General features: G+C 43.0%; 1 protein-coding gene across 1 annotated transcript; it reads left to right on the forward strand.

Annotated features, from left to right (window-relative positions):
• Window positions 1-27,108: 27,108 nt before the first annotated feature.
• Window positions 27,109-119,496, forward strand: LOC103281725 (AT-rich interactive domain-containing protein 3A; the record flags this gene model as incomplete). The annotated part of the gene is given in 3 exon segments (XM_062966958.1): window positions 27,109-27,430; window positions 35,788-36,435; window positions 119,424-119,496. Coding segments are annotated over 3 exon segments (763 nt in total), but the record flags the coding sequence as incomplete, so codon positions are not given.
• Window positions 119,497-122,254: the final 2,758 nt, after the last annotated feature.

Below are 122,254 nucleotides of genomic sequence, written 5' to 3' on the forward strand. Positions count from 1 at the left end.
TGGCCTTGGCTAATATTTAGCTAGCCTGACAACTAGTTCTCAGTGGCTTTTATGGCCTGTGACTTGGTCTCTAATGTGAATTTAAGGCCGTCCGAATCGGAACCCTTCTATCTTGTGGCAGGGAGTTCCATGGTTTAAACGATGTGTCCTTTTTATCTAGCCTAAATTTACGATCTTTGGCTTCACAACAGTAATTTTTATTTATTTATCGCGTCAGAAGCGAACCGAGGGTACAGTTGTAATGTATTTGGAAGGACCAACAAAGCTGATAATGGATAAAATAACAGTACTGTACTCTTAGAAGGTGAACCTATAGATAACTTTGTCAGTGAATGGCAACCAATGATCCAATATCTCAATGTAAAATTAATCTAAAAATGTACATAGGGGAAGCTATAAGACTGTAGACGAGGAGGAAACGGATATTAATTTGGAGCCTATAATACCTTTATATGTATTATTCAAATAATTGAAAATATATTATCTGAGAAACGATTATGAAAGACTTATAGCTGGAAAATATTGCACTGAATGCAACTAACAATTGCAAATCTATGTATATTTGAATGAATTAAAAATAAATAAATATTAAAATTAAAAAAAAAAACTTGGGTTGTCTTAGGTTTCATAGCCAGAAACACATTGTTGTGAGTTTTCTGGGCTGTATGGCCATGTTCCAAGCATCAGGAGAGAGTGCTTCTGGAACATGGCCATACAGCCCGGAAAACTCACAACAACCCTTAAAGACTTGGCATTATACTACATGTCTAACATTATACTTACGTGAATCTAACTACATATGCATTTTAAATTTTTATAATTCATGTTTTAATAGAGTTTAATAGAGTTTTTAATTGATGTGGTATTGTTGTCATGTTTATTGATGTTGTTATTGTTTTATTGAATGAGTTCTGGGCAATCAAATTGCCAACTGTTGTAAGCCACCTTGAGTCCTTACGGGTGAGAAGGGCGGGGTAAATGTGATGTAAATAAATAAATAAAATGTCCTTTGACCAGGATCTGGCCACTGGGTATCAGCCATGGCTTGAGGTTCCAGGTTTTAGCCTGCCACTTTTGGACTCTTGCTTGCTGAGGTGTTCCTATCTCTGTATTTCTTGACTTAAGGCGTTGGCGTGCTGGCTGATATCCGAACAGGGGGTGGGCCGGAGATGTCACTGCTTTGGTCCATGACAACAGCAGTGGGTTCCAGCATTCACACTGCAGAACTAACCCACTTTAACAGCTATGGACCAATGCTACGGGATCCTGGGAATCATAGTTTGGATTGAGCCATGGTGGTGCCAAACTGGATTATTTCTACAGTTTAGAGCAGGCATGGGCAAACTTGGGCCCTCCCTCCAGGTGTTTTGGACTCCAACTCCCACCATTCCTAACCGCCTACTGGCGGTTAGGAATGGTGGGAGTTGGAGTCCAAAACACCTGGAGGGCCCAAGTTCGCCCATGCCTGCTCTATACCATTTTCCTCTCCCTCCAGCTTTTGCAAAATCCTTTTCTTCAAGAAGAAATGCAATCGCTGTTGCAAGGAGAGAGAGACACACACACACAGAGAAAAAAAAACCCTTGATTTTCTCCAGAACTCACATGACAAGGTCATAACATTTACTCCTTGCATTGCTCCAAAACTAATGCTCCCTAATCCCCCCACCCCAGCTATTTATTTATTGTGCTGGCATGTCCCAGTGGTCTTCCGGGGCAGGTCCTGTCTTGCTGAATAGCTGCAGCTGAAAGCCTCCCTCCTTCCCTTGGTTTTTATGGGCTCAGAAATCAAGCTTTTTCCCCTTCAAGGGCCACGAAAGCATTTCCTTTATCGTCCATAATATTCTTGCCATTGGGTTGCTGTGAGTTTTCCCAGCTGTCTGGCCATGCTCCAGAAGCATCCTTTCCTGACGTTTCGCCCACATCTATGGCAGGCATCCTCAGAGGTTTTGAGGTCTGTGGGAAACTAGGCAAGTGGGGTTTATATATATACATACACATACACACACACACATACAGTAGAGTCTCACTTATCCAACATAAATGGGCCAGCAGAATGTTGGATAAGCGAATATGTTGGATAATAAGGAGGGAGTAAGGAAAAGCCTATTAAACATCAAATTAGGTTATGATTTTACAAATGAAGCACCAAAACATCATGTTAGACAACAAATTTGACAGAAAAAGTAGTTCAATATGCAGTAATGCTATGTAGTAATTACTGCATTTACGAATTTAGCACCGAAATATCACGATGTATTGAAAACATTGACTCCAAAAATGCGTTGGATAATCCAGAACGTTGGATAAGTGAGACTCTACTGTATATGGAATAATGTCTAGGGTGGGAGAAATACGTAACTCTTGTCTGAATGTTACAATTGGACACCTTGATTAGCATTAAATAGCCTTTCAGCTTCAAAGCCTGGCTGCTTCCTGCTTGGGGGGAATCCTTCATTGGGATATTCCCCCAGGCAGGAAACAGGCAGGCTTTGAAGCCTCAAGGCCAATCAATGCTAATAGGAGCCCCCGGTGGCACAATAGGTTAAAAAAACCTTTGTGCCAGCAGGACTGCTGATGTGAAGGTCGGGTTGCTGACCTGAAGGGGTGGGAGAAAGAACTCTTGTCTGTTTGAAGCAAGTGTGAATGTTGCAGTTGGCCAGCTTGATTAGTATTGAATAGACTTGCAGCTTCAAAGCCTGGCTGCTTCCTGCCTGGAGGGAATTATTTGTTGGGAGATTCCCCCAGGCAGGAAGCAGCCAGGCTTTGAAGTTGCAATAGGAACCCTTGATGGTGCAATGGGTGAAACCTTTGTGCCGGTAGGACTGCTTCACTTGAAGGTTGGGTTGCTGATCTGAAGGTTGCCAGTTCGAATCCAACCCGGGGAGAGTGCAGATGAGCTCCCACTGTCAGCTCCAGCTCCCCATGCATGCAGGGACATGAGACAAGCCTCCCACAAGGATGGTAAAAACATCAAAAACATCCCGGTGTGCATCCCCTGGGCAATGTCCTTGCAGATGGCCAATTCCGTCACACCAGAAGCGGCTTGCAATTCTCAAGTTGCTCCTGACACACACACACAAAATTCAAGTCAGCTCTAAGCCAAACCTATCACAGGCTTTTTGGAGCAACATTTGTTCAGAGGGGCTTTGCCATTGGCTACTTCTGGGGCTGAGAGAGTGTGACTGAGCTGGAGACACCCAATGAGTTTCCATGGCTGAGCAGAGAGTTGAACCCTGGCCTCCAAGGGGACATCTACACTATGGAAATAATGCAGTTTGGCTCCACTTTTATTCCCATAGAATCATGGGAGCTGTAGTTTTCCAAAGTCTTTTGCCTTCTGTGCCAAACTATATCTCCCTGGATTCTGCAGCATTGAGCCAAGGCAGTTCCAGTATTGTAGTATCAAACTGCATTTGTACTACATCAACATGCCCAGAGTCTGATGCTCAAATATTTTACTCCCATGGAATCATGTGAGCTGTACCTTCCCAAAGTCTTTTACCTTCTGTGCCAAACTATATCTCCCAGGACCCTGCAACACTGAGCGAAGGCAGTTCAAGTAGTACCAAACTGCATTCATACTCCATCAGCATGCCCAGAGTCTGATGCTCAAACCACTAAACTACCATTTTCTCTCATTTATTGGGAGAACTAAGGAATTGGGAGACTGAAAGTCCATTTCCTTGGGAAGGCAGAGTTCTTCTTGGTGGTGGGCAAGGTCTCCATCCCGCTCCAGAGACCACCGGCCATGCTCCATCCTTGCTCCTGTCCCTGTGGCTTATCTCCAACATAAACACATTGGGGTGCGGACGGGGTTTATGAGCTCCTGGGCTTCCCATTAGAGCGCAGCCCTTCTTTGGAGTCACAGACGCAAGTGAACAATGAATGCCTGATTTGGAAAGGGAAAAGAGCGCCCTGGCTGTTTGGTCGGAAGCTCTGGATTTATTTTTAAGCACCAAAAAGCCTTTGCACTTTTCACAGTCCTCATGTTAAACAGCATTTGTGCCAGCTCTCCAATGCACCAGCCACCTATCAACATGTGTGATAGGAAAGCAATTTGGCAAGTGTGTCTAAAATCCAGCTGTCTTATAGAACGTCTCTTGCTGGAAAAGCCAGACCAAATCTCAAGATCATCAGAAGAGACATTTCTTTCCATCCTTTCGCCTTCAGGGACCCCACCTACACTGCCATGTAAAATCCACATTATCTGCTTTGATTTGGATTATATGGTAGACTCAGATAATCCAGTTCAAAGCAGATGATGAGCATTTTCTGCTTTGATAACCTGGATTATCTGGCAATATGTCAGTGTTGCGGATTGATGATGATAAATGGAAGCTCTTACGTGTGCCCATGATCCAGAATCACCCGCAGAACAATAACATGTCACCCAGGTCTGCAGAACAAAAATACGGGAACTTTACTGATTTCAAGAGATAAACAACAGTAGTATTTAATAACAATAATGATAACAACAATAATATTTATTTATTTATATTCCACCACCATCTCCCCGTGGGGACTCGGGGCAGCTTACATGGTCCCTCTGATCACTTACAGAAGTCCACAGTCATAAACAGTCCTTTCTCAGTCCACAAATCTGCTTGAGAGAAGAATACAGTCCTGGTTTTTCTCCCTCTTTTCTCAGCAGCAAACAGGCCTCAAAATAGCGAGGCCTCTCTGAGTATGCTGCTGTCTTCACCAGCAGTACAGTACTCAGTCAGCAACTGAAAACTTGTCCAAATTGGTTCTGCAGCAGCAGAACAGAAACAGTATCAAATCAATCCCCAGGTCTTTGCAGGTTCAGCCAATCGGCTTCATGCACTTCATTTTCCAGTTGACACACACAGCACAGTGCCTTTGCAAACCATGACAAAAGGGGCCAAATCTTGCTTGGTGAGGAAGCATGATGAGGCCTGTTTAGCGGCTGCAACTGAGTTTGGAGTCTTCCTTCCTAAGGGATCTTATAGAATCTGAGAGTTGGAAGAGACCCCCAAAGAGAATCCAATCCAGTCCTTTTCAGCTATGTCAGAAGACACCATTCAAGCCGTCCTGGCAGATAGCCATCCCAGCCTCTGCTTATAAACTTCACCAGACTCCAAGGAAGAATATCCCATGGTTGGACAGCTCTTACCATCAAGAAATTCTTCATAATGTTTGGGTGGGATCTATTTTCCCAGCCATTAGAATCAATGGCTCTGTTGTGTCTCTAGTGTCTCCTTTCACATGGCTCTCGTGTCTGCTTCTTTTCTCCAAGCTAAACATACCTAGCTGGCTTCTCATAGAGATTCATGGCTTCTAGACCTTGGACACTTTGGACTTTGGGTTGCTGTCAGTTCTCTGGGCTGTATGGCCATGTTCCAGAAGCATTTTCTCCTGACGTTTCATCTACATCTATGGCAGGCATCCTCAAAGATCGTGAGGTCTGTGTCTGTTTGCTGGCCCTGATTGATTCATGTATGGAATTCCTCTGTTTTTAGATTGTTGTTCATTATTTACTCCCCAGACCACCAAGAACTTGCCACAACCGGGCTGTGGTGTAGCCTGGTTAGTAGCCAGCTGCAATAAATCACTCTGACCAAGAGGTCATGAGTTCGAGGCCAGCTTGTGGCAGAATGAGCACCCGATCATTAAAATAAAATATATAGCCCCTGCTTGTTCTGATCTAAGCAACCCGAAAAATAGTTGCATCTATCAAGTAGGAAATATGTGGGGAGGCTAATTTAACCAATTTATGACACCATAAAAATCGCCCAGCAAGCGTTTGGAATGAGGAAGTATCCAAGGACTCGGCATCACAGTGGATGATGAAGCAGCTGCTCCCCCTGTGACCGGAATCAAGCATACCCTCATGAAGCTGGAAGCTGGAGAAGGTTAAATTGCCTCTGTGTCTCTGTCTCTGTTCTATGTGTATATGGCATTGAATGTTTGCCTTGTATGTGTACATTGTGATCCGCCCTGAGTCCCCTTCGGGGTGAGAAAGAAGGGCGGAATATAAATACTGTAAATAAATAAAAAATTTATTATGATCCACACCAGGGGTCCCCAAACTAAGGCCCGGGAGCCAGATGCGGCCCTCCAAGGTCATTTACCTGGCCCCCGCCCTCATTTATAATATAATATTTTATATCAGTTTTAATAATATAATATATTATATATACATATGATATTGATATCATGTTATACAATGTAATACTAATAATACCATATAATAATATTAATTACATGTTATATATTACATATAATATTACAGTATAGTTAATATAGTACAGTAGAGTCTCACTTATCCAACATAAACGGGGCAGCAGAATGTTGGATAAGCGAATATGTTGGATAATAAGGAGATATTAAGAAAAAGCCTATTAAACATCAAAATAGGTTATGATTTTACAAATTAAGCACCAAAACATCATGTTATACAACAAATTTGACAGAAAAAGTAGTTCATTATACATTAATGCTATGTAGTAATTACTGTATTTACGAATTTAGCACCAAAATATCATGATATATTGAAAACATTGACTACAAAAATGCGTTGGATAATCCAGAACGTTGGATAAGTGAGACTCTACTGTAATATATACAGTAGAGTCTCACTTATCCAACACTCGCTTATCCAACGTTCTGGATTATCCAACACATTTTTGTAGTCAATGTTTTCAATACATCGTGATATTTTGGTGCGAAATTCGTAAATACAGTAATTGCTACGTAGCATTACTGTGTATTGAACTACTTTTTCTGCCAGATTTGTTGTATAACATGATGTTTTGGTGCTTAATTTGTAAAATCATAACCTATTTTGATGTTTAATAGGCTTCTCCTTAATCTCTCCTTATTATCCAACATATTCGCTTATCCAACGTTCTGCCGGCCCGTTTATGTTGGATAAGTGAGACTCTACTGTAATGCTAATATTGTGCTATGCTAATAATATAATACATTGTATGTACATACAGCTGCTCTGAGTCCCCTTCGGGGTGAGAAGGGCGGGATATAAATGTAGTAAATAAATGTAGTAAATGAATAAATAAATAATTTTATTCTTAGTCTTGCCCAAAATCTGAAATGACTTGAAGGCACACAACAACAACAACAACAACAACAACAACAACAACCCTAATTAACTTGACTATCTCATTGGCCAGAAGCAGGCCCACACTTCCTATTGAAATCCTGATAGGTTTATGTTGGTTAAAATTGTTTTCATTTTAAAATATTTTATTGTTCTTTCATTATTGTTGTTTTGCACTACAAATAAGACATGTGCAGTGTGCATAGGGATTTGTTCGTATTTCTTTTTCAAATGATAATTCGGCCCCTCCACAGTCTGAAGGATTGTGGACCGGCCCTCTGCTTTAAAAGTTTGAGGACCCCTGATCCACACAGTCGAAGGCTTTAGAATAGTCAAGAAAACAGAAATAGATGTTTTTCTGAAACTCCCTGCCTTCTTCCATTATCCAGCATCCGGATATTGGCAATTTGCTCTCTCATTCCTCTGCCTTTTCAAAATAATATTCCTGTATCTAGAGGCTTAGTCTTGGACCGTACACAGGTTGACTCAGGGCTAGATTTCCGCATCCTTCTCCCTCGGAGGGTTTCATCCGGAACCTCTTCATCTGCACTCCGAAGGAAAGGCTCCCCTTTGTAATCCGCTAATTAAAGGGCTGATTGAAGTGTGTGGGCCGAGGAAGAGGAAGTGGTTAATTAAGGCTGAGAGGGAGGGAGAGAGAGAGAGAGAGAGAGAGACCAGGGAAAGGTTTGGTCTGGGCTCCAGGGCTCAAGGGAAGGAAGGGCCCTGGGTTGGGAAGGCGAGCAGAAGGCAATGGCCTAGGAGAGAGGCTGTTTCTTTCCCCCCTTGGGGAAAAACCTTCTGGAAGTTTATATGAAATGAAAACCAGGACATGTATGAGCAAACAAGATTAGAATCTGGGTGGCTGTGAGTTTTCTGGGCTGCATGGCCATGTTCCAGAAGCATTCTCTCCTGACGTTTCGCCCACATCTGTGGCAGGCATCCTCAGAGGTTGTGAGGTCTGTTGGAAACAAGGCAAGTGGTGTGTGTGTGTGTGTATATATATATATACACACACACATATATCAAAGGTAAAGGTAAAGGTTTCTCCTGGCGTTAAGTCCAGTCTTGACCGACTCTGGGGGTTGGTGCTCATCTCCATTTCTAAGCCGAAGAGCCGGCGTTGTCCATAGACACCTCCAAGGTCATTTGGCCGGCATGACTGCATGGAGCGCCGTTACCTTCCTGCCAGAGCGGTACCTATTGATCTACTCACATTTGCATGTTTTCGAACTGCTAGGTTGGCAGGAGCTGGGGCTAACAGCGGGCGCTCATTCCGCTCCCGGGATTTGAACCTGGCACCTTTCGGTCCGCAAGTTCAGCAGCTCAGCGCTTTACACACACACATACATACATACATACATACATATACTAGCTGTGCCCAGCCACGTATTGCTGTGGCATAGTCTGGTGGTTAGGATCCCTCTGGTTAGGAAGCAGCCTGGCTTTGAAGCTGCAAGGCTGCTCAGTGGTATTCAAGTTGGTAAGCAATTGGGGGCTTTATGTTATTTGGACTTTGTTTTTCTAGGGTTTGTTTTAATTGAAAGACATATTTTGGATGACTACGTCTTTTGTGGCCAAATTTCATTTGATTTGGTTCAGTGGTTTTGTTGTTTACTCCATAGTAAAACGTACATTACATTTTTATATATATAGATAAGATATAGATATAGATATATCTGTGGAATAACATCCAGAGTGGGAGAAAGAACTCATGTGTTGGAGGCAAGTGTGAATGTTGCAATTGGCCAGCTTGATTAGCATTGAATAGCCTTGCAGCTTCAAAGCCTGCCTGCTTCCTGCTTGGGGGAATCCTTTGTTGTGCGGTGTTGGCTCGCCATAATTGTTTTCCTATCTGGACCTTTCACAGAAATATAAACCCCACTGGCCTAGTTTCCAACAGACCTCACAACCTCTGAGGATGCCTGCTATAGATGTGGGTGAAACATCAGGAGAGAATGCTTCTGGAACATGGCCACACAGCCCGGAAAACACACAGCAACCCAGTGGTTCTGACCATGAAAGCATTCGACAACACATTGAACATTAGAATCATAGAGATGGGGCAGTCCCCAAGCACTATCCTGTCCAGCCTTGCTCCGCCAGGCAGGAAGACACAATCTAAACTCTCCTGACAGATGACCATCCAGCCTCTGCTTCAAAACTTCCAGAGAAGTTGCAACTTACACTTCTCCAGTTTCCTCAGCCACTTCTCATAGCGTTTGAGCATTGTGGTCTCCCTTCTCTGATCACTTTCCATCTTGTCCATCTCCTTGAATTGCTTTACCCAGAACTTTTTTATCATGTCAGAAACAACTTGAGAATATACTGCAAGTTGCTTCTGGTGTGAAGCTTCTGGCAGTCTACAGAGACGTTGCCCAGGAGACACCCGGATGTGTTACCATCCTGCTGGGAGGCTTATCTCATGTACCCGCAAGCTAGAGCTGACAGAAGGGAGCTCAACCCCTCTTGCAGATTCAAACCAGCAACCTTTAGGTCAGCAGTTCAGCCAGCACAAGGGTTTAACTCATTGCACCACTGCAGCTTCTTACCCAGAACAGGACACAGGGTTATTATTCCAGGTGAGGAGGTCTGAGCAAAGCAGAATAGAAGGGAACCATGATTTCCCTTGATCTAGACACTAGAATCACATTGGGCTTTTTAGCTGCTGCGTCACACTGTTGGCTCATGTCCATCTTGTGGTCTCCTGAGATCCCTTTCACATGGTCTGGTTTCAAGCCAAGTGTCACTCATCCCATATCTGTGCCTTTCATTGTTATTATCAAAATGTATCCTACATTTCTCCTTGTTGAAATTCATGTTGTTAGCTTTGGCTCCCCTCTCTCATTTGTTGAGATCATTTTGGATTCTCTTCCTGCTCTCTAAGGTTTTCCAATTTGGTGTCATCTGTCAATTTGATAAGCACGTCCAAGTCATTGATGACTTTCCTCTCTCTAGATCAGGGGTCCTCAAACTTTTTAAGCCGAGGGCCGGTCCACAATCCTTCAGACTGTTGAGGGGCCGGATTATCATTTGAAAAAAAAAAATCTCAGTTACCCTTGTTGTCTTATATGTGTTTTATTGTATTGAGAAATGAGAATTTTTGTTGTTATAAGAAATGTATGGAGTTGCTCGGAAACCTCTCAATAAAAATTAATTATAAAAAGAGAAAAAAATATACAAACAAATTCTGATGCACACTGCACATGTCTTATTTGTAGTGCAAAAACAACAACAAAAACAACAACAACAACAATGAAAGAACAATACAATATTTAAAAATAAAAACAATTATAACCAACATACATTTATCAGGATTTCAATGGGAAGTGTGCTTTTGCTTCTGGCCAATGAGATAGTCAAGTTAATATGGGTTGTTGTTGGTGTTGTTGTTGTTGTTTGCCTTCAAGTCATTTCAGACTTTGGGCGCGCCTAAGTCTAAAATGTATTTATTTATTATTTATTTATTTACTGCATTTATTTACTACATTTATATCCCACCCTTCTCACCCCGAAGGGGACTCAGAGCAACTGTATGTACATACAATATATTATATTATTAGCATAGCACAATATTAGCATTATATATTACTATATTGAACTATACCACTATACTGTAATATTACTGTATATGTAATATATAACATATAATTCATATTATTATATAGTATTATTATTAGTTTTATATTGTATAACATTATAATATTTTTATCAATATTATATGTATATACAATATATTATATTATAAAACTGAGGGCGGGGCCCAGGTAAATGACCTCGGAGGGCTGCATCCGGCCCCCGGGCCTTAGTTTGGGGACCCCTGCTCTAGAGTCTAGACGCTAGACTTCTCTGGATTCAGCCTGGTATCACATTTGATTTTTTAGCTGCTGCCTCACACTGTTGGCTCCTGTTCACCGTGTAGTCTTCTAAGTCTCCTAGATCCCTTTCACATGGACTGTCGATGATGATTTCCAGCAGGATTCTGACCGAAACCTCCGCAAGTTCTGTCTAAAGACGAAATCACGTTGGCCCTTTTTGGTGGTATCTCGCTTGGGTTTTGACTCACAGACCCTGGTGTGGAGCTCCTGAGCCCGTGCTAAAAACCTCTTTCTGCTTCCAGCCAGTTTATTATTTGCCTGCAGTGGATGTCTTTGTCAGTGCAAGGTAAATAATAGACTCCAGTTGCTGAGATACTTGGCCAACCAACACTCTATAAATATAGATTGCCGTATAGATTATGTGCCACCGGGTAGGAAGGGGCCTGGCCTTTCCCTCCAAAGTGTCAGAAAGGAGAATTATCCGCAGAAGATGCTTTTAGGGTGGCCGGATCCTTCCTTTGTCCGGCTTTGCTGCCTTCCTGGGGTCTCTAGGACATATTGTGGGGCTTTGCAGCCACATTTCTGATCCGGCGCATCAAGATCTAAACATATGTGACTTATCCGGAAACATTTCCTTGGATGGGTTTTGCTTCTGGCCACAGGACTTTTCTGTATCTTGAACACAGGACCCAGCAAACCAGAGACCGAGAAATATTTAATGGTGCAAAATAGCACCAAGGTGTCTGATGCCGGAAGCTAAGCAGGGTTGGCCCCGGTGAGTACTTGGAGGGGAGACCGCCAAGAAATGAAATACCATGTGTTGTAGGATCTGTATCTATATATATAAACTAGCTGTGCCCGGCCACGCGTTGCTGTGGCGAAGTATGAGGCCCCTTCTACACAACTGGATAAAATGCACACTGAAGTGGATTATATGGCAGTGTGGAGTCAAGATAATCCAGTTCAAAGCAGATAATATAAGATTATAAATGGGTTATATAGCTGCGTGGAAGGGCCTTGAGTCTACACTGCCATATAATCCAGTTAAAATCTGGTAATCTGTGTTTTATAGGCAGTGTGGAAGAGGCCTAAGTGAGGCCTAACTGTGCCTGTCCCCTGGGCTGAGTGGGTTGCTAGGCAACCAAGTAGGTGGAGCTTAGCCTTCTAACTGGCAGCAACTGGATAAAAATAATTATTCCTCTCCCTCTAATTAGGACTTTATTTTTCTTTTCTTTTTGTTGTATGAACGTCGAGGCATGGATGAGGGGTTGTGCTGCCAAGTTCAGTGTTTCTGGGATGTGTAGTTTTGTTGTTTTGTCCTAGGCCAAAATTTCATTACCCTTTTATATGTATAGATGTAATGTACATTTGTAGGACTGAGTAAACAACAAAACCACTGAACCAAATCACACCAAATTTGGCCACAAAGGACGTAGTCATCCAATCTATGTCTTTCAAATAAAAAAAAACTGCTGGAAAATAAAGTCCAAATTAGAGAACGAGGAAGAGCTGTTTTCAACCCTGGTTGCTGGTCAGAAGAGTAGGCCCCGCCCCCTTTAGGCCCCGCCTAATACGGCTGATCTGATACGGCTTTCATGGCCGGAATCACAGGGTTGCTTTGAGTTTTTTTGGTCTGTATGGCCATGTTCTAGAAGCATTCTCTCCTGATGCTTCACCCACATCTATGGTAGGCATCCTCCCAATCTCTGAGAATGCCTGCCATAGATGTGGGTGAAGCGTCAGGAGAGAATGCTTCCAGAAGATGGCTGTATAGTCCATAAAACTCACAGCAACCCACTGTTGTAGGATCTCTTTCAAAGGAAGGGATGGGCAAGCCACTTTTCAATGCCATGGCTCAATGCTATGGAATCCTGGGAAGTGTAGTTTGAAAAGGCAAAGAAAGACTAAAGACCTTGTCAAACTGCAACTCCCAGGATTCCATGGCTCTTGGGCCACAACTGTTGGAGTGGCGTCAATGCATTAATTCTATAGGGCAGATGCCTCCATTGTTAGGGTAATAGATTTGATTAGGCCATCATACAAATGGAGGCAGAGAGCAGAAAAAGGCATGATTTTAGGAAACGCTTCAGCTGGACCTTTCAACAGGAGAATATGTGTGTGTGTGTGTGTATGTGATATATATACTAGCTGTGCCCGGTTACGTGTTGTTGTGGCTTATGGGAATGCTTTGTTGGCTAGGTGGAATAGCAATGAATAGCCTTGCAGCCTCAAAAGCCTGAACCCTGGCTGTACCTCGATGCCATTGTGGCCGAGGGGGTTGCTAGGAGATGAAGTGGGCGGGGCCTAAAGGGGGCAGGGCCTACCCTTCTGACCAGCAACCAGGGTTGAAAACGGCTCTTCCTCGTTCTCTAATTTGGATTTTATTTTCCAAGGTTTTTTGTTTGAAAGACATAGATTGGATGACTACCAAATTTGGTGTGATTTGTTTCAGTGGTTTTGTTGTTTACTCAGTCCTACAAATGCACATTACATTTATAGATACAGATATAGATATATAGCCAAAGATCTGGCAAACCCAAAAAACGTTACTCACAACTCTACACTCTTTGATTAGCTAGACAAAAAACTTCCTCAGATATACATTGAGGATGCAGAAAGATTTTACTCCCACTCCCTAATGCTATAAGAATAAAAGTTATTGGCAAAGAGATTCAGGAGAGGGCAAATAGATCCATTATTAGCACTCTGTGGCAGAGGGAAAAAAGGCTTGTAAAACTGCAATTCCCATGATGCCACAGCAATTAGATAACGAAATTAAAGTGGTGTCAAACTGCATTAATCCGACAGTGTAGATTTACCCCAAGTTTCAGCCCTTGCACCATGCCTCTCTATGTCCATGGATTCCATTACTATGCGATTGCATATACAGTAGAGTCTCGCTTATCCAACATAAACGGGCCGAAAATGTTGGATAATAAGGAGGGATTAAGGAAAGGCCTATTAAATGTCAAATTACGTTATGATTTTACAAATTAAGCACCAAAACATCATGTTTTACCATAAATCAACAGAAAAAGTAGTTCAATACACGGTAACATTATGTAGTAATTACTGTATTTACGAATTTAGCACCAAAACATCACAATGTATTGAAAACATTGACTACAAAAAGGCTGGCTACTAAAAGGCAGACTGTGTTGGATAATCCAGAATGTTGGATAAGTGAGACTCTACTGTAATGAGACTTGAACGTTCACAAAATTTGGTATCTATGGGGCTCCTTGAACCAAACCTTGGTGGTATACAGAGATTGACAGCTTCTGTTCCCACTGGCTCCAGAATCCTAGAAATGGAAGGGACCTACAGAGACCATCCAGTCTAACCCCCTTCTATCTGCCAGACAGGAGGGCATAATCTAAGCCAGTGATGGCCAACCTATGACACGCGTGTCAGCACTGACACGCCTAGCCATTTTTGCTGACACGCTGCCTCATGCAGATTGACTGGATGACTAATGTCTTTTGTGGCCAAATTCGGTGTAATTTGGTCCAGTGGTTTTGTTGTTTACTCCATGGCAATTATGCATATTACATTATATATAATATACATAGTAGAGTCTCACTTATCCAACACTCGCTTATCCAACGTTCTGGATTATCCAACGAATTTTTGTAATCGATGTTTTCAATACATCGTGATATTTTGGTGCTAAATTCATAAATACAATAATTACAACATAACATTACTGCATATTGAACTACTTTTTCTGTCAAATTTGTTGTATAACATGTGTTTTGGTGCTTAATTTGTAAAATCATAGCCTAATTTTATGTTTAATAGGCTTTTCCTTAATCCCTCCTTATTATCCAACATATTCACTTATCCAACATTCTGCTGGCCCGTTTATGTTGGATAAGTGAGACTCTACTGTACTAGCTGTGTCCGGCCACGCGTTGCTGTGGCAAAGTGGTGGTGGTATTGGTTAAAAATTGTTGTGTAATTTTTATTTGATGTTATTTGCCATTTTTTATTAATTTTATTGTAAGTTATATTTTTATTTATTATATTTTAATATTTTCTTGTATTATTTTTAGTTATTTTCTGTTATAGTATTTTATTGTATTAATTTTTTAGTGTTTTTAATTATTTTCTATTAGGTTGCTAGGAGATCAAGTTGGAGGAGCTTAGCCTTCTAACTGGCAGCAATTGGATAAAAGCAATTATTCATCTCTCTCTAATTAGGACTTTATTTTTCTTTTCTTTTTGTTGTATCAACCTAGAGGCGTGGATGATGGGTTGTGTTGTCAAATTTCGAGGTTGGGGGGCCTGTAGTTTTGTTGTTTTGTGGGTCGCCGTGATGCCATCACTCTTTTATATATATAATTTATTTATATTATTATTCTATTATTATTGTAGTATATTATCATATTATTACTATTATATTATTATATTATTATTCATTATTCATGACTACATTGAAACTAGAATAGAGAGAAATTAGCGTGGAAACTGCAAGAGGTACCATAGATTGTTGTACATGGAAATAATGGTAGAAAACAGTTTTTGATTTATTAAATACAGTTATATATTACAATTATATATTTTTTTTGCTATTTAAACTATACATAGTGCGATATTATGGTGTTTTTCTCGAAGTGACACACCACCTAGGTCATGCCAGGTTTTTTTTGGTGAATTTTGACACACCAAGCGCAAAAGGTTGCCCATCATTGATCTAAGCCCTCCCGACAGCTGGCCATCCAGCCTCTGTTCAAAAACCTCCAGGAAAGGGCTCTTAGAACCATACAATCCTAGTCCTTGAAAGGGATCCCCAGAGGTCATCCAGTCCAACCTGCTTCTACTATGTAGGAAGTCGCAATCAAAGCCTTCCTGACAGGTGCCCATACAGTTCCTGTTTCAAAACCTCCAGAGAAAGAGTCTCCATTAGTCTCCAAATCAGCAGTGCCCAATAATATAATTATCCCTGCTCCTGCTTTAAGACCTGGGGTGATAATAAAACCAGACTGACCAGGAAGGCCGGTTTGGGACACACATCAGGGCTCATGGGGGGGGGGGTGCCTCAGGGCAGGCGGATCCTGAGTGGTTTTAAGGTGGAAAGAGATCCCTTTGGGGCTTCAAAGTGGTGCTGCTTGCAAGGGCAGGGAGTGGCCTGTGGCAGTGGACTCTGCTGCCTTGGTTGGGTGCTTAAATTGTAAAATCATAACCTAATTTGATGTTTAATAGGCTTTTCTTTAATCCCTCCTTATTATCCAAGATATTCGCTTGTCCAAGGTTCTGCCGGGCCCATTTAGCTTGGATAAGTGAGACTCTACTCTAATGTTGGAAAGTGGTCCCTGGTCAAAAATAGATTTGGGAACCACTGATCTAGAGGTTTGGGTGTCCCTCTGTCATTGTGTCTTAGAATCATAGAATAGCAGTGTTGGAAGAGACCTCATGGGCCATCCAGTCCAACCCCATTCTGCCAAGAAGCAGGAAATCGCATTCAAAGCACCCCCAACAGATAGCCATCCAGCCTCTGCTTAAAAGCCTCCTTGCCTTGTGTCTTCTTGCTTAGGATAGACTGGATAGCTTCTGGAGTCCCTTCCTAATGTTTCTTCCTTAGGATAGACTGGATAGCTTCTGGAGTCCCTTTCTAATGTTTCTTGCTTAGTATAGACTGGATAGCTTCTGGAGTCCCTTCCTAATGTTTCTTCCTTAGGATAGACTGGATAGCTTCTGGAGTCCCTTTCTAATGTTTCTTGCTTAGTATAGACTGGATAGCTTCTGGAGTCCCTTCCTAATGTTTCTTCCTTAGGATAGACTGGATAGCTTCTGGAGTCCCTTCCTAATGTTTCTTCCTTAGGATAGACTGGATAGCTTCTGGAGTCCCTTCCTAATGTTTCTTCCTTAGGATAGACTGGATAGCTTCTGGAGTCTCTTCCTAATGTTTCTTCCTTAGGATAGACTGGATAGCTTCTGGAGTCCCTTCCTAATGTTTCTTCCTTAGGATAGACTGGATAGCTTCTGGAGTCCCTTCCTAATGTTTCTTCCTTAGGATAGACTGGGTAGCTTCTGGAGTCCCTTCCTAATGTTTCTTCCTTAGGATAGACTGGATAGCTTCTGGAGTCCCTTCCTAATGTTTCTTCCTTAGGATAGACTGGATAGCTTCTGGAGTCCCTTCCTAATGTTTCTTCCTTAGGATAGACTGGATAGCTTCTGGAGTCCCTTCCTAATGTTTCTTCCTTAGGATAGACTGGATAGCTTCTGGAGTCCCTTCCTAATGTTTCTTCCTTAGGATAGACTGGATAGCTTCTGGAGTCCCTTCCTAATGTTTCTTCCTTAGGATAGACTGGATAGCTTCTGGAGTCCCTTCCTAATGTTTCTTCCTTAGGATAGACTGGATAGCTTCTGAAGTCCCTTCCTAATGTTTCTTCCTTAGGATAGACTGGATAGCTTCTGAAGTCCCTTCCTAATGTTTCTTCCTTAGGATAGACTGGATAGCTTCTGAAGTCCCTTCCTAATGTTTCTTCCTTAGGATAGACTGGATAGCTTCTGGAGTCCCTTCCTAATGTTTCTTCCTTAGGATAGACTGGATAGCTTCTGAAGTCCCTTCCAAATGTTTCTTCCTTAGGATAGACTGGATAGCTTCTGGAGTCCCTTCCCAATGTTTCTTCCTTAGGATAGACTGGATAGCTTCTGAAGTCCCTTCCTAATGTTTCTTCCTTAGGATAGACTGGATAGCTTCTGGAGTCCCTTCCTAATGTTTCTTCCTTAGGATAGACTGGATAGCTTCTGGAGTCCCTTCCTAATGTTTCTTCCTTAGGATAGACTGGATAGCTTCTGGAGTCCCTTCCTAATGTTTCTTCCTTAGGATAGACTGGATAGCTTCTGGAGTCCCTTCCAAATGTTTCTTCCTTAGGATAGACTGGATAGCTTCTGGAGTCCCTTCCTAATGTTTCTTGCTTAGGATAGACTGGATAGCTTCTGGAGTCCCTTCCTAATGTTTCTTCCTTAGGATAGACTGGATAGCTTCTGGAGTCCCTTCCTAATGTTTCTTCCTTAGGATAGACTGGATAGCTTCTGGAGTCCCTTCCTAATGTTTCTTCCTTAGGATAGACTGGATAGCTTCTGGAGTCCCTAATGTTTCTTCCTTAGGATAGACTGGATAGCTTCTGGAGTCCCTAATGTTTCTTCCTTAGGATAGACTGGATAGCTTCTGGAGTCCCTTCCTAATGTTTCTTCCTTAGGATAGACTGGATAGCTTCTGGAGTCCCTTCCTAATGTTTCTTCCTTAGGATAGACTGGATAGCTTCTGGAGTCCCTTCCTAATGTTTTTTCCTTAGGATAGACTGGATAGCTTCTGGAGTCCCTTCCTAATGTTTCTTCCTTAGGATAGACTGGATAGCTTCTGGAGTCCCTTCCTAATGTTTCTTCCTTAGGATAGACTGGATAGCTTCTGGAGTCCCTTCCTAATGTTTCTTCCTTAGGATAGACTGGATAGCTTCTGGAGTCCCTTCCTAATGTTTTTTCCTTAGGATAGACTGGATAGCTTCTGGAGTCCCTTCCTAATGTTTCTTCCTTAGGATAGACTGGATAGCTTCTGGAGTCCCTTCCTAATGTTTCTTCCTTAGGATAGACTGGATAGCTTCTGGAGTCCCTTCCTAATGTTTCTTCCTTAGGATAGACTGGATAGCTTCTGGAGTCCCTTCCTAATGTTTCTTCCTTAGGATAGACTGGATAGCTTCTGGAGTCCCTTCCTAATGTTTCTTCCTTAGGATAGACTGGATAGCTTCTGGAGTCCCTTCCTAATGTTTCTTCCTTAGGATAGACTGGATAGCTTCTGGAGTCCCTTCCTAATGTTTCTTCCTTAGGATAGACTGGATAGCTTCTGGAGTCCCTTCCTAATGTTTCTTCCTTAGGATAGACTGGATAGCTTCTGGAGTCCCTTCCTAATGTTTCTTCCTTAGGATAGACTGGATAGCTTCTGGAGTCCCTTCCTAATGTTTCTTCCTTAGGATAGACTGGATAGCTTCTGGAGTCCCTTCCTAATGTTTCTTCCTTAGGATAGACTGGATAGCTTCTGGAGTCCCTTCCTAATGTTTCTTCCTTAGGATAGACTGGATAGCTTCTGGAGTCCCTTCCTAATCTTTCTTCCTTGGGATAGACTGGATAGCTTCTGGAGTCCCTTCCTAATGTTTCTTCCTTAGGATAGACTGGATAGCTTCTGGAGTCCCTTCCTAATGTTTCTTCCTTAGGATAGACTGGATAGCTTCTGGAGTCCCTTCCTAATGTTTCTTCCTTAGGATAGACTGGATAGCTTCTGGAGTCCCTTCCTAATGTTTCTTCCTTAGGATAGACTGGATAGCTTCTGGAGTCCCTTCCTAATGTTTCTTCCTTAGGATAGACTAGATAGCTTCTGGAGTCCCTTCCTAATCTTTCTTCCTTGGGATAGACTGGATAGCTTCTGGAGTCCCTTCCTAATGTTTCTTCCTTAGGATAGACTGGATAGCTTCTGGAGTCCCTTCCTAATGTTTCTTCCTTAGGATAGACTGGATAGCTTCTGGAGTCCCTTCCTAATGTTTCTTCCTTAGGATAGACTGGATAGCTTCTGGAGTCCCTAATGTTTCTTCCTTAGGATAGACTGGATAGCTTCTGGAGTCCCTTCCTAATGTTTTTTCCTTAGGATAGACTGGATAGCTTCTGGAGTCCCTTCCTAATGTTTCTTCCTTAGGATAGACTGGATAGCTTCTGGAGTCCCTTCCTAATGTTTCTTCCTTAGGATAGACTGGATAGCTTCTGGAGTCCCTTCCTAATGTTTCTTCCTTAGGATAGACTGGATAGCTTCTGGAGTCCCTTCCTAATGTTTCTTCCTTAGGATAGACTGGATAGCTTCTGGAGTCCCTTCCTAATGTTTCTTCCTTAGGATAGACTGGATAGCTTCTGGAGTCCCTAATGTTTCTTCCTTAGGATAGACTGGATAGCTTCTGGAGTCCCTTCCTAATGTTTTTTCCTTAGGATAGACTGGATAGCTTCTGGAGTCCCTTCCTAATGTTTCTTCCTTAGGATAGACTGGATAGCTTCTGGAGTCCCTTCCTAATGTTTCTTCCTTAGGATAGACTGGATAGCTTCTGGAGTCCCTTCCTAATGTTTCTTCCTTAGGATAGACTGGATAGCTTCTGGAGTCCCTTCCAAATGTTTCTTCCTTAGGATAGACTGGATAGCTTCTGGAGTCCCTTCCTAATGTTTCTTCCTTAGGATAGACTGGATAGCTTCTGGAGTCCCTAATGTTTCTTCCTTAGGATAGACTGGATAGCTTCTGGAGTCCCTTCCTAATGTTTTTTCCTTAGGATAGACTGGATAGCTTCTGGAGTCCCTTCCTAATGTTTCTTCCTTAGGATAGACTGGATAGCTTCTGGAGTCCCTTCCTAATGTTTCTTCCTTAGGATAGACTGGATAGCTTCTGGAGTCCCTTCCTAATGTTTCTTCCTTAGGATAGACTGGATAGCTTCTGGAGTCCCTTCCTAATGTTTCTTCCTTAGGATAGACTGGATAGCTTCTGGAGTCCCTTCCTAATGTTTCTTCCTTAGGATAGACTGGATAGCTTCTGGAGTCCCTAATGTTTCTTCCTTAGGATAGACTGGATAGCTTCTGGAGTCCCTTCCTAATGTTTTTTCCTTAGGATAGACTGGATAGCTTCTGGAGTCCCTTCCTAATGTTTCTTCCTTAGGATAGACTGGATAGCTTCTGGAGTCCCTTCCTAATGTTTCTTCCTTAGGATAGACTGGATAGCTTCTGGAGTCCCTTCCTAATGTTTCTTCCTTAGGATAGACTGGATAGCTTCTGGAGTCCCTTCCTAATGTTTCTTCCTTAGGATAGACTGGATAGCTTCTGGAGTCCCTTCCTAATGTTTCTTCCTTAGGATAGACTGGATAGCTTCTGGAGTCCCTTCCTAATGTTTCTTCCTTAGGATAGACTGGATAGCTTCTGGAGTCCCTTCCTAATGTTTCTTCCTTAGGATAGACTGGATAGCTTCTGGAGTCCCTTCCTAATGTTTCTTCCTTAGGATAGACTGGATAGCTTCTGGAGTCCCTTCCTAATGTTTCTTCCTTAGGATAGACTGGATAGCTTCTGGAGTCCCTTCCTAATGTTTCTTCCTTAGGATAGACTGGATAGCTTCTGGAGTCCCTTCCTAATGTTTCTTCCTTAGGATAGACTGGATAGCTTCTGGAGTCCCTTCCTAATGTTTCTTCCTTAGGATAGACTGGATAGCTTCTGGAGTCCCTAATGTTTCTTCCTTAGGATAGACTGGATAGCTTCTGGAGTCCCTTCCTAATGTTTTTTCCTTAGGATAGACTGGATAGCTTCTGGAGTCCCTTCCTAATGTTTCTTCCTTAGGATAGACTGGATAGCTTCTGGAGTCCCTTCCTAATGTTTCTTCCTTAGGATAGACTGGATAGCTTCTGGAGTCCCTTCCTAATGTTTCTTCCTTAGGATAGACTGGATAACTTCTGGAGTCCCTTCCTAATGTTTCTTCCTTAGGATAGACTGGATAGCTTCTGGAGTCCCTTCCTAATGTTTCTTCCTTAGGATAGACTGGATAGCTTCTGGAGTCCCTAATGTTTCTTCCTTAGGATAGACTGGATAGCTTCTGGAGTCCCTTCCTAATGTTTTTTCCTTAGGATAGACTGGATAGCTTCTGGAGTCCCTTCCTAATTTTCTTCCTTAGGATAGACTGGATAGCTTCTGGAGTCCCTTCCTAATGTTTCTTCCTTAGGATAGACTGGATAGCTTCTGGAGTCCCTTCCTAATGTTTCTTCCTTAGGATAGACTGGATAGCTTCTGGAGTCCCTTCCTAATGTTTCTTCCTTAGGATAGACTGGATAGCTTCTGGAGTCCCTTCCTAATGTTTCTTCCTTAGGATAGACTGGATAGCTTCTGGAGTCCCTTCCTAATGTTTCTTCCTTAGGATAGACTGGATAGCTTCTGGAGTCCCTTCCTAATGTTTCTTCCTTAGGATAGACTGGATAGCTTCTGGAGTCCCTTCCTAATGTTTCTTCCTTAGGATAGACTGGATAGCTTCTGGAGTCCCTTCCTAATCTTTCTTCCTTAGGATAGACTGGATAGCTTCTGGAGTCCCTTCCTAATGTTTCTTCCTTAGGATAGACTAGATAGCTTCTGGAGTCCCTTCCTAATCTTTCTTCCTTGGGATAGACTGGATAGCTTCTGGAGTCCCTTCCTAATGTTTCTTCCTTAGGATAGACTGGATAGCTTCTGGAGTCCCTTCCTAATGTTTCTTCCTTAGGATAGACTGGATAGCTTCTGGAGTCCCTTCCTAATGTTTCTTCCTTAGGATAGACTGGATAGCTTCTGGAGTCCCTTCCTAATGTTTCTTCCTTAGGATAGACTGGATAGCTTCTGGAGTCCCTTCCTAATGTTTCTTCCTTAGGATAGACTGGATAGCTTCTGGAGTCCCTTCCAAATGTTTCTTCCTTAGGATAGACTGGATAGCTTCTGGAGTCCCTTCCTAATGTTTCTTCCTTAGGATAGACTGGATAGCTTCTGGAGTCCCTTCCTAATGTTTCTTCCTTAGGATAGACTGGATAACTTCTGGAGTCCCTTCCTAATGTTTCTTCCTTAGGATAGACTGGATAGCTTCTGGAGTCCCTTCCTAATGTTTCTTCCTTAGGATAGACTGGATAGCTTCTGGAGTCCCTAATGTTTCTTCCTTAGGATAGACTGGATAGCTTCTGGAGTCCCTTCCTAATGTTTTTTCCTTAGGATAGACTGGATAGCTTCTGGAGTCCCTTCCTAATTTTCTTCCTTAGGATAGACTGGATAGCTTCTGGAGTCCCTTCCTAATGTTTCTTCCTTAGGATAGACTGGATAGCTTCTGGAGTCCCTTCCTAATGTTTCTTCCTTAGGATAGACTGGATAGCTTCTGGAGTCCCTTCCTAATGTTTCTTCCTTAGGATAGACTGGATAGCTTCTGGAGTCCCTTCCTAATGTTTCTTCCTTAGGATAGACTGGATAGCTTCTGGAGTCCCTTCCTAATGTTTCTTCCTTAGGATAGACTGGATAGCTTCTGGAGTCCCTTCCTAATGTTTCTTCCTTAGGATAGACTGGATAGCTTCTGGAGTCCCTTCCTAATGTTTCTTCCTTAGGATAGACTGGATAGCTTCTGGAGTCCCTTCCTAATGTTTCTTCCTTAGGATAGACTGGATAGCTTCTGGAGTCCCTTCCTAATGTTTCTTCCTTAGGATAGACTAGATAGCTTCTGGAGTCCCTTCCTAATCTTTCTTCCTTGGGATAGACTGGATAGCTTCTGGAGTCCCTTCCTAATGTTTCTTCCTTAGGATAGACTGGATAGCTTCTGGAGTCCCTTCCTAATGTTTCTTCCTTAGGATAGACTGGATAGCTTCTGGAGTCCCTTCCTAATGTTTCTTCCTTAGGATAGACTGGATAGCTTCTGGAGTCCCTTCCTAATGTTTCTTCCTTAGGATAGACTGGATAGCTTCTGGAGTCCCTTCCTAATGTTTCTTCCTTAGGATAGACTGGATAGCTTCTGGAGTCCCTTCCAAATGTTTCTTCCTTAGGATAGACTGGATAGCTTCTGGAGTCCCTTCCTAATGTTTCTTCCTTAGGATAGACTGGATAGCTTCTGGAGTCCCTAATGTTTCTTCCTTAGGATAGACTGGATAGCTTCTGGAGTCCCTTCCTAATGTTTTTTCCTTAGGATAGACTGGATAGCTTCTGGAGTCCCTTCCTAATGTTTCTTCCTTAGGATAGACTGGATAGCTTCTGGAGTCCCTTCCTAATGTTTCTTCCTTAGGATAGACTGGATAGCTTCTGGAGTCCCTTCCTAATGTTTCTTCCTTAGGATAGACTGGATAGCTTCTGGAGTCCCTTCCTAATGTTTCTTCCTTAGGATAGACTGGATAGCTTCTGGAGTCCCTTCCTAATGTTTCTTCCTTAGGATAGACTGGATAGCTTCTGGAGTCCCTTCCTAATGTTTCTTCCTTAGGATAGACTGGATAGCTTCTGGAGTCCCTTCCTAATGTTTCTTCCTTGGGATAGACTGGATAGCTTCTGGAGTCCCTTCCTAATCTTTCTTCCTTGGGATAGACTGGATAGCTTCTGGAGTCCCTTCCTAATGTTTCTTCCTTAGGATAGACTGGATAGCTTCTGGAGTCCCTTCCTAATGTTTCTTCCTTAGGATAGACTAGATAGCTTCTGGAGTCCCTTCCTAATCTTTCTTCCTTGGGATAGACTGGATAGCTTCTGGAGTCCCTTCCTAATGTTTCTTCCTTAGGATAGACTGGATAGCTTCTGGAGTCCCTTCCTAATGTTTCTTCCTTAGGATAGACTGGATAGCTTCTGGAGTCCCTTCCTAATGTTTCTTCCTTAGGATAGACTGGATAGCTTCTGGAGTCCCTTCCAAATGTTTCTTCCTTAGGATAGACTGGATAGCTTCTGGAGTCCCTTCCAAATGTTTCTTCCTTAGGATAGACTGGATAGCTTCTGGAGTCCCTTCCTAATGTTTCTTCCTTAGGATAGACTGGATAGCTTCTGGAGTCCCTAATGTTTCTTCCTTAGGATAGACTGGATAGCTTCTGGAGTCCCTTCCTAATGTTTTTTCCTTAGGATAGACTGGATAGCTTCTGGAGTCCCTTCCTAATGTTTCTTCCTTAGGATAGACTGGATAGCTTCTGGAGTCCCTTCCTAATGTTTCTTCCTTAGGATAGACTGGATAGCTTCTGGAGTCCCTTCCTAATGTTTCTTCCTTAGGATAGACTGGATAGCTTCTGGAGTCCCTTCCTAATGTTTCTTCCTTAGGATAGACTGGATAGCTTCTGGAGTCCCTTCCTAATGTTTCTTCCTTAGGATAGACTGGATAGCTTCTGGAGTCCCTTCCTAATGTTTCTTCCTTAGGATAGACTGGATAGCTTCTGGAGTCCCTTCCTAATGTTTCTTCCTTAGGATAGACTGGATAGCTTCTGGAGTCCCTTCCTAATGTTTCTTCCTTAGGATAGACTGGATAGCTTCTGGAGTCCCTTCCTAATGTTTCTTCCTTAGGATAGACTGGATAGCTTCTGGAGTCCCTTCCTAATGTTTCTTCCTTAGGATAGACTGGATAGCTTCTGGAGTCCCTTCCTAATGTTTCTTCCTTAGGATAGACTGGATAGCTTCTGGAGTCCCTTCCTAATGTTTCTTCCTTAGGATAGACTGGATAGCTTCTGGAGTCCCTTCCTAATGTTTCTTCCTTAGGGTAGACTGGATAGCTTCTGGAGTCCCTTCCTAATGTTTCTTCCTTAGGATAGACTGGATAGCTTCTGGAGTCCCTTCCTAATGTTTCTTCCTTAGGATAGACTGGATAGCTTCTGGAGTCCCTTCCTAATGTTTCTTCCTTAGGATAGACTGGATAGCTTCTGGAGTCCCTTCCTAATGTTTCTTCCTTAGGATAGACTGGATAGCTTCTGGAGTCCCTTCCTAATGTTTCTTCCTTAGGATAGACTGGATAGCTTCTGGAGTCCCTTCCTAATGTTTCTTCCTTAGGATAGACTGGATAGCTTCTGGAGTCCCTTCCTAATGTTTCTTCCTTAGGATAGACTGGATAGCTTCTGGAGTCCCTTCCTAATGTTTCTTCCTTAGGATAGACTAGATAGCTTCTGGAGTCCCTTCCAAATGTATGATTCCCCCTTATCTCTCCTGCTTCTTGAAGGCTCAACCCAGCCCGACTTGGGGGGCCAGTTTGGGGCGCACATGGAGGGAAACTGGACCCCATGCTTTGTGCCAGGGTTTAAGGAGGAAGGAGATATCACCAATTGCATGAAAGATATAAAAAAGATATGAGGGTTGGTTTCGCAACTAAAAAATCAGAACTGGAAAGAATATGGGAAAAGGGAAATAAAGGGTTAATATCCAGATTATACAAATACATATTAAGTTATAATATGGAGGATAATACAGTCAAGACAGTAATGATATCCTGGGCCAAGGACCTAGGTAGGCCAATAGAATTGGATAACTGGGAGTACCTATGGAACAAAGAATTCAAATTCACAATATCTGGATCAATTAGGGAGAATCAATATAAAATGTTTTATAGATGCTATATCACCCCAGCAACATTGGCAAAAATAGATAAATCACAACAAGGTATTTGCTGGAGGTGTAGGAAACAGAAAGGGACATTCATCCACATGTGGTGGACGTGTATGACCATACAGGCATTTTGGGACAAGGTAATTAAAGAGACTAATAAAATGCTACATAATAAGATTAAAAAAAGCCCAGGATTGTGTCTATTAGGTCTACATAGAGAAAACAATAACCAAAAGGACCAAGAAATATACCAATATAGCTTTGCGGCAGCAAGATTGACCATAGTCAAAGACTGGAAAGGGGAAAAAGGTTTAACTAAAAAGGATTGGAGAGAAAGAATGCGGGAATATATGCTAATGGCCAAACTTACCAACAATAGGAAGAACAAAAGTAATGAGGACTTTTTAGAAACATGGAAGCTGGCCATAGCATATCTGAATAAGGAGTCAGTAACATAGAGGAGTTCCATTAGGAATTTAGGGTTACTATTAACAAGGATATATAAATTGGCTTAAAGGCTTCCTAGTGCTTCAGGGTTGGAAGTCATGGTGAAGGGTGCACGGGTGTGGGGAAGGGGTTTTATTTTATGTGGGATAGGGGTTTTGGGTGCGTGCAGGGTTTGTTGTGTGTAATACGTTGTATGTTTTTGTTTTGTTTGAATGTTAGGGTAAACTCTTATATTTAATTTCTAAAAAAAAAAAAATGAATAGAAACCTGGATTGAGAGTGGTGGATGACATGTGGAAAGAGCAGTTCTATATGTTTTGAGTAACAGATAATAATATGTACTGTGTTAGAATTGGCAGGCTGGTTGACTCATGTAGATATGCATGTACATTTCAAAATGATTGTTATCTGACTATATTTGCGATAATTTGCTGTTTTGTTATGTAACGTTTCATTAATAAACTGTTTACCCACAAAAAAAAAAAAGGAGGAAGGAGATCTGCTTGGGTTGGGAGCCTTGTAGTCCCAGTGGGCAGAGCAAGGCAAGAAAAAGCTAAGCAAGGCAAGGCTCCCCCCAACAGACCCAGCCCCCTTCTCCTCCTCCTCGGACTGCTCCCTCTCTCTCTCTCTCTCTCTCTCTCCTTCCCCGAGGCGTTGTTTGCAAAGGCGGCGGCAAGGCGAGGAAGGAGAGAGTCGGGGGGGGGGGGGGGTCTTGCCTTACCTTGGTGGGTCTTCTTGCCTGGGTTTGTCTCCCACTTGTTGCCAGAGAGGAGGAGAGAAAGGAGGAGGAGGAGGCGTTCAGGCAGCAAAGGCACCCTTTCGTGGAGGGAAGCCCAGCCCTCCTCGCTCTCTCTCCTTCGGGGCTGAGCCTCCATCCCGCCCCCTCCCCAAAGGACAGACCCTCCCCAGGGACCGAGGAAGGAAGGAGGAAGGAAACAAGGAAGGAAGGCAGGCGAGCAAGCAGAAGGAGCAGCAGGCGCCGGATCATGGTGGAGAACACCCGCCTCGTCGCCGCCAAAGCCGCCCTGGTAAGTCAAAGCCCCTTCCCTGGGGGAGAAGGAGAAAGAGAAAGAGAGGGAGGGGTCTGCCCTTTATTTGGGAGAGGGGTCGAGCTTCCCCTTGCAGCCCCCCGGGGAGAAAGTGCCCGAGAAGGAAGGTGGGCTCTTTGGGAGAGGCGCAGGTCAGGAGGCGCCGGGGAACTTCCCAGGAGAAGCAAAAGCCCGGAGGTCTTCATGGAAAGGTGGGGCAGGGATGCCAATCTGGATCTTGATCCCAATCTGGATCTATTCGGTGCCCCCCCCCCCCGCCCCCGCCCCAAGCAAACGCCTTTCCTTCAGCTCCTCATTCAGGGAAGCCCTGGGGAGGCACAGGCAGGATTGGATCCCAAGACTCTGGAGCTGTTTTCAAGGAGATGGACGCTGGGTTCCAAAGAGAAAGGTCTTCTACCCCCAGATTTGAATTTTCTCGTTTTTAAATCATGAGCCATTCCTTTCAGTCCCATCCTGTCAAGCGGGGAAAAGGGCGAGGCAAGTTGGGAAAAGAAACTGGTGGCACACTTGGGGTCCCAAGCCCAGAAGGTTGCTCCCAATCTGGGGGAAAAGTGAATCATAATAATAATTTAAAATATAAGAGCAATAATAATAAGAATAAGGTTCCAATCTGGAGGAATAGCAAATAAAATAATAATAATAATAATAATAATTAGCAATAACAATAATAATAATGATAAGGTTCAAATCTTGGGGAAAAGTGAACAATAATAATATGAAAAATAAGGTTCCAATCTGGGGGAATAGTAAATAAAATAATAGTAATAATAATAATAATAATAATAAATAGCAATAACAATAATAATAATAATGATAAGGTTCAAATCTTGGGGGAAAGTTAAATAATAATAATGAGGCGGAGGAGAAGAAAGTTGATCTCAATCTGAATGATTATTATTATTAATAATAACAATAGCAATAACAATAATAATGAAAAGGTTCTATTCTTCGGGAAAAGTGAAATAATAATGAGGAGGAGGTTGTTCCCAATCTGGGGGAATAGTAAATTATTATTATTATTATTATTATTAATAATAATAATAATAAATAAGAGCAATAATAATAATAAGAAGAAGGTTCCAATCTGGGGGAATAGTAAATAATAAAATAATAATAATAATAATAATAATAATAATAATGATAAGGTTCAAATCTTGGGGGAAAGTGAAATAATAATGAGGAGGAGGAGGAGGAGGAGGAGGTTGATCCTAATCTGAATGATTATTATTATTAATAATAATAACAACAATAGCAATAACAATAATAATAATTATAAAATTCCAATCTTGGAAAAGTGAAGCAATAATGAGGAGGAGGAGGTTGTTCCCAATCTGGGGGAAATAGTGAATTATTATTATTATTATTAGCAATAATAATAATAACAATAATAATGTTCCAATCTTGGGGGAAAGTGAAATAATAATAATAATAATAATGATGATGATGATGATGAGGAAGAGGAGGAGGTTATTCCCAATTTGGGGAAATAGTGATTATCATTAATAATAACAACAATAATAATAATACAGTAGAGTCTCACTTATCCAACACTCGCTTATCCAACGTTCTGGATTATCCAACGCATTTTTGTAGTCAATGTATTCAATACATCGTGATATTTTGGTGCTAAATTTGTAAATACAGTAATTACTACATAGCATTACTGTGTATTGAACTACTTTTTCTGTCAAATTTGTTGTATAACATGACGTTTTGGGTGCTTAAAATATTCGCTTATCCAACGTTCTGCCGGCCGTTTACGTTGGATAAGTGAGACTCTACTGTATTTCAATCTTTGGGAAAAAGTGAAACAATAATGAGGAGGAGGAGGAGGTTGTTCCCAATCTGGGAGATTAGTGAATTATATTATTATTATTATTATTATTATTATTATTATTATTAGCAATAATTATAATAAGATTCCAATCTTGGAGGAAAGTGAAATATTAAGGAGGAGGAGGAGGAGGCTGTTCCCAATGTGGGGGGAATAATGAATTGTTATTATTATCAATAATAATAATAATAATAATAATAAGGTTCCAATTTTGGAGGAAAGTGAAATATTAAGGAGAAGGAGGAGGAGGCTGTTCCCAATGTGGGGGGAATAATGAATTGTTATTATTATCAATAATAATAATAATAATAATAATAATAATAATAAGGTTCCAATTTTGCAGGAAAGTGAAATATTAAGGAGGAGGAGGAGGAGGCTGTTCCCAATGTGGGGGGAATAATGAATTGTTATTATTATCAATAATAATAATAATAGTAATAAGGTTCCAATTTTGGAGGAAAGTGAAATAATAATAACAAGGAGAAGGTTGTTAACTGTCTGGGAGAATAGTGACTTGTTGCTGATGTTGTTGCTATTATTATTATTATTATTATTAGCTATAATAATAATGATGATGAGGTTCCAATCTTGGGGGAAAATGAAATAATAATACTAATAATAATGAGGAGGAGGAGGTTGTTCCCAATCATGGGAAATAGGGAATTATTATTATTATTATGGATAGCAATAATGATAATAATAAGGTTCCAGTCTTGGGGGAAAGTGACATAATAATAATGACTAGTAGAAGGCAGTTGCTCTCTACCTGGGAAAATAGTGAAATAATAATAATAATAATAATAATAATAATAATAATAATAATAACAACAAGTGATACACTTGGGTTATCAATGCCATTTCCTAATTGGGTCTATCATAAAAACATGGGGAAAGTTTATTAAACTACTATTAAACTTTATTTTTGCCGGAGGGACATCCTATAGCACATTTTACCATAGTTTTGCCATGAATATCTGCTAGAGTCTCAACCCATTCCAAAGAGCTTGTGGCAGGCACAAAAACAAAGATTTTTGGAGTAGAAGGACTATGATTAAACTTTGTTTTTTATGGGAGGGACAGCCTACTACAGAACATTTTTGCTCTAGTTTTGCCATGAATATCTGATAGAGTCTCAACCCATTCCAAAGAGCTTATGGCAGGCTCAAAAACAAAGATTTCTGGAGTAGAAGGACTACTTTCCAAGTCAGGAACGCACAATTGAGCAGGAAATAATACTTTCAAACCAGGAACAGAACATTTTTTCAAATTTTGTCAGATAGCGTAATCATAGGGCTCCCAGTCTTGGGAGATTATTATTATTATTTAATTAATAATAATAATAATACGGTTCCCAATTGAAGAAAAGTATAATAATAATAATAATAATAATAATAGTGTTTGACTTGTGATTTTGTGATACAAAATCCAGAATATCTATTTTGTTTGCTGTGTCATAATAATAATAATAATAATAATAATAATGAGGAGGAGGAGGAGGAGGAGGAGATGGTTCCCAATCTTGGAGCAAAGTGCACTGGATATAATAATAATAATCTACCTGTGGGTAAGCAGCAACTTCGAGCTTAGTTTTGGGGATGGCAAGGGCGACCAGAAAGACTTGGAAGCCCCTTCCCAGGCCAGTGGGGATGTGAGGAAGGATGCCATGAAATCTCAAGAGTCCCAGAAGGAGAAGCGGTTTGGTGGAGACCTTTTTTTGGGGAGCAGGCGAACCCGTGCGCACCAAGTTTGGCAGGCGCGACTTGGCGTGAAAAGGGGATTTCTTTCTTGTGGGATGAATGGGAAAGAGGGGAAAGTGTTTTCCTTGTACGTTTTGGTCTTTTGGTTCAGGGCACACCCAAAAAGGGAAGCTTGGGCGCAGCGGGGCGCGCGGGGAGAGCGCGCAAAAAAGGGCGCACGCGTCACGCGTGCGCCCTTTTTTGCGCGCTCTCCCCGCGCGCCCCGCTGCGCCCAAGCTTCCCTTTTTGGGCTTGATAAGAAACCTGGGACGACCCTCTCCACGTCCATCCCCTTTGTGAGCCCCTGCTTCCCTTCTTTCCGCCTCCTTTCCCCCCTTTTCCGCGGTCCCCCCCTCCCCTCTCCAATCCCGACTTGGCGCTCTCAGTTTGGCTTCTCTTCCAAGACCTTGGATGTTTTGCAATGGCTCCTCATGGCTCCCTTGAGGAATGATTTATCACAGCATTACATCTGCCTCTCTCCTTTCACAATGCAAACAAAATGGGGCGAAAATAAAAATATATAGTACAGTAATCCCAGAGAAAATCGCACCTCAACTTCCTGAGAGTCTGAACAAGGTCTTGCTTTCGTTAGAGTCCCAGGGAGTCTCCTTCTCTGGAGGCTTGGAAACCAAAGCTGGATGGCCATCTGTCAGGAGGGCATTGTTTGTGTCCCTGGCTGGACTAGATGTCCCTCTAGAGTTGGTATCTCTATATCTATCTATATATATAAAAGAGTGATGGCATCACGGCAGCGGACAAAACAACAAAGGTAAACACCCCACAACCTCGAAAATTGACAGAACAACCCCTCATCCATGCCTCTAGGTTGATAGAACAAAAAGAATAGAAAAATGAAGTCCTAATTAGAAGGAGAGGAATAATTGTTTTTATCCAATTGCTGCCAGTTAGAAGGCTAAGCTCCGCTCACTTGGTCTCCTAGCAACCCACTCAGCCCAGGGGACCCTTTACCTTAACTACCACCAATTCCTCAATACTTTATTTCCCATACCACCATAATTCGCCACAGCAACGTGTGGCCGGGCACAGCTAGTATATATATATAAAAGCAGGGGTCCCCAAACTAAGGCCCGGGGGCCGGATGCGGCCCTCCAAGGTCATTTACCTGGCCCCCGCCCTCAGTTTTATAATATATTTTTATATCAGTTTTAATAATATAATATATTGTATATACATATAATATTGATAATAATCTTATGTTATACAATATAATACTAATAGTAATACCATATAATAATATTAATTATATGTTATATATTACATATTATAGAATAGTATAGTGGTATAGTTCAATGTAGTAATATATAATGCTAATATTGTGTTATGCTAATAATATAATATATCGTATGTACATACAGCTGCTCTGAGTCCCCTTCGGGGTGAGAAGGGTGGGATATAAATGTAGTAAATAAATTTAGTAAATAAATAATTAATTTTAGACTTAGGCTCAGCCAAAGTCTGACATGACTTGAAGGCACACAACAACAACAACAATCCTAATTAACCTGACTATCTCATTGGCCAGTAGCAGGCCCACACTTCTCACTGAAATCCTAATAGGTTTATGTTGGTTAAAATTGTTTTCATTTTTAAATATTGTATTGTTCTTTTGTTGTTGTTGTTGTTGCACTACAAATAAGACATGTGAGGTATGCATAGGAATTTGTTTATATATATATATTTTCAAATGATAATTCGGCCCCTCAACAGTCTGAAGGATTGTGGACCGGCCCTCTGCTTTAAAAGTTTGGGGACCCCTCTATAAAAGGGTAATGAAATTTCAGCCTAGAACAAAACAACAAAACTACACATCCCAGAAACACTAAACTTGGAAGCACAACCCCTCATCCATGCCTCTACGTTCATACAACAAAAAGCTCCAGCTACTCCAGAAAACGGCCAGGCTTTGAGACTGCAAGGCTATTCACTGCTATTCCACCTGGCCAACAAAGGATTCCCAGAAGCCACAGCAACGCGGGGCCGGGCAAAGCTAGTATGATTCTATTACTTTTAGCTTCTCCCTCTTCGCACAGATTTAGCAGCAAAAATGCCGGACAATAAGTAACTACAGTAGAGTCTCACTTATCCAAGACCCGCTTATCCAAGGTTCAGGATTATCCAAGGTATTTTTTGTAGTCAATGTTTTCAATATATCATGATATTTTGGTTTATTAAACTACTATTAAACTTTGTTTTTGCGGGAAAGGCATCCTCTAGCACATTTTGCCATGAACATTGGATAGAGTCTCGACCAATTCAAAAGAGTTTGTGGCAGGCACAAAAACAAAGACTACTTTCCAAGTCAGGAACGCACAATTGAGCAGGACATAATACAGTAGAGTCTCACTTATCCAAGCCTTACTTATCCAAGTGTCTGGATTATCCAAGCCAAATTCGTAAATGCAGTAATTACAACATAACATTACTGCGCATTGAACTACCTTTTCTGTCAAATTTGTTGTATAACATGATGTTTTGGTGCTTAATTTGTAAAATCATAACCTAATTTGATGTTTAGTAAGCTTTTCCTTAATCCCTCCTTATTATCCAAGATATTCGCTTAGCCAAGGCTCTGCTGGCCCGTTTAGCTTGGATAAGTGAGACTCTACTGTATATGGATTTACAGTATGGTCATAACAATACACAAGCATTTTGAGGCATTTTCACCCTTAAAGGTGAAGGAAAGGAAAGTTTGTAATCCTATTTATTTATCTTGTCAGAAGCCAACCGAGGGTACAGTTATAATAATAATAATAATAATAACTTTATTTTTATATCCCGCCTCCATCTCCCTGAAGGGACTCGGGCGGCTTACATGGGGACAATCCCAACATCAACTTAGGTTAAAACACAAACCATGAATTAAAACAATATGACAAAATGAATATAAAACGACATTTTTTGTGTGTCAGGAGCAACTTGAGAAACTGCAAGTTGCTTCTGGTGTGAGAGAATTGGCTGTCTGCAAGGATGTTGCTCAGGGGATATCTTGATGTCTTGATGTTTTACCATCCTTGTGGGAGGCTTCTCTCATGTCCCCGCATGGAGCTGGAGCTGATAGAGGGAGCTCATCCGTGCTCTCCTCAGGTTGGATTCAAACCTGACAGTCTTCAGGTCAGCAACCCAACCTTCAAGTCACAAGGCTTTAACCCACTGAGCCACTGGGGGCTCCATATAAAATGACATAAAACACATCAAATGCTTTAAAACCCTAGACATAAAATACATGTGCAGGGAAAGAAACTTGTGCAGAACTCTGGATAGGGCTCATAAAGAGTATAAAGGCGATCAGGAAAGGGTGAAGGGATGGTCTTATTAAAACATTGACAGCCTATAAAAATGTGATAGTGATAAAGTGCAATAGGACATTGTAAACAAGCTGGGTATCTGACGGGATTGTTCACTCAAAAGCACATAGGAACATCCATGTTTAGGATATTAAGGCTCGCGTGGGTTCATAGGGGAGGAGGCGATCGCTGAGATAATCAGGACCTGAACTGTTTAAATACTTTACAGTGGTAAAGTATTTAAAAACACAAACAAAGTTAAAAATTTGGCATGATACTAAATGTCCTTTGACCACTAGCTGGCCACTTGGAGTGTCTCTGGTGTCGCTGTGAGAAGGTCCTCCATTGTGCATGTGCCTCACTGGAGCATGCTTGCTCCATCAATGTTCAACATTTACTCAAATGATCAGCCACTTCCAGAAGGAATAGAAAGTTTCATCTATGCTGACGATCATGCCATCACCGCCCAAGCAGGGAGCTTTGAAATGGTTAAACAGAAGCTCTCTGAAGCTTTAGGTGCTCTTACTGCCTATTACAGGGAAAACCAGCTGATCCCTAATCCATCTAAAACACAGACGTGTGCTTTTCATCTTGTAATCCTGAAATAATAGGAACTGGGCTCAAGGTCAAGAACCTGCGGCAAGACAACATATAGAATCGTAGACTCATAAAATCGGGAGGAAAATGTCATGCAGGAAATTCACAACCAAAGCTCTCCCAACAGAAGACCAGCTTCTGTTTAAAAGCCTTGAAAGAAGGAGTTTCCATTGCACTCTGAGGCGGAGAGTTCCACTGCTGAACAACTTCTTACTATCGGGAAGTTCTTCCCAAAGGTTCAGGTGGAATCTCCTTTCCTTTGGTGCACTTTATTCAGTCTGTTTTTAAATTTTTGTGCTTTAATCATGTTATTAAGTTTTCTATTTTACCTGTCTATGTTAATGTTTGTTTTTATAATTTGCACATGTCTTTGCACATTTGATGTATTTTATATTGTTACTGTTCTATCCGAGTTTGTCCCCTGTAAGCCGCTCCGAGTCCCTCCGGGGAGATGGAGGCGGGGTATAAATAAAGTATTATTATTATTATTATTATTATTATTATTATTATTTCTTGGAATCCTAGACCCCTAGAGTTGGAAGAGACCCCAAAGGTCCTCCAGTCTTAACTTCCTTCTGTTAGGCAGGAAAAGCACAATTAAAGCCCTCCCAACAGATGGCCATGAAGTCTCTGGTTGAAAGCCTCCAAGGAATTCCCAGGCAGCGGCAGATTCCACTGCAGAGCAACTCTTTTCTTCAAGAAGTTCTTGCTAATGTTGAGGCGGAATCTCTTTCACTACAGTTTCAATCCATGGCTGTGTCCTGGTTTTTAGAGTAGCAGAGAGCATGGAAATAATTGATGTTGGAGTGCTTGGGGGAAATGGAACTCGTTTTAACCCCTTGTTTGTCTCCTCTCTCTCCGCAGGCTGCAGCGGCCGCCTTTTCCTCTTCCTCCTGCTCCTCCTCTTCCTCCTCGGGGGTCTCCAGCTGCCCCATGACGGCGGGGGCCCTGCGCCTGGAGGCGGTGATGGAGAACCTGCAGCGGGCGCAGGCGGCCAGGCTGAAGGAGGAGGCCGAGGAGAAGCGCCGCCGGGCCCAGGCCACACGCAGCTACGCCGCCTCGGTCGCCGCCCAGCCCGCCAACTCCAACGCCCACCATCCCCAGCCCCGGCAGACCCACGCCCTGCCGCCTTTGATGCCCCTGCAGACCTGTGGAAGGGGCCCCGTGGCTGGCTCAGGCGGAGGGATGGGGCGGGTCGGAGGGACGCCCGGGCCCCTGAGAGCCCCTCTGCAGAGCATGCCCAGCCAAGTCCCGGGACAGCACTGCCGAGCTCTAGAAGAAGAGGAGGAGGAGGAGGAGGAGGAGGAAGAAGAGAGGAAGGAGGAAGAGGAGGAGGAAGAAGAGGAGGAGGAGGAAGGTGAAGAGGGTCCCAAGGCAGAGGCTGAAGAAGAGCAGGCCAACCTCAACTGCAACGCCACCACCGAGGCCTCCGGTCCCCTGGCAATCCGCCCCGTCCCAGAGCCACCGCCACCTCAGCCCCACGAATGGACCTACGAGGAGCAGTTCAAGCAGGTAGGAGATGATGGGGTCTCCAACCCTTCTCATGGACCCTCCCTTTGGAACGTCTCAGTCCTCTTGCCCCAGCCTCCTCTCCTTGCTTGTCCACTCCGTCCACTCCCTGCCTTGCCCTTGACCCCACTGGTCACCCTCTCCCCATTGCCCCTCTCACTCCCCTGTATCCCCCTTTGGCCCCTCTTCCTATAATCAGGGCTGGAATATACATGGTTAAAATGGGATACTTGCCCCGGACTGGTTCCTTTCTTCTGCCCAACACCCTTGGTCTCACCTCAGTCCGCTCCCCTCCTGCCCCACAATCTCCCCATTGTCCCTCAGCCCCCTCCCTTGTGGTCCCCTCCTATCCCCTGCCTCTTTTGCCTCATTCAACCTCCTCTCCGTAACCCACTCCCCATTGCCCTTTCCAGTTCTCTTTGACCCCTTCAACACCCTCAGTTTTTTTCTTCTTGAACCCCCACCCACTCTTATTTATTTATTTACTACATTTATATCCCACTCTTCTCACCCCGAAGGGGACTCAGAGTGGTTTACAAATCAAATGAACATACAATACATTATTAGCATAGCACAATATAAGCATTAAATTACTATATTGCACTATATCATTATATGGTAATATTATTAGTAATATTACATTTAATATATAATATATAATTAATGTTATTATATTGTATAATTAGTAGTAAGGTAAAGGTAAAGGTTTCCCCTGACATAAAGTCCAGTTGTGTCTGACTCTGGGGGTTGGTGCTCATCTCCATTTCTAAGCCAAAGAGCCAGCGTTGTCCGTAGACACCTCCAAGGTCATGTGGCCAGCATGACTGCATGGCGCGCCGTTACCTTCCCACCGGAGCGGTACCTATTGATCTATTCATATTGGCATGTTTTCGAACTGCTAGGTTGGCAGAAGCTGGAGCTAACAGCGGGCGCTCACTCCCCTCTCCAGGTTTGAACCTGGGACCTTTCGGTCTGCAAGTTCAGCAGCTCAGCGCTTTAACACACTGAGCCACCAGAGGCTCCTTATTAGTAGTCTTGGGCATGGCCCCATGTAAGCCGCCCCGAGTCCCCGTTGGGGAGATGGTGGCGGGGTATAAATAAAGTTTTATTATTATTATTATTATTAGTAGTATAATATTGTATTTTATTATAATATTATTATCAATATTATATGTATATACAATATATTATATATTTATAAATTATTATAAATTATATATATTTTTGTTGTTGTATATATATAGCCTCCTCCTCAGCCTCCTCTTAGCCCCTTCTGCCCCCTCCCATTGACCCAATCCACCATCCACTGTCCATCCACTATCGCCTATCTGCGCTTATGACAAAATGTTCTATGTGGTCCTATTGTTATGTTATGTTGCTATGAGTGCTGAAAGGGGTTGTTGTTATAATTTTATGTGACTTGCTTATACTTATGTACCATTTTTACTTGCTGTATGTTATATGTGTGCCTTGGAGTGCCTTCATAAGCCGCCCCAAGTCCCTTCGGGGAGATGACGGCGGGATAGAAATAAAGTTTGTTATTTATGGTTAATATTGAACTACAGGGAACTACTGATAAACTGCAGAAGCCTTTCAGAAATCTCTTTGGGGGCGGCACGCAGCATGGTGTCTGACCACCAGAGTCGGCCCTAGGTAATTTTCAAGTGTAAGCAAGCAGTATTTTTGGCAACCCCCCCCCCCCAAAAAAAACAACAACAACCAATCACTCGTTTCTCTCCTCCCAAAAGCGCCGGCTCCCTTTCTTGCAAGAAGGAAGCAGGCGGGCGCTTTGGGGAGGAGAGAAGCGGCATTTCCCTCCCTCTGGGCTCCTGAATGCGCCTCAACTGCGCCCCCTAGAGGATGGCGCCTTCCGCAAATGCGTAGTTCGCCTACCGCTTGAACCGCCCCTGCTGACAACTGCAATGGTTCCACTGCCCCCCAAAACAGCCTTCCTTTGCTCTTTGGGGGAGCATGAGCGCACATCTTGTTGTGAGATGCTACAGCTTTTGGGGCCCTTTCCATTGTCTCGTCGCAGGGGCCTCGCTGTGGCCTCTCCATCAGAAGCAGGTTCGCCATGGCCAGTCCAGGGGTCCTCCAGAAACCTGTCTTTGAGACCATATCTCCTTCTATGAACTGGTGCGGGTATTGGGATCTGCTGGGGAGACTCTTCTCTTGATCCCACTACCATCTCAAGCGTGGTTGGTGGGGACGAGAGACAGGGGCTTCTTGGTAGTGGCTCCTCGGCTCTGGAATACCCTCCCTAAAGAATTTAGAAGAATTTCTTCAGACAGGCTTTTGACTCTGTGTAATCTATCGTCTCCCCGATGACCCACCAATTGTGCCACTCTGCACTTTGATTGTTACTGCAGATAGACAGCTTTATTCACAGGTTCTACTGTATTTTAGGAAATTTTATAATTTTATTATTCTTATAATTTTATTAGTGGGATTTTATGTGTTGTTTTTATATTTATGCCATTGTGTATAAATTTATGTATTGTTGTTTATATGCGGTAATTGGAGTGCTTCTGTGAGTTGCCACAAGTCCCTTCAGGGAGATTCTGGCGGGGTATAAATTATTATTATTATTATTATTATTAATAATAATAATAATAATAATAATAATAATAATAATAGGCTCATTCTAAAGTTTGGTGTCCCTTCTGTTCATTATGAATGCTCTTCTGGTCTCCGTGAATTGGGGATCCCCAAGCAGCTCCCAAAGCTTAACTGAGTTCTGTTGCAAATGTCTTAGGGATACAACCCTTTAAAAGTTTTAAAAATCTTTTTACATATTTGAAACCAATCTTGAGATGTGCCTGGAGTCCAAGTTTGGGAAGAAAAGGAGACACAAATAAAGCAAAATTTAACAACCACAACAAATCAAAATGCCTTTTTTCTGTGCCTTCCCAAGGTTTCTCTGTCCGCATTGAGGTTTCCCCCTTGGCACTTCCATCCCCAAAGTATTGTTTATTTGTATTCTCGGTTGCAAGATTGCACATATACAAATTCTATTGCCTGACTGCATTTTGAATATGCTAACTGTGCTTTGGCTGTTGGTTGGTTGATTATCTTTTACTATCTTTATATGCTTGTTTTTATATGTTTACATGTTTTAAAATGCATTTGATATCGTATTTTATGTTGTATTTGGGCTTGGTCCCCATGTGAGCCGCCCCGAGATCCTTTGGGGAGATGGGGCGGGATACAAAATAAAATTGTTGTTGTTGTTGTTGTTGTTGTTATTATTATTATTATATTGTATGATACAGTAAACAAGATAGATATGCTGGATTTCATTTCACAAAATCACAAGTCAAACACTTCCCAAATGTCTAGGGCTGTTGTTGTTGTTGTTGTTGTTGTTGTTGTTGTTGTTGTTGTTATGTGTAATTTTTTAGCCAATAAGCCCATTCGTTAAAGCTATTTTCCCAGCAGAGACATGGCTTGCAGGTCCCCTTCCCTTCACCTTTCACTAAATTAAATCTTTTCCAAGCCCTAAAACAGGTAATTCAAGACTGTGATGTTTGTTAAAGAACGCTGCACCTCGGAGCATTTATCCCAAACTATTATTTCACGCATTTGCCACAATTGCAAACTTTCCACTTCGGTCTTGTAGTTGGTTGATGATAAAAGATAACCCTATCCTTTTTCTAATTTTGTAAATTTCCATTTACAGTTGCATTTCAAAACCGGCATTTGAGGTCTGGGAGTAACTCTTCTCTTTCTATTGTTATTAGTAGAAATGGCACCCCGATGTCCTATGTCTTCCATTAATTGATTCTGTGATTCCAAATTGGGGAAAAGGCTTTTTAGTGCTTGTGCTTCACATGGTAAAGGTCTAATTGACATAATTCTGGGTTTCTTCCGGTTGCCTGGGATTCCTCTTAAAGGATTTCCAACGAAGCCACCTGTATCTCAAGCTCGTTTGTAGGTAAACCCCAATCTCTCTCAGTGGCGATTCCAAATGTAAGGTGACAGGTCTTCCAGGGACGGATTGCAAATGCGTCCCCCATGGTTTGTGTTTATTCTTGCAAAGGCTCAGCTCTCTTGCATCGAGATATACGCCTTTTCCCGCAAGAATCATAGGCATCCTGCAGGTTTATTCCTGGACCAAGCTACCTTCTCAATATCTTTCATTCCCGTTCCCTTATCTTGGATTCCGAAATCTGGAATACTCCAAAATCCGAACTCGACCATTTACTGTAAGATGGAGAAGTCTACATAAATGCCTCTCTCCCTCTTTGTAGATTCATTGCTTCGTGTCTTCTCCTTACTTTATTCTTTTGTGGTGGTTTTCTCATAGGACCACCGTTTTGCACTCTTAGGCTTAATAGGATAAGTCCATTGTTAATGCCTACTTACTTGTTCAACTTACTCCTTACTCCACAATGATACAGTAGAGTCTCACTTATCCAACACTCGCTTATCCAACATTCTGGATTATCCAACGCATTTTTGTAGTCAATGTTTTCAATACATTGTGATATTTTGGTGCTAAATTCGTAAATACAGTAATTACTACATAGCATTAATGTGTAATGAACTACTTTTTCTGTCAAATTTGTTGTATAACATGATGTTTTGGTGCTTAATTTGTAAAATCATAACCTATTTTGATGTTTAATAGGCCTTTTCTTAATCTCTTCTTATTATCCAACATATTCGCTTATCCAACATTCTGCTGGCCCGTTTATGTTGGATAAGTGAGACTCTACTGTATTAACTGTGTTGTCGAAGGCTTTCATGGTCTGAATCATTGGGTTGCTGTGAGTTTTCTGGCTGTATGGCCATGTTCCAGAAGCATTCTGTCCTGACGTTTTGCCCATATCCATGGCAGGCATCCTCAGAGGTTTTGAGGTCTGTTCGAAATGAGGCAAGTGAGGTTTATATATCGGTGGAATAATGTCCAGGGTGAGAGAAATAACTCATGTCTGTTGGAGGCAAGTGTGAATGTTGCAACTGATTAGCATTGAATAGCCTTGCAGCTTCAAAGCCTGGCTGCTTCCTGCCTGGGAGAATCCTTTGTTTGGAGGTGTTAGTTGTTTCCTGTCTGGAATTCCCCTATTTTCTGAGTGTTGTTCTTTATTTACTGTCCTGATTTTAGAGTTTTTTTAAAAATACTGGAAGCCAGATTTTGTTCATTTTCATGGTTTCTTCCTTTCTGTTGAAATTGTCCACATGCTTGTGGAGTTCAATGGCTTCTCTGTGTCGACTGACATGGTGGTTGTGAGAGTGGTCCAGCATTTTTGTGTTCACAAAGAATATGCTGTGTCCAGGTTGGTTCATCAGGTGCTCTGCTGTGGCTGACTTTTTTGGTTGAACTAGTCTGCAGTGCCTTTTGTTTTCCTTTATTCATGTTTGGGCAATGCTGCTGCATTTGGTGGTCCCTCTGTAGACTTGTCCACAGCTGCAAGGTATATGGTAGACTTCTGCAGAGGTGAGAGGATCCCTCTTGTCCTTTGCTGAACGGAGCACAACCTCTGAGGATGCCTGCCACAGATGTGGGCGAAACGTCAGGAGTGAATGCTTCTGGAACATCACCAGACAGCCCGGAAAACTCACAGTAGTTCCCTTTGATTGCCATGTGGTTCCTTACTTATATTTAAGTGGGTTCAAGCTAAAGTTTTCTCCACATCTCCATGCCTTGGCTTCTTCTTCCTCCTGGCACCTGCTCTTCCTTCTTGCTGGATTTCTATCGATTCTCTTTTTGTTTTGGAAAGAGAAGGAAAAGGGTTGGAAAGGTGTACTCACAATGAGGACTTACCTCTTAGGTCTCTGGAAGCTGTTTCGAAATTGCAAAGGGATACGAATGGCCCTGTTGTGTATAACAAACGTCCTGCCAGTGTGAATGGTAGTGAGGCAAGCAAAGAAATGGCAGGCAAAGGGGTATGGGATCCTCTCCTTGTTGTTGTTGTTGTTGTTGTATTGATGACTGTATTCTAAGGTTTCTGGATGCCATTTAGGAATTGGAAAGGGATACTAATGGCCCTATTGGGAATACAAATTTCCAGCCTATGTGAATAGTAGTGAGGCAAGCAAAGAAACGGCATGCAAATTGGTATTGGATCCTCTCCTTGTTATGTGTGTGTTCTCAAGGCATCTCTGGGTGCATCTACATTGTTAGAATTAATGTGTTTTGACCCCACTTCAACTGCCATGGCTTGACAGTGGATTATCTGTTACAAGACCTTGAGCCTCCTCTGTGAAACTGAACAAACTATAACTCCCAAGCATCCAGTCATGGCAATTAAAGCAGTGTCAGATTACTGTATATACTCGAGTATAAGCCTAGTTTTTCATCCCTCTTTTTAAGACTGAAAAAGCCCCCCTGGCTTATACTCGGGTGAGGGTCCTGGTTGGCATATATTTGGGTCAGCTTATACTCGAGAATATATGGTACATTTATTATTTTTCTCTATTATTATTGGTATTATTACATTTATTATTTTTCTCTATTATTGTTTCTACTATTACATTTATTACTCTATTTTTATTATTATTATTAATACATCTATTATTTCACTCTGATCTTATTATTATTATTATTATTGCATTTATTATTTTATTCTATTTATTATTACTTGTATTATTTTCCTGTATTTATTATTATTATTATTATTAGTATTATTTTACATCATTATTATTATTGTTATTATTATTAAAAGGATACATAAGCACATTTACATTGAAGAAGATGAGAATAATGATTTGATCAGAGTTGGACAGTCTTATCTTAAATTTGAGCTTTATGGAAATATTCAAAAACATTGAATTATTATATATACGTTTTTAAGGTTTTTATAATGTGTTTTAACAATGTTATTAATGGATTTGTTTATATTATTTGGTTTTTATTATTGCATTTTGGGCAATAAATTTTGCCAATTTTTGTAAGCCGCCCTGAGTCCCCTCGGGTGAGAAGGGCGGGGTATAAATGTTGTAAATAAATAAATAAATAAATAAATAAACCTTTAACCTACTGATGCCTCAATTAATGTAATTTTATTGGTATCTATTTTTATTTCTGAAATTTACCACCCTCGGCTTATACTGGAGTCAATGCTTTCCCAGTTTTTTTGTGGTAAAATTAGGTGCCTCGGCTTATATTCGGGCCGGCTTATACTCGAGTATATATGGTACATAAATGAGCTTTGAAAGAGGATTTCCTCCTTCCCTTTTGTCAGATTCTCCCTAGTTTACAAGGTTTCTTCTACCTTCTATCCAGTTATTTACTTCTGCTTGTTTTCACATTAACAGATGAATATCACAACAGTTTATATCTCCAAACCTGTACATAATGTTTTTCCCTCTCCTTTTAGATACCGGCTGTTAGGAATTGTGGGAGTTGAAGCCCAAAACACCTGGAGGGAGGGCCGAAGTTGGCCCATGCCTGGTCTAATTCCTTAACAGTTCGCAACTTTGCACTGTTAAATCTTTAGGTTTCAAGCATCTTTCCAGGATTAACATATTAGAACTTATCAGGCCAGGCATCTATCCAGTCAGCTGAGAAATGACATTTTCTGCTTTTGGTGCCAATCATGGTGTTGAGTATCTTCGTCTCGAATACAGTAATTATTCTTTAGAGATTTGGGAAACCTTGCAAAGTTTTGCATGGGACCAAGAGACTTTCCTTATGAATCCTCATCTTAAGTCCCTACATGCCTTTCAGTACTGTTCAACATCTTTATTAATGATATGGATGAAGGTTTAGAGGGCATGCTTATCAAGTTCTCAGATGGGACCAAATTGGGAGGGAGAGCGAATACTCCAGAGGACAGGGACAGGATGCAAAAGGACCTCCACAGATGGCAAAACGAACACAATATATTTCAACAAGGAGAAGTGTAGGATATGAAATGCAAAGATACAGGATGAATGACACCTGGCTCAACAAGAGTCATGGGGGAAAGGGATCTTGGAGTTCATGGAAAACAAGCTGTACATGAGCCAAGAGTCTGATGCAGCAGCTTAAAAAGCCAATGTGATTTTGGGCTGCATCCAGATCGAAGAATGTCCTGGTTCCCTCTCTCTTCTGCCCCCTGATTGATTCCTGTCTGGAATTCTTCTCTTTTCAGAGTGCTGCTCCTTATTTACTGTTCTGATTTTGGAGTTTTTAAATACTGGGAGCCTGATTTTGTTCATTTTTATGCAGCAGGTTGGGAAGGAAATGGAAGAGCCCCATATTGCTCTGTATTTTAAGTGGCTCCTCCACGCTATCCCCTCCACCAACCTGGATGGTCCTTTTTATCTTATTATATTTTTAACTGATTATATATGTCAACTGAGTTTTTATGGTGTAATGTATTGTTTTGTTTAAGGTAATTGTTTTGTATAATTGTCGATTTTACCATGTTTTTATTGCAATATGTTTTAACTGTTTTACTTGTCCTGTATTTTCGGGCTTTTGTCCCGTGTTATCCGCCCCGAGTCACTGTCGGGAGATGGTGGCGGGATAGAAAAACAAATAATAATAATAATAATAATAATAATAATAATAATTATTATTATTATTATATTGTATGACACAGCAAACAAGATAGACATGCTGGATTGCGGATCAAAATATCACAAGTCGAACACTTCCCAAGTGTCTAGGACTGTGTGATGTATTTTCGGATGATGCGTGCAGATCCCAGTCGGGTGGCCTTTTGCAGTTGGCAGATCGTAATTTTGTCAATGTCTATTGTTTCCAAATGCCGGCTGAGATCTTTTGGCATGGCACCCAATGTGCCCATCACCACCGGGACCACCTGCATTGGTTTCTGCCAGAGTCTTTGCAGTTCAATCTTGAGGTCCTGATAGCGGCTGAGTTTTTACTGTTGTTTCTCGTCAATGCGACTGTCACCTGGGATGGCAACATCAATGATCCAAACCTTTTCTTCTCCATAACTGCGATGTCTGGTGTGTTGTGTTCCAGAACTTTGTCAGTCTGGATTCGGAAGTCCCACAGTATCTTTGCGTGCTCATTTTCCAAGACTTTTGCAGATTTGTGATCCCACCAGTTCTTTTCTGCTGGGAGGTGGTACTTGAGGCATAAGTTCCAATGAATCATTTGGGCCACATAGTTGTGCCTCTGTTTGTAGTCTGTCTGTGCGATTTTCTTACAGCAGCTGAGGATATGATCCATGGTTTCATCGGTTTCCTTGCACAGTCTGCATTTTGGGTCATCAGCTGATTTTTCGATCTTGGCCTGAACTGCCTTTGTCCTGATGTCTTGCTCCTGGGCTGCAAGGATCAGGCCTTCTGTCTCCTTCTTCAGGGTCCCATTTGTGAGCCAGAGCCAGGTCTTCTCCTTATCAACTTTTCCTTCAATTTTGTCAAGGAACTTTCCATGCAGTGTTTTGTTGTGCCAGCTGTCAGCTCTAGTTTGTAGTGCGGTTTTCTTTTACTGGTTTTTTGTATGCTGTGCTTTGAGGAGTTTCTGATTTTTGACTTCAATCAAAGCAGGTTCTTCACTTTGCTTTACATATTCTGCCATATTCATCTCAAACTACAAATCCTAGGGAATTATAGGCTATGGAGCCATGGCAGTTCGAATGGCATTGCAATGCGATATTTATGCGATGTGAATGGGTGTCTCTTCTGCATCAGGCCTTTGGCTCTGGATCATTTTGGGAATGGAAAGGGTAGGTGGGTGGGGGGAGTTTGATGGGTGTGCAGAGGTCACGGGGTCAATGGTCAGGGAGAGATAAAGAAGGAGGGTCCCAAATGGAAGCCCCACTTCCCTCTTATTAAATATTTACCAAGCCAAGAGGAGAAGGACGAGGGGGCCAAAGACCCAGGGGAGCAAGCAATGCACAGAGAAGGAGAAAATTGTGGATGGATGCATGGAGGAAAGGAAAAGATGCAGAATTTATACAGTTTGACATCACTTTGTCATACTATGGGAGCCTGGGAGTTGTAGTTTGGTGAGACCCAGAACTCTTTAGCAGAGAAGACAAAAGACCTTCCAAGTTTCCCCAACAAGTTTCTATGCCTGACCGAGGATTCGAACCCTGGTCTCCGGAGTTCAAAGCAATATGCCATTAATTCGAGGGAAACCTAAGCCATCACCATTATCTCTCTTCTGTGTCTATTGCTTTTTGATGTCTTCTTGGTGTCTTTTGTTGTGTTATAAAATATTTATACCCCAGCATCGGTCCCAGGGCAATGCATAACAACCTCAGTTTAGGAGGATCGATAACAATAACAAGTGCCTGGCCGATCTCCCCGTCCATCTGTTTTGTTTAATTGCATCAATCAATAAGGAAATTGCTTCTCCTTGTGGCTCTGTTATCCCTCTTTTCCCTTTCAGTCCCAGGCCCTCTCGTCCACACTGACATATCATGCCATTTCAGAGTGCAGTTTAACTGCAGTGTAGATAAGGCCTCGCGGTGCATCCACACTGTAGAATTAATGCGGTTTTACACCACTTCCATTGCCATGGCTCAATGCAATACAATCCTGGGATTTGTAGTTTTGGTGAGGTACCAGCACTCTTCGCAGAGAAAACAATATGTTATTGCGAAACCATTACAAACCCATGTGCAATAATAAAAGCACAATTTAAAGCTGATATTAGTGTTTAGCCCAATCTGTTGCTCTTAGTAAAAGCAATTAACATGAATTAACAAAGCCCAAGCCCCTCCTTAGCTCCCTCTCTCCAAACATAAAATGAATCAATATATCCAACTTGCATTCTTAGCCCCATTCTACATTGCCAAATAAAATCCAGATTATCTGCTTTTGAAAATCTGGATTATATGGCAGCGTAGACTCAGATAATCCAGTTCAGAGCAGATCATGTGGATTATCTGCTTTGAAAATCTGGATTATATGGCAGTGTAGACTCAGATAATCCAGTTCAGAGTAGATCATCTGGATTATCTGCTTTGAAAATATGGATTATATGGCAGTGTGGACTCAGATAATCCAGTTCAGAGCAGCTCATGTGGATTATCTGCTTTGAAGATCTGGATTATATGGCAGTGTAGACTCAGATAACCCAGTTCAGAGAAGATCATGTGGATTATCTGCTTTGAAAATCTGGATTATATGGCAGTGTAAACTCAGATAATCCAGTTCAGAGTAGATCATGGATTATCTGCTTTGAAAATCTGGATTATGTGCCAGTGTAGACTCAGATAACCCAGTTCAGAGCAGATCCTGTGGATTATCTGCTTTGAAAATCTGGATTATATGGCAGTGTAGACTCAGATAATCCAGTTCAGAGCAGATCATGTGGATTATCTGCTTTGAAAATCTGGATTACATGGCAGTGTAGACTCAGATAATCCAGTTCAGAGCAGATCATGTGGATTATCTGCTTTGAAAATCTGGATTATATGGCAGTGTAGGCTCAGATAATCCAGTTCAGAGTAGATCATCTGGATTATCTGCTTTGAAAATCTGGATTACATGACAGTGTAGGCTCAGATAATCCAGTTCAGACCAGATCATGGGGATTATCTGCTTTTAAAATCTGGATTACATGACAGTGTAGACTCAGATAATCCAGTTCAGAGCAGCTCATGTGGATTATCTGCTTTGAAAATCTGGATTATATGGCAATATAAACTCAGAAAATCCAGTTCAAAGCAGATCATGTGAATTATCTGCTTTGGAAATCTGGATTACATGGCAGCGTAGAAGGAACCTTAAAAGCATTGCTATGTACCAATTTAAAAATCTGCATATATTTAAATAAGTGCATCTACACTGTAGAAATAGCGTAGTTTGATTTCACTGTGGCTGAATGCTATGGAATCGTGGGAGTCGTAGTTTTGCAAGGTCTTTAGCCTTTTTCTTCCAAAGAGTGTTGCAGTGCCTTGCCAAACTACAACTCCCAGGCTTCAATAGTATGGAGGCATGGCAGTGAAAGTGTATCCATTCCACAATGCAGAGATAGATACCCCGAATCCAAGCTTGCAAATCCAAGCCAGTCACACTCTCTCAGCCTCGGAGGAAGGCAAGAGCAGAGCAAAGAACTCATTCGAAGGGGATTTGCTGGCCTTCCCTTCCTCTCTTATCTCCCTTTTCCATCTCCTTATCTCGTCTCTGGATGTCAAACTGCTCCACTTCTCTCCCAGCTTTGAATAAACACAGGCAGAGAGACAGAGACAGAGATCTACAGCATAGAATCATAATAACAACCATAACTCAGTGTTATGGAATCCTGGGAGTTGTAGTTTTACGACTTTCTCTGCCAAAAAGAGTGCTTGTGCCTCACCATACTACGGCTGGAGCCACACGCCCCTGTAATCCAGTTTCAGAATGTGGATTAACTGCATTATAGGGCAGTATAAACTGATAATAATCCAGTTTGAAGTAGTTGATTCACATTCTGAAACTGGATTACAGGGCAGTGTGGGTCCAGATACAGTAGAGTCTCACTTATCCAAGCCTCGTTTATCCAAGGTTCTGGATTGTCCAAGGCATTTTTGTAGTCAATGTTTTCAAAACATCGTGATATTTTGGTGCTAAATTCGTAAATACAGTAATTACAACATAACGTTACTGTGTATTGGAACTACTTTTTCTGTCAAATTTGTTGTATAACATGATGTTTTGGTGCTTAATTTGTAAAATCATAACCTAATTTGATGTTTAATAGGCTTTTCCTTAATCCCTCCTTATTATCCAAGATAGTCGCTTATCCAAGCTTCCACCGGCCCATTGAGCTTGGATAAGTGAGACTCTACTGTAACAATTCCTACAATGCCATAGCATTTAAAGTAGTTTACCCATTCCTTACTCTGAAACATATCCAAGAGTGCATGGTATTTCTTGTTGGTCTCCCCTCCAAGTTCTAACCAGGGCCAACCCTGCTTAGCTTTAAAGATTAGGATTTTTGGTGGGATTAACCTGTCTGAATGCAGGGCCTTTGCTAAACTGATAGAAGGGACCGGCATTTAGGGACTTAAGATGAGGATTCATAAGGAAAGTCTTTTTGTCCCATGCAAAACTTTGCAAAGTTTCCCAAGTCTCTAAAGAATACCATATATACTCGAGTATAAGCCGACCCAAATATAAGCCGAGGCACCTAATTTTACCACAAAAAAACTGGGAAAACATTGACTCCAGTATAAGCTGAGGGTGGTAAATTTCAGAAATAAAAATAGATAACAATAAAATTACATTAATTGAGACATCAGAAGATTAAATGTTTTTGAATATTTACATAAAGCTCAAATTTAAGATAAGACTGTCTAACTCTGATCATTATTCTCATCTTCTTCAATGTAAATGTGCTTATGTATGCTTTTAATAATAATAGAGTAAAATAATACATGTAATAATAATAATAATAATAATAATAATAATAATAATAATAATAATAAATAGAGTAAAATAAATGTAATAGTAGCAACAATAATAGAGAAAAATAATAAATGTAATAAAGTTGAGTCTTACTTATCGAAGTTTCGCTTATCCAAGTTTCTGGATTATCCAAGCCATTTTTGTAGTCAATGCTTTCAATATATCGTGATATTTTGGTGCTAAATTCGTAAATACAGTAATTACAACATAACATTACTGCCTATTGAACTGCTTTTTCTGTCAAATTTGTTGATTAACATGAAGTTTTGGTGCTTAATTTGTAAAATCATAACCTAATTTGGTGTTTAATAGGCTTTTCCTTAATCCCTCCTTATTATCCAAGATATTCGCTTATCCAAGCTTCTGCCGGCCCGTTTTCTTGTATAAGTGAGACTCTAACACCCGGAGGACGGCCAAAGTTGGACCATGCCTGCGCTGAAGGGACTCCAAAGGTCATCCAGTCCAACCCCTTTCTGCCATGGATCCTTGAAAGTGCAGAAATGCTCTGCCGCTGACCTTTCCTTTTTCTTCTTCTTTGTCAGGGTTTCACAATTGTTGCAATTGTGGGCTTGGTAACTGGCCAAACCGGAACTAGAGTACCCCCAGGAAGAGATGTGTCATGTATAAAACACGCAAAAGGGTGGCATTCCTGGCTTTATTTTGCCCTGCAATGTTTGGTTGTTTTGGGGACATTGGAAAGGTGCAGAAGTTCCCCTTTTTGGTTCTGCAGCACCAAAATAATCCTTCAGATCCCAAGTGGGCCATCCTGGGAATTTGGTTGCAAAAAAGAGGGACATTTGCAAACTCAGAAAGGACTATTAAGCTGAAATGACAAGTAAAGGCTGTTTATCAGTTTAGGAGATGGCTCACAAGGTGGTCATAGAATCATAGAATCATAGAATAGTAGAGTTGGAAGAGACCTCAAGGGCCATCTAGTCCAACCCCCCGCTAAGAAGCAGGAAATCGCATTCAAAGCACCCCCGACAGATGGCCATCCAGCCTCTGCTTAAAAGCCTCCAAAGAAGGAGCCTCCACCGCGGCCCCGGGGAGAGAGTTCCACTGTCAAACAGCCCTCACAGTGAGGAAGTTCTTCCTGATGTTCAGGTGGAATCTCCTTTCCTGTAGTTTGAAGCCATTGTTCCGTGTCCTAGTCTGCAGGGCAGCAGAAAATAAGCTTGCTCCCTCCTCCCTATGACTTCCCCTCACATATTTGTACATGGCTATCATGTCTCCTCTCAGCCTTCTCTTCTGCAGGCTAAACATGCCCAGCTCTTTAAGCCTCTCCTCATAGGGCTTGTTCTCCAGACCCTTAATCATTTTAGTTGCCCTCCTCTGGACGCTTTCCAGCTTGTCAGCATCTCCCTTCATCTGCGGTGCCCAAAACTGGACACAGTATTCCAGGTGTGGTCTGACCAAGGCAGAATAGAGGGGGAGCATGACTTCCCTGGATCTAGACGTTATTCCCCTATTGATGCAGGCCAAAATCCCATTGGCTTTTTTAGCTGCCACATCACATTGTAGGCTCATGTTTAACTTGTTGTCCACGAGGACTCCAAGATCTTTTTCGCACACACTGCTGTCAAGCCAGGCGTCCCCCATTCTGTATCTTTGATTTCCATTTTTTCTGCCGAAGTGAAGTATCTTGCATTTGTCCCTGTTGAACTTCATTTTGTTAGTTTCGGCCCATCTCTCTAGTCTGTCAAGATCGTTTTGAATTCTGCTCCTGTCTTCTGGAGTGTTAGCTATCCCTCCGAGTTTGGTGTCATCTGCAAACTTGATGATCGTGCCTTCTAACCCTTCGTCTAAGTCGTTAATAAAGATGTTGAACAGAACCGGGCCCAGGACGGAGCCCTGCGGCACTCCACTTGTCACTTCTTTCCATGATGAAGACGACGCATTGGTGAGCACCCTTTGGGTTCGTTCGCTTAGCCAATTACAGATCCACCTAACCGTAGTTTTGTCTAGCCCACATTTTACTAGTTTGTTTGCCAGAAGGTCGTGGGGGACTTTGTCGAAGGCCTTACTGAAATCTAGATATGCTACATCCACGGCATTCCCTGTATCGACCCAACTCGTAACTCTATCGAAAAAAGAGATCAGATTAGTCTGGCATGACTTGTTTTTGGTAAATCCGTGTTGACTATTAGCAATGACCGCATTTGTTTCTAAGTGTTTGCAGACCACTTCCTTAATGATCTTTTCCAGAATCTTGCCTGGTATTGATGTGAGGCTGACCGGACGGTAATTGTTTGGGTCGTTCTTTTTTCCCTTCTTGAAGATAGGGACCACATTCGCCCTCCTCCAATCTGCTGGGACTTCTCCTGTTCTCCAAGAACTCTCGAAGATGATTGCCAGTGGTTCTGAAATAACTTCCGCTAGTTCCTTCAATACTCTTGGATGTAGCTGATCTGGCCCTGGGGACTTGAATTCGTTTAGAGTGGCCAGGTGTTCCTGGACAACTTGTTTCCCTATTTGGGGTTGGATTTCCCCCAATCCTTCGTCCATTCCATGTTGCTGAGGTTGAAGATGGCTTTCTTTTTGTGAGAAGACCGAGGCAAAGAAGGCATTAAGCAGTTCTGCCTTTTCCCTATCCCCTGTCACCATCACCCCATCTACTCCTTGCAGTGGCCCTATCGCCTCCTTTTTCTTCCTTTTTCTACCAACATAAGCAAAAAAACCTTTTTTGTTGTTTTTTATGTCCCTGGCAAGCCTGAGCTCATTTTGCGCTTTAGCCTTGCGAACCTTTTCCCTACAGGAGTTGGCTATACGTTTGAATTCTTCTTTGGTGATTTCTCCCCTTTTCCACTTCTTGTGCATGTCACTTTTGAGCTTTAGCTCAGTTAGAAGTTCTTTGGACATCCATTCTGGCTTCTTTGCACTTGTCTTATTTTTCTTCTTTGTTGGCACTGTTTGCATTTGCGCCTTGAGTATTTCACTTTTGAAAAACTCCCATCCATCCTTAACTCCCTTGTTTTTTAATATCGGCGTCCATGGAATGCCGCTCAGTAATTCCTTCATTTTTTGGAAGTCAGCTCTCTTAAAGTCCAGAATGCGTGTTTGACTTGTCTTAGTTTCAGCATTCCTTTGTATTGCAAACTGCAGGAGCACATGGTCACTTGCCCCTAAGGATCCAACCACTTCAACTGTATTGATCAGGTCTTCCACATTTGTTAAGATTAGATCAAGAGTTGCTGATCCCCTTGTTGCCTCTTCTACCTTCTGGACCATAAAATTATCTGCAAGGCAAGTGAGGAATTTGTTGGACTTTGTACTCTTGGCTGAGTTTGTTTTCCAGCAGATATCGGGATAATTGAAATCGCCCATGACTACTATATCTCTTCTTTGTGCCTGTTTGGTCAGCTGTTGACAGAAGGCTTCATCAAGTCCTTCATCCTGACTCGGAGGTCTGTAGTAGACACCCACGACAAGATCTTTTTGAGTCCCGGTTCCCTTGATTCTTATCCAGATGCTTTCAAGCTGGTTTCCCGGATTACAGTCTTGCATTTCTTCTGCAACGTAACTGTTTTTGACATATAAAGCTACTCCCCCTCCTCTCCCCTTTGTTCTATTTATGTGAAAGAGGTTATAGCCCTCAATGGTTAAATTCCAGTGATGGGAGTCATCCCACCAGGTTTCAGTGATGCCTATGACATCGTATGTGTGGTGCTGTGCTAGGAGTTGGAGTTCGTCTTGCTTATTTCCCATGCTCTGAGCATTAGTGTAAAGACATGTAAGCCCCTGTGACCTCCCCTCGAACTGTTTATTTGGGATTATTGTGCTCTCTGTACTTGGTCCTTGGTGTCAAAGGGGATGGTCTAGATGGCTTTTGGAGTGACTACAGATGTCGAGAATCTGTGATTGTTTTGCTCATTGCATTGCTGTTCTTGCTTTGGTTGTTGCAATACGGGACTTACGAGGATTCACTTCTTTGCATGCACCAAAGACTGAGAGAATGTGTGATGACCCATGGGCCTTGTAGTCCTGCTCAGGACATGGTAATTCCTGATGAAGATGAAAACTTGGGTTTTTTACCTTCCCAGTCTGAACTGGATTCCTCTCAGCCAGATCTTTCCCAGGCAGATCTGGGAACCTTGCACCTGCAAGAAAGTTGTCTCCCAGAAGTATGTCAAACAAGCCCAGAGCCTACTTCTCCCGTGTTCTTGCGCCGGGAGTTTTGTAAACAACAGAGAAGTTTGGATTCAGCTTCGCGCAGGAGTGCAAGAATTGCAGCTAAGAATGTAGCCAATTAAGACTGCTTCTCGTGAGAATCTTTAAGGAGTTTAACATCTGGTCTCAGAGTTTAGCTTTCGTTTCTGATTCCCAGAGAACTGCTTCGGTGGGAAAGTTAGACTCTATATAGGTGTTTTGCCCGCGTAGTAACTTCGCGGAGTCAATTCGTCAGCCTACGGAACGAGTTGTGTCTGGACAGCGCGCTCCGATTCAAGCCTCGCTCCTGCTCAAGCCTTGCCTTGCTATCCAGCCTTCGCCTTGCTTCCCAGCCTTTGTTTATCTACGGACTTTGCCTTGTTTCCCAGGACCAATCCTTGCCTTGTTCCACGGATTTTACCAAGTTATTCCACGGACCTTGTTCTTGTTCCTAGTTACCTTGTTCCACGTTTTAAGCCTTGTTTCAAGTATCAAGTTATTTCCTAGCCTCGCTCAAGTTTCATGGACTAAAGGACCTTGTCATCTCCCCTCACTTTGCTTGTCAAAGTGAGTGTTTCGGTTATTGGATTACAACTTTGGACCTTAATATTTCATATTGGACATTATTTCTTTGGACTAATTTTGACCTTTCCTGAAAGGTCTGCTTCTGGACTATCTTTTACATTTGCTTTTACTAACTTTATATATTTCCTTAATAAAGATATTAGATAGAATCTGGCCTCTGCGTATGGTTATTGGTGCTCTGTAGCCTGGGTCGTGACAGTTTGACTCCGCCACCCTAAGCACCAATTAACCTCGGCCAGAATGTCTACCGGAACCGTGCCCGGTGGGCAGCCACTGAGCTACACCATCAGCAAGGACGAAGTGGATCGCATCCGCGACAGACTCAACGCCCAGGATGGAGAAATAAAGGGCTTGCGGGAGCGCGGAATCCGCCTCCCGGCCATGGCGTTGCCTACCAAGTTTACTGGAGAAGCTTCTAAGGTTCATGTTTTCCGTCGCCAATGTCAAGCTTATCTAGAGGCCCGTGATGCCGAGTTTCCCCAAGAAGACATCAAAGTGGCGTGGGTTTACAGTCTTCTAGACGGGCCAGCGGCCAATTGGGCGACGGCACTGTTCGACCAAGCCTCTCCACATCTAAGATCAGCGCAACACTTCTTGGACCACCTCAAGGAGACTTGGGGAATCGAGGACAATTTGGAGGCAGCCGGTCACAAACTCCGTCGCCTTTTCCAAGGAGACAGACCTATGTCTCAGTATATAGCCGAGTTCCGAGTGCTGGCCCACAACACCGGCTGGAACGATGTAGCCCTCAGAGGACAATTCCGGGAGGGTCTCAACATTGAAATGCTGGAAGAAATCTCCAAGGTGGATCCTCCCCAGACCCTCGAGGCACTCATTGATCAATGTTTACGGGCTGAAGTCATGATTGCCAACAGGAAACAGTGGGTTCGAGGCCAGGGCAGTAGAGCCGGGGCAAAACCCCCCGCTCCCGCCAGCGTTCAGCCACGTCCAGTGTGGAGACCCCCACCGCCAACCCCATACCCCAGAGGAGGCGAGGAGGTGCCGATGCAGTTGGGCAATGTGCGTCCCAGACTAGATGCCGCCGAGAAGGCCCGTCGTCAACGCTTAAACCTCTGTTGGTACTGCGGGAACGGGGGCCACTTCGCCAGAGAGTGCCCAGCCAAAGGGAAGCCTGCCGCCCGTCTTGCGGCGGCGTCCTCCACGGAGACAAAGGCGTCTGAGCCGACTGGCACACAGCCGGCGGGGGAAGCCAACGACCGGGTGTAGAGAGGCTCGCCAACCCGGTCAAAAAATCCATTCAAGAGCCGCCAACCGGGGTCCTGTTCCTTCTCGTGGTCACATTATGGTCAGCTAAAAGGGGACCCGTCATGATCCACGCCATGATAGACTCCGGAGCCACCAACAATTTCATTGATAGAGAGTATGCCGACTCTCTGGGATTACAATATCATGATTTCAAGAATGCCCGTGTGGTGCAAGCCATAGACGGCCGCCCCCTCAAGACGGGCCCCGTAAGTCAGTGGTCGGAACCCACCAGGATGTGGATAAGGGAACATATGGAAGAGATTTCCTTCTTTGTTACCGAGGTTCCCCATTTCCCTGTGATTTTGGGAATTCCATGGCTGACTCTCCACGACCCTAACATCTCTTGGTCCAACAGAGAACTGCAGTTTGCTTCACCGTACTGCCAAAACCATTGCCTCGTAGCCAAGGTCTGCCATGCCACGGACACCGAGCCCATCATCACCTTGCCAAAGAAGTACTCCGAGTATTGGGATGTATTCAATGAGAAAGAAGCCGAAAAATTACCCCCACATAGACCTTATGACTGTGCCATTGACTTGGTGGAGGGGGCCCCGATCCCGCGAGGGCATCTCTACTCCCTGACTGAACCAGAGCAAGAAGCTCTCAGGGAATTCATAGAGACAAACCTTCGCAAGGGATTCATCAGACCCTCTCAATCCCCAGCCGCCTCCCCAGTGATGTTTGTGAAGAAGAAGTCAGGGGAACTACGCTTGGTGGTGGACTACAGAGCATTGAACAATATCACCAAGCGGAACAGCTATCCCCTGCCCTTAATCTCGGATCTACTGGATCGGCTTCGAGGAGCCAAGGTTTACACCAAGCTGGACCTTCGGGGGGCTTACAACTTAGTTCGCATCAGGGAAGGGGACGAGTGGAAGACCGCCTTCCAGACCAAATTCGGATTATTCGAGTCCCGAGTTATGAATTTCGGTTTATGCGGAGCTCCCGCAACGTTCCAGCATTTTGTCAATGACATTTTTCAGGACTATCTAGACAGGTTCTTGATAATCTACCTGGACGATTTTTTGGTGTTTTCTAGATCACAATCAGAACATGAGAACCACGTCAAAATGGTGTTACAACGATTGCGGGATCATGGACTTTATGCCAAGCTGGAAAAATGCGCCTTTGATCTACAAGAGGTAGATTTCCTTGGTTACCGCATCTCGCCTCTAGGGCTTTCCATGGATCCAGCCAAGGTTTCAGCAGTATTGGAATGGCGGGCGCCAACTAACAAGAAAGAGGTGCAGCGTTTCTTGGGGTTCGCGAACTATTACCGCAAGTTCATTCCAGATTTTGCCCGCTGGTCCGACCCCATCACTAGCTGCATCCGTGGAAAGCAGCCTTTCCGCTGGACTGATCAAGCAGAGAAAGGGTTCCAGCAACTAAAGAAACTATTCACCTCCCAGCCAATTCTACAGCACCCAAATCCTGGAACCCCTTTTGTTGTGCAAGCGGACGCCTCAGATGTGGCAATTGGGGCTGTACTCTTACAACCGGTGGGAGATCACCTCCATCCCTGTGCCTTTTACTCTCGTCAACTAACCACACCAGAGAGGAATTACACCATTTGGGAAAAAGAACTACTGGCCATAAAGGCAGCCTTTGAAACTTGGAGACATTGGCTAGAAGGGGCCAAATTTCCCATTGAAGTCCACACTGATCATCGTAATCTAGAACATCTAAGAACTGCCCGCAAACTAAATCAGAGGCAGCAACGTTGGGCTTTATTCTTCGAACGTTTCGACTTCCAGATTCATTATGTGACCCCAGCCCAGACCAAGCAAGCAGACGCCCTGTCACGTAAACCGGAATACGCTGCAGGACGCAAGGAGACCTTTGAATCCCAACTACTACAACCCGAGAACTTTGCCACGCTCACAGTGGGGAACACCAAATCCATTCCCATTGGTTCAACTTCCTCTACTCCAGGACCCCTCTGTGCTCAAGAAATCAGGGCTAGTCAGCAAGCAGATGCCTGGGCGCAGGACCAACTTCGCCAAGGTCTGCATTTTCCCTTTTCGCTTAAGGATGGGCTGCTTTGCTATAGAAATCATGTTTATATCCCACCCGGACCGGGCAGGGAAAAAGCGCTTCGTCTGTGTCATGATTGCAAACCAGCAGGACACTTCGGACTATTTAAAACCATGCATCTGATCCTAAGGGATTTTTGGTGGCCCAAGATCCGCAAGGATGTGGAAAAATATGTCAACACCTGCCCAGTATGCCAGCGCTCCAAGATAAGAAGGGAGAAGCCCTCAGGACTTTTACACCCCCTTCCTACCCCATCTCGCCCATGGGAAATAATTTCTGCGGATTTCATCACTGACCTACCACCTTCCTGTGGATTCACCACGATCTTAGTGGTGGTGGACCTTTTCACCAAGTTAGCCCATTTCATTCCCTGCGAAGGCCTCCCCACGGCCAAAGAGACTGCGGATCTATTCCTTCAACATGTTTTCAGACTACATGGATTGCCCAAGAGTTTAGTCACAGACCGTGGATCTCAATTCACCTCTCGTTTTTGGAAGGCGCTACAAAAACTATTGGGCATAGACTCTCGCTTATCTTCAGCTCATCATCCCCAAACAGATGGGCAAACGGAGCGCACCAATGCCACTTTGGAGCAGTATCTTCGCTGTTATGTAAACTACCAACAGGACAATTGGGCTTCTCTGTTACCACTGTCTGAGTTTGCCTACAACAATGGAGTTCAAGCTTCTACAAAAGAAACGCCGTTCTTTGCAAACTACGGCTTCCATCCACGTTTCTTTCCCCCTGTCATTGAAACTTCAGAAGTTCCCGCAGCAGAGGATTGGCTGCAGGAACTCACAGCGGTACAACAACTTTTGCTCCAGCAACTGGACCAAGCCAAGGAGGACTATAAACGCCACGCTGACAAACATCGCCAGCCGGGCCCCGAAATCAAGGTAGGAGATCGGGTTTTTCTGTCCACTCGCTTTCTGCCCTCCCACCGCCCTTGCCGGAAGTTAGATGCCCGTTTCATTGGCCCCTATCCAGTGGTGGCGCAATTAAACCCCGTGACTTTCAAACTCCAACTTCCGCGTTCAATGCGCATTCACCCAGTGTTTCACCGTTCCCTGCTCCTTCCGGCGGATGGTGTGCGTCCTGATACAGACCAACCGGCCCCCCCTCCTGTTTTGATGAATGGGGAGGAGGAGTTCGAGGTTGAGGACATTTTGGATTCTCGCTTTCACCGCCGCCGCCTACAATATCTCATTGACTGGGTGGGTTTTGGCCCTGAGGAACGCTCTTGGGAAGACGCCTCCACAGTCCATGCTCCTGAGCTAACCCGTCGCTTTCATCAGACCTATCCCGCCAAGCCGCGACCTCGCGCCTCGGGGAGAGGGCCCCAGTTTGGGAGGGGCCTTGAGGAGGGGGATAGTGTGATGACCCATGGGCCTTGTAGTCCTGCTCAGGACATGGTAATTCCTGATGAAGATGAAAACTTGGGTTTTTTACCTTCCCAGTCTGAACTGGATTCCTCTCAGCCAGATCTTTCCCAGGCAGATCTGGGAACCTTGCACCTGCAAGAAAGTTGTCTCCCAGAAGTATGTCAAACAAGCCCAGAGCCTACTTCTCCCGTGTTCTTGCGCCGGGAGTTTTGTAAACAACAGAGAAGTTTGGATTCAGCTTCGCGCAGGAGTGCAAGAATTGCAGCTAAGAATGTAGCCAATTAAGACTGCTTCTCGTGAGAATCTTTAAGGAGTTTAACATCTGGTCTCAGAGTTTAGCTTTCGTTTCTGATTCCCAGAGAACTGCTTCGGTGGGAAAGTTAGACTCTATATAGGTGTTTTGCCCGCGTAGTAACTTCGCGGAGTCAATTCGTCAGCCTACGGAACGAGTTGTGTCTGGACAGCGCGCTCCGATTCAAGCCTCGCTCCTGCTCAAGCCTTGCCTTGCTATCCAGCCTTCGCCTTGCTTCCCAGCCTTTGTTTATCTACGGACTTTGCCTTGTTTCCCAGGACCAATCCTTGCCTTGTTCCACGGATTTTACCAAGTTATTCCACGGACCTTGTTCTTGTTCCTAGTTACCTTGTTCCACGTTTTAAGCCTTGTTTCAAGTATCAAGTTATTTCCTAGCCTCGCTCAAGTTTCATGGACTAAAGGACCTTGTCATCTCCCCTCACTTTGCTTGTCAAAGTGAGTGTTTCGGTTATTGGATTACAACTTTGGACCTTAATATTTCATATTGGACATTATTTCTTTGGACTAATTTTGACCTTTCCTGAAAGGTCTGCTTCTGGACTATCTTTTACATTTGCTTTTACTAACTTTATATATTTCCTTAATAAAGATATTAGATAGAATCTGGCCTCTGCGTATGGTTATTGGTGCTCTGTAGCCTGGGTCGTGACAGAATGTGACTTGTCACTCAATAGCTTTCCATGGTCGAGCAGGGATTCAAACCCTGGTCTCCAGAATGATCAAACTACTAGACTACGCTGGCTCTGCTGTTACAATATTACACATTTTTGTTGCATTTATATTGGTTCTGCCACAAATGTCTTCCAGTTCTGACTCCAACAAGCACCGAAATAGGGTTGGACTAGATGACCTTTGAGGTCTCTTCCGGTTCTGTGATTGTATGAGAGTGAAATGTTTGGTAGTTTGGATTTTGGCTTCTGTTGGTGCATCTACATTGTAGAGGGAATTTAGTTTGACACTACTTGAATTGCCTTGCCTCAATGCTGCGAAATCATGGGAGATGCAGTTTTCCAAAGTCTCTCTGTCAAGGAGTTCTGGTATCTCACCAAAGCTACAACTCCAAACTTATCAGGATTTAATAATAATAATAATAATAAAACTTTATTTATATCCCGCCACCATCTCCCCAACGGGGACTCGGGGTGGCTTACATGGGGCCATGCCCAGAACAGTACAATATAGCAAAATATAAAACAACATATCACAATACAATTAAACAATACAATAAATAATCATATACACTGCAACACAATATATATATATATATATATATATATATATATATATATATAACAGGGCGGGCCGCATGAGACACTTAATAAAAACTTGGGGTGAGAAAAGGATAAGAATACAATCACGGAGACCAGGGACATAAGATAAAAACAATCTAGAGGGTAGATGATGGGGGAGTAACAAAAGAAGTGTGTAATAGTTACTCTCCGAAAGCACATCGGAAAAGCCAGGTTTTTAAATCTTTCCTGAAGGCTAAAAGAGTGGGGGCTTGCCTAATTTCGATGGGCAGTGAGTTCCATAAATGGGGGGCCACAGCAGAAAAGGCCCTCTCCCTTGTTCCCACCAGGCGGGTCTGGGATGCAGGCAGTGGCGACAGGAGGGCCTCCCCTGATGATCGAAGAGATCGGGCAGGTTTATGGTAGGAGATACGGTCACGAAGGTAGGTGGATCCCAAACCGTTTAGGGCTTTATAAATGATGGTCTGCACCTTGAATTGGGATCGGAAAGTGAACGGCAGCCAGTGGAGCTCCTTAAACAGGGGAGTAGATCTCTCCCTGTAACTCGCCCCCGTTATTAATCTGGCAGCCGAGCGTTGGACCAGATTGTAATTTCCGAGCCGTCTTCAAGGGAAGCCCCACGTAGAGCGCATTACAGTAGTCCAGTCTAGAGGTAACTAGGGCATGGACCACCGTGGTCAAATCAGACTTCACGAGGTATGGTCGCAGTTGGCGCACAAGTTTGAGTTGTGCGAAAGCCCTCCCGGCCACTGCCGACACCTGAGCCTCAAGCGTCAACGCTGAATCCAGGAGGACCCCCAAACTGCGGACCTGTGATTTCAGGGGGAGTGCAACCCCGTCCAGCACAGGCTGCCACCCAATACCCCGATCAGACGAGCGACTGACAGGAGGGCCTCTGTCTTGTCAGGATTGATCCTCAGCTTGTTCCTCCTCATCCAGTCCGCCACAGCGGCCAGGCACTGGTTCAGCATCCGAGGGGCTTCCTTGGATTCAGATGGGAACGAGTAGTGGATTTGCGTGTCATCTGCGTAGAGATGGCAACGCCCTCCAAAACTCCGGATGACCTCTCCCAGCGGTTTCATGTAGATGTTAAATAGCATGGGGGATAGAATAGACCCCTGCGGGACCCCACAGGTCAATGGCCAGGGGTCCGAGCAGGTATCCCCCAGCTTCACCATCTGGGAACGGCCCTCCAGGAAGGACTGGAGCCACTGCAGAACCGTGCCACCAAGGCCCATCCCAGAGAGCCTCCCCAGAAGGATACCATGGTCGATGGTATCGAAAGCCGCTGAGATGTCCAGGAGAACCAGCAGGGTCACACTCCCCCTGTCCAGCTCCCTGCGGAGGTCATCCACCAAGGCCACCAAAGTCGTCTCAGTACTGTGCCCAGGCCTGAAGCCAGACTGTGAGCGGTCCAGAAAATCAGTGTCATCGAGGAACTCCTGGAGCTGCGTGGCAACCACCCGCTCTAGAACCTTGCCCAAAAATGGGAGGTTGGAAATTGGTCTGTAGCTGCTACATACAGATGGGTCTAACGAGGTCTTTTTTAATAGCGGTTTTACCACCGCCTGCTTAAAGCAGGATGGAACTGACCCCTGGACCAGGGAGGCATTAATAATAGTCATAAACCTTCAGTGGGAAGTGTGGGCCTGCTTCTGGCCAATGAGATAATCAAGTAGGGTTGTTGTTGTTGTTGTGCCTTCAAGTCATTTCAGACTTTGGGCGAGCCTAAGTCTAACACTGAGGGCGGGGGCCAGGTCAGTGGCCTTGGAGGGCCGCATTTGGCCCCCGGGCCTTAGTTTGGGGACTCTTGATCTACACTGCAGAATGAATGCAACTGTACACTGCATTCACACTTCTGGGAGTTGTAGTCTAGTGAAGCCCCAGCACTCTTTGGCAGGGAATGATAAAGCCCTTAACAAAGCCACAACTCCCGGGATTTCATCGCATTGAGCTCTAGCCATTTAGTTGATACCAAGCTGTCTTCAGATGCCCCGCTGGTCAGTCGCAAGGGTGTTTTTCGCACCCGGCGTGGCTTCTCCCCCTTCCTTCTCCTGGCAGTTCCTGTTCTGAAATTGCTAAATGCCAAAGGAATCTCCCAAAATAAACAGAAGACAAGCTGGCCTGGCAAACAGATCAAGACCGGGAAGGGGATGTTTGAGTCTTTGCTCGGACCCGGAATGCGAGATGTGACCTTGGGCAGTATTTCGGCCGCTCCGCTTGACCTCCTTGGCACGCAGGCCGGCCTTTCACGCACTGAAAAACCCAGCCAAATGATATCCTCTCTCTACAGAATGGATGCAGTCTTGACACTCCTTTAACTGCCATGGCCCTGGGAGCTGTAGTTTTACAAGGTCTTTCGCCTTCCCTGCCTTAAAAGTGCCTCAGCCTCTCCCAAGACTCGATACCATTAAGCCATGGCAATTAAAGTGGTGTCAAACTGCATTCAGCTCTACAGTGTAGATGCACCCAAGCTAGAAGATAGTATGCTTTGTTGTTTTATTGATTCAAATATGTATAAGTAAAGGGTAAAGGTTTCCTCTGATGCTAAGTCCAGTCATGTCTGACTCTGGGACTCTGTGCTCATCTCCATTTCTAAGCCAAAGAGCCGGCATTGTCCGTAGACTACTCCAAGGTCATGTGGCCGGCATGACTGCATGGAGCACCGTTACCTTCCTACCAAAGCAGTACCTATTGATCTACTCACGCTCTGGGGGTTGGTGCTCATCTCCATTTTTAAGCCAAAGAGCCGGCGTTGTCCGTAGAAACCTCCAAGGTCATGTGGCCGGTATGACTGCATGGAGCGCCGTTACCTTCCCACCAAAGCAGTACCTATTGATCTACTCACGCTCTGGGGGTGGGTGCTCATCTCCATTTCTAAGCCGAAGAGCCGGCGTTGTCCGTAGACACCTCCAAGGTCATGTGGCCATTGGCATGACTGCATGGAGCGCCGTTACCTTCCCACCAAAGCAGTACCTATTGATCTACTCACGCTCTGGGGGTTGGTGCTCATCTCCATTTCTAAGCTGAAGAGCCGGCGTTGTCTGTAGACACCTCCAAGGTCATGTGGCTGGCATGACTGCATGGAGCACCGTTACCTTCCCACCGGAGCAGTACCTATTGATTTACTCACATTGGCATGTTTTCGAAATGCTAGGTTGGCAGAAGCTGGGGCTAACAGTGGGTGCTCCCTCCGCTCCCCGCATTCGAACCTGCAACCTTTTGGTCCACAAGTTCAGCAGCTTTAACACGCTGCTTTCACCCTTTTTTGAGACTGGAAGAAAGGGGATAATGAAAGTTAATGGAAACCCAAAGGACTGCACAATTTTCAGTGTCAGCAGGAGGGTTTTTTTTTTAGTTCTGTCCCTTCCCTTGGATATAAACTGTGTGTATATTTGTACGGAGTAGAGGTTAAAGGTCAGGCCAGCTTCTGGCCATCAGCCGGCTCTGCAACTTGGATTGCTTTGCTGTCCCTTCGCCCGGTGCAATGCCAAGAATGTGGCAGCCGTAGCTCTGGTTGCAAAAGGGAGACCGGGAGGGAAATAATAAAAGCAAGCCAGGCATATGCTTCAATGACTCCTATGAGAAACATGGCTGTTATTCAATGGAGAGAATGCAGAGAAGCACTGTCCGCATTGTAAGGTTGGAAGAGATCACCAGGATGTGTCATATAGAAATAATAATAATAATAATAATAATAATAATAATAATAATAATAATAATAATAATAATAATAATAATATTGTGGCTCTGGCTCACAAATGGGACCCTGAAGAAGGAGACAGAAGGCCTGATCCTTGCAGCCCAGGAGCAAGCCATCAGGACAAAGGCAATTCAGGCCAAGATCGAAAAGTCAGCAGATGACCCAAAATGTAGACTGTGCAAGGAAACCAATGAAACCATTGATCATATCCTCAGCTGCTGTAAGAAAATCGCACAGACAGACTACAAACAGAGGCCCAACTATGTGGCCCAAATGATTCATTAGAACTTATGCCTCAAGTACCACCTCCCAGCAGAAAAGAACTGGTGGGATCCCAAACCTGCAAAAGTATTGGAAAATGAGCTCGCAAAGATACTCTGGGACTTCCGAATGCATACTGACAAAGTTCTGGAACAGAACACACCAGACATCACAGTTGTGGAAAAGAAAAAGGTCTGGATCATTGATTTTGCCATCCCAGGTGACAGTCGCATTGACGAAAAACAACAGGAAAAACACATCCGTGATCAGGACCTCAAGACTGAACTGCAAAGGCTCTGGCAGAAACAAGTACAGGTGGTCCTGGTGGTGACCGGCACACTGGGTGCCGTGCCAAAAGATCTCAGCCGGCATTTGGAAACAATAGACATTGACAAAATTATGATCTGCCAACTGCAAAAGGCCACCCAACTGGGATCTGCGCGCATCATCCGAAAACACATCACACAGTCCTAGACACTTGGGAAGTGTTCGACTTGTGATTTTGTGATACGAAATCCAGCATATCTTGTTTGCTGTGTCAGGCTATGTCGTTGTGTCAACAACAACAACAACAACAACAAGAAGAAGTTTATTTTTATATCCTGTCTCCATCTCCCTGAATGGACTCAGGGCGGCTTGCATGAGGACAAGCCCGATCCAACAAAGATTAAAACATAGCTTATTACAACTATGCAGACACAATCCAAGCCCTCTGAACAGATGACCATCCAGCCTGTGTTTCAAAACCTCCAGAGGAGGTGGAAGGGTACTCAACTGAACTCCTAGGCAGCAATAGATGCCATGGTTGAAAAGTTCTTAGGAATGAATGAATGAATCATTCTATTTCATCTAATTTGCCTCTCTTCTGCTATGTAGGAAGGCACAATCCGAGCCCTCCTAGAAAATCCCCAGAAAATGAAATTCCTCCAAATTCCCAGACTGCAATGGGTCCTGTGGTTAGAAAGAAATAGGTCAATGAATCCTACGATCTGGAAGGGATCTCAAGGGTCATCTAGTCCATCCCCCAAGGCTAGAAGAATGGCCAAGGAATGCCTCTGAACATGCCTTGCCTAAGGAAACGCTATGAAATCCATGGGATGACCATAAGCCGCAGTCACATGCCCTCATGCATCAGTCCAAATGTTGCAGAGGATGAAAGTGTGCAGAAAGGAGAGAAGAAAGTGTGAAAAACAATCAAGAGTGTGAAAATGAGGCCAGCTTTCTAATGAGAGACTTGCAGCTGAAGAGACAAAAGGAGGGCTTTGTATTGTTCCATCTCCATCGTTTTTTGGCTTTTCTTGTAATCGGTGCTGAGCTTTGATAATCTGGTCCCGATTTGCTTGATGACAAGAGCACCACGTTTGGGAGTCTCATGTAAAACATATTTGGGAATGGGTTTCTGTGAGTTTTTTGGACTGTCTGGCCATGTTCCTGAAGCATTTTCTCTGGATGTTTCAGCCACATCTATGGCAGGCATCCTCAGAGGTTGTGAGGTCTTTAAGTGGCTTCTCTGTGCCGTCTGACATGGTGGCTGTTAGAGTCCAAAACGTTGTTAGCATCTCTGTGTTCTCAAATAATATACTGTGTCCAGGCTGGTTCATCAAGAAGGTTCATCTACAAGCATGTGGACAATTTCAACAGAAAGGAGGGAACCATGAAAATGAACACAACCTGGCTCCCAGGATTGAAAAAAAACAAAACTCTAAAATCAAGACAGTAAATAAAAAAAACAACATTCAGAAAACAGGGAAATTCCAGGCAGGAAACATTCAGGAGCAGCTAACAACTCCCAGCAAAGGATTCCCCCAGGCAGGAAGCAGCCAAGCTTTGAAGCTGCAAGGCCATTTAATGCTAATCAAGGTGGCCAAGTGCAACATCCCAACTTGCCTCCAACAGACAAGAGTTCTTTCTCCCTCCCTGGACATTATTCAACAGATATATACACTCCACTTGCAAAGTTTCCAACAGACCTCACAACCTCTGAGGATGGCTGCCATAGATGTGGGCAAAATGTCAGGAGCGAATGCTTCTGGAACATGGCCATACAGTCTGGAAGACTCACAGCAACCCAGTGATTCTGGCCATGAAAGCCTTCGACAACACCGTTAATATAGTGGTGGAGTAAGGAGTAAGTAGAACAAGCAAATAGGCATTAACAATGGACTTATCCTATTAAGCCTAGGAGTGCAAAACGCTGGTCCTGATGTGGAATTGTGGCTTGAGATGCAACAATGTTTAATATTCTATGCTGGAATTGCAAGAGTCTAGGGTTCAAATCCCAACTTTTTGGGGCTGTTTGGTAGCATTCAGGCTCCAAAGCCCAATCCACACAAGCATTGGATTCAGGCTAAAAACAGTGGGAAGAAATGGATATTTTTGGAGTACAACTCCCAGAATTCAGGGAGGAGTTTTTGGTTTACAAAGAAGTTCTGCAAAGTCAATCAGTGAGGGTATTTCCATAGAGGTAGCCTGGCCTCTGTTGCCTGGAGGCATCCTCTGTTTGGGAGGTGTTAACTGGCCCTAGGTGGTTTGCTGTCTGGAGTTCCCCTGTTTCCGAGTGGCGTTCTTTATTTACTGTCTTGATTTTGGTGTTTTTTAATACTAGTAACCAGATTTTGTTCATTTTCATGGTTTCCTCCTTTCTGTTGAAATTGTCCACGTGCTTATTGTGGATTTCAATAGGTTCTCTGTGTAGTCTGACATGGTGGTTGTAAGAGTGGTCCAGCATTTCTGTGTTTTCAAATAATATTCTGTGTCCAGGTTGATTCATCAGGTGTTTTGCTATAGTTGACTTCTCTACCTGAGTGAGTCTGCAGTGCCTTTTATGTTCTTTGACTTGTGTCTGGGCATTGCTGCTTCCTTTAGTGGTCCCTATGTAGACGTTTTGACCACAACTGCATGGTGTACGGTAGACTTCTGCAGAGGTAAGAGAATCCCTTTTATCCTTTGTTGAACATAGCATTTGTTGGATGTTCTTGGTGGGTCTGTAGATAGTTTGTAGGTTGTGTTTCTTCATGCAGTTTGTGGTATCTCTGATATATGACAATAACACTTTTCCTTTAGGCCATTGGTTCTCAACCTGTGGTTCCACAGGTGTTTTGGCCTACAACTTCCAGAAATCCCACCCAGTTTACTGTTAGGATTTCTGGGAGTTGAAGACCAAAACATCTGGGGAACCACAGGTTGAGAACCACTGCTCTAGGCGGATCGTTGTCTTTACTCCCGCGGCTTGTTCTTGGCCTTGCATCTCTTCTGATATCTGGCAGATTAGGAAGAACTTCCTGATGGTAAGAGCTGTTTGGCAGTGGAACATCTTGCATGGGAGTCCAATGGAGTCTCCTTCTCTGGAGGTTTTGAAGCAGAGGCTAGTTGGACACTTGTCAGGAGGGCTTGGATTGTGCCTGGCAGAATGTCGCACCTCAGGATAGCTTCACCTTGCTAAAGACACCAGGCTGCACACAGAATGTAGGTTTTTTTTTGTAGTTTATTAGGAAATAGGGAAAAGATAGTTCATAAAAGGTAAAAGTTCAGTTCCAAAAGATAGTTACAAAAACAAGGCTGCAAGAACAAATCCATGGAAACATTAGGCATGAAGCAAGGTCCTTAAAACGAAGCCAAAGTCCCAGAAAGGAGGATACATCCAGGCTATAAGATAATACAGGAGAGCAGACTTGGTTCTTGATTCAAGTGAGGAAATTGCTTTGATGAAGATTTCTCTCTCAGCAGACTGTTTTAATAGCGTGACATGAAGGCATTTCTTTGCCCTTTGACCTCCCTCTTATTTGCTATTCTGAGACTTCTGCGCAACCCCCGAAATTCCAAACGACTATCCGAAGAGAAGCGGCCTCATCGTCAAGGCCACAGGGCTCGTTAGTGTTATCAGGCTGAGGCTGGGAGCTGCTCTCCCTTTCTGCTTCTTGCACCTGAAAACCATCATCATTAACAACATCATTTCTTCCCATGGGAAAAATTCCCTGCTCTTCAGGAACACTCTGCACCTGCACCTGAATCCTATAATTCCCATCAGAGTCATCCTGAAACTCATCCTGAACCTGAATCCCATCATCTTGAAACTGCATCCCAGAATCCTCATCAGAGTCACACAAAGGCTGAGTCACAACACAGAAGGGGTTGGACTAGATGGCCGTTTGGGTCTCATCCAACTCTAGGATTCTGTGAGAATGCAAGATTGGTCGTAGGTAAGAGGAAGAGGCTAGTCTGGGGATGCTGCCCACCTTCTGCCTCTCTGCTCACCTCCACCTGCCCATCTCCAAGGCAACCGCAGATGCTGCCCACCTTTCTTGCCTCTTATGAGGAGGGGGACATTTCGCACTGAAGGAACAGGGGAGTTTTCTGCCTTGCAACCTTTTGCCCAGCTGCTCCGCTGTAATTGCCTGTGTCACCAGAATTAGGGGGAGGGGAGGTCCCTCGGGGGCTGAGGCCAGGCTAATCCCGTAATTGGTTTAATAATGAAAGGCCGGCTCTCCTCTTGATAATCGAGGGTCTGCGTGAGGGGGGGAAACCTTTCTCAAATTGTAAAGGTGAGGCAGAAGCCCAGGATCCCAGGGTTAGAAGAGACCCAAAAGGCCATCTAGTCCATTCCATTTCCGTCAGGCACCATTGAAGCACTCCCAACAGATGGCCATCCAGCCTCTGCTTAAGAACTTCTGTTTCAAGGAGAGGGAGCCAAAGATCGGGAGAATCGAGATCCTCCTGAAAATGGCTCTCCAGGTGCATCTACACTATTGAATTAATGCACTTTGAGCCCACTTTAGCTGCCACGGCTCAATCAAAGACAATCCTGGAAGTTATTTGAAAATGTCTTGAGCATTTCCAAGCCACAAAGTACTTCATCAAACTACAACTCTCAGGATTCCATAGCAGTGATGTCTTCTCATGATATGGCCAAAGGCAACAGCCTCATATTAGTCATCCTGGCTTCAGAGGCTGGATCTACAGTGCCATTGAATGAGGTTTCAGGATGCAATTTAATTTTGTTGAACTGGATTATATGGCTGTGTAGTCCAATGCAGTTAAACTGGATTATATGAGTCTACACTGACCATATAATGCATTTGACTGCATTCAATGGTCAGTGTAGTAGATGGTTTGCTCTAGGACCCATTTGGTGGTCTTCCCTGGAGAATTCTCCTCCAGCATCACATCTCAAATGGGTTGATATTTCCCCTATATGCTTTCTTCATTGTCCAGCTTCCAAAACCATCCAAAGATGCAGGGAATGCAAGGGACTGGATATCCTATTCAATGATATACGAGGGTTGAATGAAAAGTAATGCCTCCACCTTCATAACTCCTCAACAGATGGCAGTCCTGGTATGTGGCAGGTCCTGGCTTGTTCAGGAGACTCTCCTCTACAGGTCCATTTGGTGGGAAGCCTTAGCATTGAACGGTTGTGTTGTTAAAGTGCAAAGTATGGAACCCTGTGTAGACGAGGAAGCCTTAGCATTGAACGGTTGTGTTGTTAAAGTGCAAACTATGGAACCCTGTGTAGACGGGGAAGCCTTAGCATTGAACGGTTGTGTTGTTAAAGTGCAAAGTATGGAATCCTGCACAGACGGGGAAGCCTTAGCATTGAACGGTTTTGTTGTTAAAGTGCAAAGTATGGAACCCTGCGCAGACGGGGGAGCCTTAGCATTGAACGGTTTTGTTGTTAAAGTGCAAAGTATGGAACCCTGCGCAGACGGGGAAGCCTTAGCATTGAACGGTTTTGTTGTTAAAGTGCCAAGTATGGAACCCTGCGCAGACGGGGAAGCCCTAGCATTGAACGGTTGTGTTGTTAAAGTGCAAAGTATGGAACCCTGCGCAGACGGGGAAGCCTTAGCATTGAACGGTTTTGTTGTTAAAGTGCGAAGTATGGAACCCTGCGCAGACGGGGAAGCCTTAGCATTGAACGGTTTTGTTGTTAAAGTGCCAAGTATGGAACCCTGCGCAGACGGGGAAGCCCTAGCATTGAACGGTTGTGTTGTTAAAGTGCAAAGTATGGAACCCTGCGCAGACGGGGAAGCCTTAGCATTGAACGGTTTTGTTGTTAAAGTGCCAAGTATGGAACCCTGCGCAGACGGGGAAGCCCTAGCATTGAACGGTTTTGTTGTTAAAGTGCAAAGTATGGAACCCTGCGCAGACGGGGAAGCCTTAGCATTGAACGGTTTTGTTGTTAAAGTGCGAAGTATGGAACCCTGCGCAGACGGGGAAGCCTTAGCATTGAACGGTTTTGTTGTTAAAGTGCCAAGTATGGAACCCTGCGCAGACGGGGAAGCCCTAGCATTGAACGGTTGTGTTGTTAAAGTGCGAAGTATGGAACCCTGCGCAGACGGGGAAGCCCTAGCATTGAACGGTTGTGTTGTTAAAGTGCAAAGTATGGAACCCTGCGCAGACGGGGAAGCCCTAGCATTGAACGGTTGTGTTGTTAAAGTGCAAAGTATGGAACCCTGCACAGATGGTTGGTCAGTGCGACTTAAGCAACATGCAGTCACTGAATTCTTGACAGGAGAAGGTGTCACCCCAAAGGAGATTCATCAGAGAATGCAAGCTGTTTAGGGTGATTGTGTTGATGTGAGTCCTGTGCGTTGTTGGGCAAGTAAGTTTAAAGATGTTGAGGTGGGAACATCTGACTTGTGTGACAAACAAAGAGTTGGACGTCCTGTGACAGCAACCACCAAGTTTCACAAGCCAAAGGTTGACAGATTGATTCAGGATGATCGTCTTTCACTCAGAGAGAAATTACAAGCATCATCGGCATTTGACAAGAACGTATGGGTCACATTATTGCTTTGCTTGGCTATCAGAATATTTGTGCACGATGGGTCCGGTTGTGGAAACAGAGTGTCGACTTCTTCCGTGACGGCTTCAGAAATCTTGTTCATTATTTGCATACATGTATCCAATTGTCTGGTGATTGTGTGGAAAAGTGAATAGTGGTCGTTAAAGAGCACATTGTAAGGATTATTTCTGCGTTTGATTTATTAAAATATTCCCATTCAAACCCAAGCAATGAAGGTGGAGGCATTACTTTTTATTCAACCATAGTATCAAATGGGTTGATATTTTCCCCTATATGCTTTCTTCATTGTCCCAACTTCCAAAACCATCCAAAGATATAAGGAATACAACGGCCTGGATCATCCTATTCCAGGGGTCCCCAAACTTTTTAAACAGGGGGCCAGTTCACAATCCTTTGGACCGTTGGAGGGCCGGACTATAGTTGGCCACCGAGCCAATAATTAATTAATAATAGCAATAATAATAAAAAAGAGGGTTGGAAGAGACCCTTTGGGCCATTGAGTCCAATCCCCTTTTGCCTTTGTGCACCAAAAACACAAGCAAAGCACCCCTGACAGATGGCCACCCAGCCTCAATGTTAATAATAATAATAAGAGCAATAATAATAAAAAAGAGGGTTGGAAGAGACCCCTTGGGCCATTAAGTCCAACCCCCTTCTGCCTTTGTGCACCGAAAGCACAAGCAAAGCACCCCTGACAGATGGCCACCGAGCTTTAATGTTAATAATAATAATAATAATAATAATAATAATAATAATAATAATAATGGTTGGAAGAGAAGAAGAGACCCCTTGGGTCATTTAGCCCAACCCCCTTCTGCCCTTGTGCCGTGCGGGCCGGATAAATGGCTTCGATGGGCCGCATCCGGTCCCTGGGCCTTAGTTTGGGGACCTCTGTCCTATTCAATGATATACTTTGACATTTCAGGATCTTGTTTTATCCCTTCTTAGCTTCCCTTCCAAGTCCTTGTCTTCTGATTTCGTGACTCCATTTGGATGTTTCAATCCAAAAGCCCTTGTGGGTCTTTTAAGATGTGGAAAAGGGTGGAGGGTCAGAGCAGGAGGCAGCAAACGCTGTGATCCCAGAGGAAGGAAACGTGAGATGCTTGTTGTCCGGAAGGGAAGGCGATGCTTCGGCCGCTGGGATTTATTGGTGGGCAGAGCGCATTCTTTCTCCAAGAGGCTGGCTTCCTCCCCCACCCCAAGCATCACTAGTTACGGAGCCTTGGGTGGCGTGACTTGGGGGCCCATTAAGACATTGAATGTCAGAGTCAACATTAGAATTAGGTTGGAAGGGATTTCTGAAGGCCATCCAGTCCAGCCCCCTTCTGCCACGCAAGAAGGTGCCATGCAAAGCTCTCCGACTGATGGCCATCCAGATTTGGAAAGAAGGAGTCTCCACCAGACACATAAGCAATCTGTATTCCAGAGTTGTTGTACGTCTTTTGGGCTGTGTGGCCATGTTCCAGAAGTATTCTCTCCTGATGTTTCTCCCACATCTATGGCAGGCATCTTCAGAGGTTGTGAGGCATGGAGAAACTAGGCGAGGAAGGTAAATATATATCTGTGGAGAGTCCAGGGTGTGACAAGAGTCCTTTGTCAGTTGGAAGCCAGTGTGAATGTTGCAGTTAATCACCTTAATTAGAGGGTTGTTGTATGTCTTTTGGGCTGTGTGGCCATGTTCTAGAAGTATTCTCTCCTGATGTTTCTCCCACATCTATGGCAGGCATCCTCAGAGGTTGTGAGGCATGGATAAACTAGGCAAGTAAGGTAAATATATATCTGTGGAGAGTCAAGGCTGTGACAAGAGTCCTTTGTCAGCTGGAAGCCAGCACTAATGTTGCAATTAATCACCCTAATTAACATTGGAAAGGTTTGTCTCCCTTATAACCATAAGGGACTCCAAAGGCTATCCAGTCTGACCCCCACAATCCAAACACTATCAACAGATGGCCATCCAGCCTATGTTTAGACACATCCAGAGAATCATAGAATAGAATCAAAGACTCCTAGAGATGGAAGAGAGCACACATGAGCCATCTAGTCCAACCCTAATCTGCCATGCAGGAAAAGCACCATCAAAGCACCCCCAACAGATGGCCATCCAGCTTCTGTTTAAAAGCCTCCAAGAAAGGAGCTTCCACCACATGGCTGAAGGAAGCAAGTTCCCTTGTTGCTCAGCTCTGACCATCAAGACGTTCTTCATAATGATGAGGTGGTTTCTCTTTTCCTGAAGCTTGAATCCCTGGCTCTGTGGCTCCGTTGTGATCTGGTTTCTGGAGGAGCAGGAAACAAGTATTACCTCACCCATCAATATGCCATATTTAAACATGGTTCACATGCTCACTTCCATCAGCCACTTCCCACAGGGATTGGTTTCAAAAACTTTGATCATTTTGGTAGCCCTTCTCTGGACATTTTCCAGCATGTTGACATATTATTTATCTTAAGAATGGACATCTTCCGGTATGTTGATATACTTCTTGAGTCTGATTCCCCTTGATCTGGACACTGGATTTCTATTGATACAGCCTGGGATCGTATTGGCTTTTTGAGGTGCTGCATCACACTGTTGGCTTCTGTTTAGCTTGTGGGCCATTAAGGCTGCTTCTACTCTATAGAATGAATACAGTTTGACACCTCTTTGATTGCCATGGCTTATTCCTATGGAATTCATAGAGTTATAATCCAGTGAGGTACCAGCACTTTTTGGCAGCGGAGGCTACAACTCTTATAATTCTATAGCATCGACAGTCAAAGTGCTACCAAACTGCATTTATTATCCAGTGTAGATGCATCCTGGGATAGAAACCTGATTTGGCATATTCTTCCACTGAGCTGCTGAACTTGCTGACCAAAAGGTCGGAGGTTTGAATCCGGGGAGCAGGGTAAGCTCCTGCTGTTAGCCCCAGCTTCTGCCAACCTAGCAGTTCAAAAACATGCAAATGTGAGTAGATCAATAGGTACTGCTCTGGTGGGAAAGTAATAACACTCCATGCAGTCATGCCAGTGGCCACATGACCTTGGAGGTGTCTATGGACAACGCTGGCTCTTCAGCTTAGAAATGGAAATGGACTTAATGTCAGGGGAAAACCTTTATTTTTACCTACTACTCTGCCTTGCTTTCACCTGCTTCTGAATTAGATGCTTCCTTTAAGTGTCTAAAATGAGTTCAATAGACTGGTATGTTTAATTCTATTTTAATATTTGATTGTTGCAGATTTTTAAATTGCATTTTTGAAAATGTTGTGAGCTGCTTTGCATTTCGGTCCAGAGATAAAAGTGGGAAATAATAATAACAATTTTGCCTATTTACCTGCTTTTTACCTATTGCGGAATTAGGACCTGCTTTTCTGTAGGATTGCAATGTACAGGTCCTCCTTTCATTGCTATTTCTTGTCATGCCAGTGCGATTATTTGTTTCCCGTTCCCGGTGGCATGTAACTGGGCTGGGACACAAAGCGGGATGAAAGTGTGGAAAACGGCCAAGGAATTGGCAGGATTTCATGCCAATTGTCCACATGTTTGCTCTCAAGTCGCCGGGGTAGAGTTATGTGGATTGGGGTGTGTTTGTGGGCCCCGCAACTCCCGTTTGCTGTGCAAACACAGAGACTTCACATCCAGGCTTAATAGGAGTGGAAGAAAGGAAGAGTTTAACTCCTTCCTCACTAGATCACAACAAACACTGTTCGGAGATCCATTGCAAGAGACTCGAACTCAAGTGAAAAATCTTCCACCCAACCGGTCTCCTTTTAAGTAACATTTGGAAGATTGGTTCACCACCTGAAGCCCTGAGGATTGTCATTTCAAGGCACACAACAACAACAACAATAATTGAACACAATTCTGTGTTTGCAGCAGTTTTCCCTTGCAAGCCTTCTTTTTGCACCGGATTCCTTGCTATTCCTCAATCTGCGGTCAACATCCTTTTCTTTGCTTATTCTTTCATAAATAACAGTACTTGAGTGTTACTCTTCGCATCATTGTTTGCAATTAATCCTGGGAATATTCAGAAATCCTAGGATTTGTAGTTTGACGGGCCTTTAGAAGGCCAAAACCTTCTCCCATTAATTCCAAATATCCAAATATTCCCAATTCCTAAGACTCCTAAGATAAAATCATTATCATAATCATTATCACCATCATCTTACCCACCTTTCCTCAACTTTTGTCTATATAATCTATATATATAAAAATATAATGTACGTTTGTAGGACTGAGTAAACAACAAAACCATAGAACCAAATTACACCAAATTTGGCCACAAAGGACATAGTCATCCAATCTATGTCTTTCAAACATAAAAACCCCTGGAAAATAAAGTCCAAATTAGAGAACGAGGAAGAGCCATTTTCAACCCTTGTTGCTGGTCAGAAGGGTAGGCCCTGCCCCCTTTAGGCCCCACCCACTTTGTCTCCTAGCAACCCCCTCTGTCACAATGGCGCCACCGGGGTACAGCCAGGGTTCAGGCTTTTGAGGCTGCAAGGCTATTCACTGCTATTCCACCTGGTCAACAAAGCATTCCCATAAGCCACAGCAATGCGTGGCCGGGCACAGCTAGTAAAATATAAAATCATTTAAAACCCATAGATTAAAACATATATGTAAGATTAAAACACACATTAAATTATTCAGATCAATGCAATGTAAATAGTCTAGCCATGGGCAGTTAAAGTGCAATGACAGTGACATAATTATCAGCCACTTTGGGACTCAGATCCTAGAAATACAGTAGAGTCTCACTTATTCAACATAACTGGGCCAGCAGAATGTTGGATAAGCGAATATGTTGGATAATAAGGAGGGATTAAGGAAAAGCCTATGAAACATCGAATTAGGTTATGAATTTACAAATTAAACACCAAAACATCATGTTATACAACAAATTTGACAGGAAAAGTAGTTCAATACGCAGTAATGCTATGTACTAATGACTGCATTTACAAATTTAGCACCAAAATATCACAATGTATTGAAAACATTGACAACAAAAATGCATTGGGTTATGAGTCTACACTGCCATATAATCTAGTTCAAAGCTGGATTTTATATGACAGTGTGGAAAGAGTCTAAGGCCCCTTCCACACAGCTGTATAAAATCTACATTGAACAGGGTGATATGGCAGTGTGGACTCAGATAACCCAGTTCAAAGTAGCTATTGTGGATTATCTGCCTTGATATTCTGGGTTATATGATTGTGTGGAAGGGGCCTAGAATGCATTGAAAGAGAGGTTCTTTATATATTAAAAATACAGTAGAGTCTCACTTATCCAAGCTAAACGGGCCGGCAGAAGCTTGGATAAGCGAATATCTTGGATAATGAGGAGGGATTAAGGAAAAGACTATTAAACATCAAATTAGGTTATGATTTTACAAATTAAGCACCAAAACTTCATGTTTTACAACAAATTTTACAGAAAAAGTAGTTCAGTACGCAGTAATGTTATGTAGTAATTACTGTATTTACGAATTTAGCACCAAAATATCATGATATATTGAAAACATTGACTACAAAAATGCATTGGATAATCCAGAAGCTTGGATAAGCGAAGCTTGGATAAATGAGACTCTACTATAGCACATAATGATGATGATGATGATGATGATGATGATGATAATAGAGTGCAACTTTATTTATATCCCGCCCTATCTTCCTAAGGGTTCAATGAGCACAATGTAGTAGTTTTTGAAATGGGACCGGTTGGCCAAGGAGTCGGGGTCTCCTTTTCTGGACGTCTCCAAAGAGATTGGGCAGGTTCCTGCTCTCGATAGAAATCCTGCATTGAGCGAGGGTTGGGCTAGATGACCTCTGGGGGACTCCCACCATTGGGAGCCAGGTTTCTAAGCCTGTCTCTGCTGTGGCTGGCAGGTGGCCGGGAGACAAAACTGCCCATCTGCTGTGCAGGGGAGAGCAGAACAGGGATTAATCCATTTTCCTTCTCTTGGTGAAACGGATTAGACTGCAAGCAGATGTTTCTTCCTCCCCCTTCTTTGTCTCTCTCTGTCTCTCTGGATTTTCTTTACATTTCACCTCCTTGGAGTGAGAGCTCGTGCCTGAGAATCTGGCATGGATTCGGCATCCACGGACTCCGCTATCCACAGCTTGAATAGACTCTTCTCCATCTCCTCTTTAAAAAAAATAATCCCAAAAGCACACCTTGATTTTGCCATTTTGCACAAGGGACTGTATCATTGCCTATCATGGAACTTGATCTCGGTATCCACAAGGTGATCTAGAACCAAACTCCAGTGGATACTGAGCAACCACTGTAGTTATAACTTTCTGTATTATTTGGTCAACTTTGGTGTGGTTCCATGGGGAATGTACCGTATATACCCGAGTATAAGCCAACCCGAATATAAGCCGAGACACCTAATTTTGCCACAAAAAACTGAGAAAACATTGACTCCAGTATAAGCTGAGATATAGTAGAGTCTCACTTATCCACACTCACTTATCCAACATTCTGGATTATCCAACGCATTTTTGTAGTAGATTTTTCCAATACATTGTGATATTTTGGTGCTAAATTCGTAAATATAGTAATTGCAAAATAACATTACTGCGTACTGAACTACTCTTTCTGTCAAATTTGTTGTATAACATGATGTTTTGGTGTTTCATTTGTAAAATCATAACCTAATTTGATGTTTAATAGGCTTTTCTTTAATCTCTCCTTATTATCCAACATATTCACTTATCCAACGTTTTGCTGGCCCGTTTATGTTGGATAAGTGAGACTCTACTGTACCAATAAATTTGCATTAATTGAGGCATCCGTAGTTTAAATGTTTTTGAATTTTTACATCAAACTGTAATTTAAGATATGACTGTTCAACTCTGATTAAATCAAATTAAATTATTTTCATCTTCTTCAATGTAAATGTGCCTATGAATCCTTTTAATAATAATAGAGTGAAATAATAAATGTAATAATAATAAATGCAGTAAAATAATAAATGTAATAAATAGAGTAAAATAATAAATGTATTAATAATAATAAAAATAGAGTAAAATAAATGTAAAAGTAACAACAATCATAAAGTAAAATAATAAATGCAATAATAATAATTAATAGAGTAAAATAATAAATGTAGCAATACCAATAATAATAGAGAAAAATAATAAATATACCATACATACTTGAGTATAAGCCGACCTGAATATAAGCCCACCAGGACCCTCACCCAAGTATAAGCCGAGGAGGGTTTTTTTTTTCAGTCCTAAAAAAGGGCTGAAAAACTAGGCTTATACTTGAGTATATACAGTAATTGGGGCTGAGTCAAAATATTCATATTAATCTAACTCATGGTGTGTATTAATCTGAAATCTATTTGTCTATATTTAGCAGAAGTGGTTTAAACCCTGGAGCTGGCCGAACTGCTGACCCGAAGGTTGGGTTGCTGACCTGAAGGTTTCTGGTTTGAATCTGCGAGATGGAGTGAGCTTCCTGTCTGTCAGCTCTAGCTTGCGGGGACATGAGAGAAGCCTCCTAGCAGGATGGTAACACATCTGGGCAACGTCTCTGTAGACGGTCAATTCTCTCACACCAGAAGCGACTTGCAGTATGTTCTCAAGTCATTTCTGACCCGATTTTTTTAAAAAGCAGAAGTTAATGAAGCTGATTGAATAGAAGTCATTAGAATACTTTAATGCATGCCTTGGCTTGCGGGGAGAGAAGTCAAGTGTATTTATATTGCTTTTCTTTTTTGGTGCGGCCTCGTTGTTGTTGTTGTTGTTGTTGTTGTTGTTGTTGTTGCTCACTGGCTGCTCACTAGAGGGAAGGATATGAGAGGCAATTGAACCTTCTCCAACTTCCAGCTTCCTGAGGGGATGCTCGATTCTGGCCACAGGGGGAGCTGCAACTTCATCATCCACTGTGACGCTGAGTCCTTGATGGATACTTCCTCATTCCAAATGCTGCTGGATGATTTTTATGGTGTTGTAAATTAGTTAAATTAGCCTCGCCGCATAAGTGGTACCTAAATTTCCTACTTGATAGATGCAACTGTCTTTCGGGTTGCTTAGGTCAACAACGAGCAGGGCTATTTTTTATTTTAATGGTTGGGTGCTTACTACAATACGGGCTGGCCTCGAACTGATGACCTTTTGGACAGAATGTTTTATTGCAGCTGGCTACTAACCAGCCTGCGCCACAGCCCGGCCCCTTACACTGGGACAAGCCCAAAACAGTATTTCATCAATAAAAACAGTAACACAATAAAATCACAGTATAAAAACACATCTGATAAAAATTGAAATAACTTAAAACATAGACAGTAATCCCAATCCGTAATCAATCAACATAGGCGATGAAAGCTAATAAAGTGCATGGACTGGCCAAGGCCTAGGTCAAGCGCATGGAGAATTAACGATCAGTTACGAGAAGGCACCTGGGAACATTCACATTTTCAGATTCTTCCGGAAGGAACCCAGGCTGGGAGCTAATCTAATCTCCTTTGGGAGGCCACCATCAAGAAGGCCTATAATGGAACTTGAGCATCCACAGGTCCCGATATCCACAGGGTGAGCTAGAACCAAACCTCAGTGGATACTGAATAAACAACAACTTATTTTGAAAGCCGAAGAGCCGGCGTTGTCCGTAGACACCTCCAAGGTCATGTGGCTACTGGCATGACTGCATGGAGCACTGTGCAGTACCTATTGATCTACTCACATTTGCATGTTTTCGAACTGCTAGGTTGGCAGAAGCTGGGGCTAACAGTGGGAGCTCACCCCCTCTCCAGATCCGAACCGTCAACCTTTCAGTCAGCAAGTTCAGCAGCTCAGTGGTTTAACCCACTGCGCTACTGGGGGGGCTCCATGCACATCCATGTACATACACATACCCTGTTTCCCCTAAAATAAGACATCCCCAAAAAATAAGACCTAGTAGAGGTTTTGCTGTATTGCTAAATATAAGGCCTCCCCCGAAAGTAAGACCTAGCCAAGTTTTTGTTTGGAAGCAGGCCCGCCAAACAGAACACCAGAGCATGCAAGATTGGGCAATGTACGTACCATAGAGTGTTGTACATGGAAATAATGGTAGTAACAAGAAATTCTTGATAGGATTCACAGTTTGTCTGGTTATGCTGGTTTGTGATGACAACTACTGTACAGTATATAATAAATGTTCATTTTTTGGTTCAACAATAAATGTGAATTCTTCTTCATAGAAAAATAAGACATCCCCTGAAAATAAGACCTATCGCATCTTTGGGAGCAAAAATTAATATAAGACACTGTCTTATTTTCGGGGAAACACGGTATGTATTTTTGCACAATAGGAAACACCTTCCATGCCATCTATACCTGGACAGCTTTTCCAGAAACGTCATTGAACTATGTTCACTTGGTTGAGACTCTTCCAACTCCAGGATTCTAGCATTCTATGACTGGATGTCTATGGAACGGGATAAGTACAGAACTGGAAGGGTTCCCTAAAGGGCATCTTATCCATCCCCAGATGTGTACCATTCCAATGCACTCAGGGCTTTACTTTTGAAACAGATCTCCATTCTGCCTTCAACTCAGAATTAACTGCTTACCGTAACTATATGACATTGATTCCAAAGCTCAGGCTTTAGCCAGGCATCTTTGCACCGTATTGCAAAACTATTGTTCTATAGTTACTGTAAGTTGGCTTAATCCATACATAGCATGTTGCAGGATGACCTTGGCCCCATGCATGCGCATTGGAGGGTGGGATAACTTTTGGCCTCGGAGTCCAGTGCCAAAATCCAAATCGCTCCCCACAATTAATGTTTTAATGGTCACAGGGGCCAGACGGAGCAATTAGGAAGTTAATGTTTATGAAACAGCTTGATTTGTATTAACAACTCAAGGAATTATAAGGAGCGGGAAGAAGTCTTTGGAGCATAACTCATCTATGGCATTGCTGCCCCTGGGTTCACGTGTTAACGCATTTTTGTGTGGCAATGAAGCAGGACACATTTATAGGGTGACTCCAAAAGCCATTATTATTATTATTATTATTATTATTATTATTATTATTATTATTATTATTTTATTGTACGACACAGCAAACAAGATGGACATGCTGGATTTCATATTATTATTATTATTATTTTATTATAACACAGCAAACAAGATAGATATACTGGATTTCGTATCACAAAATCACAAGTTGAACACTTCCCAAGTGTCTAGGACTGTGTGATGTATTTTCGAATGATGCGTGCAGATCCCAGTCGGGTGGCCTTTTGCAGTTGGCAGATCGTCATTTTGTCAATGTCTATTGTTTCCAAATGCTGGCTGAGATCTTTTGGCACGGCACCCAGTGTGCCCATCACCACCGGGACCACCTGCACTGGTTTCTGCCAGAGTCTTTGAAGTTCAATCTTGAGGTCCTGAGAGCGGCTGAGTTTTGCCCGTTGTTTTTATTCAATGCGACTGTCACCTGGGATGGCGACATCAATAATCCAAATCTTTTTCTTTTCCACAACTGTGATGTCTGGTGTGTTGTGTTCCAGAACTTTGTCAGTCTGGATTTGGAAGTCCCACAGTATCTTTGCATGTTCATTTTCCAATACTTTTGCAGGTTTGTGATCCCACCAGTTCTTTGCTGCTGGGAGGTGGTACTTGAGGCATAAGTTCCAATGAATCATTTGGGCCACATAGTTGTGCCTCTGTTTGTAGTCTGTCTGTGCGATTTTCTTACAGCAGCTGAGGAGATGATCAATGGTTTCATCGGTTTCCTTGCACAGCCTGCATTTTGGGTCATCAGCTGATTTTTCGATCTTGGCCGTAATTGCCTTTGTCCTGATGTCTTGCTCCTGGGCTGCAAGGATCAGGCCTTCTGTCTCCTTCTTCAGGGTCCCATTCGTGAGCCAGAGCCAGGTCTTCTCCTTGTCAGCTTTTCCTTCAATTTTGTCAAGGAACTTTCCATGCAATGTTTTGTTGTGCCAGCTGTCAGCTCTAGTTTGTAGTGCGGTTTTCTTGTACTGTGCTTTGAGGGGTTTCTGATTTTTCACTTCAATCAAAGCAGGTTCTTCACTTTGCTTTACATATTCTGCTAGGGCATGTTCTTCTTCTTTGACTGCTTGTTTTACTTGTTTTGCTTGTTTTACATTATTATTATTATTATTATTATTATTATTATTATTATTATTATTATTATTATTATTATAGTAGAGTCTCATTTATCCAACATAAACAGGCCAGCAGAGCGTTGGATAAGCAAAAATCCTGGATAATAAAGAGGGATTAAAGAATAGCCTATTAAAGGTCAAATTGCGTTATGATTTTACAAATTAAGCATAAAAAGATCATATTTTACAACAAATCAACAGAAAAAGCAGTTCAATACCCGGTAACGTTATGTAGTAATTACAGTATTTATGAATTTAGCACCAAAATATTGCAAAGTATTGAAAGCATTGACTACAAAAACACTGACTACTAAAAGGCAAACTGAGTTGGATAATCCAGAATGTTGGATAAGTGAAGGTTGGATAAGCGAGACTCTACTGTATTATTATTATTAGTATTATTTTGTATTTTGTATTATTTTGTATCCTGCTTTTATCTCTGGGATTGAAATACAAAGTGGCTCGCAACAGTTAAAAAATAATGTGCTTTCAACTCTCCAGCATATACATATTAAAATAGAATTAATCATAAAATCATTCCTACACCCCTCTGGCTTGCTATTAACAACTTTATTTTTTGATAGTGCAGGAATAAAAATGTATTTATATTGCTGTTTAATGGTTTTTTAATATTTCTTTTCTTTTTTCTGTGGCGTTGTTGTTGTTGTTGTTGTTGTTACACTATGTCGTGACGCAGTATAACCTCCAAACTCTGGAAATGGGACACTGCTTTCAGGTTACTCTGCTTCAGAGCTGTTATATGCATTGTATTGAGTATATAATTGAAAATAAATAAAATAAATCAATTCACGTTGCCAGTTTTGAGATGCAGAGCTGCACACAAGTTGCAGCGTTTGTGGCGAATGGCAACCAGGGTTTTGGAGAAGGAGGCCATTCTGGGAGGAAGACCTGCTTTGATTCTGGTTTCAGAAATTCAACTTGGTAAAATTAAATGCCTAGTGTGTTTCATACTTAATTTCATGGGACCTTGGCAAAGCTTTCTTGTCCAGAACTTGTAGTCCAATGAATATGCCAGTGCCGAAACTGCAAAATCGTTCTCCTGGGTGGATGAGAATATTTATTTATTTAACCTGTCAGAAGTGAAAGGAGGATACAGTTATCATGTGTTTTTTTTGTGTGTTTTCCGGGCTGTCTGGCCATGTTCCAGAATCATTCTCTCCTGATGTTTCACCCACACGTATGGCAGGCATCCTCATCCTGCACTGAGCAAGGGTTCCCTGTAATAGATGTGGGTGAAACGTCAAGCCATGAAAACCTTCGACAACATAGTTATAACATGTTTGAAAACAGAACGTTTAAAAGCTTGGCATGATACCAGATTTCCTTTTTACCAGAATCTGCTTCTGGTGTGGCTGTGAGAAGGTCCTCCATGGCGCATGTGGCAGGGCTCAGGATGCATTGTAGTTGGTGGTCTGTCGTTTGCTCTTTTCCACATTTGCATGTCGTGGTCTCCACTTCATAGCCCCATTTATTAAGGCTGGTTTTGCATCTTGTGGTGCCAGAAAGCAGTCTGTTCAGAGTCTTCCAAGTCACCCAGCCTTCTGTGTGCCCAGGACGGAGTCTCTCATCCGGTCTCAGCTATGGATTAAGGTTCCGGGTTTTAACCTGCCACTTTTGGACTCTTGCTTGCTGAGGTGTTCCTTCGAGTATCTCTGTAGATCTTAGGAAGCCATTTCTTGATTTAAGGCGTTGGCATGCTGGCTGATATACGAACAGAGGATCGGCTGGAGATGTCACTGCCTTGGTCCTTTCATTGCTGGTTGCTACTTCAGGTAGTGCAATACCGGCTAAACCAGGGGTCCTCAAACTTTTAAAGCAGAGGGCTGGTCCACAATCCTTCAGACTGTTGAGGGGCCGAATTATCATTTCAAAAAAACCCGAACAAATTCCTATGCACACTGCACATGTCTTATTTGTAGTGCAAAACAACAACAACAACAACGAAAGAACAATACAATATTTAAAAATGAAAACAATTTTAACCAACATAAACCTATCAGGATTTCAATGGGAAGTCTGGGCCTGCTTCTGGCCAATGAGATAGTTAAGTTAATTAGGATTGTTGTTGTTGTGCCTTCAAGTCATTTCAGACTTTGGGCAAGCCTAGGTCTAAAATTATTTATTTATTCATTTACTACATTTATTTATTACATTTATATCCCACCCTTCTCACCCTGAAGGGGATTCAGAGCAGCTGTATATACATACAATATATTATATTATTAGCATAGTACAATATTAGCATTATATATTACTATATTGAACTATACCACTATATACTGTATATGATATTATTATTAGTATTATATTGTATAACGTGATAATATTATTATCAATATAATATGTCTATAAAAAGGTATAGGTTTCCCCTGAAGTTAAGTCCAGTCGTGACCTACTCTGGGGGTTGGTGCTCATCTCCATTTCTAAGCCCAAGAGCCTGTGTTGTCCATAGACACCTCCAAGGTCATGTGGCCGGCATGACTGCACGTAGCGCTGTTACCTTCCCGCCAGAGCAGTACCTATTGATCTACTCACATTTGCATGTTTTCGAGCTGCTAGGTTTGCAGTAGCTGGGGCTAACAGCGGGCGCTCACTCTGCTCCTGGGATTTGAACCTGGGACCTTTTGGTCCGCAAGTTCAGCAGCTCAGTGCCTTAACACACTGTGCCACCAGTGTGTTAAATATATTATTAATATGTTATATTATTAAAACTGATATAAAAATATAATATTATAAAACAGGGCAGGGGCCAGGTAAATGACCTTGAAGGGCTGCATCCGGCCCGCGGGCCTTAGTTTGGCGACCCCTGGGCTAAACAGTATAATTTCTCCAGCGGTGTTGAGCATAGACATCCCGTAATCATGCAGCATGTCTCATTAAGGGTCACAATCCACTGAGGTGTGTTCCACACTGGGCACATGTATTCAGCAGCAGAGTAGCCAAGCGCAAGGGCAGATGTCTTCGTTGTCTCTGGTTGTGATCCCCAGGTTGTGCCAGTCAGCTTTCGTATGATATTATTTCTAGCACCCACTCTTTGATTGATAGTCAAGCAATGCTTCTTATAATTCAGAGCACGGTCCAGAGTGAGTCCCAGGTATTTTGGTGCGCTGCAATGCTCCAGTGGGATCCTTTCCCAGGTCATCCTCAGTGCTTGAGATCCTCGTCAATGACTGAGACAATGACCTTTTTGCTTTTTGATGGTTCATTGTATACAAACTTAGTTCCATGCATAGAAATTATTAAAAATATGGTATAAAATTACCTTCAGGTTATGTGTGTCCGAATGTATATAAAACATAAATGAATTTCGTGGTTAGACCTGAGTCCCAGCTCTAGTATTTATCCAGATCTATGTACAGTAGAGTCTCGCTTATCCAACATAAACGGGCCGGCAGAACGTTATGTATTCAGACACTAATTCTGTGCGCTTGGACCTAATGTACATATGTGCATGTGTAATGTATGTATGTGCATGTGTGCGGTGATGTTGTGTATTCAAAGATGAATCCTAGTCACTTGGACCTAATGTACATGTGTGTGTATGTGTGTGCATGTGTGGTGCATGTGTGCTGTGATGTTATGTATTCAGACACTAATCCTATGCGCTTGGACCTAATGTACATGTGTGTGCATGTGTGGCACATGTGTGCTGTGATGTTATGTATTCAGAGACAAATCCTAGGCGCTTGAACCTAATGTGCATGTGTGTGCATGTGCATGTGTGTGCATGTGTGGTGCATGTGTGATGTATGTGTGTGCATGTGTGCTATGATGTTATGTATTCAGACACTAATCCTATGCGCTTGGACCCATTGTACACATGTGTGCATGTGTGATGCATGTGTGTGCATGTGTGCTGTGATATTATGTATTCAGAGATGAATCCTAGGCACTTGGACCTAATGTACATGTGTACGCATATGTGCGCATGTGTGCTGTGATGTTATGTACATGTAATAAATATAACAATAATACCTGCACTGTTTGGAAGAGAAGGGTGAAGGCTTTGTAAAAAACTACAGCTTCCAAGATTTCATAGCCTTGAGCCATGACGCTTAAAGTCGTGCCAAGCAGCATCAATGCTGCAGTGTAGATGCACCCAAGGAATGGCTTATTGAAGGCTTTCATGGCCAGGATCACAGGGTTGTTGTATGTTTTCCGGGCTGTATGACCATGTTCTAGAAGTATTCTCTCCTGACGTTTTGCCCACATCTATGGCAGGCATCCTCAGAGGTTGTGAGGTATACACAACCTAGATGTGGGTGAAACGTCAGGAGAGAATACTTCTAGAACATGGCCATACAGCCCGGAAAACATACAACAATCCAATGCTGGGAGATGCAGTTCCAACAACACCCAGAGGCCAGCATAAGCCTCATTGATCAAAAGCATGCCGATGGAGGCGCATGGAAGAGCGCATGTTGCTTGAGGCCAATTCCTTGGCTGTTCCTTCTCACTTTTGGCTCCTGCAAGCCCCCAACCCATTTGCTTTCCCCCCAAACCGAAGGTGACCTCTTCCCCTCTCCCTGCCCACCCCTCCTCCTCCAAACAGGACCTTTAATCCGGGCTTAATATTTAACATCATTTTATAGAGCAGCGTGTTTAATAAGCGCTGATAATGCAGCCCATCGGGCAGGTCGTGAAACCCACAGGGGCCCCCTTTGCAAACATTAACCCGGCTTTGGGAAAGGACTGCGAAAGGGGGAAAGGGGAAGGATCAATTATTATCGCATTCTCTCCTGACGTTTCACCCACATCTATGGCAGGCATCCTCAGAGGTTGTGGGGTTTGTTGGAAACTAGGCAAGTGGGGTTTGTATATCTGTGGAATAGGTGGGAGAGAGAACTCTTGTCTATTGGTGTCAATGTTGCAATTGATCACCTTGATTAGCATTGACTAGCCTTGCAGCTTGAAAACCTGGCTGCTTCCTCCCTGGGGGAATCCTTTGTTGGGAGGTGTTACTGGCTCTGATTGTTTCTTGTCTGGAATTCCCCTGTTTTTGAGCGTTGTTCTTTATTTACTTTCCTGATTTTAGAGTTTTATAATATAATATAATATAATATAATATAATATAATATAATATAATATAATATAATATATATATAAAAGGAGAATGGCATCGCTCCACCGGGCAAAACAACAAAACTAAAGGCCCCCCCAACCTAGAAAATTGACAACACAACCCCTCATCCACGTCTCTACATTCTTACAAACAAACTACACATCCCTAGTAGAAAATGGCCAGACTTTGAAGCAGCGAGGCTGTTCACTGCAATTCCAATTGGCCACAGCAACACATGGCAGGGCACAGCTAGTATAATATAATATAATATAATATAATACTAGCTGTGCCCGGCCACGTGTTGCTGTGGCTTCTGGGAATCATTTGTTGACCAGGTGGAATAGCAGTGAATAGCCTTGCAGCCTCAAAGCCTGGCCGTTTTCTTATGCAAATCCTTGTTTGGTGAGCTGGAATACAATGGAATAGGCTTGCTGCTTGGAAGGCTGGGTACTTGCGTTCTAGGGGAATGGTTTTTTGGCCAATTTGAATTGCACTGAATAGTCTCGCTGCTTCAAAGCCTGGCCGCTTTCTATATAGGGGCCTCCTTCCTTGGGCAGGTTGAATGGGACAGAGTAGCCTCGTGGCTTCAAACCTCAGGGTTTTCTGTCTAGTATAATATTATATAATATAACTATCTATGAGTTCACATATACCCACCAAGTTTAGCAATGTATCCCTGCGGATATGGGGGCAATCCTGTGGATGCAAGCGGAGAAGGTGCCAAAAAATTTGAAATACATAGCCTTTAGGAAACATAGTGTATACCCAGCTCTTTAGACCGTTATTCTCCATGTCAATAGAAAAATGGAGGTTGCATCTACATGGTAGAATGAATGCAGTTTATGAACTGTTATGTGTTCAGAAAGAGATTCCACTTGAATATTAGGAAAAACTGGCTGTTAAATAGTGGAATGTGTTGCTGCCTTGGAGTCCAGTGGAGTCTCTTTCTCGGGATGTTTCCAAGCAAAGGCCAGATGGCCATCTGTTGGGAGGGCTTGCATGGTGCCTTCCTGCCTTGGAAGAAGGGGGTTGGACTGGATGGGACTTTGAGGATCCCTATGAGCCATTGACGAGACAGGCGAAGAGTGGGCTGCAAAAAGCCATGAGCCATTCAATTTGTCTGGCTCTCCAAATATCTCCAAGCCGCTGCCTAGAATTTCAAGTGGAGACTTACTTGGCCCCCCTTCTTCCACCTCCAATTTTTGCAAGCTCGGCGTTGCCCTTTGCTCAGGTGGGACACGTGGGCGTGCTCCCACCCTTGCACACACACACACACACACACACAAGCACAAAGACACACGGAAAGCAATGGTGCAATCACACGGTGGCCTTTCCTTGATAGCAGCGCTTCACGGTCCAAAAAAGAGCCCCCTTTTTAATCATGTTTGTATTGATATAATTAGTAACTCATTTAACGGCATCGATAGAGCTATATTCCTCTATAAACAGAAGTATTAAACTGTCAGGCCCTGCGATCGATGCTCCCATTGAAGGCAGGGCTTGGCTGCCCTCCCGTCATAAAGGAGAAGGAGACGGGCAGCGCTGTCCTTGCCGGCCTTTGACAAAGGTCTTGGGTTTCCTTTTGCATTGCCACGGATATGGGTTTCCTTTTGCATTGCCACGGATATGGGTTGCCTTTTGCATTGCCACAAATATGGGTTTCCTTTTGCATTGCCACAAATATGGGTTTCCTTTTGCATTGCCATGGATATGGGTTGCCTTTTGCATTGCCACAAATATGGGTTTCCTTTTGCATTGCCACAAATATGGGTTTCCTTTTGCATTGCCACAAATATGGGTTTCCTTTTGCATTGCCATGGATATGGGTTGCCTTTTGCATTGCCACAAATATGGGTTTCCTTTTGCATTGCCACGGATATGAGTTTCCTTTTGCATTGCCACAAATATGGGTTTCCTTTTGCATTGCCACAAATATGGGTTTCCTTTTGCATTGCCACAAATATGGGTTTCCTTTCGCATTGCCACGGATATGGGTTGCCTTTTGCATTGCCACAAATATGGGTTTCCTTTTGCATTGCCACGGATATGGGTTTCCTTTTGCATTGCCACAAATATGGGTTTCCTTTTGCATTGCCACGGATATGGGTTGCCTTTTGCATTGCCACAAATATGGGTTTCCTTTTGCATTGCCACAAATATGGGTTTCCTTTTGCATTGCCACGGATATGGGTTTCCTTTTGCATTGCCACGGATATGGGTTTCCTTTCGCATTGCCACAAATATGGGTTTCCTTTTGCATTGCCACGGATATGGGTTTCCTTTTGCATTGCCACGGATATAGGTTTTCTTTTGCATTGCCATGAATATGACAACTTGTGAGTAGAGTTAATGGCCTGGGGAGATTGCACAAAAGCAAATGAAGTATAAAAATGCATGAAGTATAAAAATGCACCATTGATGTCTTTAGAAGCCATTGAATGGCCTCCAACTTGGAAGACCCTGTGCAGGAAAGACCACACCTGCTCTTTGGGTTGCTGTGAATTTTCCAGGCTGCATGGCCATGTTCCAGAAGCATTCTTTCCCGATGTTTCACCCACATCTATGGCAAGCATCCTCAGAGGTACATATGGGTGGAAGGTCAGCTAAGAATGCTTTTGGAACATGGCCACATAGCCTGGAAAACTCATTGCAACTCAATGGTTCTGGCTATGGAAGCCTCCGACAACACACAGATCTGCTCTTTGTTTTGCAAAATTGGTGCACTCATTGAGCATAAAGGGAATTTTAGCATGCATGCCAGGCACACACACATATATGCCTTTCTTATAACCATGGATAATATTGAAGCCTATTGAAATGAACCACTTCTGGTGGAAGCATGCCACATGGAGTCTCTATTAAATCCCCAGAGAAAACACCTCTAGCACTTGTAAGATCCTCCAGCACAACTCCATGGCCAGCTTCTAGTGGAAGTACACCATAAAATTGCACCAGAGTCCCTATTAAATGCCCAGGGAGATCACTTCTCTGCCATATTTGGTCCTGTAGCACAACTCCATGGTCATCTTCCAGGGGAAGCATATCAAAGGATTGCACTGGAGTCCCCATTGAATGCCTTCTCCAGCATTTCTAGATCCTCCGGTGGAAGGATTGCACTGAAGTGTGCTGGAGTCCATATTAAATACCTAGAGAGAACATTGAGCTGTTAAAGTGGTGCATAACTATATATGTGGGTTGAATGAAAAGTAATGCCTCCACCTTCGTAACTCCTCAACAGATGGCAGTCCTGGTCTGCGGCAAGTACTGGCTTGTTCAGGAGACTCTCCTCTACAGTTCCATTTGGAGGGAAGCCTTAGCATTGGACGGTTGTGTTGTTAAAGGGCAAAGTATGGAACCCTGTGCAGATGAGGAAGCCTTAGCATTGAACGGTTGTGTTGCTAAAGTGCAAAGTATGGAACCCTGAGCAGACGGTCGGTCAATGTGACTTAAGCAATGTGCAGTCACTGAATTCTTGACAGCAGAAGGTGTCACCCCAAAGGAGATTCACCAGAGAATGCAAGTTGTTTATGGTGATTGTGTAGATGTGAGTTCTGTGCATCGTTGGGCAAGTAAGTTGAAAGATGTTGAGGTGGGAACATCTGACTTGCGTGACAAAGAGTTGGGTGTCCTGAGACAGCAACCATCGAGTTTCACAAGCAAAAGGTTGACAGATTGATTCAGGACAATCATCATATCACTCAGAGAGAAATTTCAAGCATCATCGGCATTTCACAAGAACATGTGGGTCACATTATTGCTTTGCTTGTCTATCGGAAGATCTGTGCACAATGGGTCCTGTGAGACGCCGGTTGCAGAAACAGAGTGTCGACTTCTTCTGTGACGGCTTCAGAAAACTTGTTGATCATTGGCAGAAATGTATCCAATTGTCTGGTGATTGTGTGGAAAAGTGAATCGTGGTAGTTAAAGAGCACATTCTAAGGATTATTTCTGCGTTTGATTCATTAAAATATTCCCATCCAAACCCAAGTAACGAAGGTGGAGGCATTACTTTTCATTCAACCCTTTTATAATGTAGATGCAGCCTGAATCCTCCTTTTGGAGCCTGTCTGTGGAAGGTCCCGAGAAAAGTGGTCTCCAGTTGCTTGTGGCAGGAGGTTCCACAAGTCCTGGGCTAAGAAGAGCCTAAGTGTTTGGCAGGCCAAGACCTTCCAGCCTTTGCCGGCGGTGTGTTTGTGAGCCGAGGGAGGGGACGAGGGCTGGAGCCGGCGCTTTCCTCATTATTTTATAGACCCGGTGACATCCAGGCTTATCAGGCGGCCGGCCAGAGTAAACACGGCTCCCAGTCTAATCTCTCTGCCAACTCCCCCCTCCCTCTTCCTTTGGCTGGTGGGGCCGAGGACCTTGGCCTTCATGCCTTGAACCTTTCCAGACTGGAATCTGTGTCAGCTTTTGCATCCCTCCCGCCTGGACACGTTCCAACTCGGTTACCACGCTTGCTCGCTTCCTTGTGTTCCTTGGGTGATTCCTCCTCCTCTTCTACCAATGCATTGGTCTTGGCCAGGGGTCCCCAAACTAAGGCCCGGGGGCCGGATGCGGCCCTCCGAGGTCATTTACCTGGCCCCCACCCTCAGTTTTATAATATAATATATTGTATATACATATAATATTGATAATAATATTATAATGTAATACAATATAACACAATAATAATACCATATCATAATAATATTAATTATATATTCTGTATTACATATAATATTACTAATAATATTACAGTATAGTGGTATAGTTCAATATACAGTAGAGTCTCACTTATCCAACACTCATTTATCCAACGTTCTGGATTATCCAACACATTTTTGTAGTCAATGTTTTCAATATATCGTGATATTTTGGTGCTAAATTCATAAATATAGTAATTACTACATAGCATTACTGCGTATTGAACTACTTTTTCTGCCAAATTTGTTGTCTAACATGATGTTTTGGTGCTTAATTTGTAAAATCATAACCTAATTTGATGTTTAAGAGGCTTTTCCTTAATGCCTCCTTATTATCCAACATATTCGCTTATCCAACATTCTGCCGGCCCGTTTATGTTGGATAAGTGAGACTCTACTGTATTACATATAATATTACTAATAATATTACAGTATAGTGGTATAGTTCAATATAGTAATATATAATGGTAATATTGTGCGATGCTAATAATATAATATATTGTATGTACATACAGCTGCTCTGAGTCCCCTTTGGGGTGAGAAGGGTGTGATACAAATGTAGTAAATAAATGCAGTAAATAATAAATAAATAAATACATTTTAGACTTGGGCTCAGCCAAAGTCTGAAATGACTTGAAGGCACACAACAACAACAACAACAACAACAACAACAACCCTAATTAATTTGACTATCTCATTGGCCAGAAGCAGGACCACACTTCCCATTGAAATCCTGATAAATTGGTTAAAATTGTTTTTATTTTTAAATATTGTATTGTTCTTTCATTGTTGTTGTTGTTGTTGTTGTTGTTTTTGCACTACAAATAAGACAAATGCAGTGTGCATCAGAATTTGTTTGCATTTTTTTCAAATGATAATCCGGCCCCTCAACAGTCTGAAGGATTGTGGACCGGCCCTCGGCTTAAAAAGTTTGAGGACCCCTGGTCTTGGCCAACGCTTTTGGCTGAGGTCTTCCTAAATGTGAAGCAGAAATTTATTTCCGATATTTCTACACCGCCCTTCTCCCCGAGGGGACTCAGGGCGGCTCTCCGTTATTGCCCAGTGATGTGCACCATGCATTAGCACACATTGTGCACTATATATTGTACTAGCTGTGCCCGGCCACGCGTTGCTGTGGCGAAGTATGGTGGTATGGGAAATAAAATACAGTAGAGTCTCGCTTATCCAACGTAAACGGGCCGGCAGAACGTTGGATAAGCGAATATGTTGGATAATAAGGAGAGATTAAGGAAAAGCCTATTAAACATCAAATTAGGTTATGATTTTACAAATTAAGCACCCAGACATCATGTTATACAACAAATTTGACAGAAAAGGTAGTTCAGTATGTAGCAATGCTATGTAGTAATTACTGTATTTACGAATTTAGCACCAAAATATCACGATGTACTGAAAACATTGATTACAAAAATGTGTTGGATAATCCAGAACGTTGGATAAGCGAGTGTTGGATAAGTGAGACTCTACTGTATTGAGGAATTGGTGGTAGTTAAGGTAATGGGTAAAGGTGTGGAGTCCAGATAAACCAGTTAAAGCAGATAATATAAGATTATAAATGGGTTATATAGCTGTGTGGAAGGGCCTTGAGTCTACACTGCCATATAATCCAGTTAAAATCTGATAATTTGTATTTTATAGGCAGTGTGGAAGAGGCCTAAGTGAGGCCTAACTCTGCCTGTCCCCTGGGTGAGTGGGTTGCTAGGAGACCAAGTGGGCGGAGCTTAGCCTTCTAACTGGCAGCAATAGGATAAAAACAATTATTCCTCTCCCTCTAATTAGGACTTTATTTTCCTTTTCTTTTTGTTGTATCAACCTAGAGGCGTGGATGATGGGTTGTGTTGTCAATTTGCGAGGTTGTGGGGTGTTTAGTTTTGTTGTTTTGTTGGTCACCAGGATTCCATCACTCTTTTATATATATAGATATGCACATCAGTGCAAATGTATTTTGGGTCCCACGGCATTGCAGGTCGTCAAACATCAAGGAATGCCACAGAACTCCATGGGCATAACATTGAAGTTCATGGCTGTGTTAATAGCCATGATTAAATTGTTATCCATTTACCTGGAAACAGATGTGGCAAACTTCTGGTTAAACATCCTTAGGAGAAGTGAAGGCATCCCTTGTAGCTTTGAGACCTCTTAGCAAAGCTCATTGCACTTTTGTCATCTTGCAAAATAGTTGATAGCTTGGGAGGAAAATCACATGTGAAGCTATTGCTTAATAATGTTGGATGCCATAAGTTCACACTGTACATAGACGGGCGTGGAGCACTTTGGGTCTTAGACATGGAGATTGGGGAAGTTTTATTTTTTTTAGGCTATGAAACCATAATTTAAAATACTTCTGCATTCTAATCTTTGTACCATGTGCTTTAATATACGTATTTTATAGCAGGGTTAAGTATTTTATTGTATGTGTTTTATGTTGATATGTTTTGGCTGTGTTGTACTCCACACGAACAACAAACACAGTGAGTGAGGATTCAGTCAGTTTTCATTGAAAGGTGAGGTTCGATGAGACATATCATTAGCTTTTGGAACTCCCTGCCACAAGCTGTGCTGATATTTTAAAATCCTGGAAGTGTTTCATCAAAGACAAATTTATGATGTCGATCCATTGCCATTTGCCGAGGAAGCTGAACTGGTTTGGAGCTAAAGAAATCCAGTTGCCTTCATGCTCCTATGCTTAGAAAAAGAATGTGGCTTTTATCTCATCTAGCAGAATTGTAAGAGTGCTGCAGAGTGTCCCATCTCTAATGCTGGTTCTCCAAATGGTTTGGACTTTGATTCCCACAATCCCTGGGAGATTATAGCATCTGGAGGGTCAGATTTAGAGAAGAAAGCCACTGCTGTTGAGAGAGAAGTTTTTCAAGGGCCAGGCTGCAAGTTTTCTGGGGAACAAGCTGTATTTTCCCAACTGGAAAAAAAAAAAAACAAGATACGATTACTGCAAACAACAACAATAAAAATCAGAGACAGAGGGTTGCCAGAATATTTGAAAAATTACTTTGTGAGCTGCAATGTCCACAATCCCCAGCAACAGTCAAAAAACAGGCATCTTCTTTAAAGTTGTTGCCGTGTTGTTGTTGTTGTTGTTGTTGTTGTTAATTACCATCAATTTATGGTAATTTCCCAAATGAGAGGCCCCTAAGTCAGTCTATTCTCAGCTATCTTGTTGAGTTCCTGCAAAGTCAGGGCAGCACCTATGGCTTCCCTGATGGAGTTCTGTGTCAGGAGCGACTTGAGAAACTGCATGTCACTTCTGGTGTGAGAGAATTGGCCATCTGCAAGGACGTTGCCCAGGGGATGTCTGGATGTTTGATGTTTTATCATCCTGTGGGAGACTTGTAAGTATAAATCAAAGACAGAGGAGTCATGGAATTTAATATATATATATATATATATATATATATATATATATATATATACTTTGTGGGCTACAATATCCAGAATCTCCAGCAACAGTCCAGAAAATGCATCTTCTTTGAGGTTGTTGGCTTGATGTTGTTATCAATTGCCATCAAGTTGACTTCAATTTATGGCCTTTCTCGTGATTTCTCATGATGTGTCCAAAGTACGACATCCTCAGTTTAGTCATCTTGGCTTCTAAGGAGGGTTCTTTGGTCTAAGATCCACATATTTGTCCTTTTTTCACTGTCCATGATATTCTTCAGTACACCATCTCAAAGAAGTTGACTTTCTTCCTTTCTGCTTCCGCTTTTCCCAACTTTACAAACAAATGGGGAATGCAGTGGCATGGGCCATTCTAACTTCAGCATTAAATGATATATTTTACACTTTACAGTCTTGCTTAGTTCCTTCATAGGTGCCCTTCTAGGTCCTCATCATCTTGATTTCCAATCTCCATTCTGATAAAAGACTGAGACCTTAAGGCAAGCTATTTTGTGTAGGCCGCCTTGAGTCCCCTTCGGGGCTGAGAAAGGCGGGCTACAAATGTGGTAAATAAATAATACTAAATATTTTCAATAGTCTTGCTCAGGTCTTGCAAAGTCAGGGCAGTCATGGCTTTCTTGAAGGAGACGGATTTTGTCTTGTTCTTTTCTAGTCTCCCTCCAAGTCCTAGCCTTCTTCTGATATCTTGATTGCAAGCTCCATTCTGGTAGTAGATTGAGTTTCTTGTCCTCTATACTATTTAGTTGCTGAATTGTGGTGCAATTCACCCTTGGGCTCCTGCATTTTGGCCCCATATCTTGATCACATTTACAAGGTGATGTATCTCCAAAAGTTGGGGGGATTCTGCAGCAAAGTTTGCATTTTTGGACCTCAACAGAGGAAAATATATTTTACCAAACTTAGGCAGAAAAAAATGATATGCAGAGATATAGGATGAGTGATTCCTGTCTTGGAAGCAGTCCACGTGAAATGGATCTAGGGAACTTAGTAGACCACAAGCTGGACATTAGCCAAGAGAGTGATGCAGCAGCTCAAAAAGCCAATGTGCTTCTAGGAGCATCAATAGGAGCATCGTGCTTAAATCAAGGGACATCACAGCACGCTTCTTTTCTGCTTTGGTGAGACCTCAGAAAGAATAATATCCCTGTGTCAAGTTCTGGGCAACAAAATTCAAGAAGGAGATGGACAAAATGGGTCCAGAGAAGTGCCACCAAAATGATCCAACATGTTGTCGAAGGCTTTCATGGCCAGGATCACAGGGTTGTTGTGTGTTTTCCGGGCTGTCTGGCCATGTTCCAGAAGTATTCTCTCCTGACGTTTCGCCCACATCTATGGCAGGCATCCTCAGAGGTTGTGGGGATTATTATTATTATTATTATTATTATTATTATTATTATTATTATTATATTATAATTATTATTATTTAATGTCACAGCAAACAAGATAGACATGCTGGATTTCGTATCACAAAGTCACAAGTCGAACACTTCTCAAGTGTCTAGGACTGTGTGATGTATTTTCGGATGATGCGTGCAGATCCCAGCAGGGTGGCCTTTTGCAGTTGGCAGATTGTAATTTTGTCAATGTCTATTGTTTCCAAATGCCGGCTGAGATCTTTTGGCACGGCACCCAATGTGCCCATCACCACCGGGACCACCTGCACTGGTTTCTGCCAGAGTCTTTGAAGTTCAATCTTGAGGTCCTGATAGCGGCTGAGTTTTTCCTGTTGTTTTTCGTCAATGCGACTGTCACCTGGGATGGCAACATCAATGATCCAAACCTTTTTCCTTTCCACAACTGTGATGTCTGGTGTGTTGTGTTCCAGAACTTTGTCAGTCTGGATTCGGAAGTCCCACAGTATCTTTGCGTGCTCATTTTCCAAGACTTTCGCAGGTTTGTGATCCCACCAGTTCTTTGCTGCTGGGAGGTGGTACTTGAGGCATAAGTTCCAATGCCTCTGTTTGTAGTCTGTCTGTGCGATTTTCTTACAGCAGCTGAGGATATGATCAATGGTTTCGTCGGTTTCCTTGCACAGTCTGCATTTTGGGTCATCAGCTGATTTTTCGATCTTGGCCTTGATTGCCTTTGTCCTGATGTCTTGCTCCTGGGCTGCAAGGATCAGGCCTTCTGTCTCCTTCTTCAGGGTCCCATTCATGAGCCAGAGCCAGGTCTTCTCCTTATCAGTTATTATTATTATTATTATTATTATTATTATTATTATTATTATTATTGTGTTGTCGAAGGCTTTCATGGCCAGAATCACTGGGTTGCTGTGAGGTTTCCAGGCTGTCTGGCCATGTTCCAAAAGTATTATCTCCTGACGTTTTGCCCACATCTATGGCAGGCATCCTCAGAGGTTGTGTATAAGGAGAAATATTTGGAAGCCGGTGTTGGGTTGGTGAAGAGAAGGCTGGGAGGGGACATGATAGCAATTTTTAAATATTTTAAAGAATGTTACATTGTTTTCTGCTGCTCTGGAGACTAAGATAGAATGGAGCAATGGCTTCAAATTTAGGGATTCCTCCTAAACATTTGGAAGAACTTCCTGGCGTTAGGAGTTGTTTGACAGGGGAATATCAGCATATGCTGAACTTCGACACAGATATTTACAGTAGAGTCTCACTAATCCAAGCCTTGCTTATCCAAGCCTCTGGATAATCCAAGCCATTTTTGTAGTCAATGTTTTCAATATATCGTGATATTTTGGTGCTAAATTAGTAAATACAGTAATTACAACATAACATTACCGCATACTGAACTACTTTTTCTGTCAAATTTGTTGTAAAACATGATGTTTTGGTGCTTAACTTGTAAAATCATAACCTAATTTGATGTTTAATAGGCTTTTCCTTAATCCCTCCTTATTATCCAAGATATTCGCTTATCCAAGCTTCTACTGGCCCGTTTAGCTTGCATAAGTGAGACTCTACTGTACATCCATTACTATCTAATTTTAGGTTCCCCAACAGAAATGATCTTCTGACAGTCCTCTTGCAAGGACAAGAAAGATCCACTATAATCAGAGGCAGCCTTTTTATCCTGAAAGCTATCAAGAAAGGATCACATTTCCTGTAAGAAGAATCAGGAAAATAAGATTTTGACGGCAAACAGAAGGTCAGCTGCTGTCCTCCCATCCTTTTTGCCTTGTTTTTATTTATGTTGCACTTTGAAATGGTCATATGACTGGTCAAACAAATACATTATTATTATTATTATTATTATTATTATTATTATTATTATTATTATTATTATTATTCAGGACAGGGGAATATGCCCCTTTGGAATGTAATGGGGTCTCCTTCTCTAAGGAGAGGTTGGATGGCCATCTGTGTGGAGAGCTTTGCTTGTGTCTTTCTGCATTGCAGAAAGTGAGTTGGATTGGGATCTCTTCCAACTCTAGGATTCTGTAATTCTATGGGGACAAACAGGACTGTTAAAGTGGCTCTGCTTGCAGAGACATGCCAGAAGGTCACCACTATTGCTGTTGTTGCATCAGCTCCGTCCAGATGACACACACACACACACACACACACACACACACATCTAATCAAAGGCTTTGGGAGCCCGAAACCCTCTGCGGCAGCCCCTCTTTCATTGCCGCCACCGTCGTCGTCTCCGAATGAAAGGTGACCTTTGGCCCGAAGTTGATGAAACATGTTTATGCCTCTCCAGGCTTGTCCCTCGCCCGGCCCTCCAGATAAAAGGTGAGAGGTTAATAAATGGTGGAAAAATAGATACCAAAGCTTTGAGGTCACACCTGGGTTTTTTTCCCTCCCCTCCTTTCTTTCTTTTTTTGGGCCTTCCTTGCTTGAAAGAGCTGGGCGAACATTCCTGAAAGATGGGGTGGAGAAGCCCCGAAGGCAGGCAAGCGGAGGCCACGGAGTCCAGATGCCTTTGACGGAGGGCAGCTCCCAGGGACAGACAGGAATCAGAGCCAGGAAGGATGACATCACCCATCATCATAGAATTCTAGAACTGGAAGGGACCCACTAAGGTCATCTAGTCCGACCCCATTTGGACATGCAAGAAAGTACTATTCTGAAGATGTCCAAGAATTCTAGAACTTGAAGGAACCCACTAAGGTCATCTAGTCCAACCCCAATAGGACCTGCGGGAAAGTACTATTCTGAAGATGTCCAAGAATTCTAGAACTGGAAGGGACCCACTAAGGTCATCTAGTCCGACCCCATTTGGACATGCAAGAAAGTACTATTCTGAAGATGTCCAAGAATTCTAGAACTTGAAGGGACCCACTAAGGTCATCTAGTCCAACCCCAATAGGACCTGCGGGAAAGTACTATTCTGAAGATGTCCAAGAATTCTAGAACTTGATGGGACCCACTAAGGTCATCTAGTCCAACCCCAATAGGACCTGCGGGAAAGTACTATTCTGAAGATGTCCAAGAATTCTAGAACTGGAAGGGACCCACTAAGGTCATCTAGTCCGACCCCATTTGGACATGCAAGAAAGTACTATTCTGAAGATGTCCAAGAATTCTAGAACTTGAAGGGACCCACTAAGGTCATCTAGTCCAACCCCAATAGGACCTGCGGGAAAGTACTATTCTGAAGATGTCCAAGAATTCTAGAACTTGATGGGACCCACTAAGGTCATCTAGTCCAACCCCAATAGGACATGCGGGAAAATTCAACTCTGAAAATGACCAAAAAAGGAGAGTCCACCAGTCTTTGAGGTGGAGTTCCACTGTCAATCAGCTTTCTCGGTAATTTTCAGAATGATAGAATACAATCATATAATTCTCGACCTGGAAGGGACCTCCATGGCCATCAGGTCCAACTCATTTAACGATGCAGGACAATACAACAGGACGAAGCCCATACGCTTTTGGATTGAAGACTCCATCACCCTTTGAGGCATCGTATTCCCCAATAAAGAGGTCCCTTCTAATGTTTGGAATCATAAAATACAGTCATGGAATTCTAGAGCTGGAAGGGACCCTTAAGGTCATCTAGACCAATTCCATTCAATGCCCATTCAACCTCAGAAGACCTCCAAAGAAGGAGTGTCCACCACCCTCTGATGCAAAATATCCCTCCGTGGATCAGCTTTCTCAATGAAGGGGTTCCTTCTCATGTTCATGGAATTCTAGAGCTGTAAGGGATCCCAAAGGCCATCTACTCCAACCCCATTTGATGCCCAGCCAAATTCTGTTTGCAGCCCTCCAAAGAAGGAGAGTCTACTACTCTTACATTGTCTTGGAGTGCATCTACATTTTGGAAATAGTGCAGTTTGACACCACTTCAACTACTGTAGTTCAGTGCCGTGGGCATCGGAAAGTTGTCGATTTCCAAGGTCTTTAGGCCTCACTGAGAAAGAGTGCTGGTGCTACACCAAACTACAAGTCCCATTATTCCATAGCATTGAGTACTGATAGTTAAAGTAGTGTCAGACTGCATTAATTCTATACTGTAGATGCACCCATGGGCAGTGAAGGATAAAGACCTTGCAAAGCTACAATTCCCAGGATTCCATGGCATGAACCCATGGAAGGCAAAGCAATATCAAGCTGGATTAATTCAACAGTGAAGATGGGCACATATGCACCCATACACATATATATTTCTATTGTATTCAATTTGTTGTTGATCCACTCCTTTGGGCTTCATGCAAATCTACCATTTGCCAAAATGTACGATTCTTTTCCATTTCTGGCCAAATAGCTTAACCAAGGTCTACCCAAGGGCCACTTGTAGTCTCTTGGTCTCCAGAATTATGTAAAATGATAGCAGAACGTTTTGCACCATACTTGTGAAGTGCCATCTTACCTAAAGATTGGACAATGCCTGAAACCATCCTTCTAATGAAGAAAGGCAACACCAAAAAGCTTAGCAACTATCGTCCTATTACAATCCTCTCTCAACTATATAAACTGTACACAAGGATCCTGCTACAAAGAATGACTCAAGATGTGGAAATCAACCGAAGGCTTCAGACGTGGACACTCCACCCTCGATCATATCCACGCAGTCAAACAGCTACTGGAAAAAAGCAGAGAATATTGAGTTCCTGTTTGCCTTGCTTTTGTTGATTACCAAAAGGCCTTCGACTCCGTTGAGATCAATGCTATCCTTAATGCTCGGCACCAAACCGGTGTAAATCCAGGATATGTATGTGAATACCAAAAAAAGCACCAATACAGGGTGCACACAACGGATATTAAACTGTTGTCAGAAGTGTGCCATATCAGAATAAACAAAGGAGTAGGCTTGTGCACGGATTCGGGTTGGTTGGTTCCCTTTGGCCAATCTGGCTTGTTCAGCTTGTTTGGACGGCTATAAAGGCAAAGGCTCAGCCACCCATGTTTTTTTCACCCAAAATTTCCCACATGCCTGCCGGGCACAGCTTCTATTTGGCAGTATGTGGTGCATGCTTCCTTAACCCCATTCCTCAAACAGAGACCCCCTTGAAAGAAAGGAAGGAAAAGGTCTCAGGAACTGACTCTTTTTGGATCTTTTGGCTGCCTAGCCAAAAACAGATATTTCCAATAGCCAATTTTTGGGTGTGTATGGGTGCATATGTGCAAAACTGTACATCTACACTGTTGAATAAATGCAGCTTGACATTACTTTGCCTGCCATGGGTTCATGCCATGGAATCCTGGGAACTGTAGCTTTGCAAGGTCTTTATGGATCTGGGTGAAATTTGGATGCCAAAAATGGATCGCCCTCCAGCCGAATTGCGCAAGCCTCCAAAAGAGTGCATCAAGGAGACACAATATTGCCAAACTGTTTTTGGTGACTTTAGAAAACCTCTTCCAAAAAAAATCAAATTTAATGGCAAAATTTCAATTGACAAGGAACAACTTTCTAATATCCTCTTCACGGGCGATGGCACCCTTTTTGCCAAAAATCCGGATCTACAACATGATCTCCAACAACTAGCTCGACTTTCAAAATTGGTAGTACAGTAGAGTCTCACTTATCCAAGCCTCACTTATCCAAGCCTCTGGATAATCCAAGCCATTTTTGTAGTCAATGTTTTCAATATATTGTGATATTTTGGTGCTAAATTCGTAAATACAGTAATTACAACATAGCATTACTGCGTATTGAGCTACTTTTTCTGTCAAATTTGTTGTATAACATGAAGTTTTGGTGCTTAATTTTTAAAATCATAACCTAATTTGATGTTTAATAGGCTTTTCCTTAATCCCTCCTTATTATCCAAGATATTCGCTTATCCAAGCTTCTGCCGGCCCATTTAGCTTGGATAAGTGAGACTCTACTGTACTGGAAATAAACTTGAAGAAAATGAAATAGGTAAAAAATGAGCCATGTTTCCAGGGTTTCCAGCCATGTTATAAATGGAGATGAAATTGAGGAAGTGACTGAATATGTATATCTTGGTCAATAAGTACAGTTGAATAAACTGGCAAATGGAGAATGGGCAAGAAGATACAAGGCTGCTTGGATAGCTTCTAATCAAAGCCAGACAGTGCTCACAGATGATAAGCTGCCAATCAAGGCCAGAGCAGATATCTTCAACACTACAGTTCTACTGGCAATGTTAAATGCATCTGAAACATGGGCAACAAGACAGTGAGAGGAGGAAAAACCAGCAGTAACTCAAGCAATGGAAAGAAAGAAGGATTTGTGGTGTGACCTATGAGAGAAAGTCAGCAATAAAGAGCTGCGTCAAAGTATCGGGGTATGTGATGTGGTCAAGGAAGTCTATGAGGCAAAAAAGAAGGAAAATGATCAGGGCATAGCGCGTGAAAAAAAGACAACCGATGGACACAGCGACTCGCAAACTGGATACCAAGATACACACACATATAGCAAGAGAAAAACTTTGGAAGTGAAAAATGCAAGAGGGACGGAAAGGTAAGATGAAGCCCAAGGATACAGACAGTGGTTTTCTAGTGACCTGTGAAATGTCCTGGGTTCAAAACACGACGAGTGTCATCTGTTTTCCTTTTGCAGGGGATTGAAATGCTGTGTAGCTTTGGATACCTTTTAAAATCAGTTTAAGAATTGTAACTGTTAATTTTTAATTAATACCATTGATATTTAATTCTGTTTGTATATTTTTGGACTTTTAAATTGCATTGAAATGCCTTTAAGCCTCGATGTAAGCTCCTCCGGTTCTCTTCGGGCAAGATGGGACCGGGTACAAATAAAATGTAATGTAATTTATTATTATTTAATGTGCCTCCTTTGTAGAGAGAGAAAGTGGGGTATAGTTAAACGTCCTCACCATCATCATCATGTTTTAAGTTGAGAGAGTGTGACTTGTGCAGGATCACCCAATGGGAGTGCATCTACACTAGAGAATGAATGTAGTTTGGCATCACTTTAACTGCTGTGGTGCCATGATATGAAGTTCTGGGATTTTTAGTTCTGCAAGGTCCTTAGCCTTCTTTTCCAAAGACTGTGGATTCATTCCCAAAGTATAGTTCCCAGGATTGTATAGCATGGAGCTGTGGCAGTGCAAGTGGTTTCCATAGCAGAACAAGGATTCAGTGCTCAGACCATTACTCAGCTCTTGTGATGATCCTTCTTGGCCATGATTCAAAGCCGGCCTAGTTTGGCCTCCATCACTTATTTCTCCAGCCGTATTTTCCCATTCTGCGTGTGTTTTTCACAAATGCTGTCTCTTAACAACCACTTTGAACCCAATTGTTTCTTCCAACGATCCCGTTTTGTCCTCCTCGCCTCCTGCGCGTCCTTTTGTGCGCCTTTTGGAAATCCATTCCGGATTGCTGAGTTTTGTTTCTTTTCAGCGGGCTTTAAATTCTCGCAAGGGAGCTTCCTGGGAGGAATTGGTGTCTATAGCACTTTCGATTAGCACTAATTTTTCCTTCATGCGCCCTGACTTTTATGGCCGGAGCATCGATCTCCCGTCTGGCCGTTTGTCACAGTCAACGGAGCATCCGTTAACGACAGAAACCGCAGGACACCGAAAGCAGAGATAACTGGGATGGAAACGCAGAGCTATTGGGCTTGAAAGCAGTCCATGTGAAAGGGATTTTGGAGACCTAGTGGACCATAATTTAAACATGAGCCAAGAGTGTGATGCAGCAGCTCAAAAGGCCAGTGTGATTCTAGGCTGCAACGACAGAAACTGCAGGACACCGAATGCTTACTGGGGCACAGATAACTGGGATGGAATTGCAGAGCTATTGGGCTTGAAAGCAGTCCATGTGAAAGGGATTTTGGAGACCTAGTGGACCACAATTTAAACATGAGCCAAGAGTGTGATGCAGCAGCTCAAAAGGCCAGTGTGATTCTAGGCTGCAACGACAGAAACTGCAGGACACCGAATGCTTACTGGGGCACAGATAACTGGGATGGAATTGCAGAGCTATTGGGCTTGAAAGCAGTCCATGTGAAAGGGATTTTGGAGACCTAGTGGACCACAATTTAAACATGAGCCAAGGGTGTGATGCAGCAGCTCAAAAGGCCAGTGTGATTCTAGGCTGCATCAAGAGGAGGATCGTGTCCAGATCAAGCCATAGCTGCACTCTATTCTGCTTCAAACTAGAGCTAACTTTGGGTCTCTTGGTGACCTCTTTTGCTCTTCAAAGTAGCCTGAATGGGTTACACTTAATGGATCATCAATAGACTCTCTGAAAGGTCAAAATGCGGGCTTCCTCCTTGCTGACCTCACAACAAGGGACGGGGTCCTGACCTCTGGCCCTGGAGTCTAGGGCCATCCTTGGGGATTTTAACCTTAGTCTCCTAGGATGCATCTAGACAAGGCATGGGCCATATTCAGTCCTCCCTCCAGGTGTTTTGGACTTCAACTCCCACAATTCCTAACAGCCGGTAGGCTGTTAGGAATTGCGGGAGTTGAAGTCCAAAACACCTGGAAGGCTAAAGTTTGACCATGCCTGATCTAGACTTTATCCAGAAGGATCTCCCCCCTCTTTCTGCAAATATTCTGTTAGATAGATAATGTACTGTTAGACAGGTATGCATTGTCGGTGACCCTATTGTGTAATACTGGTGGGAAATACTGTTCTAATGGACATGTGTGTTGCACCACAGCACTGGTTCACCTTGCTCTTAACACACACTCCACCACAGCAGACTTGGTTTTTACAGTTTATTGATAAAAGATAGCAAAGTCTTAATAAAAGACAGTAAAGAAAGCAGTAATCCAGTTGCAAAGGCAATCTGCAGAATATAGTTCAAGGTCTCTGTAGAATATAGCTCAAAGTCTCTAATATAGCAAATCAGTCCTGAAAAACAAGGCATCGTGAACTCCAAAATACAATCCAACAGACAGTATCTAGGGAGGAATAAAAGCAAGAATCCCTTTCCATGAGCAGAGACAAGGCAGGAATTAAGCTGCCAAAATCAACGTTGCTTCATCTGAAATCTTTGCCTGTTTCTCCCTATTTAACCATGCTTACAGGCTAAGAAAGCATTCCTGTGACCTTGAGTTCCCACACATTTCCCAGCTATTCTCAGAGAATGCCTGGGACGATGAACTCTTAACATTAACCTTGTCTCTCTATCTAAGGAAGACTCCTCTGACTCGCTGCCAAAGCCACCTGGGCTTTGTTGATGTTCTATATCCTGTGAAAGTTCACCCTTATCACTGACTTCAGCTTCCCTGCTAGCCTGTGGCCTTTCTGACAATTTAGAGCCTTCAACATTTCCTTGGTCAACCTGCATAAACCCAAATCCTCCTTCATCATCAGACTGAACCACAACAATGTGGTCACACACCTGCTGAAGGGTTAAATGGAGGATGATGTAGAACTGAAGGGACATGCTGAAGAAGCTGAGTCATGACCATGTGACAGTCATGACGAGAGTTACATCATTCACTTTTGTTCCTGTCTAATGACAAGAAGGAATAGGAATGAAAGAGGGCAACAGGTGTGCGTTCTCTCTCTTGCCACCTGTTGCTCCTTAGCACTGGACCCAGCACCACACCAGAGCCCAGTGAGCCAGCAAAAGACTGTTTATTAAAAAGGGCAAATCCAAAAGAGACAGTCAGGGCATAAAATGCAATACACAAAAGAAGCCAGAGTTCAGTAGCAGTAATCCAAAAATGCCAGGTTAAATACCAAAACCAGGGAATCCAAAATCATAGAATTAATCCAAAGGCATATCCATGAACATGAAAACAGGAACCTCTCCAAGGTAAATTCTCCAAAGGCATATAGGCATAAACAGGAACATGAAACAGGAATCTTGACAATACAGGAACCATGAGCTTGGAATCAGGAACAGGAATCATGAACAAGAATCAGGAACAGGAGACCAATCAACATTGCAACATTGTCTCCTCTGAAAGGCCTGAAACCCAAACCACTTAATTTTAACCTGCCAAGGCACCCATGACATCATGCCTAGCACATCTGGACTTCAAGGTCTTATCACAAATCCTCTGAGATTATCTAGTTTGCCTGCTTTTCATGCCCTGAGTTCTCAGGTCTAATCTGCACTCCCTTGAAAACTCCTTGGCCTTACCGAAATCCAGATACGCTCCATCCACGGCGTTCCCTGCATCTCCCCAGCTTGTAACTCTATCATAAAAAGAGAACCTCTGCAATGTATTAGTATATCTTTTGGAGCTTTCAAGGCTACCATGTTCTAAGGCAGCCATGGGCAAACTTGGGCCCTCTCTCCAGGTGTCTTGGACTTCAACTCCCCCAATTCCTAACACCCCCAGGCCCCTTCCTTTTCCCCCTCAGCCCAAGTTTGCCCATGCCTGTTCTAAGATGTTCTTCTTGCTACTATTATTGCCCCGCTTTCTCTCTTGATCAACCCCCAGACTGGCTCCCAACATTATGACATAATAATATTAAAATAGCATTAAGCCTACTGCTATTAGAACAAGTCTATGTGAGATGCAAAGCTTTTGGAGAAGGATGCGGCTGGATGCTAGAAAGGTAAAGCCATTCATTAATATGATCGAACGGAATTCTCCTTCCACTTCCCGGATTCCTTCTCTCCTCATTTTTCAGCCGATGGGAATGAAATGGCCATGCAAAAAGAAAAAGCAATAAAAGCAACACCAAACCGGGAAGTTAATCGGTATCCAGGTGGCTTAATAAATATAGTGCTGAAAAGCAGAATTCCAGCCTTCTCGCCCTTTCTCCCTCCTTTGCTCCCTCCTTTGCTCCAGCTCAGTCCAGTTGCTTCTGGTTCGCTCTGGATGGAGATGGAGTGAGAAATTTATTCTAACTTCATTATGGATCCTGATTTCCGCAGGGCATGGGAAGATTGCCACCGTTCCAACCGTATTGTGGCTCCTGTGCCTTTAAGACAGTGGTTCTCAACCTTCCTAATGCCGGGCCCCTTATGTTGTGCTGACCCTCAACCATAAAATTATTTTCGTTGCTACTTCATCACTGTCATTTTGCTACTGTTATGAATCGTAATGTAAATATCTGATATCCAGGATGTGTTTTCATTCACTTGGACCAAATTTGACACAAATACCAAATACGCCCACATTTGGATACTGGTGGGATTGATTTTGTCATTTGGGATTTGTAGTTGCTGGGATTTATAGTTCACCTACAACCAAAGAGCATTCTGAACTCCACCAAAATAAAACTGAGCCAAACTTGGCACAGCAAACTCCCATGATCAACGGAAAATATTGGAAAGGTTTGGTGGGCATTGACCTTGACCTTTGGAGTTGTAGTTCAGACATTGGTGGAGTTTGGAGAAAATAGATCTTGACATTTGGGAGTTGTAGTTGTTGGGATTTATAGTTCACCTGCAATCAAAGAGCCCTCCCCAGGGGTCCCGACCCACAGGTTGAGAACCACAGCTTTAAGAGAACATGATCTGGTGCCAGATTCCCCCCATTGTCCTTGGAAGGTGCAGGACTTCTCTGGGTTTTTTTTAAAGCAGAGTGGCCATCTGTTCGGAGTGCTTTGATTCTGCCTTCTTGTCTTTGTGTCTAATCTGTGGATAGCTGAATCTGTGGATGCCGAATCCATTCCTTATAGAAGCCCAACTGTATCTCCTGTCTGCCTTTTCCTTTGGCTTTTCCTTTATATCAGGTTGTTAGTGTAAAAAGGCGTTTCTTTATGAAAATGAAACAATATTTCAACACTCCTAACATTTGATGAAGTAGATTTAATCCTACAAAAGTTATGACACTTTTGATTAGTCTCAAAGATGCGGCAAGAACGCTTCGCATATTGATCTAGACCAGAGCTTTCCAAACCTTTCGTTTTGGTGGCACACTTTCTAGACCTGCATCGTTTCGCAACACAGTGATTCAGTTTTACTACCAAACCAGCCCTTTGTAAGAGATACGGACACACTTATACATTGCACTAATGAAATGCATGGACACACAAGATATCTCACGAGAATCTTTCATGTACATGTCCAAAAATATATGATTTGTAAGATAATATCATGGGTTTCCAATATTTTTGTTGTTTCTCATTATATTCATGCAACCCACCTACACACCGCAGTTGAGTGTTGCAACAAATAATTCGGAAAGCTCTAATCTAGACGAATACAAGGCTATGGCTTTGCATTAAAATTAATTGAGAATGGAAAAGAGTGCGGTAAAACCTTCTTATTTGGAAGTCTTTTGCATTTTTTAAGTGTGATTCAGTTGGGTCTTCCTGCATTGTCCAGTCAGTCTGGACTAGATGACCTTAGGGGTCCCCTTCCAACTCTGGGATTCTATGGTGAGGAGGAATGTTGTGATGGCAAGAGCTATTTATCTCATAACCTCCTTGCTGTTTGCTCACCTTGTTCTTGGAAAGAGAGAGAGAGAGAGAGAGAGTTCTCCGACTAAGGACTTGTGCATATTATGGCTTTCCTGAGTCAGGAAGCCGCTGGCCGGGCCGCCTGCCAGTTCAGTAGATGCCTGGACTCCGGCCACGGGTTGATAGTGTCACCATCCACTGGGAGGAAGCCAAGAGCTTCCAAACACAGGAATTTGCTTCTCCTGCAAACCTAGGCAGCATCATTTGGCAAGTGTAGACTTCACATAATGCAGTCCAACTGCACTGGACTTCAACTCCCACAATTCCTAACAGCAGCTAATCCTTTCTATGTATACACTGCCCTCTTGTGGTTCCATCTGAGCTCTGCATCCTTATATACCTAGAGGGCAGGGATCCTTTTTATCTATACACTGCCCTCTTGTGGTTCTATCTGAGTGCTGCATACATACATATCTAAAGAACAATAATCCTTTCTATCTATATACTGCCCTCTTGTGTTGCATCTCAGTATTGCATCCATGCATACCTAGAGGGCAGTATCTGATCCTTTTTGTCTATATACTTTCCCTTTGTGATTCCTTCTGAGCACTGCATCCATACATAGTAGCTAATCCTTTCTGTCTATATACTGCCATCTTGTGTTACATCTCATAATTGTATACATAAATACCTATGGACAAGCAGCTAATCCTTTCTATCTATACACTGCCCTCTTATGGTTCCATCTGAGCACTGCAGCCATACATAGTAGCTAATCCTTTCTATCTATATACTGCCATCTTGTGTTACATCTCATCATTGTATAAATAAATACCTATGGACCAGCAGCTAATCCTTTCTATCTATACACTACCCTCTTATGGTTCCATCTGAGCACTGCATACATACATAGTAATTAATCCTTTCTATCTATATACTGCCATCTTGTGTTACATCTCATCATTGTGTACATAAATACCTATGGACCTGTAGCTAATCCTTTCTATCTATACACTGCCCTCTTATGGTTCCATCTGAGCACTGCAGCCATACATAGTAGCTATCTATATACTGCCGTCTTGTGTTACATCTCATCATTGTATACATACATACCTATGGACCAGTAGCTAATCCTTTCTATCTATACACTGACCTCTTATGGTTCCATCTGAGCACTGCATACATACATATCTAGAGGGCAGTAGCTAATCCCTTCTATCTATATACTACCATCTTGTGTTATATCTTGGTATTGCATAGATATATACCTATGGGCCAGTAGCTAATCCTTTCTATCTATATGCTACCCTCTTGTGGTTCAGTCTGAACACTGCATACATACATACCTAGAGGGCAGCAATCCTTTCTATCTATATACTGCCCTCTTGTGGTTCCACTCGAGCATTGCATCCATACATTATTATAGACCAATAGCTAATCCTTTCTATGTATATACTGCCTTCTGGTGGTTCCATCTTGGTATTGCAATCATACTTAGATTGCAGTAACTAATCCTTTCTATCCAGTGTTTTCCATTGGTCATGTTGGGTCTGTGGGCCAAACATGGTCCTGATCCGTCACTGGTGGGGTTAACAGTGCTCTTTGTATATGGGTGAATTATAACTCCCATCATACTCTGTCATTATCTTCCAAATCTGTGCGCCAAGGAAGGTCTGTGCGCCAAGGTCCATTGTTGGTGCACGGATCCATTGGTCGAGATCCATTGCTGGTGGGAGTCACAGGGCTCTCTGGATGTAGGAGCCATCACCATACAAACATAGGTAGATAGACACATACATAGAAACATGCATACATATTTTGACTTTTAGATAGATACATACGAGGGTTATCCAGAAAGTAGATTACGTTTTGGAATTAAAAATGAACAAAGTATAGGAGAAAACATTTACCATATGCAGTTGAAAGCCAGATCCAAATACCACTTCTCAACATAATAATAATAATAATAATAATAATAATAATAATAATAATAATAATATCTGCGCGCATCATCTGAAAATACATCACTCAGTCCTAGACACTTGGGAAGTGTTCGACTTTTGATTTTGTGATATGAAATCCAGCATGTCTATCTTGTTTGCTGTGTCATACAATAAAATAAAAATAATAAAACTTTATTTATACCCTGCCACCATTTCCCCGCAGGGACTTGGGGCGGCTTACATGGGGCAGAGGCCCAAACAATATAGGACAAAATATAGGCAACATAATACAAATCACACTATAAAAAGATAAAACAGTAATACAAGATATCAATTAAAACAAAAAATACAGGATAAAAAATTGCATTTAAAACACATAAATGGTAAAATCGTAATAAATGCAGGATAGATTATTAAAAACCCTCTGGGGCTGATTAATTAATGACTGTATCTCCAAAGGCCATAGTCGCCATTCAAATCTAGGCACTTATCATAGCGATGAATGAGCTTGGCAACTTCTTCCCCACAAAGCTCTGCCGCTTGCATCCTCAACGCAGCATTTTGGTGACAAAGGGGTGACCGGCTGGTTGAGGATGCAAGCGGCAGAGTTTGGTGGGGAAGGAGTTGCCAAGCTCATTCATGGCAAAGATGCGCAGCTGCGGGAAGGGGTGACCGGCTGGTTGAGGACTCAAGCGGCAGAGTTTTGTGGGGAAGGAGTTGCCAAGCTCATTCATCGCTATGATAAGTGCCTAGATTTGAATGGCGACTATGCTGAGAAGTGGTATTTGGGTCTGGCTTTCAACTGCATATGGTAAATGTTTTCTCCTATACTTTGTTCATTTTTAATTCCAAAACGTAATCTACTTTCTGGATAGCCCACGTAGATGGATAGATAGATGTTGGGTGTTGTGCAATGTCTTGATGGGAGTTGTAGTGCAAAAATACCAGGCAGCTGACCCGCTGGACTGTGGAAAGCATGGGCTGTGGAGCAGGGAAATAAAATAACCAGTCGCTCCATTGGCAGCCAAAGAGTTAATGCCCCAGACGACAGAAATTTCACCTGTTTGGCTTCTCCCCAGCTGGAACTGTGCCCATCGCCGTCCAAGGACTTGCCAATCGGTCTCTGAGTTCACAGCATCGGCCATGGATTAATGAGGTGTGCTCCCGCTTTCCCTTGGCAAAGAAAGGTGTTTTGCTGACCGTTTGGAAGGTCGAGGGGCCAGAGAGTGACCGTCTGCATCTCGGAAAGGCAAAGGGCATCACGTTTGGCCAGCGAAAGGGATTTCCCCTTCTCATGTTTGCACGAAATGCCTTGGATGCCAACCTCTGCCTGTTGCAGGCACTCATGGTGCCAAACTGCATTAATTCTATAGTGTAGATCAGGCCTGGGCCAACTTTGGCCCTCCAGGTGTTTTGGACTTCAACTCCCACAATTCCTAACAGCCGGTAGGCTGTTAGGAATTGTGGGAGTTGAAGTCCAAAACACCTGGAGGGCCCAAGTTGGCCCATGCCTGGTGTAGATTTACCTGTAGGAAAATGCAATTTAATTCAGTTCAGTTTAAATAATAATCTACATGAATTTGACCTAGGTGACAATTCACACTCATAGCTCTTAAATCCAATCCACACTGGTTTGGACGTTGTTCCTTCTCCAAGCAAACTGAGCATTGTTGTTGTTGTTGTTTGTTTGTTTATTTATTTCCATCATGTATTCCCCGCCCTTCTCATCCAGGGGGACTCAGGGCAGCTTACAACAGTTGGCAACATTTAATGCCAAGAACATAATAATAAAACAAAAACAGTACATATCATCAATTAAAACTATAAAAATACATCATTAAAATACATAACATTTAAAACATATGTAAATTAGATCCATTTGTCTAAAAACCTCATGCTTCAGCCTTCAATCGGACCATGTTGTTGTTTGTTGTTGTTGTTGCTTGTTTCTCCAACTCCATGCCTACAGCTTTCTCCTTCCACCTTCTGCACCATCCCTGATGTTGTGTACCAACACAATTCTGGGCCCCATCTACTGCTTGTTGTTAATACTATTTGTAGTTGTTGTTGTTGTTGTTGTTGTTGTTGTTGTTGTTGTTGTTATTGTGGTAATCTCTGAGCGGTTAGACTCAATTTAACCTTCTCTGGGGGAGATTCCACCAAAATCAGCAGAGTAGCAAAAGCAAAGCTTTCAAATGCAACAGTTACTTTCACGCGATGAGCAAAGAGAAGCCTTTGTCTATTTAGGATTGCAATGGACTGCAGAGTCTCAATAAAAGTTCAAAAAGTATTTATTCAGGTAAAAAGAACTCCACTGTAGATAGAAAGGCTTGGGAGCTGTCTAGTCTACTCTAGACTGGTTTCTAAGGAAAAATAAGAAAGGAAAAATAACAAACATCTAAATAGTTATATCTTGCCAGGAGAGACAGCAAGATGCTTCTTGTTAGCTAGAAGAACAAAGGAAGAAGAGAGAACCAAAATGGTTCGGACCTCATGGTCCAGTTTATTGGAGCCCTAAAAGACATTCTGACCAATAGGAAGATAGTGTCTCTAAAGATTCACATTTCTACTAACTTCAAAGTAAGGGATGTGACATAAACAGGATAGAGTGAAACAAGTCAAGCCTGTCTAGGTATGCTTTGGAAACAGGGAAAGGATTCCCTCAATCTAACTCTATCATCTATCTAAGTACAGTAGAGTCTCACTTATCCAAGCTAAATGGGCCGGCAGAAGCTTGGATAAGCGAATATCTTGGATAATAAGGAGGGATTAAGGAAAAGCCTATTAAACATCAAATTAGGTTATGATTTTACAAATTAAGCACCAAAACTTCATGTTATACAACAAATTTGACAGAAAAGATAATTCAATACGCGGTAATGTTATGTTGTATTTACTCTATTTATGAATTTAGCACCAAAATATCACGATATATTGAAAACATTGACTACAAAAATGGCTTGGATTATCCAGAGGCTTGGATAAGCGAGGCTTGGATTAGTGAGACTCTACTGTACATCTAGACTTGAGTAGTCCAAGATGATTCCCAATAGTTGTTATTATTATTTGTATCCTGCTTTCTTCTCTGAATTGAGACCCAAAGCATCTCACCACCTTCAAGACAAGACCTACTAGAAAATATAAATGTTGGGATAGAATCAAGCATGCTATTATGAAAACAAGCTGGTCAAAATCCCGTTAGAACAGATTGTAAAAAAGTATTATAAACAATGGAAAGGCCATATAGTTTGTCTTTAGGGCTGATGTTGCTTTATTTGGTTGCAGCTGGATGGTGAGCCTTAGGAGTCCATCCTTGCCCTCCCCTTTTCCCTCCCTCTCCATCAATGTCCCTCGGCTGGAGTCCAGATAATCGGGGCCAGAGGTCAGGAGGGGCCTGCCCCCCACTTGCTAATTGCCCTGATGTCGGCAGAGAGAGAGAGAGAGAGAGAGAGAGAGAGAGAGGAAGGCCAGGGCAGGGAGAGGGTGGAAATCCCTACAGGTGTCACGCAAGGCTCCACAGCCGACACCCAGCGAGAGCGACATCAAATATTTATCTCTTCCACCCGATGCTGCTGCAAAGGGGAAAGGTCGCCCGATGTTGAGGGTGGGGAGGGGGCACAATGGGTCCCTTGGGGGGGGGGGAGCGGAGGGAAGGGAAGGCTTGTCCGCTATCTGCCCATGAGTCACCCATGGCGTTTTTTTGGGGGAGCTCAAAAGCATCAGTTTGCTCTGAGAGTGTCGAAGTGGGAAAGCATAAACCGGGCAAGTTCTCTTTTTCTCCATATCCCTTTGCCTGTTGCCCGTAGCTGCACACATGCAGCAATCTGTGATTTGGATTGGGAACTACTTACTTACTTACTTACTTACTTAGGCGATCCCTCGTAGTTCAAGGATGATGGTCCTCCATTTCTTGGAAGACGCCTGTGCGTGATATTTTTTAATGCGTGGAGGTCGGTGCACGGATGGTCAACACACAGTCTTCATAGAATGAGGTCCCAGCAGTGGTGTGGTTAACACAACGAGAGTGGCTTCTCAGTCTGTTGCAGCCTTCTTCCGCCTTCACAGCCGTTGTAACCTGGACCATGTTATCCTCCGCCTGCTCCGCCGTTGAGGTCTTTGGGTCTTCGGATTGTGCTTGGTCTGGATCCTCCCCTGTGGCCACTCCTGGGAAGGTGTGACTCCTGTGGTTGTGCCCTCAGGTTCATTGGAACCTGTGTCCGCAGGTTCATTGGAATAATAATAATAATAATAATAATAATAATAATAATAATAATAATAATACTTTATTTGTACCCCGCCACCATTTCCCCATGGGGACTCGGGGCAGCTCACAATGTTACAAAAGTAACGGCGCAAATACATAAACAATACACACAGTTTAAAACACAAGAAGATGATAAAACAGAAGTTAAAACAAACGTTTATACAACAGTAATAATATCAATAGTAATAATATCAAACAACCACCAATGCAATTCAGTCAACCTCAAAGGTGTGTGTGTGTGTGTGGGGGGGGGGCTATAGCAGAAATATAAGATAAAATCATTAGATTAAAATACCCCCATGAAAAGGTTTTTTGGGGGTTTGGCTGGCTGACCAGCCAAACCCAAAGGGTGCTTCTGTCCAGTGGCTCATCTTCCTTCTTCCTTCCAGAAAGAAGAAGGGACCAATGGAGGCCATAAAGAGGGTTCTGTCCTGGGTCTTTCAAGGATGTGCTGCCAAAGGCTTTCTTGGCCAGAATCACTGGGTTGTTGTTGAGTTTTCTGGGCTGCATGGCTATGTTCCAGAAGCATTCTCAGGAGAGAATGCTTCCAGAACGCGGAGAGAATGCTCCTGGTATATGGCCATACAGCCCAGAAAACTCACAACTCTTTCAGGGATATTTCATATCTTTATCAATGGCTTAGATTTTTTTTTCGTGTCAGGAGCAACCTGAGTTGCTTCCGGAGTGAGAGAATTGGCCATCTGCAAGGACGTTGCCCAGGGGACGCCCGGATGTTTTGATGTTTTACCATCCATCCTTATGGGAGGCTTCTCTCATGTCCCCGCATGGAGCTGGAGCTGAAAGAAGGAGCTCATCCGCACTCTCCCCGGGTGGGATTCGAACCTGGCAGCTTTCAGGTCAGCAACCCAACCTTCAAGTCACAAGGCTTTTATCCCCTAGGCCATCGGAGGCTCCTAATGGCTTAGATGATGGAATATTTATTTATTTAAGATACTTTTACCCCACCTTTCTCTGCCAAGCGGACTGAAGGAAGCTTACAACAGATAAACCATACAATGCAAAGGTTAAAAACATAATTAAAATCATAATTACATCAACCTCTTAACCATCTCCCCTTTCTGTGTACAGATTATTGACCCATTAAAACTCCTTAAACTCTATTTTTACTTATTTTCTTTATTGTGTCAGAAGTGAATTGAGGATACAGTTACAATTTATAGAGAAACCACAAACAAAGCTAAAAACTTGGCATTATGCTAAATGTCCTTTGGCCAGAAGCTGGCCACTTGGAGTGCCTCACTGTGAGAAGGTCCTCCATTCATTGTGCATGTGGCAGGGCTCAGGCTGCATTGTAGTCGGTGGTCTGTGGTTTGCTCTTCTCTGCACTTGCATATTGTGGGCTCCACTTTGTGACCCCATTTCTTAAGGTTGGCTCTGCATCTCGTGGTGCCAGAGCGCAGCCTGTTCAGTGCCTTCCAAGTCGCCCAGATGGGAGTTTCCCATCTGGTATCAGCCACAGATTGAGGTTGTGGGTTTTAGCCTGCCATTTTTGGACTCTTGATTGCTGAAGTGTTCCTGCGATATCTCTGTGGAACTTAGGAAGCTGTTTCTTGATTTAAAGCGTTGGCATGCTGGCTGATATTTGAATAGAGGATGGGCTGGAGATGTCACTGCCTTGGTCCTCTTATTACTGGCTGCTACTTCCCAACGGATGCCAGGTGGTGCAATGCCAGCTAAACAGTATAATTTCTCCAGCAGTGTTGGGCGTAGACATCCTGTGATAATGTGTCATGACTCATTAAGAGCCACATCCACTGTTTTAACGTGATGAGATGAATCCCACACTGGGCATGCGTATTCAGCAGCAGAGTAGCAAAGCGCAAGGGCAGATGTCTTCACTGTGCCTGGTTGCGATCCCCAGGTTGTGCCAGTCAGCTTTCGTATGATGTTATTTCTAGCGCCCACTTTTTGCTTGATACCCAAGCAGTGCTTCTTGTAAATCAGAGCATGGTCCAGAGTGACTCCCAGGTATTTGGGTGTGCTGCAATGCTCCAGTGGGATTCCTAAGCTCAATAAAACTCAACTTATAGAAGGAACTTTCTTCCCCATGTGGTGGACTTGTGATAAGGCGAAAAAATATTGGAAAGAGATCTATGAGATTATCCAAAAGATTTTAAATATCAAATGCCAATTTAAACCAGAACATTTTCCTTTAGGAATTACTGAATTGAAATTAAAGGAGAATGAGGAACTGCTGTTTAATTATATGACGACAACGGCAAGGATTATTTATGCGAAATTTTGGAGAAAGGAGGAGATACCGGATATAGAGCAGTGGCTAATTAAACTAATGGAAATCAAAAATATGGATAGACTAACATATATACTAATTAAACGCCAAGCCTACCAAAGAAAAGTACAGACTGGACACCCTACCTAGAATATATTAAGGAAGAGAAGAAAACATTAATAGTTTAAAGGCAATTAATAAATTACCTAATCAAACCAATCAAAAGATCTTGGGAAATTATGTTAACATTGAAAAGCAGACTTAAAAATAGAAGATAATCAATAAAGGGGAAGGATCTTCTGTGGTAAAATGGGATGGATAAGGATGGAAGTCAAACAAAGACTATATCTCTCTTTTTCCTCTCTTATCCTATTTTTATATATTTTTCCCCTCATTCCCTTTTCCCTCTCTTCTTCTTCTATATTTACTACTTTCCTATAAAACCCCCAATATTCTCCCACTTTTATTGTAATCTTTGGAAAACTTATAAATAAAGTTATATAAAAAAACAACTCAACCTATAGAATAGAAGGCATGCTGATCACATGTATAAGGTGATCAGAAATTGGAACGGATAGCTAATACTCCAGGATCAGGATCCAAGATGAACTTCAAAGATGAAAGAACTGAGAAATATGTGGTTGGAACAGTTAGGCAATATAAATGATGGGATGGGTGACAACTTGACTAGAACACAGTGCATGAGAAAGGAATTTAGGACTTGTAGTGGATCACAAACTGAACATAAGTCCACAGTGTGATGTTACAGCTGAAAAAAGCCAATATGATTCTAGGCTGCATCAATAGCACCACAGAGTTCAGATCAATGGAAGTCATAGTCCCGCTCTCTTCTGCATTGGTCAGAGAGCACTTGAAATAACCCCATGTCCAGTTCTGGATACCAAAATTCAGGAAGGATATGAACAAGGTGGAAGGGGCCCAGAGGAAGCCAACCAAAATTATCAAAAGTCTGGAAACCATAAATGTCTCAGAGGAGTGGCTGTATCCAGTTCTGGGCACCTCAATTCAAGACGGATTTGGAGAACATGGACAGAATGGGGCTATGACTTGGCTTGATTGAGACTCTATTCTCCTATTGCTTCAACTTAGGATCACATTGGCTTTTTTAGCTGCTGAATCACACTGTTGACTTATTAGGGGTTTGGATCCATTGTTTCTGGAGCAGCAGAAATTTCCAAGTGAGGTCTGATGAAAGCAGTGGGTTTCCATGGCTGATTCAGGATGTGAAACCTGGCCTCCTTAATCATAGCCCAGTGCTTAGACCACCACAACAGGTTGGCTCTTCTTCTGGTAGATGGATTTAATTCCCTTGAGGTCCCCAAGCCCAGGTCCCTATGGCCACAGAAACCTAAAGTTGGAATAGACTCCAAGGGTCATCTAGTCCAAGGACATAATCCAAGCTCTCCTGACAACAAATCAGCCACTCTTTAGAAGGTCCAGAGAAGGTCCAGCCTCTCCCATGTAATGTCTTGATTTGTTCTTTCTCACTTGCAGCTTTATGAACTAGACGGCAATCCCAAGCGCAAGGAATTCCTGGACGATCTGTTTGGTTTTATGCAGAAGAGAGGTGAGTTTGGGGTCTGTAATGGTCCTGTATTCTCAATTGGGGTCATGGAGGGAGTAGGACCCAAGAGTGGCCATATTGCATTACAAATAATGGCGAATTTAGGACTCATGAAACCATCCACCAGTTGGGAGTAATTCCCCTGGAACAGAAAACTTTTTTTCAAGTTTCTGGGGCAGTAAATCCATGCCAAGTTTCTCTCAAGACAATGAAGGAGCTCTCCAAGGTCCTGAAATGGGTTTGGCAACATGAAGGTTTCCTTTAAAGCTGTGTTTCCAAAACTGGTCTCCCAAGGGTTTAGGACTACAACTCCCATCGTCCCTACTCATCTGCCAAGGCTTAAGGGGTTGAAGTCCAAAATACCAGGACTAGAGTTTGGGAATCATGGCTTTACAGTTTGGGCAAAACGGTGGAACAGATTTGCTGCTCCTTCAGATTGGAAGCCAGTCACTGTCATTATATAGTCTCCATTGAGATAAAAGAAAAGTATAAATTAATATTGTTGTCATCACTGTCATCATCATCATCATCATCATCATCATCCTTTTTCGTGTCTTTCTTCCTCTTCCTCCTGAGGCATGAAAGCGGGTCAGAAAATGGAGAGGAAGCAGGTTACCATCGTTGAAAATTCACTCGGGATGTAATTCTGTCTGAATTTTCTTCTCAAAGGATACAATTACAGTTTTAGCCATTTTTTCTCACCGCAGGGCCATCTATTTACAATGTTATTATATTATGATGGTTGTTATTATATTTATTTACATCCCAATTCCTTCTCTTAAATGAGGCACAAAGGGGCTCACGACACTAAAAACAGTACAGTTTGAAAAACCACAACACAAAAAATATGCAATTGTAAAATGAAAAGGCAATTGTAAAAACAAATAAAGTCACTTGAAACTATAAGCATTGTTCAAGCAGAGGTGCAAAAACATACAGATGTGGTGATAAGATCACCTATTCAGTTTCAAAATGCAGGGTTTCAGAGGGAATTGGTTACGTTTCCTTCAGCTGGAGTGTGTTAGGCGACATTAATTCCCACTGTTTCCATAGGTTTACTCTAGTTAGAGGAGCCCCAAGTGGTGCAGCAGGTTAAACCGCTGCTGAACTTGCTGACTGAAAGGTTGGCAGTTTGAATCCATGAGAGGGATAAGCTCCCTCTGTTAGCCCCAGCTTCTGCCAACCTAGCAGTTCGAAAATATGCAAATGTAAGTAGAGCAATAGGTACCGCTCTGGCGGGAAGGTAACGGCGCTCCATGCAGTAATGCCAGTGGCCACATGACTTTGGAGGTGTCTACGGACAATGCTGGCTCTTTGGCTTAGAAATGGAGATGAGCACCAACCCCCAGACTCGGACTCGACTAGACTTAATCTCAGGGGAAAACCTTTACCTTTACCTAGTCTAGGTAGGAGTAAGAACTGAATTCAAATCTTGACTGGTGCCAAGGCCACCCTGCTTAAGGGTCATCCCTCAGCCTTACATTTGGGCCAGTTTAATTATTTAATTGGGTTTGCTCTAATTGGCACAAATAACTGGATTTGCATCAGGGCCCAGTATCGGTGGGTGCCATTTCTCCCTGACTGCAGGTGCGTCTACATTGCAGAATGGATTCAGTTTTGTCAGAGTAATTGCAGCGCAGCAGCAGTTGGATGGAATCAGTGGAACGCAGAACGAAGTGACACCCAGAGACGTTAGTAAAACTATTTACAAAGTTTTACTGTAAGCAGTAATAATCAAGACAAACGGACTTGAAGACAATGGACACAGGACTTGACTCAACACTTAGGCAGACAGCACTCGACTCTACTCAGAACTGAACGCAATCAGCAATGCACACACACTTGTGTCTGGATACTGCCTGGTTCCAGCCACACATCAAGGACATCACAGTTTCTTAGTAATTAACTCTTTCCAGACTATAGTCCACTCTGGATGATGCAATCAGTATGCAATACAGGCAAGACACAAATTTCATTTAAAACACTACCAATACACAAATCCCACATTAACAAGTTTGACACAACTTTAACTGCAATGTCTCAAAGTACAGAAAAGTGGACTACAACTCGGTTTGTTTAGGAATTTGAAGGCAAGGCTGACCCAGCACCCACCTTCCTTCCTTCCTTCCTTCCTTCCTTCCTTCCTTCCTTCCTTCCTTCCTTCCTTCCTTCCTTCCTTCCTTCCTTTTTTCCCTTCTTTTTTCCCTCCCTCCCTCCCTTCCTCCCTTCTTCTCTTCCTTCCTTCCTTCCTTCCTTTCCCTCTTTTTTCCCTCCCTCCCTTTCTTCCTTCTTCCCTTCCTTCCTTCCTTCCTTCCTTCCTTCCTTCCTTCCTTCCTTCCTTCCTTCCTTCCTTTTTTCCCTTCTTTTTTCCCTCCCTCCCTTCCTTCCTTCCTTCCTTCTTCTCTTCCTTCCTTCCTTCCTTCCTTCCTTCCTTCTTCCTTCTTCCCTCCCTTTCTTCCTTCTTTCCTTCCTTCCTTCCTTCCTTCCTTCCTTCCTTCCTTCCTTCCTTCCTTCCTTCCTTCCTTCCTTCCTTCCTTCCTTCCTTCCTTTTTTCCCTTCTTTTTTCCCTCCCTTCCTTCCTTCCTTTCCTTCTTCTCTTCCTTCCTTCCTTCCTTCCTTCTTTCCTTCTTCTTCTCCCTCCCTTTCTTCCTTCTTCCCTCCCTCCCTCCCTCCTTCCTTCCTTCCTTCCCTTCCTTCCTTCCCTTCACTTCCTTCCTCCTTCCTTCTTCCTCCCTCCCTTCCTTCCTCCTTCTTCCTTCCT

The sequence above is a fragment of the Anolis carolinensis genome, unplaced genomic scaffold (genome assembly GCF_035594765.1).
Source record: "Anolis carolinensis isolate JA03-04 unplaced genomic scaffold, rAnoCar3.1.pri scaffold_53, whole genome shotgun sequence".
Lineage (NCBI taxonomy): Eukaryota > Metazoa > Chordata > Lepidosauria > Squamata > Dactyloidae > Anolis > Anolis carolinensis.